The sequence below is a fragment of the Squalius cephalus genome, assembly GCF_949319135.1.
Source record: "Squalius cephalus genome assembly, chromosome: 9".
In the NCBI taxonomy this organism is placed as follows: domain Eukaryota; kingdom Metazoa; phylum Chordata; class Actinopteri; order Cypriniformes; family Leuciscidae; genus Squalius; species Squalius cephalus.
In genome coordinates this window covers 21,439,250-21,565,962 of record NC_137130.1, presented here as the reverse complement: position 1 = coordinate 21,565,962, position 126,713 = coordinate 21,439,250, and the positions used below count along the sequence as shown (strand labels likewise).

Here is a 126,713-nt window from a genome sequence, read left to right as displayed (position 1 = left end):
TCTGTCTGAAGAAGGCTTGGGAGGAGGGAGGGTGGTCACAGAGATGGAAAAAAAGGTCCAGGGTACAGTTGTTGTGGGACATATGAACATAAACTTCATGCCAGTCCTATATTAAGATTGGTTTCCTCTCTCAAACTAGTCCACAAACAACCTGGCTTGCTAGAAATGTATAGAGGACATACACTGATTAGGTTAAGAGACAATAATGAAGCGCTTCATCTATATTATTACATTTAAAACTTATTCCACAATGGAAAATTTCTCTGTTCATGCATTTACAATTGACTCCCATGCACCCTTTCAGCACCTGCTTTCTGTACCAACAGAACAAGAGTGTAACATAAGGATGCTAAGCTAGCCATAACGTTTATTATTTCCTTTAAAAGCCTGTGACACTGTGAAACAAAAGCTGCTCACTAATTCCAGTCATCCTCCTGCTCGCTGCTGTGGTAATTGAGGTGTTAAAGGGTTAAACTCAAAATATCCTGAGTTATAGAGGCACATGAGTTGCCAAGCAAAAGGGCACATAGGAACACACACTGCCTGAGGGGTATTTTCATGTAGCAATCATGCACCCTAACAACTACCTACATTTCATGGACTTAGAGGAGCTTTAAATTGCAAACACAAAGTAGCCCTGCAAAGCCGTATGAACAAAACCCTCAGAGGTTTAAGATCTAAAAGGCTGTGCCATGCCGTAGGTGTAGCAAAATTAGGGTACGGCAATTTAGTCTGGGAGAGTTTTCAGCAGGCTCACTACTATGGATTAGTTGTGCAACGATAGTGTTTTGCGAAAATGTTAGAATGTCATTTTTACCTACTCTGAAAGGAGATTAACGTGGAGCTTTTTGGAAAGGTCGGCTTGAAATTTCCATGAAAGCGATGGCCCAGGTGAAGGGCAGAGAAGAATGCAGCGGCTGTTCGTCAAACCTGCATTCAGACACACTCCCAACACATATCTACATGCCTCAACACATAGATTGATGAGCGGCTAACATGGGGAGGCACTGGCATGGCCTTTGTTAGGTCCAACTCTACAAACACAATCTTAAGCCAGCCATCATAGTAACATTTTATGTGACACAAGCATTATAAAGGTGATTTATTGTACACATGTGTGTTGGCAGAATATTTCCCAGAATATTTTAACTGTTGGGAGGAGAGGGGAGGGGGGGGGGTCTGGATTAGCTCTGCATTTTCAAGCAGCCTGAACGATGGCTGTTCGCGCTGTCCATCTATCGACCGTTAAACAAACTTCCTGTGAAAATAATGAGCGGAACGAATCAAACTGCAAAATGTGGCACAGAGTCCTAGTCAAGGACTGAGGAGGTGCATTGGTTTATAGAGAGGAGAAAAGCGTGCCTAAAGCTGTGTGGTGTTTTTACAGGCCTATATTATTTACGGCTTAGGGATTTACTCAATCGTCAGTGCACTGAACATCCACACGAAACAATTTGTACAGGGCAATACTTGACTATAAATACTTTATCCTCGCTATATCATTTTGCAAAGGCAAAGTCTAGTCACTCACAATTACAGTAAACATGAATCTAAGACCACAAATTCCGATTTGTATATCAGTTTGTTTGTTTTTGGCAACCAGCTTACATTTTGTTTTGTACTATTAAAACATCCAGTAAGTTTCAGAACTCATACTTCCTCATTAGCCCAAAAAACGCTTTTATTAAAAACAAGCTCAGAAAATGACTTGTTTCGTTTTTTTTCAAATTATGATGTAAGTACGATAATGAGTCACAATTTCAGCGCAGGCATTGCTAACAGATTTTTACTGTAAGATATGGACTCGACAGTAATGCCACAACTTGTAAGTAACTGTGTTAATTCTAATGCCTGATCAGTAATCAGTGATTTCTGACATGTAATGATTCATGTACAGTCAGACATTATTTGTCTCAATATCATTTCTTGCTGTATATGCATCAGTAAATCAAGCAAGCGACTAAACGGTCAACTTCACATTTTTTCTCTTAGTAGCATAAAAAGAATCTGTTATTTAAATTGTGATTAAATTATATAGACAGAAAGCAATCAAAGAACCATCACTTTAGAATCGCAGGAGCTGTCAATCTCACAGTGCCAGTTTATCAGTGACTGAGTTCTAGACTCCCATTATAATCAATGACGCTGTCTACACTGCACAATCAATCTCTTATTTACATTTGTGACTGCACTGTTAGTTATGATGAAAGCGCAGAAATTGACCAGGTCACTGCATTCATGTCTGTCATCGGCTAATGCTCATCATCATCACCTTTCATGTGACTGTAGATCTAAATATAATGCTATAATTAACACTTTTTACAATTAGTTAATCTCTAACAGCTGTAATAAGAATTTTAAAAAGTAGTAAAATATTTTGAGAGAGTTCCACACGTAATACTTATTTCATAAGCAAAGATGTTAGCCAATCACAGCAGTGGGCGTTTACATTGAAGTCTCACAGCAGATGCCCCTTCCAACAGAGTGTTCAAATCAGAAGCAAAAATCAGGGTAGAAAATGGCCTTCATACTTACATTATAAGTGCACCTCAGGAAACCTTATAAAAATTTTTTTTTTTTTTTAAATGCAGTTCATAACCCCTTTAAAAGTGACACATATATGATATCTGCATTTACATTATACACTTGGCAAAACAACCCATAGTCGTGCTGTCCCAGAAAAGTTTAGGCCAAAAAGGAAACAAAACCGGTCCAATTTGCAATGGACTGATAAAATGATAATACAAGATTTTGCTTTCTTTTTCAATGACGTATACGATTCACATAGACAGGAGAATATCCGATCTGTCCACTTACATGGCAGATGCAAATGCACATATCCGATTCACATCAGATTTATTTCCACATTTCCACAATGTGGCCTGAAACCAATATGAGAATATTGGATGTGCTTTTTTTTCCCCTGCTTACACGTTTGTGGGTCATCTGTGCAATTTGGGAGGACAAAATTGGAATTGGGTTACTTGAACCATGTAATGTAAATGCAGCCTAACATACTTAATGTAACAGTAAAACAATAATTTGGAATAATAGCAACCGAGGTTGCTAGCTACATTGACCAAGACTTTCCTTTTCTTTTCCGCCGTTTAGTTATACTGTGTCTATTTCATTAAAGGGATAGTTGAAAATTCAATAATTTACTCCCCCTCATGGCGTTCCAAAACTGTATGACTTTCTTTCTTCTGCAGAACACAAAAGAAGATCATTTGAAGCATGTTTCAATGTTGTTGTTTTTCTTTCATAAAATGACAGTGAACAGAGTCCAAAACAACACTGCATCCCACTGACTTTCATAGTATGGACAATTGAAACGTTCTTCAAAATACCTTCTTTTGTGTTCCACAGAAGAAAGAAAGTCATACAGGTTTTGGAACAACATAAGGGTGAGTGAATGATGACTAAATGTACATTTTTGGGTGATCTTTTCAGTAGAAACAAAGCCATGTAGTTATGGGCACCTGTTTTTCTATATCAAGGTCATTCGTGCATATTTTTCTTTTTATCAATCAATAGTCTCTTAATCTGTGCATTATTCCCCCATTATAAGCCCCCTTTTTCAGGGATGGGTAGAAAAACGCTACTCAATCTTACGTTATTCTACTGCATTTCTGAGCGTTTCCTTTGTTGTCATTGTTCCTGGTTCTTGATCTCTGCCCGTGTCCTGGTTTTCCCGTTCCTGCCTCACCCTCTGGATTTGTCTGATTGTTTGGATTGCCTGCCTGTGTATGACCTTTGCCTGGATTCTGATTACGATTTTGATTTACTTTAAAGCTACACTGTGTAACTTTTTTAGTTGATTCTTAGCAAAAAACACTTAGTTCTTTCAAAAATATATGTGCTCATTAATGTATATTTACTTCTTTCAAGTAATAAAGTATTCTCGTAAGTTTATAATCTGCCATTGAAAGTACATACGGGTGAGGGGTTCGAATGCTGGTCGCCATGTTGCCCCTCCATCTAGAAACTACTTTAGCCAAAGGACATACCAGTAAATTAAAGCTTCGCCTTTCGCGCTTTACACTCAGTGACGCAGAGACGAATGCGAGGGGGAGATTACTCGCGAGCTCGCGAGTGCCGGCAGATTTGAAAGATAGTGTGGTGTGTGTGTGCGCGCGCACTCACATTTGAAAGAGAGAATTAAAACGTTAACGCGACAGACAAATCAGCAAGACCATAGTCAATATTGGAGTAACTTTTCCCAGATGGAAAGAGCTCATGAGGAGAAAAGATTTTAAAACGGACGCCGAGGTTGCCTGCTTTCTTCTCGACAGGTAATTCAGCCTGTTGTAATTCATTTGTGTAAATTCTAAGTTTTATAGTTGCTTGTCTAACCATAGCATGGTTGTGCATAACGCCAGAACGACCTCTAGTATAACTTCATCCTCGCGTCAATGGTGAAAAAGTATTACCTTGTAACATAAATCTGTGCTGCGACGGATCACAGGTGATGAATAGTTTTAAAGGCGCAATTTTTTAAGCTATATAAAAAAAAGGACACTGTAAATTTTAGTTATTTTTAAATTGCTTTTACTTTGTACACATTGTAACGTTAGCCTAATCTGATTATGCTGGGATAGCCGATTCCAAGGGTGACGTTTACCTCCTGACATCTGTCCTGTAGTTTTATTCATTTTAGACGTATTGTTTATTATTGTCATGGACGAAGTGATAACTGGAAGCCATGTTAATCTTGGAATAATACGGCCACCGTAGGAGTTAATACGCCCTCGAAATTGAGAGGAACAGAAACTAATATTCACTGGGTAGTCATATACAATTTCACCACTAGATGGGGGTAAAAATCACACAGTGTAGCTTTAATAAACTGCATTTGGATCTTCAACCTTCGTGTCTTGGAGCAGTTCATAACAGAGACTTTGTAAATGTTTACAGAAAAATCTTAAACAATAGTCTGTAGTCTAAACTGTTTCCTGAAAATGTAGTAACATGGTTGCACCTTCGTCGTTCGAACCACATTGGTTCAACCACATAGAATTGTAATTGATGACTTTGTCACGCAGGTGGTGGAGTAATAATTTATGCTAATTAATCTGTTCAAGATCTAATTAATGTCATAATACTGTTGTAAATGAGCATGGCATCAGAGGACTACCTCACTATTTTTGTTCTCCGATGTTTTTCTTTATTTCCAGATGTTTACATCAGTTTTGGGTTTCCTCATATGTCATACTGTGGGGTTCACCCAGGGTACTAGACTACATGCACACTCTTTAAACATGGCACTTTCATTCTCTTGACAAACTAAAGACGCAAGATAAAATTTGTGTGTATATGGCTACTTTGTTAGGTACACTTTGCTAGTACCAGGCTGGACACACTTTTGCCTTCAGAACTGCTTTAATTCTTCAAAGCATGGAGTCAACAAGGTGCTGGAAACTCCTGAGATTTTGGTCCATATTGTCATGATAACATGCAGTTTCTGCAGATTTGTCGGTTGCACATCCATGATGCAAATCTCCCATTCCACTACATCCCAAAGGTGCTCTATTGGATTGAAATCTGGTGATGTGGAGGCAATTTGAGAAATGTGAACTCATTGTCTGTTCAAGAGTTTGAGATTTTGAGCTTTATGACATGGTGTGTTATCCTGCTGGAAGTAACCATAAAAAAGATGGGTACACTGTGGTCATAAAGGGATAGACATTTAGCAACAGTACTCTGGTAGGCTGTGGCCGTTGTTTAAACAACGCTCAGTTTGCACTAAGGGGCCCAAAGTGTGAAGAAGAAAATACAAAAGTAGATATCCCCCACACCATTACACCAGCCTAAACCATTGATACAAGGTAGGATGGATCCATGCTTTCATTGCTAATGCCCAATTCTGACCCTAAGAAATCGAAATTGAGACTCATCAGACCAGGCAACGTTTTTCCAATCTTCTATTGTCCAATTTTGGTGAGCCTGTGTGAATTGTAGCCTCAGTTTCCTGTTCTCAGCTGACAGGGGTAGCACCCGGTGTGGCCTTCTGCTGCTGTTGTCCAGGTACACTTGCACATAGTTTTTCAGGTAGCTTTGCAGGAAGGTTTCATCAAGCGTCTTGGAAATGTTGCTGCAGTTCTTCTTGATTTAGTCTCTGTCTGTCTAATTTTTTTTGTTTCTTCATGTAATCCCAGATGGACTTGATAATGGTGAGATCAGATCTCTGTGTGAATCATATCGGCTGTTGTCAGACTCCTTGTGCATACAAAAATTTCACTGGATTATTACAATTAATGGCCAAATTAATATTTGAAAATGTAAACTGATATTTCCTACTGAAACACTACAGCAAAAGATATAAATAACTGGCGAAAATACTAGCGTGCCTAAGACTTTTGTACAGTACTGTATATATGTGTGTGTGTGTGTGTGTATAGTACATACAAAGCGGCTGGATATATAATGTACTGCATGTTAGCTTGCTTTGCTCAAGAGCATGATCAATTTAAGATCACATGTCAAACTAACAAGAAACTATGCTTCTAAGTTACCACGGGCCGAGAGCTGTATGTTCGTTAGAACTATGGTATCGGGTAACCAGTAGAATCCTCATAGAAGACTATGTTGGCAGCAAGGGAACATGCGACCATAGTTGACTAACAATGCTTTTGGGAAATGCACCCCAGAAAGCAGGTTTCGCAAGAGATGTGTTTTGACAGTTTGAAATTTTAGCCACACTCTTCATACTTGACATATGGTTTTAGGGATGGTTAATTCAGCATCTGCTTCAGCAGGGTCACTAGCAGGATCCATGGGACTAGGCCAGGCCGGACTTCTCTCATTAGAGGAGGAAGTGCCTCAGTGGGATGTTTCTGTACTCAGCAGGTATGAACCACAGGAAAAAGGGGTCTAGCCCTGGACTCAGCTGTTTCCATCTGGACTTATCGTTTCATCAGAACCACTTGCTTTGAGACGGTGTTGCTATCTCAAACATCTCTTCTCTTCCCTCAAGAAAAAAAAAGGTTCAAACACTTCCTTTTGACCGGAATGTCTACATTTTATTTAAATAGAAGAAACTATTAATGGTTTAAATCAGTTTTAAAATGTTTTACTTGTATGTTAGCTTCTAATAAAATGTGTCAAATTCCTGTGCATTTGAAGTTAATAATAGTCATAAAAAGTAATTTGTGGTCAATAAAACAAAATGCATTTAATTATAATTAACATGACAATGTGTACAAAACTAAAGTAGCCTAAATTCACGTTTATTTTTACGTTTCTGTCAGTCTGAGGTGTCGTTGCTATGGGTTGCGTCACCTGCGTCAAGTTGCGTGTATCTTGCTTCGGTCTTGACCAGGGGGGCAGTGTTTCGGAAAACATTGAAGCTTCCCCAGGCGCCGCCATTGATTAGCAGACCATCACCTGCTGTTAGCATTCCATTGACTCCCATTCATTTTGGTGTCACTTTGACAGCGAATAACTTTACATCTGAGGCGTTTAAAGACTCCATTTGTCCATTATTTATTTCTAAAGAAACACGAAAATGTATAAAAAGCTCCATTACATTGTATCTTACATTATGGCCCAGTAGAAACAGTTTCTGTAAAAATAGGCTAACGATTGCGTCATAACCACGCGACTCTCTGTTGCACAGTAGAGAAATTACCGTATGGACAGGAGGAGAAGCTCGCGCGTAATCGGGGGGACGAAGAGGCAAAATGACAAAGTAATTAAACAGAATACTTAGCAAAAGTTGCTCCTGCTCCTAGCTCATGGACACCTCCTACTCACACTCTCCGTCTCTGCAAGTATCGGAAGGGAATGATTCAGATTTCTCTTGGCACAGCTACTAGAAGACAGGTTGCTCACGTGACATCTACGTCGTCAAGCTCAGTTTGAGTCTGCGCAGTACGCTCGACCATCAGGAAGTGAGTGCTTCTAACTGACTTCACTTTTCTCCGTTGAATCCAATGGGGTCGCTGTGTCCATTTCTTTTACTGTCTATGGTCTTGACTGAAGATGTCAGTCTCCGTTTTACTAGGGTCTAAAACTCCGGAGTAGTGTGTGGACGGCAGGCGTAACCGTAGCAAAAGTTATGCATTTTAAAATGAAAATGCACTAGTGTAAACGTAGGTATCCCACAGTCTGCTCGAGAACCGATGCTCTCGAGCCAAATATGGGTCTTTCAGTGAGTATAGCTTGACGGCAGGAAAAAAATAAACCAAACGATTTTTGTACTTTTTTTTTTCAATAATAAAAGGTACACCACGCTTTAAATGGTACCATCTCTGTTGAGGTTCCAAGCGTACCGTGCCGATACTAAAATGTGACGTGAAAACACTGCAGATCACTGATTGGTCAGACAGAATCGTCACTACCAGCGTCATTGTATTTGTGACACGAGACACTAAACCCGCTAGATTTAAATAGCCAGTAGACAACAGCCAACGCTGTTGCACCTGTTTTTAAAGTATTTGCTTGAAAAAAGAAGTAAAAAACTTTTAAAAAGACGGAATGAAAATTTTGCGTTTACGATGATGTCATGGCACTAGAGGCGGCAACTATAACGATCAGTCACTTTGAAGTGGTACTAACTGCAGTGGAAAAGCAACCGCGCTAAAGTGAACCGAACCGAACCGTGCCGTACCGAGTCAAGTTGTACCACGCAGTGGAAAAGCGAAGCGAGCCGAACCATTCCGCGCCGAGTCGAACCGTACCGAGCCGAACCATGCAGTGGAAAAGCGCCATTAGAGCTATGTTACACACTACATGAAAGGTCATTTTCAAAAAGCAATAATAGGGGTACTTTAAGTAAATTTATAAGACAACTAGAGAAACACCTACCAATCGTAATGAAGTGAAAATTTGCACAATCTCCCCTGTTGATTCAATTACGTAGGCTACGTCACCTAATGCGTGATTGCATAAGCCAAGGCCCGCGAGGCCTCAGAAAGACACCCAACCAGGTGCAAAATAAAACAATTTGATTGGTTAATAAGTCTGACAATCTGAAAAAAGATTCTATTCGCACTGTAGTCGAGGGATTCGCTGGAGATCCTGAAGGGGTGGAGCTTAATTTTACTTGTAAAAGTCACGCAATAAAATCTGATTGGATAAAGGTTTCCAAGGCGGTGAGGCGGATGACATGAGTAGAAAAATGATCAGAAAATAAAAGCCAATCTAAGCAAAGCAGAGCGAGCAAGAAATAAAAAAACAAACATTTATTTATTTACACTGTCAAAGAGACAGATAACAGATAGGCTACTGAGTGTTAGGTACTGCAACAATTTCTTCTTCATGCCTACATGTGTGTGAGTGAAATGCATTAGGCAACTCTGCAATGAGTAATCAAAAATGCACATGTTTGTAGCCTATAAGAGTGCCATAACTCCGACATAAAGGTTGGAGCATTACATCAGTTATTTACTGAAATAACAAGTTTAGCGCTGGTTGAATCATGTGGAAGAGAAACACAAGAGGGCAATAGTTTACCAGAAATCGTATCTTACATGGCCATACTTCAAAACAGCTGTGAGGACACTTCCCTTTTCCCAATTAAACATCTTTGTTTTCATCACCCTTTTTAATTGTTTCAGACTGAATTGTTTGCACTCATTCTGATTTCTATCAGGCTGATGAAATGGCATAACATTTGTTAAAGGTCAATATCTTGCCAAAATGATTTATTAAATACTAATAGTAAAAATGTGTTAAAAGAAAGAGAATGCAAGCGATTCAGGTTTATTTTTTTAAAAACAACACAGATAGCCTAGATCTTTGATGCAGGCTAACGTAGCAATGTAAATATGAATGAAATCTCTCTAGTAGGCTATCTATATTTTTACCCTTTACACTTCTACATTCAGATTTCCTAAATGTAGGCCCTACCTGTCCATTCTGGGTGTGAGAGGCCATGGTTTGTTTTTACAGAGGACAGGCAGTTTTAAAATTTTGGTAGAGCTTTTATTTTTAAGTACTAGACAAATAAATGCACATAATTATTGGAAAATTTGTCCAGACAGATGGAGATGTGCCAAATTATGAAATCATGCACTCTTCAGTTGCATATATCCAGTCATTAGCTGCAGTTGGAAAACAGGTGTTTCTAATACAGAGAGATGTCTCCACGGTCTTCTACCCCGTTTACTTTCTGATGATGATTCAGATATGATATTTCATGGCTGGAACTGAGCACATGATGGGATGTGATCGGAGAAAGAAGAAAAATAAAGAGGAACAGAGAGAAAGAGAAAATTTTTTACTCACTTCTGAAGACATCCATGTAATGGATGCTGATTGTGCTTTTAAATCAATGAAGTCTGTGCCGGGATAATGAGGACCAAAGCCCAGACATGAGAGAAGTGATCATAAATACTGTAAACGTATTTAAGATCAGACATATTAAAACCAGATATGTAAAAATTACCCACATCCAGCGTCTAACATATTCCTCTCTTCCCACTCCCTCTTGCCCCAATTCGATCTCTTTAAACAGGTGGCATATTTATATGCATCACCACAGTGAAAAGGATGAATTTGAGCCACATGGTCTTCTCTTTCTTCTTTATATCAAAGAGAACAGCAGGATCAATCCTTTTGTTTTTACACATTTATTTTTACACATATTGACTTTCAAATATTTATTTTCAGTTTCTCTTTATCTCAAGCTCATGATTATAATAAAGGGGAAAATAAAGAGGGCATGAGATAGATTTGCATTTGATTAGTAAAAACTTTTTTTGTAGGACTAGTAATGGTTTTCAGATTGTGAGGATTAGAATCCTCTTGCTTTCTGTAAGAAAATACATGTATGGATTAACACATTTTTAATTTATTAAACTATTCAAAATATAGGCTACATAAATATTCGCTTTTGTAGGTCCATATTTTGACCTGTGATGATTTCTGATTTCTGATCCATATACTGCATGATATCATTTCAAAAACCACAACCAAAAGCAACAAAACATGCTTGATTTTTTTTTTTCAAGAAACATAAAGAGGACTTATAATGTTTATTTAATGAGCTTTATGTGCTTGGCACTTGTATTTACAGCCTTAAAAGCCTAAAACAACATTTGTTTATTCCTCCCACACTGGTTTTAATTCAACATACACTGGCCATATAATTGCTTGGCATTTAAATATATTCATTTACAAACACTCCAAAGCATATACCTTAATTACCTTGTCTTCCTATGGTTTTTATCCACACAACAATTTAAAATCTATGTGCTTTACGTGCATTCACTATTGTTTATATGTTTATGTTCCACTCAGGATATGGTTAAGCCATTTCCAAACCAATAGGCAAAGGTTCAGCATTTCAGTAACAGATTGTCAGAAACACACAGAGACCCTGTTATTACAGGAGGATTTAACTTTGCCATCCTGAGAGAGTCAGTCAGTTTCCAACATCGTATCGCAACCTCTATGACAAGCATTGTATATTATCAACAACAAAAACGTCATACTGACAACATTTATTCGTCACAGTTTTGAGGATATGTTTAGTTCTGGCTGATGTCTCTGTTAATGTTGAACAGTTATGGGGCCATTATTGCTGTTATTATTGCACCAAATATGAATCCTCACCAGAATCCATCTTCTAAAAATCGGACCTCATTTGACTTAGTTCAGTTTTGCACATCGTTGAGGTCGGCGGGTCAGCAACAACAACAGTCGAGTTTGAGGAGTTATTTTTAGCTTGTATATCCATTTGCTTTTGACGGCATATTATGTAAGAGATGAACGCAGGTAACACTTTAACTCCATTTTAGTCTGATGAGTTATATGGCAATGAGATGACAATAAGTCCACATTGAACGGCTGGTGTCTCCAATGTCACAATGGTGAAATGCTCATGCCAATATATCAGACATTTTGAGTAATAAAACTCTGAAAACTCTGAAAACCCTGTAACGCTGAGCAAAAAACTGCAGCAGCTGTTAGTGTTTTTATCTGTTTTTGGTTTATTTGACTTTTTCAAGCACTTCAAACCATGTGCATGGACATCTGTGAAGAGGAGCCATACTGGCGGCCGTCACAGCTGCCGGCCCCCTGTTGGCTTCCTGCGGGGTTGCCGATCATGTGCATACTGTCCATGCCACTGTTGGACAGGTATTGGCGTTCGGCAAATGCTCCGGCAGAGGAGGAAGAGCACAGTAAGCCACCCTGAGGCTTCTCTGGGCTGGTAGCCAAGCGCGGTGATGCCGGGAAGTTGTATCCGTACAGGTTGTAGGGATTGTGAAGGGAAAAAGCGTTGTATGTGCTCTGCTGCACGTGATGATGGCTCCCAGAGAACATATGCGCGGAGGACGGGGATGAGCTGGATGAAGCTGATGACCCAGAGGCGGAGCTCGCCCCTGCCTGCATGACGTACTGTAGCTGGGATGCGGGAAAAGAGGCCAGCTGACTTCCATACGCATCCATCTTACCCCCGCCGCTGCAACCGCTGCTGTTACCAGCAGCCAATGAGGCGTGAGCCCCTCCCTGCATTCCTGCAGCGATGAGAGAGGAAGTCCTCTGAGGCAAGAAGGAATCGGAGGCCTGGGCGGAGGTTACAGTGCCTCCTGTGGTCTGGAGGCGGCCGTAGGAGCCGTCGGCCAGTCCTCCGTAGCCCTGCAGGGCAGCCATGTTGCTTCTGGCACATGCGGGGTACTCGGACAAGCCCAGGTTACACAGCTGGCTCTCCCTGCAGCCCACATTGAAGGTGTTGGGTGCCAGATGGAAAGTAGGAGGGGAACAGGACGGGGAGAGAAGGTGTGTCGCACCGGAGGGAGATGGAGTGCCAGTGCTGGAGGTAGTGGGAGAGGTGCCAGTGCTCCCTCCTGAAAAACACAGTCAGCAAACATTCAGAAACATTCAGAAACATCCAAACCCCAAAGACACACTGTGGATACACGTTCCTATGCATGAAGAATAAGTGCACACTCAAGAGGAGAATGGTGAGACAGAGCCAGCTCTGAAAACAAACGCACTGTCCAACAATCACACAGAGCGTATCTCTTATTTCATCCCATGGATCACAAGCAGTCGCTGTGGCTCCTTAGGGAGAGCATTTCATCTGGTTACAAGAGAGGCCTGTTCAAACCTGGCAACAAGTGCCACAAATTAACCCATAATGGAACGCATCTCCACAGTGCTATTCTACATAACAAACATCTTCATTCTTTAAAATTGTCGGAGATTTTTTTAAAACCTGTATGACTTTATTTTGTGGAACACAAAAGAAGATATTGTGAAATGTCAGTGTTTTTTGTCCATACAATGAAAGCCAGTAGGGTGTTTTGGACACATTCATTGTATGGACAGAAACAGTTCTTTAAAATATATTTTTTAGTGTTCCACAGAGTAAAGAAAGTCATACAGGTTTGGAACAACATGAGGGTGAGTAAATAATGACAAAATGAAGAATTTTCATTTTTAGGTGAACAATCTCTTTAAGGTATTTTTTATTGTTAAAACTGTAAACTCCAGATCATTCTAAAAACTGAACTAACAGAACCCGAACTAACTTTCTTCTTCGCAGACTTACGTTGTCAGAATGATTGATTGGACGAACACAGTATGCAGCCTGTTTAAATAATGGCTTGCCTCGCTCTTGCACATCAGTTGGGCTCATATATGCCTGATTGTGCCATTCAGTTTGACCTCAATAAACTTAAGACCATGAGTATAACAATAAAACACTCTTCTTCACTCCAACAAATGCATTTTCTGTCATTGACATTTTGATTTTCCCTTAAACATCGAAACAAAATACAGTGTGTAAAAGTTTATCTGACTATACAATATGACAATATTTAATGAGGCAAGTGCTGCATTGTACAGCATTGTTTCACACTGTATGCATCTGGCACCAAAATTCACACACTTTGAAAAGTTGGGGTTAAAAGCAGGGTTTAAAGAGGCGATAACCAGAGGTTAAGCACAGTATGAAAATCCCATTACATGTCTTGTCAGCTAAAACCATCTCAGGGATACTGTGACAAATGTTGAATTCAAATTTGGCTTGAGTTTGAAAATATGCATGTCTGGTCAACAGAACTCTGGCCTTTTTCTCTCAGTTTGACATGCAGCATTTGGGCATATGTTCATAGAGGGAAAAAAATTCACTGGCACATTTTAACAGTGAATAAGTCAAACACATGGAGCTGAATGATAGCGGTGGGATATCTACCACATATTTCTTTATTAATGAGAAACTGGCCAGCGCTCAGTTTGTTGTTTTGAAAATGTAGTCTGGTCTATGGCTCGGAACGGGAAAGAAACTAAATAATTCAGAACTCTCTTGGCTGAGGCTTGGGCCAGCTCCATATGCGTTCGATAATACAGCTGAGTCGAGTTCTGGTTCACTCAACGTGGTTCTGTTCTGTTGGCTAAGGGAAAGAAGACCTTGTGGTGATGTCATGTTTTTCCCCTGTTGTCAGGCTGGGGTGAGAGAGGCTTCAGCAGTGATCGAGAACAACTAATTACTCCAATAGATCTACATGTACTTCTTGAGGGCAATCGGTTTGGGCTGCGGGGGTGGGGGTGGAGGAACCGTGCGAGAACTTTAATTAACATTTAATCTGTTTCGAGAAGTTTGTGATGACAAACAGATGTCTACTCAGACAAAATACCATGCTCACATTACTCTGACCTTATGACGAGAGAAAAAATTAGTTACATCAGCATTTGATCATCTGGGCAATAACTAGCTATGAGTAAGAGACTGAGCTAAAGAGATGATTTTAGCAATCAGACATCCGTCACAGCAAAATCCACAGGAGGACTTTTACTTTTGAATAATTAAATCCGTCATCATTTATTCGCTCTCATGACATTTCAAGCTTCGAAATAAACACAAAAATACCCTAAAAGTGATCGAAACACCTTGTGTGCTATATGTCAAGTCTTCTGAAGTCATAGAATAGCTCTGTGTGAGAAACAGGCTGAAATTTATGATGTTATTCACTGATAATTTATAAATGGTACTGGATACTACTTTACTGGATCACTGAATCAATAGCCACTTTTCCACAGTGCAGGCCAGTATGGATATGGTTTCATTTTCCACTGTGTGAGGCTGATAATAAACCTCTTTGGAATGTAATACAAATGCGTCAGTCATTACATTGGTAACGCAACAGTTTACAGACGATATGAGATGTAAATAGCGACCGTGTTATGGAGGACGGTCAGATATTTCTTTTAATTTTATTGTTCATTTGTGTTTACGTCGCTCAAATAGTGCGCTTAGCCAGTTTCTTGAGTAGAACTGGAGAACTGGATCAGTTCGATTAGTGAGCAGATTGAAAAAGATCCGACTGAATTATTTTATTTTAAATCACTACTACTGACTTTTAGTAATGAATGTTACATTTTGAATATTTAAATATATATGATTTTTTTTTAAATAATGAATGCATTTTGGCCTCTTTTTCCATATAAAGCTATAATATGGTTTTAGGGTGAACTGTTCTTTTAAGGGACTGAGGAAGTGAAATAACATTTGATCTGTCAAACAGATGTATAGACAACCTCACTTGGACACAAAAACCCAAGTTTGTCCAACTCGTCCCACCCAGTGCAGAGCTCCCTACAAACTTAGAGTCATTCATAAATCCTCTGTGGTATGTGATTATTGTGGCCACACAGTAACTTTAAAAATGATTTATGAAGCAATATTTTGAAATGCAAAGCCTCTGTTATTCAAGAAGGCATGTTATAAACATCTCCAGTCACAGGGACCATGCACATACCTTGCTGTTTCTGCATGTTCGTGAAGTCCTCGAACGTCAGCGTCCTCACTGGAGGTCTCCAGAAAGCATACGTCTCCATTATTGCCTCCAACCCAGTCCTGCACAAGAGACAGTGACAGAGAAAGCCAGAAGAAGAGACGTGAAATGGCAGGGAAAACAGGTGAGACGGTCAGATTATGCACATGAGAAAAAAGGGAGAAAAAGAGAAGGGGAGTTTGAGGAAACTGGAGCCCATAAAAAGAGCAGGTTTTTACTGTGCACATAAATCTTGGTTATGTTTCATCTCTGCTCTGTACATGGGTCCCCCTCCTGTATGATTTACTCCTCTTTGCAGCGCTCCCTGCATCAGCCCTCGCCGTGCGGCTTAACGGGCAGTAATTCTCTACTCCTTTCTGCTTGTTAGTGAGACGCTCTAATGACTCAAGCACTGGCTGAGACTGAATCCAAATACTGCTCACCAAATGACAGATTTTTCCCATTAATATCACAACTAAAATATTGATTTATATCTTGGTTAAGCATAACTGATTCCACCGATCATCAAAAGCTGACATTACAACTTAATCTGCGGTTTGCAAACCAGGATGTGAAGGATTCAGTGCATAAATGAAACTGTGATTACTTTGTGACAGATCAACTGTTTTGTTGTTTACCAAATTTTTCCATTTTTATTGAGAGGGCAAGAGCGTTTTCTATATATATATATTATCTTATTCCTGAATAATCTTTTCATCTCTATTTTTCTGCAATGAAAATCTAACGCTAGTTCATAAATCAGGCGGTCTATTGTTTGAAAAATGAAAAAAGATGTCTCAAATATCTGTGGCGATAATACTCTCCAGATGGAAGTGCGCTTTCATGTGCTGAGGGTCTGTCTCAGACTTTCTCGCAGTATTCTGACTCGCATCTTATATAGACGGAGCAGGGAAGTGCATGGAAATACAGCGAGAGGGAAAGAAAGGCGAGTGAAAGGGTGGGCGAGATTGAGGGAAGGGAGTTGAAAAAGCGAGAAAAGGAAAGAGAGGCATTTTTCTTTCCGTTGCCCTCAATCAGAACGCTTTATCACAGATCGACCAGGTTTTCTTGGCAGCTGAATGAGGGAGTGATTTTAATGTAGCAGGACGTGGAATTAGGAGGGATCTCCTGGGGTTCATATCCATATGAAAGGACACTGCCGAGATATGTGTGTATTTGCACACACAGCATGGACAATACAGAGCAAGGGTAAGATTTCCTGAAAATCTACCTGTTTCTCCCAGAGTCCCGGAATCCTTTGGCAAATGGGTTGCGGTCGATCTTTAGACGGGTAATCTGTTATAAGAGAAGAAGTCCAAAAAAGACTCATTTAATAATATTTTGACATCCAGACACTTCAAACACATATTCATCATAGCAATTTAATACTAAACATAACAAAACGTCTTTTTTCAATGTTTTCCTTTTGAAACTGATGCATAATGTGGTTTTATTTTGGGATGCACAAAATATTAGCACTATATTATTTACTGGTCAGAATAGAGATTTTTATTTATTTATTGGTATGTGAATATTATTGAAATATTTGATATATATTAACACTCACTTAAGGTTAATCTTTTTTAACAAACTAATAATTTAGTAATAACATTGCGTCACCTTCCTAAAATAATTGCATTTTAATTGCAATAACAGTCATTTTTTGACAAAAAAGATTTTTTTGCATAAGTCATCTCCTCAAGATGCTGGCCACCTCTGGTAAAATCGCCCACATCCTCAGTTGAACAGATCATGCAATTCTACCCCTGTAGTATAATGGCCTATGTCAAGAGTGTGACTTAGGCCGTTTTATTTAGCCTAAGTCAAAAGACAATGAGACTTGGCAAGATGGCAGCTGAAGACCGAAAATCTACTCAACCTCAATTATTGGTTCAGTTTTTTGTGTTTTCTGAGAAACCTGAAAAAATGACTTGGGCAATTATTTTAAGAAGGTAACGATTGTTAAATATAATCTTCAGCAAATCTAAAAATGTATTTCCATTTATCACACTGAAAATCATAATTTTGTGATGCCTAAATTCACTTGTATAATATAAAACAATTGATTTTAGTGTTTGTTTTAGTTATATTATAATTTTGATATTGAACACAACATGAAAATAATTATTGGCTACAATTTTTATTTGAACACATCTCTAGTTGTTAAGTTGTATTATGCCTATTAAGACCTGAACTATGCATTTCATAGTCACAGTGGTGCACTGACAGTCAGTAATGGACCTGTTGGTTCTGGTAGGCTGTGACCGTAGTGAAGACGGTCTCTGGGAAGCTGAACGTCTTTACTCCTTCCCCTGTAGGAACAGGTTTGGTTGGAGAAAGCTCGCTGCTGAAGTCTTTTCGGATCACATGGACACGGGGCTGATACTTGTGCATCGAGTGCAGGATGATCTAGAAATAGAGTTATATCATCAACTACTCTGCCACAACCACAAGAGCGCACTTACACAGCTGTATGGATTAAATGTCAGTGGCATAATGAGGCTGAGAATACCAAAGCTGCTTGGACCATTATGAGAACATGCTGTATCACAGTGTGTACACATGTTGATGAGATATGAATCAGGCCAGCTCGAGGGTGAGTATCTCACACCGATGTGTTGGCGTCAGAGCATGGAGGCTGTAGCCTTCCCTCCGGCCCTTAGTCTGTTTCTAATTACTCCCAGTGTCAGCGTGCGTCTCCTGGGTCCACCGCAACCGAGGAGGTCAGGCAAGAGAAGAGAGGCCTTTGCAAAAATGGCTTGATGACAGTAAATTTAATATTCCAGCTCCCCCTTCTATCCAATCAAAATGCACAGCACAGGAGAGCCCAATGCTGCCCAAGGCCAGACAACACCAGCTCAATGAAGACCGACTACATAGAGGAAGTGTTCAAAGCCACACTGCTGTAATTTCACAGATCGGAGATATTCAGGATTGAGAACATTGTCTGGGGCCAAAAAGGAATTTTTCAAGGTGATATCGGAGCACAAAAATGAACATTAGGAGTTGATAAAGTTAAACTTTGCTGATCCAAACAAATGTTTCAAAAGTTGTGTATGTACATACATATATACACATACACACACACACACACACACACACACACACACACAGTATATACACAATAGTAGAATTAGAATTACATTGTATAAAATAAGTGAGTATGTGTGTGTGTGTGTGTGTGTGTGTGTGTGTGTGTGTGTGTGTATATATAAACTGTAAAAAAAGTTGCTGCCTTAAATTTAAGTACAATCAACTTTGATGTTTAAGTCATTTAAACTAAAATTACATTAAACTGACTTAAAAAAATTCATTTAATCTTGTATAACTAATAAAAAAAAGTTGAAAATTGTTTAACTTATTTTGACGAGTTAAAGCAATGTAAAAACGTTGTCATAACTTATTGATCATGTAATTTTTTGTATATATATATATATATATATATATATATATATATATATATATATATATATATATTTACATTATATATATATATATATATATATATATATACACACACACACACACACACACACACACACACACACACACACACACACACATTTATTCTAATATATATATATATATATATATATATATATATATATATATATATATATATATATATATATATATACGCATTTATTCTAATATTGAAGTAGAAGCAGCCCCTTATTCTACACCAATAATATTTAAATCGTCTTTGCGATGAAACTGGAATCGAAATTATTTTTGTTCAGGAGGAGTAACGTGAGGTTCATATATTCCACGGCGGCGAGGTCCCACACAGGACGTTCCAGGGTTAACTTCAGTTCCGGCCCTCGCTCGCCCTCCAGGCGAACAAAAAATAAAGTCTCTCTTTACGAGGTTGTGGTATAAGAAAAGTCCCCTCTCCTCTTCCTGAAAAAACACCAGCCTGCTGCAGTTGTAACACCCATATGTTATTACATTTGTCAGAATCCTCGAGTGATAGCATCAGTGACTCGAGTCAAAACAGCCCCATATGCAGAGGAGATGCCAGTAGAGCAGCGAACTTTGCAGACGTGGCCTAAGGCAACTATTTTACTCACACCAACCCTGCATCTAAAATACAGATACACTGTATCTTTTGGTAAGGAATACGCAGCATGTCACGTGCAAATATTCTATACTTCTCTCTGCTGACTTTACAGCACCATTCTACTGGTCATGGGCAGATGCATTAAAAGTGGATGATCACATTAATCAAAACAACATTATTGATCTGCTTCAAGAAAATTAATAATAGACATAAATAGATAGAATATTGACAAAATCATTGCTTTATGTTGAGAAAATTTGCTATTGATTATACAGAAAAATATGAGCGTGACATTCACATTTTAATTGTTTACACGCAATGAATTTAAGTTTAATTAATTAAAAATCAAGAATTGTAACATAAGATTACAGACCCCAAGCAAAACTGCATAACATGAGTGAATGTCAACCGTATGGTAAAACAGGGATTCAGCATGAATAATATCTGCCAGCAGGGTTTTGATTAAGAGAGTTAAAATAATCCAACTGGACAATAATAGCTCTTTTCAAAATTACTAATATTGTTTTTATATTTATACACAGGATTATGGGACCCCAAACACAGTCAATCTCAAAACATGAGGAAACATTAAAACAAAACATGAGGGCTAAGCCTTTAAAACCATACTGACATACAAATTAAGCACATTTATCTTGTGCGTTTCATTATTCTGGATAGAGTTGGACGTATCACCTCATTTCTCAAAGTCACTAACACTACAATGATACATAACCAAAACGTGCTCGGGATGAGAGTGTCATCTGATGGTCTGATAATAAAACCATCCCTGTGCACTCACTCCTTCAGCACAATACTGCAAACCAGAGCCAGGCACAACAGTCACACTCGAACAGTGAGAAAAGATGCACTGGACACAAAAACCAAAGATCCGGAGGACATGCTTGAAACCAATTCATATATGTTGAGGAAAAAAATGAATAAATTTCCAAACAATAACATGCTCTTACATTGCGCTGTATTCAGCTGTTGTTCAGCACAGACGCATGGGGAATATCAGTCAAGTACATTCCAATTATTATTTTTCCATTTTTGCCAGTGCTTCAGAGAATACACTGAATAATGGTTTTCTTGCTTGAGAGAATATACAGATGTCTTTGGGGGAAATGGGGGTTGTTATTCATCAACTAGTGTACGTTATGAATACAGACATGTGGATAAGCAGGTGTATGCAAACTCAAACGCAGACATTTAATGTGCAGATATTGCATTTGTTGATGTGTTGGTGGCTTTATCTTTTTTATTAGCAATCATATGCATGGGTCAGTAAGATTTAAGTATATATCAAGGCTACATTAATTTGATCAAATGTTGTGAATTACAGTTTTCTTTTTGAATGTATTTTAAAATATAATGTATTCCTGTGATGCAAAGCTGATTTCAGCATCATTACCTCCAGTCTTTAGTGTCACATGATCCTTCAGAAATCATTTTAATATGCTGATTTGCTGCTCAAAAACATTTCTTGTTATTATTAATGTTGAAAACAGCTTAATTTTTAAATTTCTAAATTTTTGTGGAACCCATTTTTTTCAAGATTCTTTGATAAATAGAAAGTTCAAAAGAACAGCTTTTTTTTTAAAATAGATGTCTAAATAAATGTCTTTACTGTCACATTTGATACATTTAATGCCAACTTGTTGACGAGAAGAATTCATTTCTTTAAAAAAATATATCTGACTGACCCCAAACTTTTAAACGGTATATGTATGTAATACATAAATACTGACATCATCCATTGTAATCAAATGTGCACTCACATGGCCTTGATCATCCAGCTCATTGTTGGTGAGTTTGAGTTTGTCAAAGCTGACCACTTGTCTCATCCAGGTGTCTCCTGAAGCCAGTGAATCCGGATGGATATAGACCCTGGGCGGCACTGGGGAATCTGCGTTTCCAGCCACCATCCACTTTGAGCTGTGATACACATACCTGCAAATATATGGGCATGACTTTCATGATACTCTGTTAAAGCGGCCCATGAGTGTTATTATTTCCATAAAATTACTCATGTGCTCTCACATCCAAACAGACCATACGAATTCAAGTTGTGCATAATATCCTACTGAACTTGTTTTGGACTGCAAATAATAATAAATGGTATGTAAAAGTATGTTAACATTAACATAATTAATGTTAAGCATTAAGAACATTCTGATACATGGGGTTTTAGGCATTCCTAAAGTGTTGTTTGCAGGGCATTCCCTCAGCTGGCTGAGACACAGCTGGATGCCTTTAGTTCAGGCCATGCACACACTTGAAAGTGCTTAACTGCGTCGCCTCTGCCAAATTCATCACCCAGCTCTCAAATATGGACAAAACTCTCATTTGGCCCCTTTTTGTTATTGCTTGGCAGCATTAAAGATCCTCTGTGTCTGTCTTATTCTCTCCCAGAGCACCCCACTACTGCGGACATGAAAACATGTGCACATTCACAGGTATTAATCTGTTGGATCTGAAGTTTTATTTATAAAGCCAAGGGCATATATATCTGTACAAAAACGTGTGCTTTAACACAAACACTCACACGTTGTCTGTCCCTTGCACACATACGCATATAGTGCCAGGCGTTTTTGTAATTTCCTGTTTGGAGTGCTGTTTAGGGTTATGCTCTATGTAGCAGGGAAAGTGTTAAAGAAAAGGGAAACCTAAGACCAAAAAGGACTGGAAATTTGATTAGCCCTCTTTCATCTTTCATAAATCTGCCATCTGGCACTAGCACAATCAATAAAGATCCAACTTTATGTGACACCTTTTTGGACAGATGGTGGAGCGACTGCCCATTAGAGTCCAGCAATATTTAACACATGCAGTACACTGTACACATGCAGAAGTATTTACATCCATTTAATGTAAGGACCCTTCGGTCAAGTACAGAAGCAAAATAACGAGGTTAAAAACTAATCTGCACATGCCAATTTTCCTAGTAGTTCATTACAGATATGCTTGTGCTTTCTCATACACACAACACAGCAGCAAATAGACCAAGTCATTTATCGGGTTACTTTACTGACAGAGTAAGACCAGACCAGAGCATGTGCTCAAGTTGAGTCTGCACCATGTGCGTTTATTGTGTGTATCATGTGCATATATGAAATAAGAGAAGTAGACAGCTGTACAAAGGGGGGAAAAACAAATAAGAGACAAACAGGCCAACACCTAGATAAAGAAACACAAAGGCAGCCAGCGCACGTAGGATATTTGTGAATTTAGCTATAGAGAGAGCTTCCAACAAGGATCCAAAAATCTGGGCCGCACTGTATTTTCCTACTTCTTCTCTCAAATATAAGCCATACCGAATGCCCACATTAAAGAGAACAGTAATTCAAGTAACACGTAAAGAAAGATTTAACAAGTCTAGTACAAACTCTATGTCCCTTAAAAAGGGCAGTGGGCCTAAGTAAAGTGAGTAAATTCCAATAAAGCCTGCGTTTCCAGACCCGAGCCCTCGAGACACATGAGGCATTCCAGTGACAGCTCTTTGCTCCGCTAGCAAAGCCTTGTGGTAAATTCCCCAGCCAGGAAGAAAATCCTATTTAATTTTACAAGATCTTTTGGCTTCTAAAATCGTCCGTGATATTTGGGGGCTCTAAATGGCTGTCTTCAGGCCCAGTCCTCGAATGGCTGTGGTTTTATTTTCAGTAAATGATTACATTAATCTAAGTTTAAAAGAACTGGAAGATTATCGTGTTGTCCACTTAAGTGTCACAATGTAATTAACATAGTAACATCCACAATGTTTTGTATTGTTTCTTTTTAATCATTACCTTTCTAAAGTATATAGAAATATGAGAAAATATTGGGTTTTGTAGCAGAAAATTATTGAAAAACAGAAAAACATTTCATCTAACTTATGTATGCCTCTAATCTACGTTCTGATTTCAGTCGTTTTCAGTTCTGTTTTCAAACGTGGGACTAAAGCATAAACACAACTCAAATAGTTTCACTGAATATAAACAGAAATCAGATGCGTTTATTGATTTATAGCCATTGTAGGAAGAAGCAAGGAGAGCTATTGTATGTTGATCATTATGCCTCTTTTAAATAAAAATCAACTTAATTTGGGAAGACTTAACAAACTTGTAATGAAACATGGCACATGTAATTACGGAAAGGACAAGTGTACGACAGCAAGCCGTACATGCATGCAGGCTTTAGTTGTATTCAAGTAAAGCTTTTCTGTAAGCATGTGTGATGGAAAGTTGTCATGGTGAGAGCATAATCACAGGGATACATTACACCACCTTCAAGGCTGATACGGCAACTCTGTCAGGATTGCCGTCAGTGTTGCATATTAATGTAAATCTCCCACCCCATTTCAAGAGGGTTCAGTTTTCCAGTTTATAGACAGATGTCCAGTCAAATTTGTTATTTTCCTCTTTACTCACTGCATGCTAACAGAGCTACACTCTCTGTGCGTACCTGTATCTCTTGTTGTCCACTGGTACAATGTCCATAGCAATGTAATACTGCTGATGTGGATCCAGTCCGACGATTTTAACTCTCATAGCAGGGAACATTCTCCTGAAACAGAAAATAATTTAAATTATTGCATGTGTTCATTGAACAAGTCCAATTGCATAAACAGAGATGCCATTGACATTTTTTTTTAAGAGAATAAAAATATTGATACAAAAAGCAAAGTTAATGTAAATAAGACAGCCAATGAATTAAAAGTGTAAAAAATAGCATGTGTTACAGTGATGTCATATTGAAATATACCAGTCTGTCCAGCATAAACATTATAAAATAGAATAAAATAATTATTGTAATTATTATTTTTGAAAGTATCACGACTTGCTGACCATTAGCAAGTAATAGCAGGATTTAGATACATTTTGGTAAATTAAAAGGATGTATAAAAGAAAGAATAGCAGACAAATCAAAGAACTCAGAAATGTCTATAAAAAGTTCAAACAAGCTAAACTGAACAAAGGGGCCATGTCTAAAAAGACATTTTGGGCTAATTCCTCATTTTACACTTCAAAAGCAACTTCTTTGTCTTTTCATTTTAACGTCATAAATCTCTTTGTTCATAATGAGAGAAAAGTGTCTGGTCGCTCACTTCCACCCCCCTACACCTCTAAATTTATAGGGTTATTATTAGCAGGGCATAAAATACACGGGGCTATTCATGAAGTTGTGTTACACGCGTTCAAATCAGAGGAATTATTATTTCAGGCTCCATTTTTGACTAAACATATACATAGGAGGAGCCTATAGTAGGCTATAAAATGTTAAATAGTTTGGACACAAGTAACTTTGTTTGATAAAGGGCTCTGGTGCAAAAAAAATAAATAAAAAAAATTGTTTACTATTCCAAAGAAAAATTGCTATACTTACAGCAGTGCGAAAAATCAGAAGAAAGGGTCTATTGATGATGAAAACAGGCCCAAGCAATATATCAAATGAAATATCTATAGGCTAATGCTAGTTTTAGAATTTAGATCCACATTTTTTCCTAGAAATATTTTTTTTACTGTTTTTTTTTTTATGTCTACCAAAGCACATTTTAAATGTTTTATTCTCCGTAAATTGGGGAAATAATTACCGAAATGTTTGCATAATAATGTAAAAAAAATCTATTTAAATACGATGTCTAAGAATTTGTCAATGGCATCATGGGCTCCTTTAACGAGGTCCATTTTTTTTTTTTTTTTTTTTAGCTATAAGCCAAAACAGAGTTCTATTAATAAGCTCTACTTTACAGCCTCCCAGGCCAGGAAGTATAAGTACACGTTTACCCTGTGTTTTAAAACAAGGAATTACGCCAATAAATGGGGACATATTATCATGTTGGTTTGATCGTAAAGTGTAAAAATGGCACGGAAATACTTGGCAATCCCCCTGAGAAGAAAAAAAGGGGGCGAAAGGTCTTACTGTGAACTGTGCAGGTTAAGTTATATGCTCGGTTTGGGCTGTAATTGACGCCCAAAAGAGCAAGAAAACGAAAAACATATTTCAAATATATTAATTAGAAACAGTTGTTGTTGTTATGCCGTTTCGCCCACCGTTATAGGGTTGAGTAATGTAGTGGAATAGACATACCGTAGTTTGCTATATAGGTTGTGGTTTGTGATTTGTGACCGCTGCCTCCATGTGTAACACATTAGCGCCCCAAAACAGTGTGTTTTCAGTCCCCGCGCGCAGTCACATCCCTTTGCCAAACAATGTTACGTTACCTTGAGTTTATTTGCGCGTGCTTGTTTCAAAAAGAAGAGGGGGGAAAGCGAGTAGGCTGCTTGTAGGCCTATGGGTCAATGACAAAAGTTCGAATTTTAATACCGGTAAATAAAATGACAAGAATTTAAATGTAATAGCTGTTTTAATACATTTTTAATTAAAAATGTCAAGTTGATGTTTCTGTTTTTAATGAAAAAAGTCAAGTTGTGTAGGCCAAGTAAAAATATTTAAATACGTTCCTTGTACGTTGAAACCACGCGAGTACACAACTTCAATGTGTATAGGCCTACTATTTTCAAAAAAGTCTTCAAACTTATCAAGATGTAAAAACATTTGCTTTTGAAGTGTAAAATGAGGAATTAGCCAAAAATATCATTCATTTTGAAAAACACAATGAAATCTCTAACTCATAAAAAAGTAAAAACATATAGCCTAATTAAATATAACTAATAACAATAATAATAATGACCTTTTTGTTTAATGGTTTTCTTTTGGCTCGTGGCAAAAAAATAGCTTGCTGCATGTTGGTTACACAACACTGATTTATTCATTAGGTCTATTTTTTAAGTGATTAAGATATTTTTAAGTGATTAACTGCTTATTTTTAAAAGAAATACTAATAAAATATTATGCAAAACTATTTTTGCCAATTATGCCAAGATTTTTAAAAAATGGGTTATCTTTGTTTAAATTTGGTTACATATGAATTAAATAAATGCTGCTACTGTCTGACTTTACATATCATAAAAGGTTTACCTTCCTGCCTTTGTGATGATCATTTCTGTACCAATGTCGTGGAAGCGTTTCCACAAGTCAGCGCACTGCAGCTCCACCTGGATCTCCTCCATAGAGGCTGAGGGTGAAGGGTCGCAGGCGGCAGGGGTCAGGTCCGCCGGGGAGCCGAACGAGCAGGACGTCCTCTCCGCCAGACCCTCGCCGTCAGAGCCCGGGCTGGCCTCCGAATCTACACCGGGCAAATCAAATCATTATAAACGCCAGCAGCAGGAAGGAGCCCTCGGGAGGCCCGTTGACAATACTGAGCAGCAGAACCAAATCACCTGCAGCCGTAAAGGATAACGTCTTGGATTCACTCAGACCATCATAGGCCTTTGAATGTTAAATGAAAAAAAAAAAAATATATATATACAGCTAAATAAAATAATGTGGAAACTCTGATTCAGCACATTGGCTGCCGAATATTTATTTTTGTTTTCTGAAAATTCATCTTATGATGTTTTTGGACACGCGTGTAGCAGCAGACTAATTTTTTTTTTTTTTCAACGACAAACCTAGGCCTATTGTAATTAGCTATAATAATCACAGAACGAATAGAAGATTGTTGGTTAAAAATTAGATTTATGAAAATGAAAAAAAAAGTTATATCGTTTATAACGTTTAGAAACGTTATTTTGATCGCAAGATATTTATGCCCTTTTTGTTTGCTGTTGCGCATGATCTAAATTTGCTATTTGTAGTCTGACTTAAGCATTTAGAACGCTTTACAACGAAATTATTTCTATTAGAACTACAACAACAAAAAATCCCTTTTAAATTGCCAAGCGTGTGCGCACGTTAGCCCCCGATAGGGATAAGATTAAAGACAATCGTAAAAGTAGATATATTTCAGGCCTTGCCAATGATGCAATACATGGTGAGTGTGAATAAGTTAAACAGAAAACTCACAAGAAATCGATTTAGGCTAATATTTACAGATTTTATTATTCAGGTGATCACGCATCCTTCACAGGCTAATTGAAAAGATGTGGATTGTTTTGGCTGTACATGTCATGCAAATGAGGCTGTGCAAGCGTCAGAAAGACTGAACAGCAGCCCAGGACAAACCGTGCACAGAACCCTCCGAGGCCACGGGGCCCCAGAGCCCGAGTCAGAGAGAGTCAGACTTTTCATCAACCTCATGAGAGATTCAATCAGCGAAATTACAGTAATGAGCCCCATCGTCTCTTTCATGCGATCTCTCAGGCATGTCCTCAACTCCTTCCAAACCCGTCATGCTGTCGTTCCTGAGCTGCTGTCAATGAGACATTCCACAAGACTAATGCCCTCTGCCAGAATTACAACACAACAAGAATACCAGCTACCAGCGTCAGCTGCACACGCTACAGAGGATAGTTTCAAAATAAGACAGATAACAAAACTTCACCTTTACCCTGGACATTATAACGCTGCTGACAAATAAGTCAACTTTCCCGGAGGAATAACTTATGACTATAGTCAATGCATGGAAACGGCACAAGTTAACGCAATGAAGCAAAAAAACATAATTTAGTGTTGTAGCATAGCCTACTAATAATAGCAGATTAATATTTTCGTCTGCGCGTTAATACCGCAGCACAACTCTTTAACATAAACAAATTCATTTTTGTCTTCACGTTATAAATTACTTTTTTTTTTTTTTCCTTTTTTTTTTTTTATGGGACGGAGGCGAACTAAGCATGAAATTGCAGAGTAACCCAATCCACCAGGAACAGAACCACCTGTTTCTTCTGGACTTCATTCAGTCGCATGTAAGAGGGAGGTAATAAAAATAAAGATTAAAGATTAAGACTCCCTTTAAACGTACACATCTGTCGTCTTTCATTTAGACTTTGTCTCTCTGGGAATTATGCAAGCGAAGGGTAAAAATGTGGTTTGATTGACATCGAACGTCATTTAGAAAAAAATCAAAAAAAATCTTACAAAAATCTAACAAGGACAGACTTTAGCGATATTCAGTATACTATTTATTGAAGCATTTCAATATTTATTTTTAAAGTATTGAATAAAAACAGAATGCAAATAATCCGAGATTTTGACATCAAAACCATATGCACAATGGTCCAATTTGAAAGTAGCCTATTCATTCAATTTTATATAGGCTACTTCTTACTATAGTTGATGTCACACAGAAAATCTTGTCTTTGTTTTACCTAAAGTATGATTCATGAAAGGAAATATCGCATTATTTTATTTGTTAATTTATTTATTTATTTATTAGGTTGTGAAAAGCACAATAAGCAATAAAATCCCAAATTTTCAAGGTGACCAAGATGGAAACAGCACATAGTGTGATGTAAGGTGCCAGAATTGATTGGTTAATTATTTATTACAAATGATTTAATTTAAAACGAATTATTAAATACATAAAAGCTTCTTGTTGATTCGCGCCTTGGCAACCTGCTCCACTAATGAGACTTCACTCCAATGTCTAAAAAGATTTTGAAAAGCGTTTTTTTTTTAATTTTTTTTTTAAAAGAGTCCCTTTTCCCTCTGTAATTTAATCAAGATGGGATCTTCTTGGAACTATATATGTTGTTTCTCAAAGACGTAGAAATGTTTCCATTAGTGTTCACTGAGTCGGAAGAACAAACTGACTCAAATCCAGAATCATGTCATCCGTGTCTGTTTAGGACATCAGACTCGAACAGATGAGCGATTCATCTGTATGCGCTTGGCGTAGGCAAGATAATATCATGATCATTGTATTTAGATGAACTGAAATTATGGATTAACTTAATAATATTTTGTTTAGTTATTATTATAATCCGCTTTGTATCACCAAATAGGCCTATATATTCCCATTGGTCGTGTATCGACAAAGATGTTCTGTTCTAGAAATCTCTGTTTAGAACATGAAGCCGTCAAGTTAGAGAGAAAACGCTTTAAATATGTTATATAATTTAAATATTTTGAATCTGAATCAAAACAGTTACCATGCAACCTGTACATGGCATAATATAGCATAAGTCCACGTTTAAAGGCTATAAGCAAACACATATTTCTGTGTAATTTACAACAGTGGTTTAGACAATTCGACATGAAATAAATGATGTTTAATTCTTTTTTGCTTTAATTGACAACATTTTCTTTGAATACAGCCTACAATCCGTTATGGACACAATCAGGCCTTCTGTGACCTGTTAACCTGTAACGCGTAATCTCAGCAATCAATTCAGATCTTGTTAATTTGCCAATAAAAGCAGCCTACTAAAAGCTGTCTGACAGTTTAATAAAATGAAAATTATAGCGATGCTACTCACCTGTTGCAATTGTTTTCCACCTCTTCTGTTTCAGTATAGCCTGACTAACTTTTGTCTGTGCTCACCATTAAAAAGTGGTGAACAGTCATATTTATCCGGCGTCAATATCAGAATGATCAGTCAGCAGCCTGATGTTGTGTGGAACTTAATGGTCTGCCTAATGGCAAATGTTCCTGAAGCGAGACTAATGAAGTGATGACTAACGTTGCAACAGTTGAACTACAGCGATGAAACCGAGAAATACACACACACACACACACACACACACACACACACACAGTAACGGTAGGCTTGAGCGCCTGTTCGCGTGAACTCACAAGAGCGCTTATCTTTTGTCTTTTATATTGAGAGGAATTAGCATGTATAAACTGACATCTGCAGAGTAGTTTTAAACTCTACGTTCATGTTTCCAATTAATTCGTATAATATATACTCTTTTGTTGACCTAATAAAACATAAGACCACGATTTAACAATTGTTAGGCCCTCACATCGAGGCTAGGCTATTAGTCGATGGGTTATTTATGCATCACCAAATTTTCATTCACTTGCATCTTAGTCTGAATTAAAACACAAAAACCTTTCTAAGTTAGAAAAGTTCTATGGTTGTTGTATTCATTTGTCTAGTATGAATTTCTAGTATTTTTCTTTTTTATTATTTCCCTGACAAAAAAACCCGTCATATTTAACTAGTTTGTGCAAAGTAATTTAAGAATAAAAAACACGGTTTGCTGTTTCATGGGCTATTAAAAAAAAAAAAAAAAGTGCTTTATGGAATTAAAGTGATGTTTGGGCCAACTGCATAAGCCAGCAATTGTTTAGTCCAGTGCAAAACGTTAGTTTGTAAATGCGGTCAAAAGTTATAGTTATGGGATGTTTACGGAGTGCATGGTAATTCAGTTTGCCATGTCATCATTCACTAACCCGGATCGATATCCAGACAATTAGCTGGATCCTCGCCGTCTCCCAACTGTTCGTTGCTCGCGAGGCTCTCCATAGACAGCTCCAGTTCTTTTTCTTCCCACCCCCGGAGCTTCCGCTTCTTGTTTGTCCCGATCAGGGCTTCTACCGAAAAGGCGTGCGCTCGTGAACTCAGCGCGGCAGCGGATCGTCTCCTGTCACTCATCTCTCCCACTGCAAATCCAACGGAGGACAAATAGAAACTCCGTCCGGGCGGCAGGCGCAGGAATGCCGCACGCGCAAAATGTTTATATCGGGTGGATTTAGGTCTCCGGTGACGACGGTAATCCAAACCCAAATCTAATGTATGCCCTTTAAAGGCTTAAAAATAAAAGAACCCATTCCCAACGATGAGACTTTAGCTGAATACCTTTTCCCGAGAAGTTAGTTTGTTAATATCTCGATGTTTTGCGTCTCCGTCCAACTTCTCTACGTCTCTTTTTCTGTCGTTGAGTTCTCTCTGATTGATATTCACTTCTGGAAAACTTTTTTCGAAGCGTTAAGGGCAACCCTCTTACTGTTTGTCAAACCCAGAGTGACCAATGGGAAACGCAGGAAGGGAAAGAACCAAAATATGTTGTCCAATGGAACAGGAGGGAAATAATGGTGGAGAAACCGTGAGCTGGAATTTGGAGATGGCCATTTTACAGTGAATTAACCTCATTCGATTTAACAAGCAGATAAATGGCTATATGTTCTGAAATCATTTGTTTTTGTTCCATTAGCGGGGGAAAAAATCATTACTTTTTTGTAGTAGCCTAGCCCTAATAAGTCCGCGATAAATAAAGTTTTTGTCTATAAAGTTTTTAATCATTCGTCCGGGTGGGTCAGCGTAAAATGTCTGGTTGATTAAGAAACCTATTTTACCTTTAAAATGTTTGGTTGCTTATTATTAAAATTGAGTAGCCTAAGTGACATGTCTATTTAAGCTTGATTGCATGCTGCTGATGCACATTATTAGGCTATCAGTTCGATTATTCACTGAGATTAATATTAAACTTGATACCACATGGAAAACTGGTCTAAGACTTTTAAGTGTCCCATAGATTCCCCTTGAAGTTTAGGCCTTAGACTCGACAAAACATTCGTTTTTTTATAAATACAGATTTCCTCTCCTTCTCTATCATCACCATGCGTGCCTATGTTATAAATAGCCTTTGTGTCCACAAAGCACAAACACCTTCGACATGAGGTTTTACCTTCGTCAAATACAAAAGGCGATCATAGCCATATGACACGTTAAAGTGATTTGTAGCCTATTGTTTTTTTTAAATAGCTTGGCTACAATGCTGATTGTTTTATGCTTTTCATTGTTCTTATGTTTCATGTTTTCATCAAGATTGTTTCAAACAATTAATAACATTAGACTACTATATTAATATGAAATATATTAGGCTACTATTACTGTTGTGTCCAAATGATAACAATAGCCTACGTGCATTAACGTGTAGCTTATTTATGTTTTGCTTATTGTAGACAAAAAACCCAAATAAATAATTAATTTAAGATTTACAGCCGGCAAGAAGCCAAATACTAAAATAAAATAGGATAGGCTAAATTAGAAATTAGTAATGACCTATAAAGTAGTTGGATTAATAAACTAGAACAAATCTGATGAACAGCTTAATTAAATTACATTTCAAATTAAATTAAAACGGTTTTAGGGGAAGTATATTTAGAAATGCTAAATAAACTTACAAAAAAGACTTTCAAAGTTTCCTTACCGTTAGCCTAAATGATGCAGATAACTTTCTACTACATAATAGATATTTAACTGCGAATTAGTTGAAGCACATAGACCGCGCTGCACCCAATTATCTCATTTACACCGCATCTTACTTACTGAGTTTAACCCGAGTTTAAACCCTAAGCTCAACATCCTGTGCGATTTTATTTCGAAACATTCAAAATCGTATCAACTGTTTCATTTTCAACAATAGCAATTAGGCTGATGAACTTTGATAGGATTCTGTAGGCTAATTGCTTGGCGTTGATAAATGGTTATCTCCGTGCGTTGTTCTGAATACTAAACCAACACCCTTTTTCATATCTGCTCAAATTAATTGTTTACTGATTTATTAGTGCATGATGCGATGATCTTTATTAAATAAAGTGTGGATTAAATATGGCTAGTTTAATTGCACGCAGTTTTGAATATCACACCAAAAATTATCATTATTAGGTTAGCTGTTTATTATTTACTAGTAGGCCTATTTAAATATTAATTATTTGCATTTGTTATTTTATTATTAGGCTGTACTGTTATAAAGAAATGGACAGACGATTTGTTTTGGAGAAAGAGAGAGAGGAAGCGGTAAGTCTCACTATGGGACTCTGCTTTATTCTCGCTGGATGAAACGTTTCCAAAATACACGGACTACTTTTTTTTTATTTTTTTTTAAAGAAAATACTAATAATCAGGTTTGACAGCAGAATTACATTGTTTCGTCAATGAATGCAGTAGGCCTATATTTTAATGATTGTTAACGCTTAATTAGAGAAAAAGGCTGACCCCTGACTTTCATAAACAGAGCCCAAAGGGCTCTCGGCATGCGCATCACATAAGCCATTAACTAACTCAACACACACTTGACCGCGCATCGCTTGGTATCATGAGCGCTGCATTCGATTAGCACACTGCCCATGGATTATGATAAAACACCTACTAAATGTCGGACACATTTTGTTGTCATTTTATTTGTCACGATTAGTTGTCAATCCAATATTGGCAAGTGAGCATGCTTGCATTTTGCGTATTATTTCTATTTAGCTGCTCATAAGGAGTCTATACCAGCGTTACAACGCTGGCTGCCTGGCACATAACTCACCAGCTAAAAATAGCGTATTTGAACAAGGCGAAAATGAATGACACTTTCAAAGCAAAGAGAAAAAAATGTCAAATAACAAGCGTCTTTTCTTCGCCATTCCGTCAGCCTATAAGCTAAAGAGAACGAAAAAAAAAAAACATCTCTAAACAAAGAATCATTTTGCTGGACTGATCATTAATTGCCCTGTGGAACGAATAAACTCCCCATCTAATCCTCCCATATATCCTTGAATTCAGAACGCAGCTTGGAGAATAATGCATGTCTGTGCAGTGTGACGATAAAAAACGTTTCCAATCGCAATTTAAAAGAATCATAGTAAATGAGTGTACAGTTAATAATGTTTTCATGATTTATGATGACTTCTTTTAGGATTATTTCATCGAAAAGTAGGCAGAATCGGCTGAAGTCATTAAACAACCTCGGATTTAAAATCGTCCCCAATTTAAAATTACAAGCATAACTCATTTTAAAGAACACTCATTTATAACAACAAATCCATTCTTGGGTTATACATTTGAATATCAGCCTGTGCATCTTTCAAATTTTAGTTATATATATAGTTTATACAGTATGTATATATATATATATATATATTTTTTTTTTTTTTTTTTTTTTTTTTTCCTAATACACTTCTGGCAACATTACACTCCTAGCATATTATATTCATGTATTTGTAACAAGCTTTTCAGGGATAAATGGGTATAAAATATTGTATGATAAAGGTTCATCTTAGACTAAGTTTATCAAGACATTAAAACCATTTCTAATTTTATCAATTGCCTTGCCTTAAAACATATAATTTTGCTTTGGACAGACAATCTTGAAACCTCTTCACAGGTAGGCTACATTCCTATAGGAGAAAAAAAAATCAGTGCAAAAGGCTACAATTAAATTATTATTCTTAAACATGTGTGAGGTCAACTGAGCAGACTTTGTCTAGAGTTTTTCACAACTCCAGGTCTGGCAGGTTCTCCTGCTCAACAGTTGTGTGTTGAGGCACGGGTGAGATTGAAAAGGATTTTGAACACAAGTTATTCATCTACCAATTAATTCATAAAAAGAAGACTGTTTATTGTTGTTTAAATAAATAGAAAAAGGTCAAAAGTAGGCAACAGGATGTAATTAAGCAAAACTGAGCATTTGAACGGACATGGGCAATATATGGTGACAGTGGTGTAACTTTACTTACCAAAAGTTTTTTTCACCAGTAAGCTAAAAGAATCAAGACAGACAAAGAAGAGTTTGTTGCATCTCACAGTTTATCAATTGCCATAATAAAAGCCCACTAGTTTCCTGACTTCCGTCATCACAGGAACCGCCAGGCTGCGAGCCTTCTCTGCTCCTTTGGCTAACAGACTCTCAAGATGGCCTCTGTCGGCCCTCAGTCTTTGGATCTCCAGACGAATGGGTTGCAGCTTTTCTACAACAGCCTCGGCGACCACATTCTTGTACTGTCCAGTGTCCATACCTTTAGCCAGCCGAACCACCTCCTCCACGCTCTGTCCAGACACAGCCGCGTGCATGGAGACTAGGTTTGATACACCTGGCCGGCTCTCAGGCTCATAGGTCACTTCAGAAGTCAAGTCAGTCACAGCTCTGCGAATCTTAAGGGCAATGTCATCAGGTGTATCGTTCAGGAAGACTGTAGATAACTTTTGGGGGTCTGACTTGGACATCTTAGAAGATGGATCCCTGAGAGATTTCACCTTTCGAGTGACACCTGAGAGTTAAAAGGCAGGAAAAGTTAAACATTTCATCTGCAATCTCAGAGAAAAAAAAGGCACAAAAGCGGTCACTGGCAGTACCCTTTCAAAAGGTGCACCTTTGTACCAAAAGTGTACATATTACCAGTAACTAAACCTTTAAAATGGTACCGTACCAGTTCTCAGAGTCTTTCCTATTCACTTCTGTTCAAAAGTTTGAGCATTTTAAATCATTCTTTTATTAAACAAGGACACATTAAGGGTCAACGCTATAAACCCTGTTCTTGGCAACCTGAAAAAAAAAACACACAAAAAAAAAACACACGGTTGACGGTTCCCACAAAAATATTAAGCAGCACAAATGTTTTCAGCATTGATGATAATAGAATAATAAATAATAATAGAATGATTTCTGAAAGATCATGTGATACTTAAGACTGCCGAAAATTCAGCTTTCCCATCACAAGAATAAATTATATTTAAAATATATTAAAATAGAAAACAGTTGATTTAAATTGCAATATTACTACTTTTACTGTATTTTTATCAAATAAATGCAGACTTGGTGAGCACAAAAGACTCCTTTCAAAAACTTAATAAAAGAAAGTCACTGACAAAAGGTGTGTCAGATGTTGAATTCAGAAACCACTAAGATAGATTTAGTTCAGTAAGGGATTCGCCTTATTGAAACTTTTAACTACTTTATTTAACTATTCATTAAATGAACTGGCTCATTGGTTCATGTAATAGGTGATTGGATCATGGTGCAGGAAACATGCTTGTTAATACAGATTTCTCTGAGATGCTCCTTTTACAATACTGCCTAATCATTTCAATACAAAAGTAATCACAGAATGCAATTTTCCACTTTTTATAAAATCAATTTCAGTAAATTAGCATTAAACAGTGACCACACTCAAACACTCCTCAGATTGAAATGAATATCCCAGGAAAGCAACGCGGTTGTGTAAATATTATTTCTTTGTGAGATCACAACACAGATGGGCTCTAATGGTTGGATCTTTGATTTGGTTTCAGTGCAACAGATATTGTTTGGCTTCTTCAGCTTTGGCTCCAGAATGCAGGCACAGTCTTCCTACACATGTAAGAAGAGCGATGTGAGCCGGTCCTTTGTGAAGTCACTATAGGGAAACCCCCCAAATCCATTATCACCCCATCACTCAGATAGAGGAGGAAGAGAACATTCCTTTAATCACAGCTCCATTGCACACATGACTGGCTTCATATTGTGTTTTTATGATGGCGATAATTATAGAGAATGAAAGACTGTAGCTCAAACCGATGGTCCAACATGCCTGCCATGTGTGCGCACGACTTATTACGAGAGTGTATGCAGTTGTGCGAACGTGTAACACACAGAGAGGAAAGCAGGGAGCTCGAGCAGACACTTGAGAGCACTGACTCATTTGTGTGTTCGCTGAATGACACAGAGTAATTGGTCGTACTTTTCCACTTAACAGAGTTTGTGTGCAGGTGAACCTTTATGAGAAAAACAGACTGATTAAAATGGGAAGTTATGTCATGAGATAAATACAAGAACTTCCAAACATACTGAGCAGGGCACGAGGCTCGGGGAAGAACTCTCCATACTGGTTGTTAAAGATGCGGGCCAAGTCCTGGGCGAGCTCCAAGTGCTGGATCTGGTCCTCCCCTACTGGCACATGTGTGGATCTGCACAACAATAACATCAGTCTCTCTCAAACAAAAAGCTGGGAATATAACCGCACTGAGAACAAAACACATCAAGAGCAGAGCCGGTCATACTTGTAAAGCAGAATATCCGCTGCTTGTAACACCGGGTACGTATAAAGCCCCACACTGCCTTCATTCTTCTCCATGCTCTTCATCTGCAAGGACAAGAAATGGAGGATTTACCACTGGAAGGACAGAGAGGAAAGTTTGAAATAAATCTAAAGCACCTTTCATTACATTTGGCTGCAACTGTCTGTTTTCTTATTACAATGAGGTCTAACATCAAGCGCGGTCTCAGTGTCCCACATCGGGCTGAATGAAGGAGTTTTGCCACATTAACGCACACAGGCAGCATCCAAAGGCCACTTTCCACCACGTTTCACATGCACTCAGCTGTTGAGTAAACAGCTAGGTGTTTTCCCTGCAGCGGCGGGAGGCTTCTGGCCGAGCGCTCCGTCAGCAGCAATATAAAAGGGTTGTCCTCTCTGGGTGAATCACAGTCATTATCAAGCCCTGTCTCTCCCTGCCAGGTCCGCCAACCCTCACGACCGGCACAGGAAAACCCGGTCGCCGTGCCACATAGACAACAAACAGAGGGAGGCTTGAACATTTAAATTGGCAAGCTACCATCTTCGAGAGGGCTCTAATAAATCATGCGTCTTTTTATTTAACACGATCACGAGCAGATAAAAATAAAACGTTTTTCAACTGAAAAGTGCTGTAATTACCTTCCATTGAGGCAGGTGCCGTAAACGTGGCATGCTGGTAAGGCAACCTAGGATCCATGCGAGCTCAGCATGTTCAGCGACCTGCATAGATCAATTGTATAATAATTAGATTTTCACAACAAAAATTACATGGCACGCATTTCTTTGTACGATCAATTTATTTATTAAGAAATAAATGAAAAGTGCAATTCATTCATGCAATGCTTTGAACACACGTTTTCTATGATAATTTAAGTTTTTATTTCTGTACATTTCATTTTAGTGAACAGTCCTGATATTAGAGCTGCACAATTCAGGATGAATTAAGAATCACGGTTTTCTTGTTTCTTGTCTCCCATGATTCTGAACCGACACAAAATAACATTACATTTACTAGAGGTTCTGACAAAATGTTAAGTGCGGCAGTCCATTTAATTTGAATGAATTGTTTTTGTTTTTTAACGGTTTGAATGAATGATTCAATGACTCACTCATAAATACTTCACTTGTTTCATTACTGGATGAATCAGTTTTTGAACAAATCTCTTGAATAACTGATTCAATGACAAATGCACCTGCAGCTCTACCTGATATCATGATGAAGAAAAAGCCTCATTAAAAGAATGAATTTCTCCATTTCGGAGTTAGAAAACCAAACAGGAAAGGCTATCATATAGAGAGTGTGTCGAGGACAGTAAGTCTTTTAAAATATCAGATAATTTGATGTTCTCAGGTCATGGCAAGGTTAGTTAAGGTTGCAAAATTTAGTGCAACTCCACAAAAACGTAATGATATTTATTAATTAATAATTCATGATATTATATATAATAAATTACTATAATTATATATAATTATTATATATAATATATATATTACTCTTGATATGTACAGTAACAGTACATTACGCATAAACTAGGCATCTTCGTAGCGCCCCTGTGTGGTAGTGAAGAGAACAAGATGTACCCACCTCCCAACAGGTGCACATTAAGGATGCCTCTCTGCATCCAAACTGAAACTAGCCGTTCTCTCATTACAAAATCATGAAAGAGCTTATTTGACTGCTATTGTGAAAATCTGCACAGTTCCCAGAAGAGTTCCCAAAAGAGTTCCCAGAAGCATGCACACACAGATTCGAAAGAAAAACACTCCTCAACATCATTCTGCTTCAGAGAATTGAACTTTATGGGAGCTGGCGACACGGCCGCCATCTCTCATATACTCTCACAAAAGGATTCTCGAGGCATCTGATGTAAACCCCGAGAGGAATGAACATAAAATGTGATATTTATTACAGTTAGCTAATCTATGTGTGAGGGTGAGACAGCAGATACAAAGATGACTGAGGGATCATGGCAGAAAATTTGATATAGTGGTGGTGGTGGATATCTCAGATGACTTCATTTGTCAGATTTGTGCAATCAATTGAGACACAGAAAGAGTAAGTGAAACAATACAGCCCTAAATATATACTGTTTATTCCTCAGACACATCAGTGAAAACAAATTTAGAGTGAAAAAAGGATCTAATTTACGCACAGACTTCAATTACGCAAGTCTTCCAGAAACATACACATAAATCTCTCTGTTGTGTGGATGCTGTTCTGGTAAAAGAGTTTCTAGTGCAATTTACCCCAAATACACATATAGCTATAACACAAAGCCCTGTACTTAAGATCCGATTGATTTTAGCTTGTCACCATTTTTTCAATGAAGCCAAGTGTTTTCCTTGGGCCAGGGTATTATTTTCACATGTGGAACAGTCTTGTGCTCGTATGTTCGATGGGAGGTCTTCAGTCCTGCCAAGATATGTGGCATGAAGTTAAAACGGAATAAAATCAGGGGGAGTGCGAGTGTGTGTGTGCGTGTGCGTGTGTGTGTTTTCACATGCTTGCTGCAAAGTTCCAGTGAGAAAACACACAAAACCCTGACACACTTTTACTCTGCTGCACAACACACACAAACACACACAGTTGAAAGCATATCAGGTGGCTGAGAGGAAGAACGTGTCCACACTTATTATAGTTACCCTTCAAAAGTTGCTCAATTCGAGAGAAAAAGTGCTGGACAGCTAGCGAGTTGCTGTGTACAGTAAAATCTATTATTATCCTCCTCTTTCTGCTTCATGTGGTCACTTTGAAGTGAACCGTGAAAACAAATCTGTGTGTTTTCCCCATCCCGAGAATTTGTGGAGATAGGAATCGGTTTGGTAGAATAAGCATTTAAACCTAGACTCCATTATATAAATATTTGGCGATGGAAAATATGTTTTAGCTGACTGCCAGTAGCTCAGCCCAATAAAACGACCGGGCGCCTTTTTAGAATGAGACTTCTGAAGTTATTTGAAAGGTGCCTTTGACTTTATTTTACATTGTTTAGGCAGCAGGGATGAACAAAGATCTGCACAGTTGAAAAATATTATACTAGTAGCAGTTATGCATGGTTTAAAGGGATAGTTGAAAATTCTGTCATCAATTACCCTCATGTCATCCCAAACTTACATTACTTTCTTCTGTGGAATGCTTTGGACTCCATTGACTTTCATTGTGTGTATAAAAACAGTTCATCAAAATATCTTTATTTTGTGTTCATCAGAATAAAGTAAGTCATACAGGTTTGGAACAACATGAAGGTGAGTAAATGACGACAGAATATTCATGTCTGGATGAATGATCCCTTTAATGTGATTAAATACATGTTGTTTACTTGGAAGCAAGTCTTCAAAGCAGGACTCACTTGAGACTGCTGAAAGAGGATGGAGCGAGTCGGGTCAATGCCACAGGCCAACAGACTAGCGGCCATGTCCAGGATGTTGTCTCGCAGTATCTGAGGGTCCTGAGGCTGGGTGATGGAATGAAGGTCTACGATGCTGTACATGACTGTGCTGTACTCGTCCTGCAGGGCCACCCAGTTCTCTAGAGCTCCTAGATAGTTCCCCAAGTGAGGAACACCTGTGGGCTGGATTCCTGAGAAAACCTGCCCTTTAGGGAGGCTCTGTAGGTAAAAAGAAAAGAATGAGACAAAATCGGTTTAAAAGGAAGACATAAAAGGCATAAAAGTGAATGTAACGAAAGTTGGTGGTACACCTACATGAAGAAAGGGGACGCCTTACACAGTTTTATGAATGTTATCAAAGCGATAAATCCAAAGTATGTCTCACACTAACAGAGCACCCTACCGGGTGAGAAAGTGCTAGAGCGGAACAGCTCCACAGCCAATGAAAACACTCCACAGTTCACAGCCAGCCAATAGCAGCTCTTAAGAGTGACATAGTTGTGGAATAACAATCACAGTAGTGGTCCTACCCGAAACAGCAATAGAAGAAAGCAGTGTGATGTTGTAAACCCATAAAGTATATTAAAGTTTGGGAAGAATAAAACAAAGAGCTGATTTTAAAATGCTTGGGCAGAGAAGGAAGCCCCTACTCTTTAGTCTTTATGGGGGAAAAAAAGAGAGAGATTCTTGCCTACAGACCTCTGGACAAATATTGTGTTACTAGAAGGCCTAGAGACATGTTTCTGACAGTGGTTGGTGGCAGTCAGCTCAGGCGTTGTTGATGCTCTGAAAAAAAACTAAATTCAAAACTTCCAAACTCTAACTTTTAAAGCTTCAACTTTCAAAAAATAATCTAGTCTTTAAGAAAAGATTACCGCTGCAACAAAAGAATATTTAAACACGGAAAGCACACTTGCATGAAAATAGCCGTTAACACCTGCATCACATGTATGAGGTAACTTCTTTCGGGGTCCATTTACAATCTAAGATCTATGGCTGATCTAAAATCAGTTTGGCTTGAGGGAAGCCTATAGCCAAGGGAATACAATCACTGATCCAGTGTCATTAGCTAGTTAGCCTATATATAAGGAAAGAGTAGGCTATTTATGCCATTACTGGGTGAGTAATTGCAGTGCAGTGGCCTGAATGCACAGGGCCTCTCTGAGGTGTCAGAAGTGATTTGGGGCAGAACGGAGCCTGGTTCATGTGTTCTCTCACCTTGCGCTGTTCCCCTCTTCCCCTCCGGCCGATCATTAACCATCCAGACATGGTAATGGTGTCATTTGAGACAATCACACATAAGCTGAAACAACACTAGTCCCAAATACCGAAGGAATAATCAGCATATCGTACCTCTCATCTACCAATAAGGAGGAATGTCTTAAAAATCGGATTTTTTGGCAGCTGGTGTGATGATGGGGGAATTTTATTCAACAGGTACATTACACAGTAACCCGAAAAATGCCTGTTTTCAATGTCATTCTTCATTATTTATTAAGGAAGGTTGTAACAATGATAGGGACATCAGTTAAACAACACAGAAATTCCTAATTATGCAATCTCTATTTATATGTGTTGATGCCATAAATAAATATAGAAAAAAATACTACAGCATTTTTAAAATTTCCTTGTTTAGTCTAAAGTCAATTGAAAAAGCTTATTTATTTTATACATTGTACATCAAACTATGTATTAATGCAATTTGACTTCATAGTGAAATTACTTTTCTGAAATGTACAAGTCTTGAGGCTCTAAATTGTAATTTGTAAATGCGTCAGGAATAAATAATGCTTAAGTCAAACACAGATGTTAGACAGCATCCCTGTTAATTTAAAGTCTAATGTGAAATAAAATGTTTAATTTTACAAATAAATCATGACAGACAATACTATTCCCATTCTCACCTACAGTAATTTCACCCATTTACTCAAATTTACCAGACTTGCTCTCTCTCTCCTCAGCTGTCCCACCAGCACAAACCCATTCTTGATGACACCTGGCAGGAGCAGTAAGTTCTCTCCTAATGTTTTACACTGACAAATGCAACACTGTTGTACCACAGTGCAGCAAAGTAGCAAAAAAATTCCTACAGGTCTACCATATGGAGTACACATTAAACCGTACGAGTGTGTGCGCAAGCTGATAGGGTTACATGGTACACCTACGGTCCCTGTTCTTACACTCATGTAGGCACTTCGTAGGAGTATTTAATTGTTAGTGTGTCTGTGTGTGTTCCAGTAGATGCAGGATAGAGAGAGCTAGTCTAGAAAAAAACTAGATACAGTATATGAATAATACTGGCTTTTCACTCAACTGCCAGTGAGTGGAGGTCAAAAAATGGTAAAGTTCTGCATAAAATTAAAATTAACAAAAATGGTGGTTTTGCAATACCAACAGACACACACACGCACACAAAAAGAGGTCAAGAACCTCCATTTGACCACTTGACATGGACTGACCCTTTTCTATAAACATTGTGAAAGTATTGCACAATACTTTAAAGGACAGTTAGAGCGATGGAATAACTGTAAAATTAGGCTCCAAAGTCACCATTAGAATAGACAGAATAACAACTAACACTTAAAACTTCATTGCAAACAGATTAGGTTAGCTGTAAAAACAATCTAATATTTTGCAATTATATTAAAGGTTTTCATGCTCAGAAAGGACTTATGTTATAACCCAGTGGTTTTCAAATAGAGGGGAAAAAAACACTTTATTTCATTTGTTGACGTCAAAGGCTGTGTCCAATCAAAATCTAAATTTTTCACTCACAAACCCAATAAAATAATAAATACATAAAAATTATAGAATCATTTCATTGTTTGATTTATAGAGACCTTTTATTTACTGTTTTATTTAGGCAAAGCACTGGGTCTCCACTATAGATGTCCAAGTTAAAATTGGACATGGACTGACACAATGAGCTTGTAATTAACAACTGGCCACTGCTATGCACACACACTGCGAAAAAAATCCACCTAATAAAAAAAACACCCACTGAATTCAAAAATTAAGTTCAGCTGCTGCCTTAAATTAAGTACAATAAAGGGCTACAGTCATTTCAACTAATTAAAAAAATAATAATCTTGTCTAGTTGTATCTCTTACAACTTAAAAATAAAGTTGAAATTAGTTCAATTATTTTGATTAATTTAAAGTAATGGAAAAACATTTATTGCCATGACTTACGGATCATAATTTTTACAGTGAGGAGACATTCACCAAGAAACGATAAGAACCCTAAAGAGCCATCAAGACCTTGACGAAACAGACAGCCTAAGCTGGGCTCTGACATCTCGGCAGAGACGGCCATCTTTGCATGCCAATTCCAACACTACCTTTCACCACCCTTTATGGTTCTGCAGGAAAGCATCAGCAGCTCAGTAAATGTGGAGAAGCTCTCCACAGGAGCTGATATCAGAGAGGGAGCGTGAGGCCGGTTCTGAACGGCACCTCTGACCCTCCCGCCCCAGTCCATTTGTCCCCCACTAAGCTTCAGACACACAGAACCTACTGTTACAGTGTCTATCAGCATCGCCTCACTCACCCTATTAAAACAGACATCACGCTGAACAGCAGAAACACATGCCTTAATCCTGCCACTCTCCGCTGGGCTACCCAACAAAGCCCCGCTTTGGTGAAGTAAAGAGCAGAAAATCATTTTTATGCACCTTCCCGTGCCCGAAACGGTGGGGAATGTGTGTTTTTGCCGTACTGAAACACACTCAGCTTGAAGCGAAGTGCGAATGACTGAAAATAAAACAGGAACAAGACCCATTTTGAGGGGAAAACACATTAGAGAATATGAGTGACAAAGCCAAAAAAGCAGAGAAAGAATGAGCAGGAGACAGAGGTATTTTGTGGGGAGGAGGGTGGTGTACAAGAGGTGGCAGGGGGGCAGGAGACGGAGCGTTTGATTAAATCTGCGGTTGACGTTTCGGACAGGTGAGATTGATGAGGTTCCTCTACGCTTCACACTGTGCGGAGAGCGCAGGGAGAGGAACAGAAACTCGCAGTGTGGAGAGCCAGGGCTGGGGGCCCTCTCACACCGTGGGGTCCCCGGGCTGATTAATGGGGCTGGAGTCCCTTCAAAAACAGCGCTCCCAGCAGAAAGGGCCGCACCGCGCTCCAAAAATAACCAGGACGGGACAGACGCTCCACTACGGACCGTGGCTCGGAGGCCAAACCCTGAACCGTTTAGGACCAATCGCTTTTGTTTCAATACAATCCTCCCTATGCTGATCGCATTACATATAAAAAGACAGGTTACGCTTAGTCTGACATGAAATATAATTATTTGCAAGCTACACAGAAACGGCTGCCGAAATCTTAAACCAAAACCCAACGCCTGGCATGGAGTAGGATAAATGTCTTGCATGGATTATATTGTGATATTTGGACACCCTTTATAAACTAGACTAAGCAAATAAAGGACTGTGGAAGAAATTTTATCTTTAAGATGTGTGTGACCATCATATGACAGTAAAAGAGCACACACAAACCTTATTCTAATATGGAATTGTATTGGAATGGTAAAGAGTGTGGGTACGTGACAGGAGGGCCTCCACTCAAGGATAAAATATGATGAACAAGTCTAAGAATGTTCCACTTATGGTTGAAAATGCCATCATTGGCCTAGAAAGATAACATTCTGGGAGTCAAAATTATAAAAGAGGAAGAGGAAATTGGAAATGTGTGTCTCTTATTCAGTGATAGAATTTTGTTTGCCACCCCAATTTGGTGTTGTCGGCAGGAATCCTTGTATGTGCCTCTTGGACCCGAGAGCGGACGGTGTTTGGCCACCTGGACTGAACAGTTCCAGCCCTACCTCGTAAACTTGACAGACGAGGGGCTGACCGCCAGGGTCCAGGAGAGACACCACTGGAATCACAAAAAGAACTGAAGTGACGTAAGCTGAGACTGGTAAGAGACAAAGTCTAAATTATAAAAGGCACCAGAGGGGGATTGACTCATGATGGTCAAAGGAACACTGTGGTGTCTAGTACGGGGATACTAGTCTAGATTAGTACGGGAATGCTAGTCTGGTGGTTTAGATAATCCACGGTACTGTAGTGGGGGAAACCCAGAGGGTCTGGCTGATCAAAACTGTGAGCAAGTGCTCTCCTTTTTCAATTGAGGTGAAAATTGATCTCTCTAGACACGTCTACAGTTATATAGGCGTGCCGGGGGGAAAAAAAACACAGAAAATACTGACCATCATGGGGAAATCTTTTGTTTGCCACCACAGGACAAATCCACTTCGACCTTTTTTCCCTTTTGAGCCTCGACAGGAAAATGCAGCGGCGCTAGCCTACTAATGACAAATTAAACACATAAAAGTCACAACGAAGCAGAAATAACCTGCACACACCTCATAAATTTATCAATGTGTAATTATGGTAACACTCAGGAACTCATGAGCCAGAGCCTAATTTCCTGCAGAGCTGACTGTTGGTTTGAGCACAACCCAGAAGCTTGATACCAGATAGTGGGGGTGCAATTCAATTAACTACGTCAGATTTTCTGTTACCATAAGTCTACAGGCCAGAGTACGGCACAAAACTCCAGGTTTACTCGACAGGAATTTAGAGCCAAAATACACTAAATTATCAAAAATATTATGAGCGCTAGAGGGGTCTGGAGGGGTTATTCAGCATATATTGCAGTCATCCTTCAGAATGATGAACTGAATTACACAGCGGAGTGTGAAATAAAGTGCTTAGCTGACATGTAAAAACAAATCGTGTAATTAATAAATATAATCAGGCCCAGCTCATGTGCGCCCCCTTTCCTACGGTTTCCTCTCCGGGTGGCTCTGGGAGTAGGTTTAATGGTTTTAGCTGACATGAGAGTTAGAGCATTTAGACCTGAAGAAGAATTAAGAGCCGTTTCCTTTTTGTGCAACACAAGGCTGAGATGACTGATATCAGCCATTAAGACCACAGGCGATTAAGGGCCGGATAGGGAGCGTCATGTTTTATAACACAGCTTGGAGCGAAGGCCCACTGCATCCTGCTGCCTCATGCTGCAACGTATGGAAGGATAATCAGGGAAGTTTCAGGATGTGATTGGAACAAAAGCTTAAAACTGACATGAGTTTTATTGTCTAAATAACTGCATAAAACACTTACACAACAGGGGTATTTCAGCAGCTCCAGAAACAAAACAAGAGTTTTCAACACAGAGTGAAAGGTTAATGCTGAATTTAATTAGCATTTGTTAGTCGAAACTTGCTGATTTTGGTGGTAAGAAAATCCAAGTGACTAATCCCCTTATTGAAGTGCTCCTTTTATTTGCTTGCCAAGTGGATTGATTTGAGACCCTTTTTGACATTTTATATACAAGATTTATTTATAGGCATAGATTTCATTAGGTTAAATTCCCCTCTCACTTATTCTTGGTGAGAAATCTATTCGAACTATTCAAATCTGTACTCATCTCTGGGTTTTCACACCATGATTAAATGACTTTCCATAACCCTTCCTTTGCCAGGAATACACTCCATGTTTTGACGCACATCACACCTAGCAGCATTGTGAACATCCGCACTAGCACGCAGTCCCCCCGACATTTGGAGAGAATTAAAACAAATGAAAACCAACACCTCATTTTAAATGTTGTTGCTGGTAATAAAGGACTGTTGGGATGGTTTTGACGTCTTTCTGTAACCTCACTCCCACAGTCGCAGCACTCTGCACTTTAGCGTCCCAAACGACACACTGCCTGTAGTTAACAAAACAGAGACTGGCTGCCAGCGGTGGACGCACATTCCTACACGGCAAGTGTGCTGAAGCCATCAAATAAAACTGGTTGTCAATCAAGTCAAGGCAGTGGGGGCTTCACATGCTCAGTAAAAGGCACACCAGTTATAATTTACTGTGCTTAGGTCCAGTTAGAGTTACATACACTTAGGGAATTGCATTGTTAATTAACAGTTCCTTAAAGGAGCATTTCACCCGTGGGAACATTAATCTTTATTGAAAGTGGGTCATATATGTAGTCGAAATGTAACATAAATTTCGAATTTGGTGCCTTCTTAACCGAGGAAAGACAGAAAGTAACTTTAGGGCGCATTTGTATGGAAGACAACAACTCCCACATTGCACAGCTATTAGTGCATGGTACCGGGATGTTCAGTCTGCGTCCGCGACAGGCAGATCTTCTGCCTCGGCTGCAGCAGCCGTCTCCTGTTCCTCCATCAGCCTCAGCTGCTCTTCGCTATATTGCGGCTCGTAAAGGGAGCCACGAACATCTGATTCGAGCATCAGACTTTCGAAATCCTCTTCTTCCATATCATATTGATTACCTTCCGCCATTGTCATAATTTCACATCTGGCTCCACAGCGCCTGTTAGCTTAGCTTCCAAACAAGATGTCGGATATTGCTTTTAGTTTCTGCAAGTGAAGTGAAATGGAAAATGAGGGAATAATGCACGACCATTCAAAAATATGACTGGGTTTCTAATGATACAAAGCTTAATGCAAATGGGTGAAGTGTCCCTTTAACATACTCCAGTTCACTTTGAGTACCGGGATTCCCGTATAGAAAAAAAGGCTGTGATGGCTGTTATAATCAGTGTTATTTTAGGATGGTTCCTAACAATGAGACATGGCTAATTGAGCAAGAATGAGCAAGTGAGTTTTGCAAGGAGGGTCAAGCTAATCTAAATATAAAAGTGGTATAGGTTTAGATTTTAATATATAATAATAAAAAAAGTAGTTAATGTACATTTTCTGTCAACTACTCAGCCACCATGAAATCAAAACTGATGTTTTTTTTAATGGAATATTGCAGTTTTATTATAAATGAATTATCCATGCACATCATTATTTTTAAATTAATGTGCCTTTGTAATCTTTAATCAAAATAACTTCCCCTCCATCTTGCAGCGACATCTCTTCTCTACTGGCACAAGGGCGGGACAACCTGTCACTCATATGACATCACAGCAATAGCAAACCACAACCATCCAAACAATTCCTATTGGACAAAATCAAGTCCCGCCCAAAGTTGTTTCTTGTTCAAGAAGTCTTCACTCTTTTTCTTCAATTTGATACACATCATTCACAATAGACCTTAGTCAGGTTAGACACCATATTGAATTTAACACAGAAGAAAACAAGGCTGTGAGAGATAGACTTTACAGTCTTTACAATGGCAAGCACTGTTTAAAGGTCTAGATCATGGGTGTACAAAGTCAAACTCGGTCCTGGAGGGCCACTGTCCTGCAGAGTTTAGCTCCAGCTTGCCTCAACACAAATGCCTGGAAGTTTCTAGAATGCTTAGTAGGACCTTGATTAGCTAGCTAAGGTGTTTAATTGGGGTTGAAGCTAAACTTCGGAGGACAGTGGTCCTCCAGGAGCAGGATTGGACACCCCTGGTCTAGATCAAGTCATTTTCAGAACTCACAACTTTCAAAACTGTTTTAAGGAGTTGGTTTCACTTTCAACAAATGTGTTTGTTTTTCCGGAAAGACGTATCATGTAGCCTATGTTGTTAATAAACTGTATAATCCACTGAGTGCACTGTACTTCAATCCCTCACAGCCTCGTTTTCATTCCTGTCAAAATTTACATATGGCACTAGCCGCACTACCATAATTAAGGTCTACAGGGAATTCTATAGCTATCACAACTTTCATTTCATGCCGACTTGAAAATATTCCAAGAGAGTTTCTGTGCTTTGGCGTAAATCTATACAATAAAATTCAAAGAACTAAAAATGAGAGAATTTGTTGTGCACTAATCATACAAGGTAAAAATATATTTCATGATTTCACAGAAATCATGAAAGATATTTAACAGGAAAAAAACATAAGATTCACCACAACTAATTTGCCAAGCCACAGTACTCTAAGAATTTTTTGGGGGGAAAAACAACTTTTTAAAACTCATTTCTTTCACTATTTTCATAATTTAAAACAACTAAATTCAGCACAAGGGAATAGACAAAGTCTTTGGAATAAGGGATGTCATGAACAACACAACAAAACATTTCCCAATCTATGTTTGAAATAAAATGGAATTCACAATATGATGCTGTTTTTCCAAACTCTGCTGCAAAAAGTGTAATATTTTATAGAATCATGAGATAATCTTTATGTTGTTATTGTGATCATACAAAAAGTGAAAGATTCTTGGACATGAGGGGGGAAAAGTGTTTTTTGAAGGAGTTGTTCACCAAGGCTGCATTTATTTGATTCAAAATACAGTATAAACAGTTATATTATAATATAGCCATTAATCCAGTCTTCAATGTCACATGATCCTAAAGAAATCCTTGTAATATTCTAATAAATAAAAAATCTTAATAATGTCTGATAGTGTAAATGGGTGTTTTGTGTGTGTGCATATAAGCTACATTTCTGCAGCACCACAGACCCTAATTTACTCACTGCAGTTAACAACCATGTCAAGATACATGTAATCCTAGCTAAATAAATGTTACTGCCACTAATATCAAACTATTCTAGACATTTAAAAGCTTTAGCAACAAGGTACTTACAACTAACAATAGCAAACTAAAAAAAACTAACAATAGCAAAGCGATTTTTAAACAATGCAGTTTTCACACATTAGTCTATATTTGAAAAGACTATATAGGCTACTGTTATGTGTTTAGATTGACAATTACACTTGTCGGATAGTTTCAATGCATTACAGAACAGAGGTTTCCAATGAAGGTGAACATATAAGAGATCCTCCGTCAAGCTGTCAAACTGACAAATAAAACAATAGTAAAAAGAAAAGACCTTCTTACCATTGTTCCCGTCGCTTTCCCAGCTTTAAATAATCTTCGATGGGAATTACTTGTGTGAATAAAACGAAACAGAGATTTCATGTTACACTTCACGGAGAGCGCCATCTTGAATTAATCATAAACACACAAGTACGGTGTCCAATAAGGGACATTGGGCAAAACAGGTCGGTAACTCACTCATATTTCAGAAGGAACTGCTCATGAAAATCCCACCTCGGCTACAATATTGGGCGACGGCGAATTCCAGTCAAAGCGAACATCTATATAGGAATTTATTTAATATGTTAATGTCTATATTTATATGCCATAACGTTACTCACCCGGAGGGCAGAGAACTTGAAGGAAGCTGGGCATTTGTGTCACAATGAAGACGTTTACTTCAGTGTTCGTGTGAGCATCAATTTGAACTTGAAACGGACAAAACTAACAAGTAAGCCTGTACATATTAATTTACACCATGTTTGTTTCCCTTGTAAAAGAGATTAATTTTGTAGTTTTAATATCGGGTCATCCCAGAGTGTTTAACTAGCCTATCTATCCAATAACTCAAATTAGGAAATCAGTCTGTTTTCAGTTGATGTGTGAACAAAACTTCACAAAACAAAACACAAGAATAGCCGCTTTAAAATTCTGTTTAAAATTCAAACAATGTGTTTTGGCGCTCATTTTAAGCGACACGCCTCACACCTTTCATATCTTCCTCTTTACTAGTTATAGCACAAAATAAACATGAATAAACATCAGAAGGTATATGTTGAAAGATAAAGTACAAATTATTGAAATGTATCATCTCATGTAATTGCTCAATCAGTGGTTCAAACTGAAAAACGTCAATAAACAGCTAGGCCTAGTAATTTAACAATATCACTTAATGTCACATTTCTACCTCAGGAAAGCTATTCAATGACCATAATCCATTGGTTAACTAGAAAAAAAATAACTCTAGCATTTTGATAAATATATACACAAGATTACAAATTCAGTATAAGGCTATTATGGGCCGTTGTTTAAATGTTGATATTTCACCAATAAAAATAGAGTAAAAATATAATTCTATTATTAAAAAGTTGATATAAAAACTGCCATAGGTGTCATTTAAATGTTTGTACAACTCAGTATTATTTGAGAGTTAATTATTGAATAAATGTAATTAATTAATTGATTATTAGCCTACATTTTTTAAAATAAACTATTTTCATTTCCGGTTTCGGTTTTTGCGAGTGCATCCTGAATTTTTATTTCGGTGCATCAGTAGTATAAATGTATTTACACAGGTATTACAATCCCATGAAAAAACTGAGTTTTTTTCTGAGGTTCATTCCTTAATGTGCTTTATGTAAGAGAACATCTAAATCAACAGGTTTAATGCAAGTCAAAAATGCAATTTAATCTGCATATCAGCCTGACAAATTGCTTCAAAGAATTTAATTTAATTTTGTGGGTTAGATAAAGTAGATATGGATTACAAATGCATGTTACCACTTTTTTCCAGTGATACATTTTAGTGTGCCACCCTAGGATTTTTACTGTCCCCCACTGGCCACCCCATTAAAAATTTTCCTGTGACATAAAAAACATGAAAAAATAATAATGAATAGGCCTATCTATATGTATACACACGTGACCATAAAATTACTTCCTTGCACTAGTCAATGGCAATTAGTAGGCCTATACTTCGCTATAGAGAGATTCAGGTGTTCACTTTTGTTTGGAACGTGCCTACAAATGGCGTCCCCTTCCTGAAGGTCACAAAAACGCTTTACCACAACAAAATCTCATAAACGAAGATTTAACCCATTTAGAAAAGAAAAAAAAAATAACTTAAAGGGACAGTTCACCCAAAAAATTAAAATTCTGTCATCATTTACTCACATTCATGTTGTTCCAAACCTGTATGACTTTATTTCTTCTGCTGAACACGAAAGAAGATATTTTGAAGAATGACAGTAACCAAACAGTTGGTGGGCCCCATATTTTTTCTATTATTTGAGACTGTCATATTCTACAACAAAAGAAAGTGAAGATAAATGATGATATAATTTTATCTTCCGAGTTAACTATTCCATTAAAACCATCCTTCAAGTTAATCCTTCTTTCACATTGTAAATGTTTATTATAGGCACACTCTATGCCTAAATATGTCACTTACAGTAACAATTTTAAAATACAGCAAGTATTAAAGTCCAACTAGCATTTCATTTGATGTAATTATCGACCCGCTGGTTTTTCTAACGGGACAAACAGTTCTGTGTTTTGCAGTATTTCTGTATTCCCTTCAACCACATCTGCTGCTGATTCTCTCACCTTTGCATCTGGTTGTATTCACACACATATTCTATATTCAAGACCGTCTCCTGCGGCACTGTGCGCTGTAACACATAGGCCGTGATCAAGCAACGTGTCTATACCAAAACCTCACTTTGTGTTTGCATCATGCTCTTTGATTCCCGCTCTTTCTGTTGGCTGTTAGTGCCTTTGGCATCTATTTCCTGGCCACCCAGTTGTATTGCCTTGTTCAGCACATTTCTGAAGAGGAATTTCTCATATGATAATTTGACACACTAAAATGATGATGATATTTCTTTCTTTTTCCCGAAAAGGTGGTTTTACTACAATATCTTGTTATAGCCCCCCACTTCATTTCTTAATTGAATGAGCTGCAGCAAAATAAAATGTTTGTGGTGCTTGGAAAAACCACTTATGCTTACGGTTGACATTTTGTGTGTGTTTGAGTATGTGTGACAGACAGAAAGGGACGGAGAGACAGAAAGAGAGAGGGTGGATGAATGCAGAGACAGAACTGGCAGCACCCTACTGTGATAGACTTTAGGAAAATAATATGTGGCTAATCTCTGTGTTTGAGTGTGTGTGGTCCATGAATAACATCTCCAACTTTACTGAGGTTCCTTTGTTTTACAGAAAGAATATTAGTTTATTTATATGTTTAAGCAAATTAAAATCCAAATAAATGTAAGTTAAATAGAGTGTGGTTAAAAATAGAAACTAATGTGCTCAATATGGATGTATTTTTGGTTAATTCAAAAATTATCTTTTGATGCATTTATTTAATTAATGGTACAAAACTGTTTTTTTGTGTGTGACAGTTTAGCTTTCAACCAGAGTTCAGAACTTGCCTTAGTATTGGCGATGCCAAACAAGAAGTTGAACTGCAATCACAGGAAGAGAATTAACTTGCAATTCAACACAGCTATATAATACATTCTTGGAAATGAAGTTCTCCACCCTGGTCCAAAAAGTTACTTTATTAATGTTGTGATGTAATGGAAGAAGCTTCAGATCTTTTGGTGAGACATCCGAGTGAAGCTGATTATCAAAAGAAAAACTTGACTTGGACTTGATTTTATCCATCGGTTTTTGATGGAGGCATATCTTAATGCAAGCCTGCAGTCGATTGTTAGTAAGAGATTTAGAAGAAGAGGGTCATGTGGACTAAATGATTGGAGAAGTCCGACATGCATCAACAGAGGGAAGTCTGTGGTTTTACCAGAGGATTGAGTTATGACATTTTAATGAAAAATTACGAGCTCAGAAACAAAATCATGTATGACGCATACATGGATGAATCGTTCACAATAAGATCAATAACATGCATTTAGAAAATAGATGGGGGGAATTTTCATTTAATGCCAACTTTAAAAAAAAAATGAAATATTTATTGCCATAAGGCCCATAAACCTTTCAAATCTTCAAAATTGGCTTTTGCTTTTCTTGTCAATTTTTTAGAATTTCAACCTATTGTAATTGTGCTTTCTTATGTCCAAATTCAAATTGCAATTCTGCCTCACGTTGGCTTCCTCAATTCAAATTCAGGAATTTAAAATCGAATTCTATTCTGAATGACACATAGCCCTTCTATCAGCTGCTTGCTGAAAGGCTGCCCGTCTGCTGCGTGAAAGTCGACCTCTTTCATCGCCCTCCCCGATCACTAATTGTTCATCTCCTCACCGCAGATCTATCTGCCCAACCACCCTCATGGATCTGTTCTAAAAATCCTGGCCAAGTTTCAAGTAACAGAACCAGGGCCTATTGACCGCCCCTGATGTGCTGTGGAGAGAATGGGCAGGGTGGCTGTAACCAACAGCCCACCTGTGATAATATATAGAGGCAGGGGGCCATGGCCCACCACGGGGCAGGGCTAGGAGGGCACGGGCCTGGGGAGCGCAGGGACCTCAGCCTGCATCAACAGCTCCCTGACTCTCCAGCATCCTGACACTGACAGACAGGCCTTCCCCTCTGACACTTGCAGCCCACGGGGCGCCTGCCACCCAAGTCGATGGATGGATAGATGGATTGATGAGAAGATGGATAGCTAGATGGATGACTTGGCTTGAATGAACAGTTCCATTTAATTTAAAAGTTCTAAAGAGCGCCTTTGGAAATTTCCACGTATTTTAATTATTTTTTCCCCTCCTACTTCGGTCCGTTAAGGAAAATAAACAGCTGGTGAGAAGTATTTTGTGTAAAGCAATGTTTGCTCCTGAGAGGAGAGTCTGGTTTCCATTACAGCTAGGTCTGACTAGCCTGCAGCACCGAAAGACACAGTAGTCCAAGCAGACGGGGCCGGACTTTGGGTGGGCTTTAACGGAGTTATCTCTTTCGGTGTTCTTGCTTCAGAACGGCACACTTCTGCTCCGTTCGCTGAGACCCGAGGCTTCACAGCGAGCTCAGGCCACCAGACGTCCCTCTCAGCTGTGGGGAACATGTGCTGTGGTCCTCCTGCCTGTCAGAGGCGAATGCGTGACTGTTTTCAAGCAGCCAGCCGTGTGTGTCTGTGTGGTGCTGAGGTGGGAGGGGGTCGTCCCTCAGGAGGGATGTGTTTCAGCACCTTGTCTCCTTCTCTGTTTTAGCGCTGACAGAACAGGAGGGAAGGAGTGACAGGGGTGGAGAAAGGGTCTCTGCTCTCTCACTCCCATCTGCTGTCTTCACTCTCCCGCTATCATACAGTAGAGCACGAGTGGGGTTAAAGATCATGTTTAAGGTCATGTGCTCGGAGAAGCAAAACTACATATAATTCAGGAGCATTTTGATCTCAGCCAGTAGAGACTCGCACACACAACTGAACATCTTACACTATACTGTTAAGATTTTTATTGTTTTTGAAAGAAGTCTCTTATGCTCACCAAGGCTGCAAATATCTGACAAAAAAAATACAGTACAAACAGTAATATTGTGAAATATTATTACAATAGTTTTATATTTTAATATATTTTAAAAATGTAATGTAATTTATTATTATTTTCAGTGTCAAGTGGTCCTTTAGAAATAATTCTAATTTGCTGATTTGGTGCTCAAGAAACATTTCTTATCAATGTTAAAAACAGTCATGCTGCTTAATATATTTTACAAAAACTCATACACTTTTTGCAGGACTCTGATTATAAATGTCTTTTTGATCAATTTAATACATCCTTGCATGAAGTATTATTTTCTTTAAAAAAATCTTTCTGACCCCAAACATTTGAATGTTAGTGTACATTTGACATTTTTATTTATACTTATAAGTGTATTAAGGTAATGAAAAAGACTTTTAAAGTTTGACCATACATCAAGACAAGTTGTGCACATCAGAAGATATCAGGTGGCTGCCGTGACGGAGATCGCAAAGAAAGAAAATTGCACGCTTTTGATTAGATGTCACAGTCAATAAATTGACAAGCTGCATTTTTCATTTTCTTTTATTCTTTTTACTTTCATACTTCTTTTACATTATTTTTTAGGTTTGATGATTGCATGTTAATTATTAGAATAATGATTTCCAGTCCTCTGAATCCGATGTGTAGAGCACTGATACTGGAAAAATTAGACTTTTCCTAATTTGACCACAGAACACACTGGTTATAAGTGGATGGACATTATTATCATGGTCTCCTTTTGATGTGAAAAAAAAAAAACTAATTTAAATGGAAATTTCACTCTAGCATAACCAAAATTAACCTCTTATTCCAAAACCATGTTTTTTCAGATTTTTTTCTTCTCCATGATAGATTCAGGATGGAGGAAAACAATTGCTTTAGACAGTCAGTCTTTCTTTCTTTCTTTCTTTCTTTCTTTCTTTCTTTCTTTCTTTCTTTCACACATAACCTGATAGGTTAACTAGTTCTTGCACTTCCTGACTCAGCAGCATGAACTGGTGGCAGATTCTGGATAGACCAGCGAGATATGGTTTATTTTGGCTGTGCATGCAGCTCTTTGATGATTAAATCATTTATTGGTTCAGGCATCATTACATTAGGCATTGCTAATAGCCCCATCACACTTCACGCATACCAAACCGATGACTGATAGACTACCACTGCTCAGTTGCACATCAAAATCCAGCAAAAGTTGGGTTCCCTTCTTTTGTGAGGAATCCAATTATAGCTATGTACAGTCATGAAGTCAAATACAATATCATACAATCATGCCGTTGTCTGAACTTCAGAATATTCAGTATCACAGCACTTGTTTCATGTTGCATGTTGTATTGTTTTTGTACATTACATATCACATACTTTCTCATGTATGTTGCATAGCTGCACAATTCACTGTGGGTATAAAATATTCTAAAAGTAAGGAAAACGAGTAAAAAAATGCAAATGTGCTATTTCATAAGATGATAAAATGTATGTTTAAAGTCACTATGAAATGAAAATAGATATTTCTTGTTTTCTATGGAATATTGCAGTATTTATTGTGATTTATCCATGCACATCACTGTTTTTTTATTTTTATTAATGTGCCCTTATAACCTTAAATCAAAATAACTTCCCCTCCTTTTTGCAATGACGTCTCTTCTCTGATGATGTGTTTACTGGCGTGAGGGCGGGAGAACCTGTCACTCGCATGACATCAAAGCAATAGCAACTACAACTATCCATTGATCCAATCAATTCCCAATGGACAAAATCAAATCCCGTCCTACATCATTTCTTGTTCGAGAAGCTGTTTCACTCAGATATACTTCACAATAGGGAAGAAAAGGCTTGCAGATTCTATTTCATGCCGACTTTAAAAGGAAAGGAGCAACAGCTGTCGTTATAGGTGTTACTGCTGTGGAATAAGAGAAAGAAGGGAGGAGAAAGACAGACAGAGGAAAGGAGGAGAAAGACAGACAGAGGAAAGGAGGCACTGTAACATTGGAACAGGACTCTGATTATATCCAGATAGCCTGGTTTCACCACAGTGCATCATTACAAATGTGCCCCCTCTTCTGAATCTACTTTCTCACACACACACACACTGCTCTAGCAGTACATTATAAAGCATGCATCCATGTGTGTGTGTGTGTGCCCTTTTTAGGCCCTGCTGCTGTCAGCAGGCTACTCTTCAGAGTATGTAAAGGGTATCACTTTACAGTGAAGTCACAGTCCTGAAACCACCTCTATGCAGCAAACCCTGTAATTTCTATTTGCATCTTATTTCAGCGTAATCTCTTTACATTCTTCATTGGAAACACAAAGCTGCTGTTGTTGTTAAGTGGGGGGAGACCTTGGCATCTTACAGAAGAAGGTACAGAGATAGTTAAATGGTACAGTATGTCCCAGTTTAAGGAGGATTTACATTGTACAGCCCATGTGTGAACAAAATCAAGGAAACAGATATACAGTAGCTGCCATCCACCTTGTGGTGACAACTGTACATTGGCTACTGAAATTCAGAGAAGACATTGTCCACATTATAATTTGCTGCTGTACTGTCATAATTCCAAATGTACAGGAAATGCCATGACTGCAGGCGACACAAAATCACTAAGCCCAAAATAGAAGCGCCAATATTCTTTAGGTTCATGACTCTTGACTCTCAAGAAAATTAGCTGGTTCAATGACACACAAGGCGATGACAAAAACCTCTTTTAGCGTTTGCATGTAATTAGAAACATAATTAAAATGCACAATAAGTGGCTCTGAGAAAAAGCAGGATCTGCTGGCTGGTTTACTGCTGTTTTCCTGAACAATTAAGTGGGGAGAAAGCCAGCCGTACCCACCACAGCTGGAATCTTTTTTCATATCCTAAAGACGGCTGTCCCAAGATTAACACTAATTTAATAGAACCCATAAACATCTCTGATGGATCAGTAAATAGTAATTTGACAAGCAGTGACAAATATAACGGCACCAATCATTTTCTAGTATAGCTTCTATATGTGGTCATTTTTACATTTCACTATAATGATGATAAATATATATTTGAAAGAAGTACTATACCAGATATTTTGATTTATTGCTGGTGTATCTACTATTAATATAAAATGCATAACATACATGCGTTTCTTTGGAGTGACAGGCCTAATACATAAAATAAAGTTTCCATAAACAAGATTATAATAATATTTTTGAAAAACAAATATAGGAGAGACATTATCCCATTCATACCTGAGAAAGACTTGCAGTGTGCTAGTCAACAAGCTTTCTATGCTGCAATTATTACTGCAAAAATGTAAATCTTAAAGCATAAAAACTAAATTTACATTTCCAAACAATTTTGTATTACCTGCACATTTTTACAGCTGGTTTTTAATTTTGTTTAAAGATCATGTGAGCTTGTGCCCAGAACCTGCTGGTTATGATAGCTCAGACCATTAACTGAAAATATGAGGCCAACATTTCCGTGCCAATCTGAATATGTATATTTTTCCCCATTAATGAAATCACTATGTGTATTCAACTTTTAAACATTTCTAGCTGCTTGTCCAAGTCCTACATTTTACATGAAGGTTAAATGGGTGTGAGTGTTAAAAAATAAAGGCGTGAGCTACTGTGGTCTTAAGAACAAACTTTCAAAGTGTCAAAATATCTGACACATTTGTAGTTTCTTTCTTGGACACTAATTCTTCCCAGCATTAGGAAGCATGCTGAGTAGTAGGCAAGGTAATATAAATAAAACATGCCTTGGAACATTCAGTTCGGTTGAGAGAACATAAGCGGTAACAGCACCAGCATACATGATCACCATCCTGAGGAAAAATATAAAGGATTTACAGGACAAAATATTTTTTAAATAAAAAACTTAGATTGTACCCGTGGTTTATAATGTGATTTGTATAAAATTATAGACCATATCATGTAAATGACCAGATGGGATCTAACACTATATAGTGTAGAAAATGGCACAGTGTACAGATTTACTCTTGACACAAATGTGAAACTAAGGTAATGTCATTTTAAATTAAATAGAGATTAAAACCGAAACATTATTTTTTAATAATGAAAAATAGTGTAATTAATCAAAACAAATGAATATTTTAAATGAAAAAGGAACTAGTATTCAACTAGTTATTCTAGTAAAAAAAAAAATCAAATGCACAATTATAATCCACTAAGAATCTTTGAACATTCATATATGAAGTTAAGCACCACATGTCTGTTGTCTGTTCTTCAAGAAGATATAGACTTACAAAACAAAAGCAACACATATATAGCCAATGGGTTTTGTAAATGTTTTTGAGCAGAGGTAGCACTGTGTAAAGCCTAATAGCCTACATTATGAACTTTAATTCACAGCCCATACCAGTGTTTTTTTATTCTTAACCACCTTACAACCAATAGTAAACAAACTCTTCCTCACAGCTCAGAGGTCGTGGGTCAGTTGCGTGATCATAGGTCACCATCTAGTGGAGAGAGACTGCAATCAGTCATTCAATACAGAACAAACACAGAGGATCTTGCTCTAAGTTAATTAGCCGTAAGAGCACTGGTATAATGAAGCTCATCTAGACCGCATTGCACGGGTGAATGAGCCGACAGCGCACTGCGCTAATGGAAATGATAGACATGATTAGCCTGTAATGTGCGCTGAATGAGGGTATCAGATATCATAGGAAATGCAAAGACAGCACGGAGAAGGTGCATTTATGGGCCACTACATCTGTGCATCAGCATCCTAATGAAAACGATCTTCATTCCTGAGCAATCAGGACCCGCAAGGCAGAAAACAGGCCGTGCATTGCGGAGGCGCGCGCGAGAGTGGCCAGCGTTGCCTTGGAAACCGAATACTCAGCATGTAAATAATGTGATCTATCGATGCCATCTGGAAAAGATTGGGCCTTGGTGCCGTAACTGCCTCTCTACCGATATGTGAGGGGATCCATTACCATATTTATTTGTGCTGCTAAACTTAGTCCGTGAATGGGATTATGTAGTGGCGGATTGAGAGTATATCCTAAACAAACAAGTATATTAAATCAGGATTTGGAGTATAGCCTGAACAATAATGGATTTACAAGACAAGAGTGTTTCGCCCCCTTTTTCACAAGCTCTCCATTTTTCAAAAATTGAATCCAGACTTTTTGGGGGTGAGTCTTTTTGCAATGAGAGTGCAGTGAGGGGGTGGGATCTGGCCACGTATTTATCATATTTGAAAAATCTAGTTTGGTGGGGGAGGGGGACGAAGAGTAAAGAGACGCTACTCCATCAAACTCGCAGTCTTGGACAGAGAATCGTTCACGAGTTGCTTGAGGCACAAACATGAGGTCCCGCTCCAGCTCTGTAAAAATGGTAACTGGTGTCATCGAGCTTATTTTTCGACGAATACAATACTCTTCCTTTGCACTTCCAGTCATATCCTGATGAAGCAGCAGTCCATGTGTTCAAAGTAAGGACTGGTGAAGTGGTCTGGCCCACAGACTGACAGCAGCCATGAAAGTGAGTTTACAGTGAGCTCACTTTATCTACTGTTCAGACTGCTTTTCCCATTTAGATTCCCTCTGGAAATCCTTGTCTCCTTTCAGTGTCACAAAATAACAGATTCTCCATCCCTTGACCTCTGTTTTTATCTAGTTCTCTACCCTCTCTGTGCAGATAAACGTACTCATTATGAAGTCAAGAGTGATGAGTGGTCACACAACAGAGACGGAGGTGAACAAATGTCCTCTCTGAAACACTTCTCAAATTATAACTTTCAAATTTGGCTCTAAAATAGCCTACACATGGAACACAATACTTTGTATTTGGGATCAATCCTTTTTTCTCTTTATGAGGTTAAAGCTACAATATGTAAGATTATTGTAATAAAATATCCAAAAATCACTTGCACAGTGTGATATATTTCTTGCAGTTGTGTACTTACAATATCCCAAAAGTTCCCAAAGATTTTTAAATTCAGAGAAATTCCTATTTTAAATAATATGGCTCGTCCCTTTCGCCCTGTCCCACTTGTCGCCTGTCAATGACGTAATATCCGCGTAATACCTGGTTTCCGCTTGTACTGCCATAGTAACCATGGCAACAGACGTGGACAACTGCGTTACATCTAGCGGCACGCTCACGCTGTTGTTGTTTCGTTCAAATGTTATGGATCATGGCAAGCAGACTTTGGGACAAAAGGAGAACTAAAACGAGGATCAATTTCAGCGTGGCGTTTTCGAGATGCCGAGAGCTCCACGTCCGTGACAAACTTCGACTTGACAGAGACGCGCAAATGTACATAAAACTAATCAATGTTATATAGCTCAAAATGATGAAATGTTAGAATATGATCAGTATGTTATTCTAATGTTGATCTAGCTTACTGCTAGTCTCATACAGATAAACTAACACATAGAATAACATTATAACTTTCAACACACTCAAATGCAGTTTAGTGTGATAGTGAGGTGATACAGCGCTGCGTTACCTCACAAGTTTCATTCGTCTAATAAACTGACCTGTGTGAGTGAATGAAATGTCCTTATTCCTTTATATCTGCGGGACTCGCGTGTGGCGCTGATATCTGTCTCTCATTAGCAATCGCGCCCTGATTCATTCCACAGTCATGTTAAAAACATCAATGTATTCACTCATCCATAAACATTATTAGATCCTTGGGCAAGTTAGCACATTAGAGTGATCTGAAGGATCATGTGACACTGAGACTGGAGTAATGATGCTGAAAATTCAGCTTTGCCATCACAAGAATAGATTACATTTTAAAACAGGTGATAATAAAATAGAAAACGCTTATTTTATATGGTACTTATATTTCACAATTTTACAGTTTTACTGTATTTTAAATCAAGTAAATAGTCATGGTGACCATAAGAGACGCCTTTCAAAAACAAAAAATTTCTCACCCCTAACTTTTGAACAGTAGGCTATATATAGTTTTTTATCAGAATACACATAATTTCGAATTTGTCTCAATAGAAAAGGATGTCTATAGTGATGACCTTTAGCTGCTTAGGAGTGTCTGTGACATTAGTCACTTTCTGTTTAGTAAAATTTGTTCATTTGCTGTGCACTTTCAGTGCTTTGGCTAGTAATTAAGGCAGTACTTCCTTATCATGGCATGCTTGTTATTCACAGACATCTGTCTAGTAAGTCCCTACATATATCTAAGCCAGGGATGGGCAACTTCGGTCCTGGAGGGCCACTGTCCTACAGAGTTTAGCTCCAACCCTGAAAAAATCACCTGCCTGTAATTTTCTGGTAACCCTGAGGACCTTGATTAGCTTGTTCAGGTGTGTTTGATTAGGGTTGGAGCTAAACTCTGTAGGGAAAACCAGAGAGGATCCGGAGATCCTGCAGACATGCTGACACAAAACAGAGATTGCTGAGGAGAGATAAGAAAATGATGGATGGTAGTAGACAAACACCTGCTCCTGTCATCATTAAAACAAACATCTTCCTTTGAGGGAGGAGGGGGAGGGGTATTTCATAGTCTGTCATATCCTCTTTCACATCATTCCTTCTCTCTTGTTCTTTGTATTTCCCTCCCTCTTTCTCATCATCTGGTATTGATATTTCTTTCTCTGTCCTCAACTTACCTATCAGATGTGAGTAGTGAGGATTGTAGAGCAGATTTTTAAACCCATTTAGACCCATTTATCTATAAATGGAGTATTTGAGTATTTAATTATCAAATTAAATATTTGAGAGGATGGAACATATAAAACAGTAAAAAAAAAGTAGTACTTTTGTTTGAATAATATTTCATTCAGATACCTGTACTGATAATGGAGAAGAGCAGTATGTTCTGAATGGGAAAAGTGGCGCTAATTAGGGCCTCTTGCGGGCCAAGAGGAAGTGGGGCTGCCAGGTCTCCTTTCCCCTGTGATCCTTCACCCTGAAATGGCTGGTCAGGACCGCCCCGGGGTTAGGCCACCTCCCCTGGAGCTCCTAGGGTGTGAGATGCCAAGTCCAATCTCTGACCTATAGACAGGGGACAGTAGAGAAGATAGGGGTGTCATGCTGCTGTTTTTTCTGTCTTAAATTACATGCAAACCTGTTCATTTGGCATCCTTTTGTAGAGCCATAAGGTAGGCTGGGGAAATTATTTTGTTATTGTCAAATGACATATAAAAGATATGTAAAGGCATCTGGGGGTTGCAACCATATATGGTAACTGCAAAGGTCAAAAATACGTACAACACACATTGTACTTAATCCTGAACCTAAAAATATTAAACTTAATCTCTTAATTCTCCTGGCCCAGTTGAATATGCAACTGTGAGAAAGCCAGGTATTTGTAGACATAGATGAATTCTAGCCATACAAAAAAATCAGGATTACCCTCGATTTCCAGTTTTACTTCCGCTTTAATAAATTATACGTTTTATTAGGTAAGCAACTGTTTGGATACTTTTATCGATAGAAAATTAATAATTGTTATATAGCTCAACATGGTTAGTCTTATTGTTTGAATCTCTTGTTTTCTTGAATTACCGTGAGTAACGTATGTACCATGCCTCAGAGACAACACTAGCCTAATCATAACAAGCTTTATTTGTGGTAACAGTAATACAGCATTTTCTCCACCATACAATGGCCTGGTTTCACAGACAGGGCTTAGATTAAGCCAGGATTAGGCCTTAGTTCAATTAGGACATTTTAGTAGATTTTATAAACGTGCCTTAGAAAAGAAAAACATTACTGGTGTGCACTGAAATATTTTAAGATATGTCAGTGCAAGTTGCTTTCAGTTAAAACAGCTCAAACGTGCATTTTAGTCTGAGACTAGACTTAAGCCTTGTCTGTGAAACAGGTGTTGATTGTTTTGACCAAGTAAACCACATACCCCACAATTTTAATTAATCAAATAAAGTGACCTGTAGTAGTAATTTGCAGCATTTACGGCTGTTTTATTAGAATGAAATAAAATAATGTGAATGTAAGTGATCAAACGCAACTGTAACAAAGTTCAAGTTCAGGGAAGAAGGAGGCAAACGGTAAGCGTAACTTTAATCGTATATGCATAAACTACAAAACGAAAGGCGCAGCAGTGGCCGACTGCGGCAGAAGCATAATAAAACCAGCAACGTAAAATGTCCTAGGCTCTCAGCCCTTTCTGGCTCCATACCACAGTAATAATACCTATCAGATTGCTTTCCATCGGCTATCACGGTGTCATCAAGCTTTGCCTTGGTTATTGTGCAATCTCTAGCGGCGAAACTTACATACTGTGCCTTTAAACCACACTTGAGAGGAACAATTACAGACTCCAAGTAGCCTCAGACACAAGCCAATTTATGTATGACTGTGTGTGTTTGTGGATGGTCACTCAAGGTTTCTCTTTATTGGACCCCAAAAGGTGCATTCACGCCATGTCGTAATTATTGCAATTACGTGATTTCAACTTGTAAAAAGCGTTCACGTCCTCGTAGAGCTCGTAATTACAGCTAGTAAGATGGAAATTAGATGCATTCGACTTTGGCTCTGTATTTCATTTTGATAAACATGACACAATATAACATCGTGACTACATGAAAATTGCTTTTACTCACAAATAAAAATTTGTGAGCATTATTGGAACTGAAGGTGTCAGAATAAACATGAAACACACATGATCGTGGTAATTACATGGTGTGAATGCAGCAAACCAAAGACAGGTTAGCGCACAGTACATCGATGATGTTCAGAAGATGACAGCGAGAGATATGAGACCATTTATTTTGGTGGAGCTATGAGCTCAGAAATTACACTTGGCATCAGTCTTTCTGCTAGACATAAATCACATAGTAAGAAGAAAAATCATATATGGAAAGAAAGATTGAGTTCAATATGCCTTTTATTGTTGGGCAAAGCAATTGTAATTTGATCACAAAGCCTGCAGTGCACACATGCTGGACAGACTGCTGTCCATCTACTTCACAGCACCTTTTTGCTCTGCCCAATCTGCCACACAGATGTGGAGCTGAGCCACAGTTGCTGCGTTCATTTCTTTATTTAGAGAGCTTAAAACAGTAAAAGGCGCAGTATGATTTTACTGTCAGGCAGGGTGATGGGTTTGCGAGGTTTACCATAAAGCGATCAGTTGGCCACGGATGATGAGACACATGGAGCGATGCAGTTATCACCTCTGAGGCCTGCTGGTCTTTCTAAACTTAAGCTGTCTAGTGAGAATAAACTTTGTGGGAAAGCAGAGCTGACTGTAAACAGGCTATGTTTATTGCGTATATCTTTGTCTTCATCCATCATATATTATTTTGTAAGGGAGAATTCTGTTAAAAAGGTAGCTCCATTATGCTGTACTCATCCTTAAGAGATCAGGGTATTACTGTCTCATATGTAGCTGTTTGGAGAACCCTACAAAGCCATGCCGTACGTAACTGCTGATATATTTTGAATCAGAATATTATTTATGCCAATAATAGCAGCAAAATGTATAGCTAAAATATTGTCCTATAGTCCTCTGTCTCTCCTTGGGACAAAAATGAAAATATATACAGTAAGTTACCCATATTTAGAACTTTTTCTTTGAAACCATAATTATTTTGGTTGCATGAAAGCAACCTATAGCATTTTAAAATGACAGCTAAGGTCATAAATAACTATATGCCAGCCAAATCCTGCAGTGCCCTTCATGTGCATAAAAATGGCATTTGGAATTTGAGCTCAGTGTGCAAATTTATCTCTTATCTCTGCTCCTCTTTCGCTATTTCTGTTTGAATCTCTCATGCTCTAAAAGTATCAAATAAATAGTGTGCATTGATTATGAGCCCTTGAGTTTTTCCTGTTTCTGTTCTAACAGGAAAGCCAGAAGAATACCAGCAGTCCTGAGCTACAACACCAGACTCTCATCAGCGTTGGTACCAGACTCAACAATTCTGGCACGTGCACAGATCAGTAAGTCAGTTGATCTTTTTCCTAAATATATGCACACCTATTATTACCCAATCTCTCTATCACATTTCACACAATATGGAGTGAATGGGAAAAGGCTGGACACTAGAGATATGCAGATACTGGGTGGGAGCAAAGGAGAGCGTAGGTGTAATGAAGCACCGGACTCAGAGGGATTCATTTGCAGCTTTTATTAGAATAGTCGGACAGGCAGGGTAATCAACAGCAGACAGGGCAATGGAGGAAACGCAGAGAAGATCAGAGTCACAGGCAGAGGTCGAGGCAGGCAGCAATAAGCAAGGTCCAGTAAACAGTCCGGGTCGGGGCAGGCAGATAACGAGGTAAACAGTCCAAGGTCAGAAATACAAAGCAAACACGGGAAATAACGCTCAGAAATGATGGCCAGGCCAAATCAAGACTTCGCAGAGAAGTGGTGTGTGGAAGTGGCTTTTATGTGTGTGTGTAAATGAGGTGCAGGTGTGTTGCGCAATCAGTCCCAGGTGAGAGGCATGATGGGAATTTGAGTTCAGTAGGAAATGGTTAATATTCTGGAGACGGATCCCTCTGGTGGTGCGGAGGAGGCGGTACGGGAGCCTCTTCTGTAACAGTAGGGTTCCAGGAACACGAGTTTATGTGGTAGAGAGGAGCAGAGAAGAGTTTCTCTATCAAAGACCTTTTCCTTCCTCTCATAAATACCACATCGATGAATAATAGCCCTCCCTCTGCACCATGGGCACTGACTCCAGCTCACAGATCTGGACAGCATATGAAATCAGTAGTACGCACTGGGCTGCAGCTGAAATCTCCTCGCCTTTCACTCATCAAGCTGTTCATCTGATGTGTAGCAGTCACACTGAGAGGTAGTGTGTACCAGCATATGCATGAGGCGTAACCATCTGTGGGTGATCTCACACGCACAACGCACACAAACAGGAACTGCTATATCATTCTTGCCGTTGAACATGTGCGGGTCAAGAAATTATTGAATGATTCACACAGCTTTGGAATCATTCAAAGTTGTGCTATTCTTAAAGAGATTGTTCATTTCAAACTAAAAATTCTGTCATTATTTACTCAACCACATATGGAAGCCCATTTCTCAGAGTTAAAAGTGTAACTGTGAGATAAAGTTTAAAAAAAGAAATAAACTCACAAGAGAAATAGAGATATAAAGAAATATGATATAAAGTGTGAGAAACTGAGATATCGTCAAAATAATGAGAAACGAAAGTTGTTATTATGAGAGAGTCGCAATTATGAAAAATAAGGTTGCAGTTCTCAGAAATTAAGTTGCACTTATGAAAAATTGTGAGATGTACAGTCAAAATGATGAGAAATACATTTATAATTGTGACAGGAAATCGTCATTGAAATTGAAAAAAATTTGAGAGCTGCAAAAAAGTGATTTTCAGTGATTTGTGGTAAAGGACCCAATATACTCACAGCGAAGTTCTTTTTTGTTTTCCGCTTAGGGGTGCAAACGAAGTTTGAAATATACGTGACAAGCGATATACTGTTGGCGAACATCTGACACCGCTTACACTGCTGAGAGCGGCGTTTGACGAATATGTAAATGTGCTGCATGCTTTCTTCTCAATAACAAAATAAACACAACAAAATTGAGAAAACAGCAAGCATTTCTTTTTTATAAAGCATAAGAAAAGCATCTGATCATAGCAACGTCGATATGTTTGCATGAGCTCTGCAATCTAGTAAACACTTTTATTTACATAGCACTTTATACTATAGATAATTTCAAACAATACTATTACTTAAAATCAAGCAACTTTACCGTATTAAACATGAAAAACAGTATCAGTGTCTCATTTCATCAGAAGTACAACTTCATTTTCTACTGTAAAGCAGCTCTCCAGTGTTTTCATGTTTTCACTCACGGACGTCTGACCTCTACGGACTGAACAGGAGAAATGAACCTGAAAAGATTTCCATGTAAAAGAAGGCGAAGCCTCCGCGCACACCTACCCATTACGTAATCGCCACGGACCAATGGTTGTACGAAGGTGTTTACCAGCCGTAGCAAACTTTTCCGGAAAGTTCGCTTTGGCAAGCTGTTTCAAACTCCCAAAACGAACTCCTGATTTTTTTCGAAATGAAGTCTCATCAGTTTGTTCTTCATTTTGCTTGAAGTATATTGGGGCCTTAACGGTGGTTGATGAGGGTGAGCAACCCTGGTGAAAAAAAACATGCTAAGTATACTTGCAGCCTGACTAATTATCAGTATACTTCAATTGTGTTAATGATTAGTTAACTTGAAGTGTGCTATTTTGAAACAACTAATTTTGTACTAAGTATATTTTAGTTGTAATTAAATTGTAGTAAAGGATAACTTTAAGTGTAGTTAGTGTACTATTGGACCAACTTCAAGTATACTTAGTATAAAAAACAATCTGTGATATTTCTACTTTTGTATGTGTCCACTTACAATCAAATCAAAACATTGTGCTTTTAAAATAAAGAAAATAAACAGGGTGTGCTTTCTGCCTCTCCGTCACGGTGAACTTTTTTTTCTTGAGCACGTCTATAAACTGAAACAAAACTCAGCGAATACTTGTCACACATTTATGAGCCATATACCTTTATAAACATTTAAGTGTGTACTTTTAAATGATCGGATTCAAACTGAAATCAAATATTCTCTAAGTAATTTGTATAAAACCAACAAGATGTCCAGTTTATCAAACGTTTGCTCATTATTTTTAATTTGACCACGCCCACGCGCGCAAAAGAGATTCACATTTAAATCTCCACATGGAACGCGAACGCGCTCGTTACCTCAAAAAACAAAACACCAAAACACTTCATAAGTCTCTGCTTTTCGTCGAGTTTGGAAGACACGCAGTGAGCTTACATTGGAATTACCTCAGAAGAAGAAGAACGCGATTTGAAGACAAGAAAGATGTAAGGTAAGAAATTCTTACTTATTAGTTTATGTTATTGTTGCATAAACTTCAAATTGCAGTTGAACTGTTGCTAGATATATGGTGAATATTATAATATTTAGACCCGTGTTTACTGTTACTGTGTTTGTGGATACCTGCTCAAACGTAGATATGTATAATATGGTAACCATAATGTTTCATATTTTGGAGCATGCTGTGCGTCTGAATGTTTCATATTTTGGAGCGCGATCGCCTTTGAAAAGCAAAACGCACCAAACATTAGGCTTCATGTTTTTACTATTATCTCATTTCATATCATCATAACGAATGGAAACATTTGAAGTAACATATGATAATCAATATATTTTTCTCTAGCGTAGTTGTTACTGAAATCTTTTGGAAGATTTATAGGCTGCTATAGGTTATTGTTATTATTATTTTATGCAGCACTGCACGTAGCCTATGCCTACAAGGCACAACAAACCTGGTGTTCATTATATTATATATTGTTGGAAACATGTGTGTGTGTGTGTGTGTGTGTGTGTGTATTCTGTGAATTTTAAAAAGCAATTTTAACCAGAAAAATCTAAAATTTATTCCCAAAATCGTGCAGGCCTATATTTCTCTTGATATCAGTATGTTGACTTTTTTTTTTTCTCTCAGGGACCAGATGCCACTGAGTCCTGCTGACTTCAACATTCACATGAGTCTCTGTATATGAACATGGTAAAGTGAAAATCAAACACCTTGGAAATGAAAGGTATGTGCAATGTTTTTAGGAATGTCAGAAAGGTCTTTGTCTTTGGGTAATTTTTTCAAAAATGTGCTTTTTTGTCATTTGTTGTTTATCTTTGGATTATGTTGTGTTGTAAATAAATCCAAACAATCAAACAGCCATTCTATTTTAAATCTCCTCATTCTTTGTGCAAGGTTGCTCAGAATGATAGGGCCTGATAGCTCCTAATAGGGCCGTTAGGGGAGGGTCTTTGTCTTTCTCAGGTGTGAAAACAATACATATTAATGATGTGATCACACCTCCCGCATAAAGCTTTCTCACACAAAACACGTCTTACAATTTTTAAATCAATATATTGTCTTATCTGAATGAGCAGTCAGGGTGATTTTCACATAGTTTTGGAGCAAATATTCTAGGCTACGTGATACAATTTTCAAAAGTCTTGTGAAGAAATAATCAGTATGGGTTTCATGACCTTATTTCAGTGACAATTTTTTTTTGTATTTTCACAAACCACGCATAAGTCATTATCTCAAAACTACAAACTTTTACATACATGCTGCTGATATATTATTGTAGCAGAGTTTGTGCTGAATACAGTGTAATCAGACTTTAGCCATAAAAATATCACAAGTAACAGAAATAAGCACAAATGTCAGAGCATGTCAGAACACCCCCAGGGCCAGAAAACACCTCAGACCCCAGAGGGTTAAAGTGTGTTAAAAGTTGTATTGTGAAAATAGGTAAAAGCATGATGCTAATGTACATTTAATATATTTAAAGATAGTAAAATTTTTGTTTGTATATTTGCAATGTACTATTGAAAAAGGGAATATATTTCAAATACAATAAAGTATACCTTTTTTTCACTAGGGAAATAATCACGGAATGTTCATATTTGGGTGAAATATTTATTTAATGCTACAGTGAAACAGTAAATGTTTCTTATGTGAAGAGTGCAGGTTTCCATGCTGATTGCATAACTTGAGAGTTTAGCCAGACAGAAGCTGAGGTCTGTCTGTCTCATTATCCAGGAGGACCCAATGTATCTCAGTGCAGCCTAAGAAGAATTCCTAAAAATCTTTTCATCCAGACATCCCTGACCATAAACAGCTCATCAGAGGATAAAGAGCTTCGTAGACAAGTGTGGTATGCGTGTGCGTGTCTTTGTGCTTTAGTTTTTATGTCTCTATCATCTCCCGCTAAGAAGCAGAACTGTAGGAGTGAGACGGGACGAGGGAGAGAAGTTGTGGGAAGTTGGCGAATGAGCTGAGCTTTGAAAGTGAAACATAAGAGTGGCAGATCATAAGAGCCAGGAAAACTGATATTCACCTCGTTAAGGATCTTGCTAGCTTCAATCTCTGTAGTGGAGACTTCAACTTTTAACAGGAAACAGGTCTGAAGGAACCTGTTTGTAACAGACAAGCTAGAATTGTGCATTTACACAGACGCAACCGTGATGTGTGTCATATCCTGCTTCACTTTCATTCTTAAATAATCAGATCGTCCGATACTGCCGGCGTATTCTGCCACATTATGGTGTGAGTTGTGAGGATAAGATCCCTTTAAGGCTGTTACTATGCAAATTTGGACATATGAAAGTATGGCGGAGATTAGTTACAGTATCTGCTCTGGTTACAGTAATAACTGCCAAGTTATTGCTGAATCTTCATTGGCTAAGCAGAGCGCTAGTAAGCTCAAAGCATATTTGCTATCTTTTGCTCTTATAGGATGCCTCAGGAGGTCCGTATAAAGACGTCATTTTCCCCCTTCTACGTGGCATATTCTTCTTCCTCTCCTCCTTTCTTTCTACCGCTTTCTTAACTTTCTTTGTCATCCAAGTTCCTGCCTTCTTTAAAAATTCTCATAAATCATGAATGACATTAAGCTTTTATTGTGCATCATTAAAATCAGTGTTAGAGAGTAAACATAATATCTAGCTCCATTTTTAGTAACTTTTTTAAAACTCAGATAGTTTTAGGCAAAAAACAAAAAAGGGTTTTTGAGTAAATTAAATCCTTACTGCATTACTTTAAAAATTGATTAACACTTTGCTTGGAAAGCAAAAGTTTCAAAGTAACTTCCCCAACGCTGGTGTGTGTGCTTGACTAAAGATCTTCTGCAGTGGCTTGCAATGTAAAAAAATAATAATAATACATTCACTCACGCAGATGCAAAACTGGTGTCTTCAAGCAGGTTTGCTCCTTTGAGCCCTGCCAAGGCGTTTGTTTTTCATTTGTCATATGATAGTGCTGATTTTTTGGATGATTTCATGCTTTGTTTAATAAAACAAAACTTGTGTAAAGCTAATGTGGCGCCACTTTTCATTCGAGCAAATATGCTTTTGTCTCTGTCACCCTGAGACTGTTTTTCTAATGTCAGTGCAGTGTGTGCAGAGACATCTGTCTTGGCGAGCAAGTCTGGTGTGTGGAGCTGAACGGACAAAAATTGTTTAGCATTGAAGCTAATCGGGTGATTGACATTCTGGGTGGCATGAGCTAATGAGCAATGGTTTGGATATGCACAGCCATAGAGATGCTCAAACACACCTTGATATTTAATCGTATTTAACATTCCACTGAATCCTCAGAGCCAATAAAAAGCATGCTTTACTCGTCTGTTACTGCAGTGTAGTTGCCAATAATTTGGCCAACGTTCCAGTGCACTGCAGTGGTCACTCTCTGATGGACAGCTTTACATCTCTCTGTGAAGTTTTTTTTCTTTTTCTTCCCCTCTAAAATGAACACACTCACATGCAAACATCTGCTCTGTATCATTAAAAATAAAACTCAGTGAAAACATTCACATGCCTCTGCTCTGTAGTGCATTTATATAGACTTCTAGAGACTCTAGAGTGATTGGTGTCCTGAAAAATGGTCTTTCTCTCTCTTTTTGTACAGCTGTAACAAATTGAATGTCTGACTCTCATCATCAGCTTTTCCCGCAGTCCTGTGATGAATTAATGTCACACAGCATCCCTGTATGAGCATGGTGAATGCAAGGGATGTGGCCTTCGTGACTTGCCTTTCCTGTTCTCTATACAGAGAAAAAACAAAAGACAAACATCAAAACAAACAGCACAAACTTGACATCATGTGGGAGTGCATGATATATGATATCTTTATTGTGTTTAATTGTGGAGACTAGGCATCTAATGCAACAGTTTACAGAAAAATTATTTCTAAGCTTATGAGTTTGCATTCACACGGGCTTATAATGATTTGGATTAGATTGTTGATTAGATGTGGACACTGAGACTGAGGTCCGTCACAGGACAGAAGAGGAGAGTCCCAACAAGAGAAGTCAATCTGACATCATTCTCATTTTTACTGCTCTGTAACTGGAAACCAACACTAGTTTAAGGATCCTTTCCAAATTACTCAGGATAGCAGCTGAATCTAAATGAGCACTCAATTTTTCCACTCTCCTTTTCTTAGTGTATGAGTATTACTTAGTAGGGAATATGAGCGCATCAGTTAGAACAAATATCCATGATTTAGTTTAACATAATCAAGGTGCTTGAACTCATTTAGCTTTTTGGGTGATTGGTACTTACCTGGGCCATAACAATTCTGCCAGTGAGGAGAAACATCTATATGAAATTGATCCAAAGTTATGAGGGAGATTTGGATTGGTCAGATAGTGCTCTCATATGAATTGGCTTTAGATGCAATTTGTTAGAATGTTGGTGGGGTATTTATACAACTTCACAAAGTACAACTAGACAGCTCATTTAAGAGTTCAGATGCAAATATTTCCACTTGTAAAATTAAACTACGGAGACCCTGCAGACCACAGCTTCAGATACCATTTTACAGAACTGCTAAAATTAAAGACGTTATTAAAAATAAAGTGATACATTTTCTTCGTTTTTTTTAAATTATTATTAATTTGATGAAAGCGCTACATTGGTTAGTGAGGAGGTTCGAGGGAGTGTTAAATCCAGATTAAGAGCCCATGTTCTGAGCTATCCAGAGTGCTGAACCACCACAATTAAAGACCAACTGAAATCAAAATTGACCCTATTTACTTTGTTAGCGCATATTACTAGTCTTGTGGTGAAAAATTAATCTGTGCAAGTTAATACACCGAAAAAAATTGTTTGCCGTCGTAATCTTTAATCAAAGTCTGAAAAGTTACTTCCGGTCTGGAATGGCGTTCCTTCTCTGATGATGTAGGTTTGACGGCTTGGGTTGGGAAACGCTTAACCACTCCCCTCAAACCGTTAGTCTGCTATGAGTGAGAGATGGAGAGGATTTTCACTGGGAAATACGTCACAACACTGGAGAAAAGTCGTTTGCAACTTCCGGTTCACGCGGACTTTAACATTAATACTTTCTAAACAGCAGAGACTCACAGTACAGTAATTAAACACGTCAATGTTTTGTACACGTTTTAAACATTTTAAAGTAAGCAGTTGAGACTGTAGGTTATTTAGCACGTGTTTATGAATGTGTCATATATTTATGACAAAGCAGAATACAGTATAACAGAGACTGAAATTATTTTTTTTACAATTTGTAATGGGTATTTTCTAAGCATATAAACCATAATACTCTTCTGTGTGTGTCAAATACTTCATATGAAAAAAATATTAGGGTTAGAATAAATTCTTAGTCTGAACAAATTTATGGCTGCTAATTGTAAAATCAAATGACCATCAGTAATAAAAGTGGTTTTGCACAATATATAAGGTCAAGTCAAGTCAAGTATATTTGTATAGCGCTTTTCACAATACAAATTGTATCAAAGCAGCTTCACAGTATTAAATTAAAATAATACAACAAGGTTTGTTTCTAGTGAAATTTATTGATTGATAAAATTAAATTAAATATTCCCAAAATATCCCCAACTGATCAAGCCAAAGGCAACAGTGGCAAGGAACCGAAAAAACTCCTTCAAGTGACCTAATGGTGTCCTAAAACTCCATCAGGTGACCTAATGGAGAAAAAAAAAACCTTGGGAGAACCCAGGCTCAGTTGGGGGCCAGTTCTCCTCTGGCGTTTATGAACTAGAGGCCGGATTGTAGTTTGAACTATAAGATTAAGAATATTATATGAATGCCTGGCTGAAGAGATGCGTCTTTAATCTAGTTTTAAACTGGGAGAGTGAGTCTGAGCAACGAACAGTATCAGGAAGGCTATTCCAGAGTTTTGTAGCTAAATGTGAAAATGCTCTCCCTCCTTTGGTGGATCTGGATATCCTAGGTATGACCAAAAGCCTCGAATTTAGTGATCTTAAAGAGCGCGATGGATTATAGGGCGATAGAAGATCCGTTAAATAGACTGGAGCTAAGCCGTTTAGGGCTTTATAAGTCAGTAGCAATACCTTGTAATTAATACGGAACTTTATAGGTAACCAATGTAGTGATGATAAAATCTGTGTTATATGATCATATTTTCTTGATCTAGTAAGAACTCTAGCGGCGGCATTTTGGACTAACTGTAGCTTGTTTATTGAGGATGCAGGACAACCAGCTAATAAAGCATTACAGTAATCTAGTCTCGAGGTCATGAATGCATGAACTAACTTTTCTGCATCAGAAACTGATAGCATATTACGTAGCTTAGCAATGTTTCTAAGGTGGAAAAAAGGCTGTTTTTGTAACATATGAAATATGATTTTCAAAAGACAGGTTGCAATCTAATATAACACCCAGGTCTTTTACTGTAGAGGATAAAGTAACAGGACATCCTACGATGTTAAAGTTGTATTGTGAGAGGTTTTGTGGGCGGTTTTTTGAACCGATAAGTATTACCTCTGTCTTGTCAGGATTTAATAAAAGAAAATTGCGCGTCATCCAATCTTTTATATCTTTAATACACTGTCAATTTGGACAATTTAGCTTTTTCATCCGGCCGTGATGAAATATAGATTTGAGTGTCATCAGCATAACAATGGAAACTAATTCCATGTTTCCTTATAATATTTCCAAGTGGCATCATATATATTGAGAATAACAGAGGGCCTAACACAGATCCCTGCGGCACTCCATAGTTTACTGAAGTTATGATCGATTTTTCTCCATTTAAATAGACAAAATGGTAGCGGTCAGATAAGTATGATCTGAACCAGCTTAATGCTTAATAAGGCATAAACACTGCTAGAATACATGAACTGTCACTAGTTTAGATGTTATACCTTTCTACTGTCTACTGCAACTGTATATTCTGTTGTTTTGGAGTACCAGGGAGTGTTTTCTTCACATGCAAGTGTCTTGATGTTAGCTATTAATTCAACAACACTCCCCATTCAGACAGTGAATTCACAAAATTTAACTAGGCCCGAAGGATATAAAAAAATACACCGAGGCCTGGTTTCACAGACAGGGCTTGAATTAAGCCAGGATTAGTCCTAAGTTTAGCTTTTATAAACGTGCCTTAGAAAAAAACATCTCGAGACAAAACAATGACACTGTCATATTTAGAGATATCAGAGCAAGTTGCTTTCAGTTAAAATGGCTCAAACATGCATTTTAGTCTGGACTAGGCTTAAGCCATGTCTGTGAAAACGGGCTCAAATGTTATACTGCAAGCAGGATCGTCACAACTGAAGTATCATTTTTGGTGGTGGTTTCCCTTGATTTCCATGCCTGTAATCCATTTATCTTCAAAATAAAATGGAATAAGCAATGTCTCGGGGTAAATCATCAATGTAAAATGTGCTGAGTGTGCACTTTCCCTTACGTTTCTGTATCCTCTCACATGCAAAAACACCAGACAATTATATATCCATCAATCAGTCTGAACTCCAGATTTATGAGCTGTCTCAGGCCTACAAAGAAAGAGAAAAAAAGATCCAGAGAAATAACGACATTAGGGTGACGGAGATTGACATTGACAAATTAAGAAGAATAGGAGGGGTTTTATTAGTGAGTTTGGTCCCACATCTTCTGAATTCTCAGACAGTGAAGTGACAGAGGCAAGAGACCCCAGACGCCACAGTTAGCACATCGTATTATTGAGTGTTATCCAATGTACCGTGTTAATATGAAGGATTTTTTGTATTGATTTTCCATGTGTTTTACCTGTATTTTGAATTACGCATTGCATTGTGTTGAAGAAAATGCCCATAAACTTAACTGAAAAGATACTTTTCTGCCATGACATTATCCGTTTTTCTACAGATTTAAGTTCTGAAAAAGAGCGTCTGACCATTTGACCTCGGTCTCTCTTTCATACATGCATAAACATAGTCATACATTCAATAATGTGTGGTGAAGATCCATGTGTGATGAACTCAAACTGTGTTTGACAGACGGAGGAGGGTGTTTTTGATCTGGAGGCTGTATTGTGACGAGCAGTAGGCGCTGTTTTGATTCACAAAGATGTGAAACGAAAGGACAGAGAAGAAAAAAACCATGAACTCTTCAAACTGAACTCAACCACTAGACCTAGAGAGAGATGGAAGGAGAGATTGAGAAAGTGAGAGCTGAGGTAAAGACAAAAGATTGTGACCAGGGCAGGAGAACTCTCTGCTCAATCTAACACATATGTTGTGGGCTAACGGTGTAGTAGCCCAGGGGCGCAGACAGCAGCAGCAGCAGCATGTGAAAAAGGTTTTCCACCCAGATCTCACTTCAAATTTAAGAGAGAGGGAGGAAGAAAGAGAGAGGGGTTGAACTGAGATGACTGAGAGGTTGTGTGTTTGAAGCAGAGTAGAGAAACCAAGAAGAAAGAGATGGAAAGATATGATTAACATCAGAGCCATCTGTGGATTAACACAATTAACACCTCGGTAAAACCTCTTCTGCTTTCAAAGAGCCTGGCCCTCAAAACTCTCTCTGCTAAGCCAAAATAAAAAGGCACACTCACAGAAATACTGTGTGTCAATATTGTAATTTGATCTAAATTCAGTAAGTGGAATAAAGAGGTAATGAAATAGAGGGAGAATCTGATTTTAGTTTTCGCACATGCATGGCATGAATGGCGTTAAGTGGAGTTTTGTTTCGTTCATGGTGAGTTCAGACACTGATACTTTCCTCTAACATGGGGACTTTCAACCTTTATAGTCTCTATATAAAGCTTTCTTTGTAACAGTTTATAATACATTGTATTCAAACATTTACATAAAATAATACTTTTATTCACCACGGATGCATTAAATTGATCAAAAGTGACAGTAAAGACTGTGGTCCAGAAGATTTCTATTTCAAATAAATGCTGTTCTTTTAAACTTTATATTCATCGAAGAATCCTTAAAAATCACTGAAATAAAAAGCAGCATAACTGTTTTTAACATTGATAATTATAAGAAATTATTCTTGATCATCAAATTATCATATTAGAATGATTTCTGAAGGATCATGTGACACTGAAGACTGGAGCAATGATGCTGAAAATTCAGCTTTGCCATCACAGGAATACATTGCATTTTATACATATACAGACCCCAAACATTTTAACACTAGTGTATCTTCTCCATTTTTATTTAATTATTAAATAAATGTATCTATTATTTGTATCTTTCTTTTTTCTCTCTCTTTTTTGAAAAAAAAAAAAAAAGTCACTGAATCAAGTGGTGGCATAAAATCCTCATTGTTGTAAAACTGTACTCACAGTAACTAAAATAGTATATTGTCCAAAATATTTACGTTTTATCCAAAGTTACTTACAAATGAGGAACATGGAAAGCAATTCGTCACAGAGCCAACAATATAGTATTTATTCGTAGGCTAGATTCAGAAAAATATTCAGAAAGAAAGTCAGAACACACAAAAGCACATTGATGAAATGCCAGTGACCCTCACTCCAAGCATTCAATTGAAACAAAAAGTTGTTTCTGGTCCCTTTTTCACCCCTGTACAATACGACTAGGGTAGTGCTGACTGTAGGGCTTAGTGACTCTTAGTGTGTGTGTGTGTGTGTGTGTGTGTGTGTGTGTGTGTGTGTGTGTGTGTGTGTGTGTGTGTGTGTGTGTGTGTGTGTGTGTGTGTCTGTTCGTGTGTGTGTGTGTGTGTGTGTGTGTGTGTGTGTGTGTGTGTGTGTGTGTGTGTGTGTGTGTGCGTGCGTGCGTTTGTGGGCAGCAGCCCGGAGGCAGAGCGTTGAGCCACTGTTGTACAATCCTACCTGAACACATGAGGCAGGGAAACACAGTACACATCTCAGGAGAAAATCAAGAGCTTCAGTGACAAGGTAAGACATACAGCAACTACACACCCACACAGGAAGTGTACAAATGACTTCACACAAGTTAAAAAAGGTTCCAAAAGGGGATTTTCGCAACAATGCCACAGAAGAACCATTTTTGTTTCCCCAAAGGACCTTTCAGTGAACACTTCTTAAAAGAACATTTTTAAAACCTAAAGAATCTTTTACCCCTATAAAGAACCTTTGGTGAAATGAAAAGATTACATGAATGTTAAAGGTTCATCATGGAATCTAGATGGCAATTTTTAATAGTGTAGCAAAAAGCTATTAACTTGAAAAACCATCTGGTTTTACCAACCAACTTAAAAAAAAAAAAAACATTGTACGATTTGGTTTAAGTAAAGCAAAAAATGTTTAAAAGTCATATAAAACAAGCTTTTAAAATAATATAGGCTATTTTCCATTTTAAATCCTGTCTTAGATATGGATATTTGGTAAATAATACAAAATCTCAAAAACAGCCACACTTTTACGATTGGTCCTCAGCAGCCAAATTGTGTGAGATGAGAGCTGTCACATGAATAAAAGCAGTCGATCTTAGGCAACTTTTACTGCAATACTAACACTTTTCGTTTATCTCATGTAAACTTTTTCCTGAACATTGCTTTTATGAGGTTATCATAATAGAGGAAAAATTGTAATTCAGATTTGACCAGACTTTGGTAAGAGCTTGTAGTCCCTGAAGAAACGTTGATAAAAGTAGGGTTGTGTGCATCAAGATTTTGTGTATGTGCTCAAAATCTTTCTAAAAATGTCTTTATTTGCTTACTATCGCCACCTAGTGTTCATTTGTTCTGTTTCAGAGGCCTGTGTTGTCTGACATATGACAACATATGGACCAAAAGATGAAGGTTTATAAAAGAAAAAGAATTAGACAAAAAAAGAATTACTCTTGTGTTGTTAAATGCTTTTTCCTAGACTGTGAACGTCATACACATGCAGAACTGGAGTGGCATAACAACATGAACATATTTGGCTTTAATAGGTAAGTGACTAGCAGTTTGCTAACACACAACATTAGAGACATTATTATACATTATGCCAAAATCAAAGGCTTTATGTAGAACAAACCAACTATAGGAAGATGGTTAGACAAGAGAGTTAAAAAGGAACAATAGGCCATGTGTCAGAAAACCATGTGGTATGTGAGTAAACCATGTGGTATGCGAGTAGTTTGATTTAAACAGGATCAGTGAGACAAGTTTATTGCTGCTGTATTAGTTGATGCTGTACAATAGCATAATTCTTTCTAATGACAGACTCTGCCAACAAAATACAAATAAATAAAGCATTTCATTTGAAAAAAACAATGTCCAAAAGTTCAATCTTTCTGGATGGACACAGAAAAGTTGCATTAGCAGGTTGTTGCAAAAGGAATCTGATGTTTGTTTGAATGGTATGTTGTGTTAGTCATTACTCGGTATAGTGGCTACTGTCAGTCTGCCTCAAGAACATATGTGTGACAATTTCTGACATAAGTATTTGTAATCTGAGAAATAATAGGAACGGCAAGAGTTTAAGCTCTTGCTTAAATGACTACTATCAGTATGCTTGTGATGTGAAATAAAACACTGTAAGGGCTGGGGTGACATGAAGTACACTGGTAAATGTATAAATAACTGAGTAACTTGGCAGTCTTGAGTGTCAAAGGGCAAAATGGGCAGAATTAGTTAATTTTTTATATGATTAAAATGGCACAGTATGTACTTTTTAGCAGAATAGTAAAGGTTTCATACTTATTTTTTCATAAACATCTAGTCTAACCTTTTTATATATTTTGTGTGTGTGTGTATGTGTGTAAACTAAGGGATTAACACACTGCTGTTCAAAAGATTTTTTTATGTTTTTCAAAGAATTCTAATGCTATAATTCTCACCAAGGCTGCATTTATTTGATCAGAAATAGAATAAAAACACTGATATTGTGAAATGTTATTACAATTCAAAATAACTGGTTTCAATTTTAATATATTTTAAAATCCCATTTATTCCTGTGATGGCAAAGCTGAATTTTCAGCATTATTACTCCAGTCTTCAGTGTCACGTGATCTTTCAGAAATCATTCCAATGTGCTGATTTGCTGCTCAAGAAACATTTCTTATTATTGTCAATGTTATAAACAGTTGTGCTGCTTAATATCATATTTTTTTCAGGATTCTTAGAAAGTTTAAAAGAACTGCATTTGTTTGAAATAGATAAATATATAAGTATTTAAAAAATCTTACTGACCCCATACTTTTGTATGGTAGCATTACAATGTAATCGTTTTGAATGTGTATATTTACTATTATTAGTCTCTTTTTTTTTTACATGTCTAAAAAAAGTTGGGGGGAAAAAACGTATGAGATGCCTTGTATATCTGAACATGGTATAAATGTATATACAAATATATCAGTGTTGGCCATCTCTCAGAATTTTATTTGACTATTTGACATGTTGTCACTCAGACTTTGCTATCTCACTGGTTAGCTGGACAGAGCAGGTGGTTGCATCACATGTAGAGAACTGTGAGGGAGGCTACACTTGCGCACGTGCACATGTGTTTATTCTATGGTCAGCACATTTCCAACCAATGCAAACACAATAAACATCAGGGGTCAGTCCCAGGCTCCATTTGCTAGCAAAACTACATTGCACACAGGCTGGTTGCATATAAGTCCATTATAGCCAGAGATTTGGGTTGGAGTTACAATGCTGATAATTTATTCCAGTATTTGTAGCATATGGTTGTTTTGGGCTCTTTCAGAGTTACGTGAACTGATAGATGAGTAAACATCAGGTTGCTTCAGTCCTTTTAAAAGCAGTACTTGATTAAGTCCATAGGTCAGGAGTTTCTGAGGACTACAAGAACAGATCTGGTGTCCTGCTTTAATTATTAACTTTCAGTGGCAGTGCAAAAAAATGAAGTTTAATGACTAATTGAAACACTGATTTTTTGAACAAATATTAGTGTGAAAATACCTTCCAGTTCACTATGTAATCATAAAGTCTCAGTACCGGAATGCAGGTTCTTGTAAAAGCCAAGTTCTGGCTCATAGCTAGAGTTCCAAAGTTAATCCCAACCCACTTGTGTTTCCACCCTGGTTCAGTCTTTAATGTTAATCAGTGTTTTGACTGCCAAAGGTAGTTGGCTAAAAGCACCGGAGCAGTCCACTGTGCTGTGACCTAAATTTGTCTAAACCACCATAAAAAGGTAAAACAGGCCTCTTGTTTGTGTTTTCAAGGTAGAATTGTTGCATATGATACCATTTAACTGTAATATTCAACCTGAAGTTGAAAAATAAGATGCATAAACCTTTAGATATTCTGATTCTTTGTTCAAATGCAGGTCGAACAGAATCTGTTCAGTGGTTTTGAGCACTAATCTGTTATACCATGTGTTAAAATGTTTATGTAGCGCATTTTTAAATGTGTTTAAATCATTTAGTAGTGTAAAATTGTTCTTGGAAAAGTATCACATGAAAAATATGAAACTCATTTTGTTGATACATCTATTCATTGACATTGGTAAAGTAAATCATCTAAATGGTAATCTAATATTGATGTTCATACTTCTCTTTATATATTGATTCCAGAATGTAAACCTGCATCAGTGATAATGTGATATTAATGCTGAAATTATATCAGCTGTGTACATACTGATGATGTCATGACGATGTGTTGTTTTTTTTAAGCGAGGAAGGCGTTTGTGCAGAAATGACTATGGTCTGTTTGACTGATTTTGAGGAATATGCCAAGCAGCACCTCTCAAAGTCAACATGGGACTATTATGAAGCCGGAGCTGATGAATGTACAACCAGAGATGACAACCTGCTGGCTTATAAACGGTACCATTCTGCTTTTAAATGCACATATACTCTATTAGGCAACTCTATGCTCCAAACTTGTAACTAATCTCATACAATATGAAAATATCTCTTTCAGGATCCGCCTCAGGCCACGGATCTTAAGGGATGTGTCGATCAATGACACTCAGACCACTGTGCTGGGAACGGAAATAAGCTTCCCTGTGGGAATTGCGCCCACAGCCTTCCACTGCCTTGCTTGGCATGAGGGAGAACTGGCCACTGCTAGAGGTGAGAGGAGGACGACTGAGTGTGATGAAGGGATTTAGTTGCACTAATTCCTGTGTTATGCAAGACTTTAGCCACTAAATGGACACTGAAGCTGAATCTGAAGCTATAGCTTTACTCTCCATTCTGCTCTTCTTTCAATTCCCAGCCACTGAGGCAGTGAACACCTGTTACATAACCAGCACATACTCCACATGTTCAGTGGAGGAGATCGCAGAAGCAGCACCTAACGGGTACCGTTGGTTCCAGCTGTACTTGTACCGGGACCGTAAGCTCTCGGAGCAGATTATACACAGAGTGGAGGCACTTGGCTACAAAGCTCTGGTGTTTACAGTGGACGTGCCCTACACTGGCAAACGCCGCAATGACATACGCAACCAGTTTAAGCTCCCACCTCACCTGAAGGTCAAGAACTTTGATGGGATGTTTCAGGTAGGGGAACTGATTATTTATGTTAGTGCTGTCAAACGATTAAAAAAATTAACTTGATTAATCACAATTTTTTTTCTGTGATTAATCGCGATTAATCATGATAAAAAAAAAACACTTACGTTTTTAATATATTTTATTATTTAATAATTTCACAGTTAAGGCCCTTGCACACTGAGTCCGAAATTCGCATCCGAAATTTTATCCGAAATATACGACCTCATGTTTTGTCAATCACGCTTGCACACTGCCTCCGAAACTTTCGTCCGTCATAAAAAAATTCGGATCAGTTTCGGTTTTCTTCGTTTTCGCATCGGTAGCAAGCATTTTGAATGGTGTTTTGACAATTCAGAGCCACCGAATCTCGAATCCGAAAAAACGCATGCGAAAATTTCGGACACAGTGTGCAAGGACCTTTAATCTCCAAATTATTGTAGAAACAACATAGAGACCGTATATTTTAAATATTTGTTTAATGGCATCTTTTTTTGAAGGAAGGCCAGTATCACAAATACTAATACAGCTAATGATGTCTCGATTAAATATATTTATATTTTTTAAACATTAATTATAGCCATTCAACATTACAGTGTAATTGAAAGCTATCTTTTTTTTTTGTACATTTATTAGGCTTCAAAAAATATAACAACTTTTAATTTAAGTGAACTTAAAACAATACTCACATAAAACCCATAATAAATGTCATATTTACCTGTGCCCTTCCTACCTGTCTAACAGTTAGGAAATATTCAAAGTCTGCACTGAATAAATTATGAATTAAATCTAGATTTTAGAACATGCGGATTGTATGCGCAACACATTTTCTCACAACTCTTTACGTTCATTTAAAACTTTATTTAACTCATATAAGACTGCTCTTATGAGGACACTCGACAAAATGGGCATTTTGGCATAATTGTGTATGTTATTATTCGTTCAAGCGAGAAAGAGAACTCTATTCTAGCGCGCTGTCTTTGCGCACGATACTGGCCTGCGTCTTTCTGTGTGTTGTGTGTGTTACATTGACAGGACATTCACAGACAGTGTGCTCTCTTTGTCTTTTTGCTCTTGAATGGTTTAAAAGCATTTGCATGAATAAAAGATCATATAATGTAACGCTAGCCAAAGGATGACAGAGAACGGATGCTGCGTTAATTGCGTTAAATATCTTTAACGCGTTAAATTGTAAATTGTAGTCGAGCAGTGAAATAATGGGGAGAAGTAATGGGAAATATTGCGAGCTGGATTCAAATTTGCGCTCCCTGTATGAGCACTGTGTGTTTGAGCATGCCTTGTTATGCACTGTCTGTTTGTATGAATCCCTCTGGATCTCTGTACAGGACCAGGCAGAATCCCAGGAGAAGTACGGGACCCCAGCTAATACCCTGGACCCGTCGATCAGCTGGAAGGATGTGGGCTGGCTCCAGTCTATAACACGGCTACCTATAATCATCAAGGGCATTCTTACTAAAGAGGATGCAGAGCTGGCTGTACAGCATGGCGTCCAGGGAATAATTGTGTCTAATCATGGGGGCCGACAACTGGATGGAGGTCCCGCAACAGTAAGGGACTCTACCAATGTGTCTGTAGTTAAAATATGATTGCCATAATACAGATGCTTACATCTTGACCTTACATGTCACATAGATAGATTGTCTGCCTGAGATTGTGGATACAGTGCAGGGCCGGGTCGAGGTCTACATGGACGGAGGGATCCGCACTGGCAATGACGTGCTGAAGGCCATAGCCTTGGGAGCCAAATGTGTGTTTATTGGCAGACCAGCAATCTGGGGTCTCGCTTACAAGGTAACTGTGTGGAAATCAATGTTTTTTTGTGTGTTTTTGATGCTTGAAAATTTGCACCAGTCGGCTTAAGCCTGTTCTAAAGTTATCTTTAACAAATTTTGGGATACTTGCATGTAATTGGTGCAGATAAGATGTTCATATAAGGTATGTTTTGAACAGGGGGCGGAAGGAGTGAGAGAGATCTTGCAGATACTACAGGATGAGCTTCGTTTATCCATGGCGCTGTCAGGTCAGTCTACTGTGTAAAATGCAATGCCGCATGTCTCATAACAAAAAATGGGTCACGTTTTGCTGTCTGACATTTCTCTTCACCTCAAATCGCTGCTTATTCTTCTAGGTTGCAGAAATGTTGCTGAGATCAACAGGAACCTCATTCAGTTCTCCAGACTTTGAACAGCAAAAAGGACTCTAGTCATTTCTACTTTAGCACAGAGAGCAGAGCACTGCAAAGGTCCACTTTATCCACTATTAATACTAAATGTATTCAGGAAACTACTGTTGCTTTAAGTCACAAGAATGACATTAAAGCAAATGTTCACTTTGTCTGCATTGTTTTAATACAGTTTTTGTTTATTATGAACTGCACTACATAAATTCCACACTATTTTGACTGATAGTGAATTATTTTAGTACCTGATGAATCTCCACTCAGTAATTAAGTAAAGGTCTCATTTATTTATATAGCACTATTTAAAATACAGAAGACAAAACATAATCTGTTTCAGGATATAATCTTTTCAGTTATAATTACAACTTTTATTTCAACTATAAAGCAGCTCTACAGAAGATAATAGTCTGGTAAATGAGCTCCACTGTATGTATTTCACTAAGGAAGAGAGCGATTCGCTTGACTAAGTCAGTAATGCACAACGATAACAAAGGTGTCTTTATGATTGTGGTTTTCAAGATGTCCTCTGTAGCTGGCAAGAAACTAATGTGCAATGGGAAAAGTTTCTGATTTTGTTACAAAATGAGACTATGATCAGTACTGAATGGATATTGAACATTAAGTTACTATTTGGTTAAAATATACAGTGTGGTAAAACTGAACAATATGAGGTTCTTGAAAGTAATAATGGTGTGCGTTGATTCAATTTCTTCAGTCATAATATTTATCTGACAATAAATACTATACTCTTTCTGCTGTCTTCCTATACTTTTTGTATGAGGTAAACTAGATTTTTCACTCTGAAAAAAACTAATTCAAAAAACTAATTCAGTGGCTGTACAGCTTTTAAAGGGCCACCATGCATTTTTCTGTAGTTTAATTGGTAATTGGTTCTTTCTTTGGATCTTTAACATGAAGCTTTTTTGTTTGCCATTTTTACAGTCACTATACAGTAAATAAACTGCTAAAGCAGCACATAAAAGAAATGCAAATCAGGCTTCCTCTTTTAACACCAGCTATGGGTTCAACTCATGGTATCAAACACAACATCACAGTGCAGATGCAGCAGAAGTAAGAGCTAAGGCATGATCTGAAGCCTATAATAAGTAACATGTCAAAATGAGGAAGAGAGAATGTTTTGAAATAACATGTAAGGGTGTGTGTGTTTAAAAGAGAAAGAGAGAGAGAAGTGACACAGGAAGTCAATGAGGTTGTGGTAAACAGACTCTACATACCCAGTTGTGTCGACTGAATGTGATCACAGCATGATGCTTTGTGTTATAATGAGAAGACACTTTTGAAACCCCCAGAGAAAGCACCACGTCTCGGTAAGCTCCTTTCATTTCATGTAGTCCATCTTTCCTGAATTTCCCCCCTCTTATAAACTTTACTTTTGTGTGTCAGTGCATTGAAGAGGATGGGTAAGCGTAGTACTGTTACTTAGAAGTAAGCATTTAGCTTAAGTTTATCTGCCAATTACCTTTTGATCTTGACTAAAGAAACTCCCTCATTCCACACACGCATATAGAGATGAGGCCGTGTCTGTCTAATCGGCATCTTTTTTGTGTTCGTTGTACATAGATGGCAGCGCTAACTTCCCCTTTCTGAACTTGCTGTTGAAACTTAGACACTTTGATCCAAATATTTTCTTGCAGATCTGGTGAAACACTTAACCATTTGTTCTCATTTTTCTACCAGAAATCCTTTGTGGACAGCAAATAAGCAGACGCAAAAAACATGGGGTAAGTTCTGATTGCTTTAAGATATTGCATCATGGGCCTTTCATTAAAGGACAGGTGGATTCATGTTGTATTTATTAACTTTGCACTTTCATACATCATTTCTTCATTGTTGTATTGTATCCCTTAAAACAGATTTTAAGGTTAGTTTAGCTTTTTGTTTGTTTTTTTGTTTTTAAAAAACACGTTTTCTTGTTGAGGCTGCGTCTCAGGATACAGAAATCAGAAAAGGGTGCAAATAAAGTACATAAAATAATGCAGTTGGTTAGTGAACTGTATGAATTGAATAAAAATGGTCAACTAAATATATTGATTATTATTATAAAATAATCTACAATAAGAGGAAATGAGGAATGTGGGTCTGTCATGTGATCTAACAATCGCATGTAGGACCTCTCACACCTTTGCGAACCCTCTGACTGTAGAAGTTTTAAAAATGATTTTCTTTCAGAAACAGTGGGGAGGAAGGAAAACTGCATCGCAGACTTTCACGAATAGGAAGCAGATCGCAGAGGGAGCCGCCACGACCCCCTCCTCAAACAGACAAACCCCCAACGGTGGTTCCTCCAAGACCACCTGAGACCACTCCAAAACCTCCAGAACCTGCACCAAAACCAGTTGTAATCCCCTCAAAACCTCCAGTGTCTCAAAAGCCCAGTGCCCCTCCTAGGCCACAAATACAAGTGTTCAACAGCACGGAGCATGGCACTGCCATACTCAAGGTAAGACAAAGGACATATATGAAAACAGGCTGTTACTGTCAGTTGACTTATGTACTTACACCAAAGACTGGTGTATTTCACTGCAAATAGTATATATTAATGGCAGATTTTGCCGTGTCGCAGGGGTTGGATCATTTTCGTGGTGATGAGACACTTTGCGATGTGACTCTGGTACCTGGTGACAGCAGTGAAACTTTCCCAGTTCACAGGGTCATCATGGCTTCAGCCAGTGACTACTTCAAAGCCATGTTCACGGGTGAGTCTCGCCAAACAAGAGGAGAATATTCTCTTATCAAAGCTTATTACAGTTGTTGTTTTGTTTTTATATGTTCTTTAATATAACTGCTGTTTATCAGTTTGTATGATTCTGGCTAAATCTATTTATCCCTCCCCAAAAAATAGAAATCCACTATATACTGGTACCATATTGATTATCAGTCAATAATAGAGATGTTTTATTTAATTTATCGATACTGATTGATATTGGATAGTTCCTTGGTCATGCTCATTTCCCCTATGTTTAGATTTGCATTACCTTTGCCGTCATCTAACACTCGCTTACAAATAATCTTTAAAAACACTTATAATTTTGAACACTGTTAATTTACATTTTTAGTAAATATATTTATCCTCCCTCCTAATGCTGTACATTATAACGTTGTGATGCCTAAATTCATCATTTTTATTTTTTATTTATTTATTACACTGTAAATGAAAGTTGCTGCTTTTAATTTTGTAAGTACAATCAACTTGGATGTTTAAATCATTTCGACTTAAAGGAGTAGTTCACTTTAAAATGAAAATTAGCCCATGATTTACTCACCCTCAAGCCATTGGTGTATATGACTTTCTTCTTTCAGACGAATACAATTGGAGTTATATTAATAAACACCCTGAAGTTTCCGAGCTTTATAATGGCAGTGGATTCAAACCATTGCAACCATCAGATTGAAGCTCAAAAAAGTGCATCCATCCATTATAAAAGAGCTCCACATGGCTCCGGGTGGTTAATAAAGGCCTTCTGAAGCAAAGCGATGAGTTTGTGTAAAATAAAATCCATATTTAAAACTTTATAAAGTAAATAACTAGCTTCCGGCCAAACGAACATACGGATTCGACTTAAGTGTAAAGTGCAACTTATGCGAGTAATGCAACGTACTACTGATGTTTACGCTACGCCATGATGCACAAGTTGCGTAAGTTGCGCTTTATATGCAAGTAGACTGTGTATGGCCGTTTGGTTGCAATGGTTGCAATCCACTGCCATTATAAAGCTCGGAAGCTTCAGGGTGTTTATTAATATAACTCCAGTTGTATTCGTCTGAAAGAAGAAAGTCATACACCTAGGATGGGTTGACGGTGAGTAAATCATGGGCTAATTTTCATTTTAAATGAACTACTCCTTTAAATTACATTAAACTTATGTAAAAATAAGTTGAATCTTGTTAAAAGTTAAAAATTGCTTAACTTATTTTGATGAGTTAAAGCAATGTAAAATTTATGTTGTCATAACTTATTGCTCATATCATTTTTTACAGTGTATAGACAAAAATATTATATTGGTGATCAGCCATAACATCAAAATAATTATTACACTGCAAAAAAAAAAAAAAAGTAAAAAGTAAAAAAAGAACAAATCATCTTTTGGTTTACAGTGAAAAGCCATAAACTGACATTCACAGAATTCACTGTTTATGTGTAACTTATCAAGTATCCACCAAAATGTTAATATTAGTAGTATTTTGTCCAAACGTGTCTATTTATTGTAGTTTATAATTAGGTTACCAAGGAAAAGCATTTTCACTTCACACTGATCCACACTGATCAAATCAATTCCCTTTCTCTTTTGGTGTGTCAGGAGGCATGAGAGAGCAGGAGCTGAAGGAGATTAAGCTCCATGGCGTGAGCACGACCGGCCTGAAGAACATCATCGAGTTCATCTACACATCTCGTCTGAGCCTGAGCCTCGGCACCCTTCAGGACACACTAGAGGCGGCGAGCTTCCTCCAGGTGCTTCCCGTTCTCAGCTTCTGCAACCAGCTTCTTAGCAGTGAGGTACAAACACTTAAGATGTGGTGTTCATGTTTCCTTTGCATTAATTATTCATCTGCGCATGACGGCAGTTTTCAAATAAGCCACGTTTTTTACATGGCAGATCACTATCGAAAACTGCGTGGAAGTGGAGCGCATTGCCAGAGATCTTCTTCTGGAAGACGTCCAAAGGCACGTCCACTTGTTTGTGTGCGAGAACTTCTCCGCGTTGATGCAGAGCGGCCGCCTCCTGCAGTTGTCCGAGGCGAGCATGACGTACGCCCTCTCCAGCGACTCTCTGAGGGGTTTCACTGAGATGGAGCTGTACCGCATCGCCCGTGCCTGGCTGTCCCATAAACAAAGCGAGCGTCGTTCTGCTTCCTACTCCCTGATGCGCCACATCCGCTTCCCTCTGATGTCCCCAGCTGAGCTCCTCCAGATCTCTCAGGAGGACCAGATGGAAGAAGGAGCAGCAAGCGTGGCAAAGGAGGAAGTGGTGCCGTTCATGCGATCGGACACGGCCTGTGTCAACCTCCTCCTGGAGGCCAGCAACTATCAGATGCTTCCCTTCCTCCAGCCGGCGCTGCAGACGGAACGGACCCGGATTCGATCCGACTGCACTCACCTGGTGGTACTGGGTGGTGTGATGAGGCAGCAACTCGTGGTCAGCAAAGAGCTCAAGCTGTACGATGAGGAAGACGGAGGCACCTGGAGGGCCCTCCAACCTATGGAGGTCCCTCGTTACCAGCACGGAGTGGCTCTTCTAGGGGGTTTTCTTTACATTGTAGGAGGTCAGAGCACTTATGACACCAAGGGTAAAACAGCTGTTGACAGCGCGTACAGGTACGATCCTCGCTTTGACCGCTGGTTGCAGGTGGCCTCTCTGAATGAGAAGAGGACGTTCTTCCATCTGAGCGCTCTGAAGGGGAAGCTCTATGCTGTTGGAGGGAGAAATGCCACTGGGGAGATTGGTAAGGACATGTTTTAGCAGTTACACTGTACAGAATGTTCTGTTCTGCCTTAAAATACTGTGGGAAAAACAGAAAACTGTCTGTCATTTAGATTCGGTGGAGTGCTACAACTTGAACAAGAACGAGTGGACTTTTGTTGCACCGATGCATGAACCTCATTATGGACACGCTGGCACGGTACATGGAGGTCTGATGTATGTGTCAGGTGAGTATCCACACTGGGAGCTCAAAAATGTGAGATGAATGCGAAAAGGACAACTATATTGTGCATTAATGTGGTAACATCTGCCCTGCATAATGAGGGGAGATTTTGTAAAGTAATTAAATCTGGCTCACAAAGCATGTGGCCTTAATTCACCACAGTCCTCAGCATGAGTCTAATGAATGCACTGCACAAGAATTCTTTTATTACTTGTTTTTATTTTTTAAAAGAAAGAGTACTGTTTAGAGGTCTCTTAGCAACTTTGCAATCTTCACCTAATGGCGAAGTTCCCGGAACAAGACTCAAAAGCAACATGAAACAGATAACCAGGAAACAGAGCTGCTTCAAGCTGAACTGGGTCACTCATCTGAGGTTATAGACCGCAGTCAAAAAAGAGGATGGCAGGCCTGTTGTGAAACCATGAGAATGTTCCTGCTTGAAGAATTGCAAAGCATTCAAACATAATAAAAAATAAGGACATTTGAAGAAAAAAAAGTAACTGAGTTATGGAACAATAAAAATAAAAATCATTTCCACCACCACACAAAGTTTTTCAAAAGTTTGTGTACTTATTTACCAAAGGAAAAATCCAGCTTGAGCTGAAATCAGATTTGTGAAATTATAATTATATTAATTAAAAAGTATAAATAAAATAGTACATCAAATAAATAAAAAGTCTATTTAATTTAATTTAATTATTAATTTAAATGTATTATTTTTACATTAAATGCTAACTATAAAATTAGACCTATCAAGACTGCTGAGAGTCAGTCATTTTATCTCCAAAAAGGTAAAAAATCTTCAAGTCATTTCCACCACAGAATGCTATATTAAACACAAAACATCATTTGAGTTGTAGTAGAAACGACACTGGTGTGAAATTTCAATTTGACGTTTTCAGTGATGTATATACACTGTTGGACATTGGTGGTGGATTGAGTTTTGTGCAAGTGGTTGTCTGGTCTCAGTAGAAGACTTGAGGTTAACGGTCCTATTCTTCAGCCTCTTAACCACATCCTTCCTGCTGATTTGTGTTTCTGCACAAATAAATAAGCTTTTTCTAAAAAGTCAAATGAATATCTGTTTGTTAATTAAGTTGCATTCATCTTTTATACCGTCAGGTGGGATCACAAGAGATGCTTTCCAGAAAGAGCTGCTGTGTTATGAGCCTGATAGAGACTTGTGGAGCAGACGAGCAGACATGATGGAGCTTCGTGGTCTCCACTGCATGTGCACCGTGGGCGACCGTCTCTACGTCATGGGTGGAAACCACTTCCGGGGGACTAATGACTACGACGATGTGCTAAGCTGTGAGTTCTACAGCCCTGCGTCTGACCAGTGGACAGTGGTGGCTCCGATGCCCAGGGGTCAGAGCGATGTTGGGGTGGCTGTCTTTAAGGAGCGCATCTACGTGGTGGGTGGTTACTCCTGGAACAGCAGGTGTATGGTGGATATCGTGCAGTGTTATGACCCTGAGAAGGATGAGTGGGAGAAGGTCTTCAACGTCCTCGAGCCTCTCGGAGGAATACGGGCCTGCACTATGACAGTTCATTGTCCAAAAGGTTCAACGGATGAGGCTGAAATACAAGAGTGTCCTCTTTCAACATCCAAAGGCTGAACAGATGTTTTGATATCACTATTGGCCTTTGCATGTGAGATACTGAAATTAGCTTCACATTGCTAGTGATGTGTTTTGCAAAAACAGATTTAATGGTTTGAACATGCCACTTTGGGGCAAGGGAAAATCATTTGCTTGTAAAAAAGCTCTTAGTTTACCGTACTGTACTGTGTTTTTGAATGTGCTTGACTGAGTCTCTTTCAGTGACTGATGTTGCATCTCTAAATTATTCTGTTTTATTTTTGCTTCAAATACTTTTATATGCTTTGCAAAGAATAAACTTTTTTTCAATCAATTAATTTGTGTTTGGTATCTTTTTGTATACATTTCTCTTAACAGAACTACATTTCTATTGTTTACAGTCAAGCAAAAAATAAATAAAAAATCCTGCATTATAATGTTTAATTATATGCTATTCTGGGTCTTTTTTGACCCCAAATGATGTTTGCTGAAAAAAAAAAAAAATCATCCATCTAAATGGCATGAGACTTTAGCTCTACAAACAAACAAAAATAAATAAATTGGAATGATATCTGGTTGTATGTTAGCGTGAAAAAAAAACTGTTTAAAAAAAACATTTTAAAAATACCTTATATCCCCCAAACACGGCACAAATGTAGATAAAACATTAATAAAGTGAGTGATATTACATTTGTTTTTTTATTACATTATTATGTTACAAAATCATATTTTACTGTCTGGGGTCTCTGAGCCTGAGTGTACATTCAATACGAATAGTGCATATGGGTTAATTACTTATTTTTGTTTTTTAGTAATGGCTGGAGAATATACACTATAGTATAGTTTAGAAAATATACACTATGTATATATATATATATATATATATATATATATATATATATATATATATATATATATAGTTAGTTTGGGGTCAGTAAGGTTTTTTTCTTTTTTTTAAATTAATACTTCTATTCAGAAAGGATGCATTAAATTGATCAAAATGGTTACAAAATATTTCTGTTTCAAATAATTGCTGTTCTGTTTAAATTCTTCGAAGAATCCTTTAAAAAAAAGTATCACATTTTCCACAAAGATATTGAGCAACACAACTGTTTTCAACATTATATAATGATTTCATGTTTTGAAAAAGACATTTAAATGTTACAAAAGATTTCTGTTTCAAATAAATGCTGTTTTGTTTATATTCTTCGAAGAATCCTAAAAAAAGTATCACATTTTCCACAAAAATATTGAGCAACACAACTGTTTTCAACATTATATAATGATTTCATGTTTTGAAAAAGTCATTAGACATCGTCTGAAGCCAAAGAACAACTATCCCAAAGTCTGTAGATACCTTGAGTAAATGTGAAAGACTACAGTCAAAACTGAATGAAGAATGTTCCCTCTCTCATATCCGCATAAAGGCAGTCTAAGTATATATATATATATATATATATATATATATATATATATATATATATATACACACACTCACCTAAAGGATTATTAGGAACACCATACTAATACTGTGTTTGACCCCCTTTCGCCTTCAGAACTGCCTTAATTCTACGTGGCATTGATTCAACAAGGTGCTGAAAGCATTCTTTAGAAATGTTGGCCCATATTGATAGGATAGCATCTTGCAGTTGATGGAGATTTGTGGGATGCACATCCAGGGCACGAAGCTCCCGTTCCACCACATCCCAAAGATGCTCTATTGGGTTGAGATCTGGTAACTGTGGGGGCCATTTTAGTACAGTGAACTCATTGTCATGTTCAAGAAACCAATTTGAAATGATTCGAGCTTTGTGACATGGTGCATTATCCTGCTGGAAGTAGCCATCAGAGGATGGGTACATGGTGGTCATAAAGGGATGGACATGGTCAGAAACAATGCTCAGGTAGGCCGTGGCATTTAAACGATGCCCAATTGGCACTAAGGGGCCTAAAGTGTGCCAAGAAAACATCCCCCACACCATTACACCACCACCACCAGCCTGCACAGTGGTAACAAGGCATGATGGATCCATGTTCTCATTCTGTTTACGCCAAATTCTGACTCTACCATCTGAATGTCTCAACAGAAATCGAGACTCATCAGACCAGGCAACATTTTTCCAGTCTTCAACTGTCCAATTTTGGTGAGCTCGTGCAAATTGTAGCCTCTTTTTCCTATTTGTAGTGGAGATGAGTGGGACCCGGTGGGCTCTTCTGCTGTTGTAGCCCATCCGCCTCAAGGTTGTGCGTGTTGTGGCTTCACAAATGCTTTGCTGCATACCTCGGTTGTAACGAGTGGTTATTTCAGTCAAAGTTGCTCTTCTATCAGCTTGAATCAGTCGGCCCATTCTCCTCTGACCTCTAGCATCAACAAGGCATTTTCGCCCACAGGACTGCCGCATACTGGATGTTTTTCCCTTTTCACACCATTCTTTGTAAACCCTAGAAATGGTTGTGTGTGAAAATCCCAGTAACTGAGCAGATTGTGAAATACTCAGACCGGCCCGTCTGGCACCAACAACCATGCCACGCTCAAAATTGCTTAAATCACCTTTCTTTCCCATTCTGACATTCAGTTTGGAGTTCAGGAGATTGTCTTGACCAGGACCACACCCCTAAATGCATTGAAGCAACTGCCATGTGATTGGTTGATTAGATAATTGCATTAATGAGAAATTGAACAGGTGTTCCTAATAATCCTTTAGGGTGAGTGTGTGTATATTTTTTTTTTTTTTTTGAAAGAAGTCTCTTATGCTCATCAAGCCTGCAGTTAAAAAAAACAAAAACAAAAAAAAAAACAGTAATATTATGAAATATTATTACAATTTAAAATAATGGTTCTCTTTTTTAATATACTTTAAAATGTAATTTATTTTTGTGATGCAAAGCTGAATTTTCATCAGCAAGTACTCCAGTCTTTGGTGTCTTATGATCCTTCAGAAATCATTCTAATATGCTGATTTATGATCAATGTTGGAAACAGTTGTGCTGCTTAATATTTTTTTTATAACCTGAGATACTTTTTTCAGGATTATTTGATGAATAAAAAGTTAAAAAGAACTGTATTTATTTAGAATAGAAATATTTTGTAACAATATACACTACCGTTCAAAAGTTTGGGAACAATAACTTCTTTTTTTTTAAAGAAATTAGTACTTTAATTCAACAAGGATGCGTTAAATTGATAAAAGGTGATGGTAACGATTTATATTGTTAGAAATGTTTTTATTTTGAATAAATGCTGTTTTTATGAACAAATGCTGTTAACGTTTTACTCATCAATGAATCCTGAAAAAAGTATTCCAAAAAAATATATTAAACAGCACAACTATTTCCATCATTGATAATAACTGAGTATCAAATCATCATATTAGAATGATTTCTGAAGGATCATAAGACACCAAAGACTGGAGTACTTGCTGATGAAAATTCAGCTTTGCATCACAAAAATAAATTACATTTTAAAATATATTAAAAAAGAGAACCATTATTTTAAATTGTAATAATATTTAATAATATTACTGTTTTGTTTTTTTTGTTTTTTTGTTTTTTTAACTGCAGGCTTGATGAGCATAAGAGACTTCTTTCAAAAACATTAAAAATAGTAATGTTTCCAAACTTTTGACTGGTACTGTATATATATATATATATATATATATATATATATATATATATATATATATATATATATATACAGTATATATATATATATATATATATATATATATATGTATATATATATATATATATGTAAAATAGCCGTTTCCTAAAGTATGCTAAAAATACAATTAAGACAAATGAGGAGAAAAAATTAAACTTGTAAAATTGTTATTAAATCCCAAAGATCCCCGTATGTATCTCTCATTTGACAACATGTAAAGCCTTGCATAAAGAAAACCTATTCAGTTGATTCATTGTCATTCAGTTGACTGATTGCCAACAGTTAGTGTCTTTGTAAAAACAGGAATTTTAAAAATAAGCAGACTGCTGACTTGCACCTTGACATTGTTTCTCAAATCCTCTCCCCAGCCTGTGGCATTGAGGCTGTCCTTGGCAGATAGTACGGCTTAAAAACACACCACCCTCCCAGTCTGCTCCATTATCTCCGAGGTCTCATCACATCACTGTGGTTTCCAGTCCTGCTCTCTAGTACGGTTGTATAGTGGCATTACACAAATGAGTGAAGTGGTGCTGGTGGAAGTTTCCATGGCTCTGTCAGGAGAAGTGTGTGTGGTGACAGGAGCCTGCGGGTTTCTGGGAGAAACACTGATCAGACTGTTGCTGGAAGAGAAGCTTGCTGAGATCCGACTGCTGGATAGAAACATCCGGTCTGAGCTAATACAGTCTCTTGATGGTAAGTGCATACTTCCATTACAGTATATTCTCATCTAAAATAGCAAATCCCTCGTATTTCTCCTTTTTGTGGAATCTGTTGGTCTCTATTTATATTCATTGGTTTTGTGGTGTCTCTTAATCTCTAGTAGTTGCCATTCTTCCTGTTTTGCACTCTGCTTGAGAATATTAAGAATACAGATAATATACACATATAATGTAAACCATTCAAATTACATTTCTGTCTTTTTTACTAAGCAACAAAAGATGGCAAATAGAGAAATACATAAAATCAACACTCTGGCTTTGATTTGTTTCTCTGTCTGTGTCCTCAGATTGCAGGGGAGAGACTAAAGTGAGTGTTTTTGAGGGGGATATCAGGGACCGTGAGCTGCTGAGAAGAGCCTGTAAAGGAGCAGCACTTGTTTTTCACACTGCATCTCTCATCGATGTCATTGGAGCAGTTGAATACAGTGAATTATATGGAGTCAATGTTAAAGGTGAGAGATATGTACTAGTCTTTGGCACATGGTAACAAGTCTGAATGAATTTGAGGAAAGAGGAAAAAACTTTCAGGATGAATATAGAGTTTGGTCACAATTAGTTTTTCACAGTAAAATGAGATTGAAACAAAAAGTGAGCATTTGTATCAATGGTTCTTAAACTGGGGGGCCTTTAAAAAAGCTTTAAAATAAGCTGAACTAAAAACCAAGATATTTCTTATTTTAATTCATCTTCTCAACAATTGTGCTTTGTCTTTGAAGAACCAGGATTACCATGGTCTTGGAAAGACTGGATACAATCAAATTTGTATATAAGGAATTCACATTTTTGTATGCCAAGCTCTAAAATAATTTATCCTTGTAAAATAAAATATCCCTATCCTTAATGTCCTTATCCTTAAACCTTATCTTGTAAATCACAACGACTGGAAAATTCATGTGAATTCATTGTTTAAAAAGAGAGGGACACCTGAAAAATATTCAGTTCTTAAAACTTCTGGAAGCCTGAAATGTAATTATTCTAATTTTAGTTACTTATCTTAATCTATGGACACTGTAAAATAAGAAACGTTTTGCAAACTGTCTTACCAAAGGAATCCTATTAGCCTACATGGGCCTTCGGTTATTGTTGTGGACAATGGGGGACCATGGAATCAAAAAGGTTGAGAACTACTTATTTAAAAGATACTTGCTTTAGTAAAACAAATAAAACCATAAAATATATATGCTAACATATCAAAATATGCGAACACAACACAATATAGTAATGATGAGGTTCAAAGGCAATGAAAATGTTTTTTTTTCCCCATGGCAGGAACACAGCTGCTGCTGGAGACCTGCATCCAAGAAAACGTGGCCTCCTTCATTTATACTAGCAGCATTGAGGTGGCTGGTCCCAATCCCCGCGGTGATCCAATCATTAACGGCGATGAGGACACCCCCTACTCCGCCTGTCTTAAGTTTAGCTACAGCAAAACCAAGCAGGAGGCTGAACAGATTTGCCTTCAGGCCAATGGAGAGCTGCTCCGCAATGGAGGTCAGCTGGCTACTTGTGCATTGCGGCCCATGTACATCTATGGACCAGGCTGTCGATTTACTTTAGGACACATGAGGGATGGAATCCGCAATGGAAACGTGCTGCTGAGAACATCACGACGTGAGGCAAAAGTGAATCCTGTATATGTGGGAAACGTAGCCCTGGCGCATCTACAAGCAGGTCGGGCCCTCAGAGATTCTCAGAAAAGGGCAGTGATGGGTGGAAACTTCTATTACATATCAGACAACACGCCACCTGTCAGCTACTCGGACTTCAACTATGCTGTTCTTTCACCATTAGGCTTTGGGATACAAGAAAGGCCCATTTTGCCCTTTCCACTTCTATATCTTCTGTCATTCCTCATGGAATTACTGCATGTTGTGCTCCGACCCTTCCTGAGGTTCACTCCACCCCTAAATAGGCAGTTACTGACCATGTTAAACACACCATTTAGTTTCTCATATAAAAAAGCTCACAGGGATTTCGGATATTGCCCTCGTTATGATTGGGAAGAGGCACGCAAGCGCACTACCGATTGGCTAGCGTCTGTCTTACCCAAAGAGAGACAGCAAATTAACATGAAATAAACTAACATCATGTTTATGAATATTGTGCTACCTGTTTTTTTCAGCAGCCATGTTCTCCCTGTTGATTATAATCATAAAATATTTTCTACTAATTAGAGCCACAGTAGAAGAAAACATTAGATGTCTAGTGTCTTGGATAATGCATGTTTTACATAATTAAAAACAAAACTTGGAAATGACTGTATATTATGTTTACTTGTCTAAAAAAAAAAAATTAATAAATATCCATATAAAGAAAATATGATAAGCTATTACTCATTCCAACAAAGGATTGCTTTATTGAATGAATGAATGTATTTTAAAATGAAAAAAAAAAAAATGTCAGAAATAATGAGAAAAAAAGTATGAATGCTAGTTAGGCACTACATAATCTGTGAATTTTGAATGCAAATAATGACTTATAAGCAAATGATTGTATATTGTGGTCATTTATAGTCCTACCCAGGGCCTAAAATTTGTTCCAAACCAGCCAATGGCCGGTGACTTAAGAAAAATTACCAGCTTTAAATAATTTACCAGCCATGAAACATCTAGATTAATCCTTATTAAAGTTACAAAAGTTATCCAGTCAAGAGCATTGATTTTTCTTTGTCTTTTGTGGTTTGATTAAAATTAAAAACACAGACAGCAGCAGGAATATTAGGCTGCTGTCGCTTTAAGAGCTAATGCACGGATCCAGTTTGAGTTTACACATGCATTTTCTTTCTTAAATGTTGGCATTCACTTAAGACAAAACTGACTGTTTACGAGGATACTTGCCAAGACGGGAATTTTGACAATTTTGTTTGAATATGTCTGTTCAAGTGCAATAAGACGTGAAAGAGAGCTCAATTCAGTATTCGGAAATTGCGCGCTGTCTGAGACACGGATTTATGTGTGCGTGGTTCGGGATGTGTGCTCACAACACTTCCCATACACACAGCGTGTGAGAAACGAATTGAGTTCCCTTGCATCACTGTTCCCTCATCTGTCTCGAGTGTCGTTCACATTCATGTTCTCAAAACATTGCATTGTTAGAATTCATAAAAATGTTACAGACCAACTGGCGATTGACACCGTTTCGCCAACACAGATTTTACTCGCATTTGGCGCTTGGCGAGTGTGACAAGCGGTGCGAGACCAAGAGCCGTGAGAACAGAGCGAGTAACACTGATACCCAAGACCGGCCATGAGGTAGCCTACTCACGGAGGAGCTCCGTATGGATTAAGGAGTGACGACAGTGAAGGAAGAGAGAGGACCAGGCCTGTGGTATTAATGTTGTGTTTTGTTTGTGTGTGTGTGGCAGTCGACCGTGAGGGGCTGCCTCTTTACTTTCATTCTGTGTTATTTTATCATTATTATTTTTATTTTATAAATTATTTTATAATTTAAGTTCATTTTATTAATTATTTTAATGTTCGCCGGGATCCCGCCTCCTTTTTCCCTTATCAACTAACCTCATTGCAGCGAGTGTTCATTTTAGATCGTATCTACCTATCTCTTGTTGTAATTGTTACGCCTGTAGGTGGCGACACGTGACTGAATTTATTCATTTACTCAACCGATTCATTCAAAAACACTTCTGTATTGTCCAGGAACTATTTTCGTTGGTGGAGTAAAAATTGACAAAGTAAATGGTAATATTGTGTAAGAAACTTAAGGGGCACATATTGTTTGTGCGTTTAAAAACGTGAGATGCAGTGTTGAGAAATGGAAACAATCGCAAAAGTTGACTATTTTGAAATTGAACAAAATGTGAACTATGAACTTGACAAGAAGTAGATGCAGCGCAACAGTCAAAGACGTGCGTCCAGGCCATTTACATGGCTGGTACACTACCATATTTTTACCTCGTTTTACAGTCTGGAGGAGTTGATGGCTCGAATATGTTTGATTTTTGAGTGGATTTTAGAATTTAGAAGTCGTGTAGTGAATTCCTGCCTTTAGAAAACACTTAAAAGCAATCGCAGTTGTGATATTCTGAGGAACAACATTTTTGCAAAAGACAGCTGTATGGGGGAGTCTGAACAAACAAATAGCTGTTGATAATAATGTCTTTCAAGTGATGCCAACTGATTGTGTTAATTTCACTTCAATTAATCTAAAACCCTTCTGAGAGTTTTGGCTCGATATTGTGCTAAAGAGGCCAGAGTCCAGCCTCGGGATAAACAATCAAACATTTCATCTGTGAGGTCATGGGTTCTCAACCAGCTGCAGACCAGTGGACTGATCACTTGTTTTTCATTGTTGTAGTCCAATACAAAGTCACCACTAGCTACATAAGCTATCACAGAATGGATGTATGGAGTTAATTTCTCTCGGGTTTACATGCTGACATGGTTTATAACAGCACACCAGGAATGGAAGGAAAAGCCCTTCATCTCACTTAATCGGATATTGTAGCATTTTTCTCAGAAACAGTCATTGTGTAACAGATTGTGGCTGGCTATTAAGTGGATTCCAGGCTTCTTAAGGCAACTAGTTGAAGAACAGGAACAACATATGTTGAAAGGATGCAAAAAGACAAAGAACGATTTTGCTTTTGAACAGGAATCTAACCAGCAGAAACTTCTCACTCAGCTGAATTAGCACTGTTGGTCAATAAAGCCATGGCTTGGAAATGGATCAAAGCTTTTGTTTGTTTGTCAGTGTGTGTCACCTCTGCTGTGGGTAAGATCAGTTTTGCTACATTTTTAATTATGCCAGTTATATTAGGTGTATGTGAAAGCAACACACACAAATGTAATTAAATGATTGAGTACAGCTGTTTTATTTGGAGTTAGTGTGTCAATAAGTGGTTCACAGATCAACAGTTGTGAATGTAACTGCGTACAGAATTTGATGTGATTTTAAATGTTTACCAATCCATTTTTTCTTTGAAAGAGACCATTTTACCTCTTTAAAATCTCTAAAGATGCAGACTGAGAATTACAAAATGAAAGTAAAAAATCATTGGTATAAAAAAAAACATGTTGAATTGCACTAATCAAAATGAAAAATTATTTTCTTTAATAGTGCTTGCATTTTTGGTGGCTGCAATTTAATATGTTTGTATTTAAATTCAATAAAAATGATTAACCTTTCGAAGTTTATTTCCAAAATATCTTCTGCTTTTCTTCCTTATTTTTCTATACACAATATATAATATTTCACTTCACAAATTCGCCTCTATATGTCAAACTTACACATCTGGGAATTGCAGGGAAAGCAGTGTCAGGTGAATCCGGTAAAATGTGTTTTACTTTTTGGGATACTCATGAGCTCCCACATGCGTACAACTTTACAGGTGATGGGGAACCATCCCAAACCAAGTGTGCTGACTTCAACAACACCACCTGGCAGGAATACAGACAGGCCACCAAGCTCCAGGTTCAGTACCTTCTCCTTACCCGAAAGAATGCAGACTGTGCCAGCCTATTCACGCAGGATTGCCTCAACCATACCCAGAAACACACGGCTTACTTCAACTCATCACTCCCCACTAAAGTCATTGTTCATGGATACAGGTGAAGCATTTAAGCAGCAGCATTTTGTAACAGGAAAGAAGTCCATGTGAATGATCTCTTACACTTGATTTACTGCGTTTCAGAGCCATGGGCAGTAAACCTTCCTGGGTGAGTGGCTTAGCCCAGGCTCTACTGCAGGAAGAGGACGTGAACGTTCTGGTGGTGGACTGGGTCTATGGTGCCTCCTTTGCTTATAACCTGGTAGTAGAGAACTACAAGGAGGTGTCAGTGCAGATATCGGTGCTTATCAATCAGCTTACGGTAATTATAGAATCCATTATCATTATAGAACACTTGACCACTACATACAAATGGCTGCACAGCTGTTGAGTCCTCTGTAAGCAGTGTTCATCTGGCAGAAGTAATAACATAATAAACTTGTTCACAATGATCAATTGTAACAGTCAACGCACAGAAAGTACATTGCAAAGAGTAATATGACATTTATGTTCTTTTGTAGAAGTATGGAAGCACACTGGAATCTTTCCATTTCATCGGTGTGAGTCTTGGAGCACATGTGTGTGGATTTGTAGGGACCCTATTTGAAGGCAAGCTGGGTCGAATCACAGGTAATATTTTAATTCAATGCCTAAATAAAAGTAAATTGATATATAAATAAGAGACCATATTTAAAATATATCATAATCTTCAAAATGTCATTAAAGCAAATGTTATTAATAGATATGTTCACAATTTATCAAAATACTATCAAATGTAATTGCACAACAAAATAATGAAAATAATGCATAATTCAATTCTAATATTCATGTTAAATTTTCAATTCAGCTTGTCCCTCAAATTCTTATGCTGACAATATCATTTGTCAAGAAAAAAAGATATATTAAATTATTAAAAACAGGTTTTCATTTGTGCGCATAGTCTCTTCTGATTTGCGTAATGCAATTGTATAATGAGTATGTAATGATAAAGCCTGCCATAGGACCATGTAGGCTGTTCATTTTGTCCTGATACGAAGATGCTAGACTTATGAGTGGAACAAAGACCAACACTGCGCCACACTGAAAGAGTCTTTCAGACAAAAGCTGAGGCCACGAGTGCACTCCAAATAAACAATGACATATTGTTACACCACACAACGTTGGTGAGAAAACAAGATGTTGTTTGAAACTTTAAACTAAAGTGTGTAATGTGTTTATGCAGAATCCTAAAAATGTGAATCATTTTGTATCATACAGAACATATACTGAATGTGAGTATTGTGTGTACAGGTCTGGACCCAGCAGGACCCATGTTTAAGAGTGCTGATCCATTTGACCGTCTGGATTCATCTGATGCCTTGTTTGTTGAGGCCATCCACACTGACTCTGACTGTAAATCTATTTTCATTTATTTTGGAACGCCCGTCTAATATTGAACAGGACATTTTCTTAATTTATTATTAAACTACAAGATTTCATATAAGTGTGCCACTGGTGCTATTTTTGATACAGAAGTAGCCTATAACACAACTGAACTGAAAATGTGTACATTTGCTAGACTTTGGAATATCCATTCCTGTCGGACATGTGGACTTCTTCTTAAATGGTGGAATGGACCAAGCCGGTTGCGCACGCTCAAGGTTTGCTTCAAGTAAGCTGACAGCAAAAGCTGACCAAACACTAACAGAGGCATTAAGCTTAAAAATGTACCGTAGCTTCATGCTACCTGAGAATCTGTCTATGTTGTCAGTTTTTATCTACTTTCCAGTGTATGGCTATGTCATTTGTGACCACATGAGGGCACTGCATGTCTACATGAGCGCCCTGAACGGCTCCTGTCTGCTTGTTGGTTTCCCCTGCTCCAGTTATGAGGAATTCCTGGCAGGAAAATGCATCAACTGTGAGGGACCCTTCAATGGCACATGCCCACAAATAGGTAATGATGAGTTAGCAGGATGATTTAAAGAAAAGTATTTTAAATATTTAAGTCTGATTGTGAACACAAATATATAGGCTATTTAAAAATGTTTTTACACATGTAGTTCTTAAAAGTGAAAAGAATCTGTAGCTTTTGAATTGAATGAAATCAACATTGTACATTTTCTTACTAAAATAACCTTGATGCACAAACTTTTTTGTAGTTCAAAGACTCTGTGCTGAATGATGAGATGTGTCTTCATAAGGAGGATGGCCATGGTTCACACGCATGTCCTCAATTAGTGAAAATGTGAATAATAATTCTGCGGGGGGTTGCATGCTAATCTAATTTTGGATGGTAATGACCTTGATGTCCTAGTTCATTTAGGTGTTTAATCAGGCTTGACTTTGTCTTTGTGTGCATGAGTGACTCAGACTGCTGAAAATGTTTCACTTGAGGCTGATTATGTAACAAAAGGATAATACATTTTCACGTAATGTACGACACAAGCCTTTGCACAATTGCTCCTCCGTCAGTGTCTGTTTGTATATGTGTGTATTTTAGGCTTGTTAAAGAACAGTGGGATAACAGCTGCTCCACTGCCAAATCAAGAGAAAGTCTATCTCCTGACCACTGCTACGGCTCCATATTGTGGTATATGACTTTGTACATTTTGTCATTTATTAGAAGTCCACTCTCACAGATACTGCATGTATTAACACTTTAATTATACTTAAGCAGTCTTTCATATTAACTCATCCTGTTGTCTACTACTTAAACACCTACACTACACCAAAGTTTGGGGTCAGTAATTAATACTTCTCAGTATGGATACATTAAATACAAAAAAAGTGACAGTAAAGACTTCAAATAAATGCTGTTCTTTTGAACTTTCTATTCATCAAATAATCCTGAAAAAATAGATCATGGTTTCCACAAAAATATGAAGCAGCACAACTATTTTCAACATTGATAATAAGAAGATCAATAGAAACTTTCCTGCCATATGTAACAGTAAATAAATGAAGTCTTATGTCAATGACTCATTATAAATACAGCCTAATAATGCCCATACTCTTTTTTTAGCGCATCACATCCTTGTGGATTTGAAGGTTTCCACATTAGACAAGTCTGCTGAGGTTCAGCTCACCCTGATCTCTACAGGACTCCCTGAGACAGAGTTAAAACTCAAACTGTGTGTATTCCATTTCGAGTTTTACCAGCAAGTCATGATCAATGAGCCATAGCCTGTGTTCATTTATTACAGGTTCAGCCCTTTAACTGTTTAAAACATGTGTGTGAATATGTTTGTACATTATTTTTCAGAAATACAGATGAAACTGCGTATAAAAAGGTGGCTGCACACCCGGAGCGACTGTGTAAAATTGACTCAGTGCAGCTGAAAAACACAGGAGCTCGATTCTACAGACAAGGAAACATTCATTTTGAGTATATATGCATCTCTCAAGTCCCTCACACCAGGTAAATGCATTGATATGATTTAGATATCAAATGTGCACATCCAATGTAATACTGTATTTAATAATATTTTATTTGTGCTCTGTGTGCAGAGGGTTGGATCCATTATGCGTGAAGAACATTAATATTGGACGGGGAGCACCATGGTCACATGACTTTGTACAAGTGTGCTAAATTAATAAAACAACACGAAATCGAATTAAGAGAGCTTATACATTAACCAGCTTTCAAGCGAAGTTCACACACTAAAACTTTTTTAGCATATTTAGGTTAGGAGACATTAAAGCTTGGTGACAAAGACATAAATAGGATACAAGGGGACACAAATGCTTTGTTAGATATATTTATTGAATTATTGTGTTTTCACAAAATGATTGTTTTCACAAACAATGTTTATATGATTTCACAAATAATGTAAGATATGATTTCAGATACTTTTGTTTTTATGTGCACTGTTCCAGAGAGTGTTACAATGATATTTCAGTCGAGAGGAATTCAACGTACCTGAATTTCTGTTTAGTTTTGTTAGACAACAATCAACAACAAAAATATTGTGAATTATGAAAGTCGGTCATTCAACATACAGCAGTTATTTTATGTGTTAATATATGTGCTGAACATACTGGTTCATTTTCAATGATTAAAAATGTATATTCAAGGTACAAAAATTCTATATTTTGGCACTCTGATTAGTGTTTATAACTGCACACTGCATACTTGATATTACAAATTAGTATCTGTCCATTCACAATTAGTAATAAGGCTAATCTCTGCTTTGAAATGGCATCTTAAGAGGAATATCAAGTCACGTTTTTTAACCCAGCACTTAACAGTTGGCCCCATGAAAATACATTTTCATAACATGGTCAGTATACAGTCTCAGTACATGATGAGCATTTATTAACTTCCTATTATGATAAAGCACACACTTTTGTAATAAATCTCAGTCTCTACCTACTATCAATAAACTCTGAGGTGTTCAAATGAAATAAAAATTGATTTGTTTGTGTTGAAAAGTCTAATTTCTTGCTTTTAATTTACAAATCCTGTACAGTATTCCAAACAGATTTAACCAACAAGCACATGCCATTTCAAATAAATGTAAAACAGCCATGTTGAAATCACAGCAATGTGGAATCATATATAGCACAGTATCTGTCCGAAAAAAAAGGTTTGTGAATCTGTTTTGTCCTGAACAAAAGTACATTTGATGGATCTTTTACTGTTCTGTGCTAATGTTGTCTTCAATCATATAAAAGTAAACCGCTATGATGGTGATTTAATGGAGAAATCGTTCAGATGTGATGGTCTTTATGCTGCTGAAACCATTCCTACAGCTTTGGGGTGTCAGTAGGGGCCAGTGGGGCACGTCCTCTTTGGAAACGAAGTGGAAGACTTCCTGGAGTATCATCCTCTGATGGCACATCAAAATGTCATTGAATTATTTCAACACTGAAATAAATTCCATAACGAAATTCAGCACAACATAATCATATTTAAAGACATGTTTTTATCCATCGGTAGTTCTCATATTGTTTTCGGTAGGACAGGCTGTTTTTCTGGACATGATCCATATACCTCATTCCTTTGGAAACTAGCGTGTGAAGGTCATGTCTCAAATGACAGCGGAACCCTCCTCCTCCCACACCTGTCCCACTATCCAGTACCCTACAAAGTGCAATCTGCCCCTTGCTGGCAAAGCCAAGTATTTGGAGAGGGAGGAGTGCTGGATTGCTGGATGAACAGACTTGGCATGTTTGGACTTGGATCCCTGGATATCCCAAACCCCTTCCAGTCTTTCATCCAGCCTCTGGCACAAGTGTATGTAGTCAAATAAAGCCAGTCTCATTCTAAGCATAGAAACATCTAACACAAAATATTCTAAGAAGGAAACACTGAATATAACTCCACTACCATGTACTAAATAAAACTCATCCCTCACCCAAGGGAGCCTTTCCTCTGCCAGAAAGGACACACGTTAAATTAGGACATACCATAGACTTTCTTTGTGGTAAAACAATTAAAAGTTAAACATACTGTAATTATTAAAGAGTAACCCATAGCCTACACTGCTAAATTAATGTAAAAATTATAAATTAATAGTTTTAATATAATAATCAGAGGTGGACAGTAACAAATCACATTTACTTGAGTACTGTACTTTAGGACACTTTTTGAGTATTATTTTTTTCGGGATACTTTTTATTTTAACTTCACTACATTTGAAAGACAAATATTGTACTTTTTACTGCACTACATTTCTGTCAAGGTCCTTAACTAGAAAGTAGAAACGTCAGTTTGGTTGCAGGGGTTGCATTTTGGTTGGAAATGAAAGTCGGGTTGACGTCAGAACCCGAATGATGTTGATTTCTGATGTCAACCCGATTTTCATTTTCAACCACAATACAGTGTCTGTCCAACGTTGGAGATTAATGTCAATCTGGCGTTGGATTCTGACATCAACCTGATTTTCATTTTGATTTTCAACATTGGGTTTGGTGTTCTAAATGAGAATTTTGTCATTGTTTTGGAGCACACTAGCTTATATATAACAGCAAGGCTAACATATTTACTAAAAGCCAAAAACTTTAAATAGGGCACTATTTGAGGGAACAGCCATTTGGGTGTCTGAAACCATTATGGATTTTATTGAGTGCACTAATTCAATCTCACCTTCAATCCCACTACTAGAACTGTGTTCTAGAAATAAATCTGATATTGATATGAGGGTATAGGGGCAATTTCAGACACAACCAATATCTGATTAATATGAATATTATTACTAGTCTTTTACTAAGACTAGATGTCATCCGTTTTTTCCTTTTACCTTGAAGGATGTTACAACGGGGTCCCTGTCAATAATAAGCCTACAATGTAAAGTATTTTATTATAATTCAATTTTAAATGAATAGTATTATCAATATAATAAGAAGAGAAATTATTTTTAAAGGAAAAAAACATTTACTTTTTAACCTTTGAAGACATCTGGGCAACTTTTTATTCAAAACAGTATTCCTGTAGAATATTAATTTTCAATGTAATATAATAATCACTATGTATGAATGAACTATTGTCCTTCCTTCCTTCCCTCCATGTGAATTCAGCAGATGACACTGAAGACATAAAATATAATCCAGGTCTAAAAATAGCACAAAATATAACAATTCATCATGCACATTCATCACTCTGCATTCTCTTAATCACTCAGTGTTTGTGCAGCTCAAATGTCCAGTTAGTGCAGTCGTGCCTCTTCATGCAAACCAGCCCCGTCTATAGCGACCCACCCGTCAATCCTTACTTGTGTACTTACATTGTGATTTAAGAAGTGTTCCCGTGTATTAAGCTTCAAAACCCCAATCTTTACTTCAAATATTCCCTCTCACTCCCGTAGTCCATTAGAGAGCCTGTCATATCAGCAAAGTCCTCCAGAACCAAGCTGGTTGAGTCCTCACCAGAGGGCATCTCTGTGTCTGAGGGCCAGAGCTGGTGTGGAGGTTTGGGCACAGGGGTCTTTCCCTGGTCCGGATGGAAGGTTCTTCCATCTGAGGGCTGGTTAGACGGTGCTGGATCAACCTTCACGACTGTGGGATCTCCTTGGCTTCCCCTGGGCGGTGAGCTAGTGCTGCCACCCTCACTGCCCTGTGGCGATGGGGCGAGGACGTGGTAGAGACTGGGCAGACGAATATCAAGGCGCACACCACTCTTGGCAAACAGCTTGTCATTGAGAGAATACAGTTTGTCAGCAATGTCACTTCCGAGCATGACAGAGAAAAGTCGAGCAATGTAACGATCCTTAGACAGCAGAAGGTAAAGCCGACGTCTGCGCCAAGAGATGTAACGGCAGTCAGTCTCTGCGGTTAGTGTCACCTGAGGTCAAAAGGGTCATGAGATGTTTAAGGGCATGCAGTATTTCATGGTTGCATGAACTGAATAATTTTGGAAAATGACTAAAAAATGTTGCCATGATGTACCCAATCACATAAAACCAGTATGTTATCATACCTGGAAGTTGCCCTCCTCTGTTGGTCTTAGAGACTCCCATTCAGGAGAGTCGAGAAATTGATGAGGAAAGATGTAATGGAGAAACTGACCTTCTAAGGACACTCTAATCCTGTAAAAGCGGAAACACATGTCAAGTTCTCAGAAGTGTCCTTTTTGTATTAATGTTGGTTTAATATGGTTTTGAATAAGCTTAAAGTCAGCATGAAATGAAAACTCGCCTATTTTCTAAATGCATGTTATTGATCTCATTGTGAAGGATTCATCAATGCGTATGTTTCTTTTTTTTTTTTTATGTTTTGACGTATGCCGGATTTTCATAGAGTGGTGCAGGGATGACATATTTTTTGTAGGATAAAACCCAGAAACAAGTTAGTATTTTACCACTTCCGGTTCCATCATCCTGAAGTCAATGGGTTTTTTGAATAGGTTTTTGGTTAAATGCTTGAAATAAGGTTTGTGGTGAATACAAGCTCAACATACACTCACCTAAAGGATTATTAGGAACACCATACTAATACTGTGTTTGAACCCCTTTCGCCTTCAGAACTGCCTTAATTCTACGTGGCATTGATTCAACAAGGTGCTGAAAGCATTCTTTAGAAATGTTGGCCCATATTGATAGGATAGCATCTTGCAGTTGATGGAGATTTGTGGGATGCACATCCAGGGCACGAAGCTCCCGTTCCACCACATCCCAAAGATGCTCTATTGGGTTGAGATCTGGTGACTGTGGGGGCCATTTTAGTACAGTGAACTCATTGTCATGTTCAAGAAACCAATTTGAAATGATTCGAGCTTTGTGACATGGTGCATTATCCTGCTGGAAGTAGCCATCAGAGGATGGGTACATGGTGGTCATAAAGGGATGGACATGGTCAGAAACAATGCTCAGGTAGGCTACGGCATTTAAACGATGCCCAATTGGCACTAAGGGGCCTAAAGTGTGCCAAGAAAACATGCCCCACACCATTACACCACCACCACCAGCCTGCGCAGTGGTAACAAGGCATGATGGATCCATGTTCTCATTCTGTTTATGCCAAATTCTGACTCTACCATCTGAATGTCTCAACAGAAATCGAGACTCATCAGACCAGGCAACATTTTTCCAGTCTTCAACTGTCCAATTTTGGTGAGCTTGTGCAAATTGTAGCCTCTTTTTCCTATTTGTAGTGGAGATGAGTGATACCCGGTGGGGTCTTCTGCTGTTGTAGCCCATCCGCCTCAAGGTTGTGCATGTTGTGGCTTCACAAATGCTTTGCTGCATACCTCAGTTGTAACGAGTGGTTATTTCAGTCAAAGTTGCTCTTCTATCAGCTTGAATCAGTCGGCCCATTCTCCTCTGACCTCTAGAATCAACAAGGCATTTTCGCCCACAGGACTGCCGCATACTGGATGTTTTTCCCTTTTCACACCATTCTTTGTAAACCCTAGAAATGGTTGTGCGTGAAAATCCCAGTAACTGAGCAGATTGTGAAATACTCAGACCGGCCCGTCTGGCACCAACAACCATGCCACGCTCGAAATTGCTTAAATCACCTTTCTTTCCCATTCTGACGTTCAGTTTGGAGTTCAGGAGATTGTCTTGACCAGGACCACACCCCTAAATGCATTGAAGCAACTGCCATGTGATTGGTTGATTAGATAATTGCATTAATGAGAAATTGAACAGGTGTTCCTAATAATCCTTTAGGTGAGTGTATTTTCACATTTTATTCTACAACATAAAATACATACAGCCTATACCCTCTTGTGATTTTTTTTAAAGCCTGCTCATAAAAGTTCATAAAGTGTTCATTTGCGAAGATTTTCACGATGAACAAAACGTGTAAGAATCATAAGTTTTTGTTAGTCACACCATTTTTTCTGCAATAATCCAAAAGCCAATGAAAAAATACTATTGAGTTTTTGTTGAGGGAACTGGTGTCCAATCAACAACTGATAGATAAAACCAAGTCCTACTATATATATATATGTATATATATATAATCCATTACATTGTGATATACATCACAATCAAAGATCTGTCACTTATTCTGTTTCATTATGACTTTAAATTGAATGACTCTAAAAATGTCATGTGGTTTCACCATGAGGTAAAAAGTAAAAACATTTATTTTAACCTTAAATACACGCGAGCATAAACATCATTATTTTCGAAAAAGGTTTACAACATCATTTTCAAGATAAATATCACACATATGAATTAATAATTCATAAATATTACATTTTGGGGGAGCATTTTCACCATGACATTCCACAACCTGAACTAATCTTGCTTTGTCATAAAATGTCAAATTATCTGAGATTTTAAGAGACTAAAGGCCTGTTCACACCAATAACTAACTGTGACGATAAAGATATGGTTATTAAAATCATTCTACATTAAAAAGAAAAGCAGAGTCCACACCACAACTATAATGATAATGGCACAGAGGAAAGTAACCGGTGAATCACTTTCAAGATGTTTTTTTCCCCAACTGATGAATGATAAAAACATTTGACAGCCAAGAATCCATCCTGCTTTTCAGAACTAGAGAATTCATGCAGATGACATAACTGCAGCACTCACTTATAACAAACAGAATGCTAATATTGTTGATTATAGTTATCTTTATAGTTATAGTTATTGTTCTTGGTGTGAACGGGCCTTTATTGACCTTGACACAGTCATGAGGGTCTGCAGGGGTCCTCTCTATGATATAATTTCCTGTTTGTTTTTTTCACCACATGATTTGGCAGACAAAAGTGTTTCGTAAGCAGTTTAAATATTTAATATTATAAAAGTTTACGCCAAAATACTACTTATGACGCTTTTTCTTCATGAAGGCAAGTCACCTTTATTTCTATTGCACTTTATACAATACAGATTGTTTCAAAGCAGCTTCATATTGCTAAACAGGAAAATAACTATCAATGATGCAAACTCAAATATGAGACCAATTCAAAGTCTGCTCTCTGTATTAATTGCATTTTTAACAATTTTTTATTAGGTAGGACAAAAAACATCATGTCATTGACCCCCCCAAAAAAAATTTGTGCTATTTATTACGACTCAGAATGAACCGCTTACATATTGCGAGCTAAAACAAACACTGACGTTGGTACACTTTTTGGTAAAAAAACAGATATTTACAGTGTTTAGACCAGTTCAAGATCAACCACTAATAGATAGAGAACCTATGTATGTCTACAACTCTTTGATATGTTCTGTTTCTCACCTGCCAGAAATGAGAAAAGACAGCTGATCAATGGGCGTCTTCCCCTCCACGGCATACGTCTCCTCAGTCGCTAGAGAAAGCACTTTGTTCTCGCTGGCAGCCGTGATCTCCTTAAACACCTGCACAGGTACATCCAGCGGCAGATAGACCGCCGTGTAAAGCGCAGAAAGCTCCTCGTTGGCTAAACCTTCCTGCATCAGCCGAAAAATCAGATGACACACCTGGGCCAAACACTGCAGCATCAGCAGCAGGTTCCAGATGAAGACATCAAGGCCGCACACCGTCAGCCAGCCCCACATAGCCAAACAGAGGAAAGCGGGAGCCAAAAAACTGAAGATGTACAGAGCCCCATATGCTGTACTACCACCCATATAGCCCAAAAAAAGAACGGTGTTACCCAGATGGTAGATGGCACCTTCAGTGCTGTTGGTCCATCCATTGCAGAGTGTGTGATTGTAAATGATGGTGTCAATAAAGTCGCCACTATTCATGTTTGTGCCTCTGCTGTCTCTCAATGGAATACTGAATTAAAAAAAGAGTGTCATCAAATACCTTGATGGAAAAAGTAGTGGTTCATAAGCCCAAGGTATTAAAACCGTTGTTAAAAAGACTAGATATTAGATTCAAAAAGGTTGTTCCCCGCAGACTCTAACAGTCAATGCACCACTTGCTGCCAAAAACAGTTGGAATGAAGGAAGCTTCATAATTCCGTTCCATTCAGTTCCACTGACACCCGCTTTTCCTTTAAAAATTCAGCCCTATAATGTCTCTGCTACTGTTCCCTGACCCACACTGGACTGAAGACTGTTGGAAACATGGAGCAGGAGAGGCGGGGGTAGAGACCATGAGAAGGATAACCATGTTTGGAATTGAAACCCAAGGAGGAAAGAGCCAGGGACAGAAAGCAGACTCGCTACTTAACATAACACAATGATGGCCGGGCAGAGTGGTTACGATAACAAGTGACATGGAGAGAAGCTTTCACTCACTGACATTTGGGAAGATCTTTGAAAGCTCTGCCAGATGTCACCAACACTCATTTTCTCTCAAATCAAACAGTAAACTTGTATTCTAGTTCTTCTGGTGTTTGAGGGAAGGAGGGTCCTAGGCTATGGGGGGCAGCATACTTAAAGAATCTGAGACCGATCAAATAACAGGGGAGATCATGTAACACTGTTTACCTCCCCCTCCCTGGCCATTCCTGTGTGTAGTTTCACATAACTTGGCCCAGCAATTGTTGCTAGATAATGTAATACACTATTCTGCTGCTTAGCAATGGGGTGCAGGAGTGCAGTTTTTTTTTTTTCTTTTATATTATTATTTAAATAAGATACGTCAAGCTGTGCTATATTGTCAAAAATCGCTAAGAGTGACATGCAATATAATCCCCATGTAAACAAGCACCATTTGTTTAAAGCAAAAAAAAGAAATCTGAATTTCAAACTGCAAACTAACTTTACCGCGGTAATTGCTGTTGTTAGGCATGACACAGAATTTACCTATATTGACAATACAGCATGGGCTATTTGCTTATTGAATTGTAATGAATATTGCTTTTATAGAATTGTAATGAATATTGCTTTTATAAAACTATGTAATCTTGTTTCTGCCATGGAATAAAAAAAATTTATTGCGACTATCTAACAGTTGCTTCCATGTTTCTGCAATGGAATAAAAAAAAAAAAATTAAAAAGGTAGATTTTTAAAACAACTAAAATACACAATGAAAGTCAATATATATTGGTTGTCTTATGCAGCTTAACTACCTGATACAGTTGATAAGAGTGTGTCAAAGCTACTATTCAGAGCTGTCAATTTGACATGTACCCTGCAAGAGAGGCATGCAGATACAGTCAAGCACCATTGAAAGCTATCTGAATGACTGAAATAAACCACAACGAGCCAACTTACACATTTCACACCTGAAAAATATAAATGATGCATTTGCACATACTGTGCCTATACTGGTATTTAATGAATTGAACATTAAAATTACCATGATTTATATAATTATAAGCAGGACGAATAGTGAAATAAGCAATCGGTTCTTGTGTTTGTGTCAGTGACTAACTATGCTCATGAGCTTTGCAAAATCTTTAGGAGAAAACGCAAATTATGAATTGCATTTGCTGGCTTCACACCAGGTGTGCACGCAGAATAAAAGCACCGCTGCGGGTAGACCTCAGATTAGAGTGTGCTGGGAGCAGCAGCTCTATTTTAGGCCTGCGTGCATAGTTAAGTGCAGCTGTCACCAGCCAAACGCTGGTACAGGGAATTCAAAGGCCAACCGAGTAGAAAGCCTGAAGGAAGAGTGTTTGTGTGGAACTGCTTGGCCTGAATGGTGTCGAGCAACAGACAGTACTTCATCATCAATAATTTAATATGATAAAATAAGCAAATCAAGCATCTGACACATATTAATTGGACTGAATCATTTAAAATGGGCTTGAAAAGGAAAAAGTCAGCACTGTTATAAGAATGTATGCATATTTCATAAAAATAAAAGGACAAAGTAAAGATAAAAGAGAATGGCTTAACGTCTTGCATAGGATCTTTATTGACCATAAACGTACGTAAAACACATATGAAAGAAAGAGAAAGAAAAGACAGACAACATTTCCCTCAGAGGAACAAATTCACCTCGCATAATCTTCACTCCAGTGTAAAAATATAAATAAAAGTGCACACCAGGTCCCATTTCACACAGGCTGACACACACTACAAAGGGAAAGAAAAGACAATTAGGAAACATATTGTAACTCATTCTTCAAATAAACAATTGTCCCCAAGAACATGAGATACAGAAATGAAGATTGTTTTGAATATTTAAGGGATATTTAAAAGCTCTAAAATGGAAATTCTGTCATTCCTTCCATGGAAGACCAAAGGAGAAGTTTAGCAGAATATCAGAGCTGCTGTTTCAAACAAAAGACATGAGGACCAGGCTGTCGAGTTCCAAAAAAGCTATATAGCTATATCTATCTATCTATCTATCTATCTATCTATCTATCTATCTATCTATCTATCTATATATATATATACACACAGTGAGGAAAATAAGTATTTGAACACCCTGCTATTTTGTAAGTTGAAATTGTCATCGTAGGTGCATGTCCACTGTGAGAGACATAATCTAAAAAAAAAAAAAATCCAGAAATCACAATGTATGATTTTTTAACTATTTATTTGTATGATACAGCTGCAAATAAGTATTTGAACACCTGAGAAAATCAATGTTAATATTTGGTACAGTGGCCTTTGTTTGCAATTACAGAGGTCAAACGTTTCCTGTAGTTTTTCACCAGGTTTGCACACACTGCAGGAGGGATTTTGGCCCACTCCTCCACACAGATCTTCTCTAGATCAGTCAGGTTTCTGGGCTGTCGCTGAGAAACATGGAGTTTGAGCTCCCTCCAAAGATTCTCTATTGGGTTTAGGTCTGGAGACTGGCTAGGCCACGCCAGAACCTTGATATGCTTCTTACAGAGCCACTCCTTGGTTATCCTGGCTGTGTGCTTCGGGTCATTGTCATGTTGGAAGACCCAGCCTCGACCCATCTTCAATGCTCTAACTGAGGGAAGGAGGTTGTTCCCCAAAATCTCGCAATACATGGCCCCGGTCATCCTCACCTAAATACAGTGCAGTCGTCCTGTCCCATGTGCAGAAAAACACCCCCAAAGCATGATGCTACCACCCCCATGCTTCACAGTAGGGATGGTGTTCTTGGGATGGTACTCATCATTCTTCTTCCTCCAAACACGTTTAGTGGAATTATGACCAAAAAGTTCTATTTTGGTCTCATCTGACCACATGACTTTCTCCCATGACTCCTCTGGATCATCCAAATGGTCATTGGCAAACTTAAGACGGGCCTTGACATGTGCTGGTTTAAGCAGGGGAACCTTCCGTGCCATGCATGATTTCAAACCATGACGTCTTAGTGTATTACCAACAGTAACCTTGGAAACGGTGGTCCCAGCTCTTTTCAGGTCATTGACCAGCTCCTCCCGTGTAGTTCTGGGCTGATTTCTCACCTTTCTTAGGATCATTGAGACCCCACGAGGTGAGATCTTGCATGGAGCCCCAGTCTGAGGGAGATTGACAGTCATGTTTAGCTTCTTCCATTTTCTAATGATTGCTCCAACAGTGGACCTTTTTTCACCAAGCTGCTTGGCAATTTCCCTGTAGCCCTTTCCAGCCTTGTGGAGGTGTACAATTTTGTCTCTAGTGTCTTTGGACAGCTCTTTGGTCTTGGCCATGTTAGTAGTTGGATTCTTACTGATTATATGGGGTGGACAGGTGTCTTTATGCAGCTAACGACCTCAAACTGGTGCATCTAATTTAGGATAATAAATGGAGTGGAGGTGGACATTTTAAAGGCAGACTAACAGGTCTTTGAGGGTCAGAATTCTAGCTGATAGACAGGTGTTCAAATACTTATTTGCAGCTGTAGCATACAAATAAATAGTTAAAAAATCATATATTGTGATTTCTGGATTTTTTTTTTTTTTAGATTATGTCTCTCACAGTGGACATGCACCTACGATGACAATTTCAGACCCCTCCATGATTTCCAAGTGGGAGAGCTCGCAAAATAGCAGGGTGTTCAAATACTTATTTTCCTCACTGTATATATATATATTAGTATGTAAGTTTTGCACTATATTCAGAGTCTTCTGTAGCCATATAATAGTTTTGTGCATTTCCTTAGTCTATCTTGACAGCTGTGGTCACCATTCACTTTTATTGAATGGAAGAGAGTAGCTTTGACAATGTGCTATAAATAATTCCACTGAGAAAGTCATGTAGAAGACATGAGGGAGCGAAAAAGATAATTTGGGGGTGAACCAACCCTTTTCAATTTGCAGAGCACAGAGATATCTGAAAATTGCATTAAGAAGATTTAAGGTTGTGGTGGCCAAAATGTGAAAAAAAAAAATGATTGTAAGAAATATCACTACTAATATCGCAAGAGACTGGTTGGACATTGTCACAAGACAGTGAAAATAAACTTACCATTCACTCAATTTGAACATGATGGTGGCATTATATCTTAAAACCAAGCGCCCTCATGCACTCCTTGTGTGCTTCGATGAGACCTGTGCAGCTTTCTTCTCCCTTTTCAATTATGCTGCAGTGAAGACAATAAAATGTCATAGCTGCACAGTATCTTGCCAAAATGTACAGGATTAGTTAACCTAAAATATAAATTCAGTCATTATTTACCAACCCTCATGTTGCAACAAACCGGTTTGATGTTCACACACACAAGGAGAAAATTTTAAGAATTGCATCTGCCACAATACAAGTCAAGAACTAGTTCAGCAGTACTTGAAGTATTGTACAAGTATTACTGACTTCTTTTATGGTGATTTGCATTATTTTCTAAATTTGAAAACCTCGATTTTCCGTAATTTATTTACTGAGCAGCACAATCCTGTTTCTCTCAGTTTGTGCTTCACAAAGAGTCATGCAGGTTTGGGACAACATGAGAAAAATTATGATAACAGCATTTAATTTTTATTGTGTAACATCCCTTTAAAGCGTGAACTAATAGACAAAAGTTTCCTCACCAGGCATCTCGTGCTTTCTTGGTCTCAGGACACGCACAGCATGGTTTCAGAGGTTTCTTCTGCTCTGTGCCCTCTATTGCTGGTGAAGCCTCCACACTGGCTGCTGACAGGCTAGACATTTCCACTTGTCTGAGAAAAATAAAAGAGCAGGGGACAAGGATTTAGTCCAGCTCTAAACTTCAGTTTCAACACTACGTATTGTGAACAACCAGCAGCGGGCAGCAAACTAGCCACCATATTACAAGTTACATCATGTCCTCTGCTGTTTAACGACTAGTTTCGTTGAAATACAGCTGTTATAACTACCTCGCTATCAAATATGTTGTGCCTAATCGGAGATAACAGATATTCAAATCGTGCTGTCAGGTAAGATCAAATAAAAAACCATTTTAACTGAAAAACGTTGACTTACTTAATGTAAATGATGAAGAGACTGATGAGCTCACGTGCGTCCTTTCTTACACAACCTGCTGTTGCTGTCAAATTAATAACAGCACAACCCCGTGAACGCGGAAGTGTCCCGTAGCTTCCGGGTTACGGTCTTTCATTAAAACAAGCAATAAAACTAATTTAACAACTAAGCTATAGCCATTTATTACCTAAATGTGATTTACAGTTACACATATTAATGGCTAGAACTAAAAATGAAACGCGGTTTTAAAAAACAGGGAATAACAACATGCCAAATGCCGAACAATAAACCAAAATAAAGGTCTTGTGCAGAATAAAAGCCATTTAAAGCTAGCCTATTACTTTATTATTTATTTTATCATAATATTATTTCATAATTTGCTAACATTTCAGTATTATAATTTTTTATATAAAGGAATAAAATATGTTATGGTTTAATTACATTACATTTAATTACAGATCTCATATAATTTATGTCAGATGGGTATTATAAAAATACTTATATAAAAAACGAGTCAATATTTGCAGGCAAATCCACCCAACTTTGCTTGACCTTTTTACAACTTAGTTACAATGCAATATGTTCATACTGATACAGCTTCACGGATGGCTTCTGATATTGATGGAATTTCTTTTTCTGAGAATCCTTTCAGGTTTGGTGTAAGGGTTAAGGCGCTTTATTTACATAGCAAAAATAAGCAAAAATACAAGAAAACACTCAACCCATGTGCTCAACAAAAGACAAAACCTGTAGAATGTCCATTCCCTGACACTGAAACGAAACACAATGCATTTAGCAGATGAGAGAGTAGGCCTAAGTGAAGCTGCACTCTCACACAAGGACAGGAAAATACAGGAGTGACAGAACCCTGACAAACTCTGTGACAAAACTGTGGCAAATGTATTCTTAACTTCATGTTTATTCAGCACAAACGCACTATATTGGCCTGTGCTGTTTTCAAGAACTGCTCAAAAGTTATTTGACTCTAGACCTGTTTCACACTTTACACAGTCAGCAAATGAGCGGAACTACAAAAGAAATGCAACGGGAGCACAGAGAGATTTCTAAAGTGTAAAAGAGATACATCTCTATACAGATAGCAGGTTTTTACTACATTAGTATTTCCTTTGATTTTCACCTTAAATTTAAAAAATGGTTATCTGGAGTGAGCTTTTGATCACAGACTTATTGTCTAAATGTATTTTACATGAGGTGGATATTGGATAATAAAAATACGTGATTACAGAATAATTCTGAAACAGAACTCCAACGTGTAGCAAAACAGTGATGTTTTGAATGTGTCACTAAGTTTGCAACTTGCGTCAAGTCTGACAGATGTACTTTTTAGATGTGCACTGTAACAGCTTATCTAGCAAAATATTATGTTTATAACACAAAATAAAATGTCTGTATTGCATTTTCTCTGCATTTTCTGCTAAGTTCAGCATGATATGTGCAGCAGAAATAGAACTTTTCAATCATGACGTGAATTTGTAGGCCAACAGAGAACGCTAACGCAGCACGGGTTCCCTCAGGAATTTCTGCTGGGTGTTTAGTATATTTTTGTTTGTATGTCGTACTTAATTTATGAGTAAAAAATGTGCCTTTTTTCTTTTTTTGCAAAGCTATACCTCAAACGTGACATTTGAAAGGGTGTCCGATTAATTACACATAATTTGTCAAGCTTATAATCAGATGTGTAATTAATCAGACAGCATTGTGCTTTTGTAGCAACTTACATTTTTAAACAACATAACAGTTTCAAAACCGCTGAGGTATGACCATGTATAATTTATATAGTTGTAATGTACGGTGTAGTTCCTTTTCAGACATGTTTCCATTATAGGCCTACATATATCAGCTACCTACATTATATATAATTTTATGTGTTTTAAAGTAATTTGGCAAATTGGTTATTAATGATAATAATAATTATATTAGATATAATAGAACCAGTTACTGATTTGATGAATTTATTGACCCACTTGATAACTGAATGCAGTGTGATAGAGTAGCCTACAACAAATGAATGTAGTTTAGGTGTTTGTTGCCTTCTGAGAATGTAAGATCAGTTACCTGTCACATTACTTGAATACCACTTTGAAATTCAACACTGTATTGTGACTCTCATAAACATAGCCTGCCAGTGCAATACAATACTGTATTCAGTTTAACGGAGATCTAGTGAGCTCCACCATTGCTATGTGGAAAGCTGAAGGTGTCTGTTTTTGATTTAAGCACATCCTCAATAAAAACACAGACCAGTTTTCCCAGATGTACCTATGTTAACCCTTAAACGCATACCTAGTGTCCCGGGAGCATTCCTCTTAGTATTCCTCAATCAATTCATTAAACAATATAACACGAAAAAATAATAAAATTATAAAAGAATGCCTGTTTTCCCGTTCAATTAAGTAAGTGCAATTCACCTTTATTCCACAAGGTGTCTGATACACAAGGATGAAGTGACGGTTCACTCATAGTTACTGCAGGCGGAAAACAAAAGAATAGGAAATATCATCAGCTAAACTTGAAATGGCTCAGCGATTTACTGCAGAGCAAGTAGGCCTACTGAACGAAATCAAATATTAGTGTCATTGTCACTTGATGGCTGATCTGGTGAAAAAGCTGTCAGCGATCAAAATATTGATTTTGAAGATGTTGAAAATGATAGTTTATAGCAGTGGTTCTCAACTCCAGTCCTCGGGACCCGCTGCTCTGCACATTTTGTATGTCTCCCTTATTTAACACACCTGAATCAGATCATCAGCTCGTTAAGAGAGACTCCATGAACTGAACTGAGTGTGTCAGATAAGAGAGACATACAAAATGTGCAGAGCAACGGGTCCCGAGGACTGGAGTTGAGAACCACTGGTTTATAGAATATGTTTGTTTGAGGTCGCGAATAGGAGCCCGATGGGAAATGAGCTCTGACGAGGACAGTGATGGTATAAAACATATCCTCAAACCAACGGAACCCTGCCATGCTCCAAAAGGTAACAAAATATGTTTTCTTCTGTAGGCTAATTGTTACTCTAATATCAGGAGAGTTGGTAGTCTGGTAGAGATCCATTCGTGTTAGATATAGATCCGGGTCGCTAAAGACCCGAATATGTAATAATGATTGGCAAAAAATTCATGAATTTAAGGGTTAATCTCTGATTTCTTATAAAGCATAAATGTCTGCAAAAAAAAAGAGATAAACCTGTATTCGGTCTCTTTTTGGAATAGCAAAATTCTCTGTGCACTTTTATGTGCTCATTAGAAAGAATCTCTTTGTGATATCAGTACAGTCATTACACACAATGAGAGTGTAAGTAATTCTATCTCCTCCCATTGTCCAGTTCAATCGGAACCATCTGTCTGGTTCAGATGACAATAGCCTACTTGTGATATTCAAAACCACCTTGTGTCAAAGAACCGCCCCACAGTCCAGATGAGCTGAGCTGATGTGAGCGCGAGGCAGAGATACTGAATAGTTGATGAGACAATAGTTAGTTTGACAGGGGGGGAAGAATGGAAAGTCTGGAACTTATCTCCTTCAACATTCTGGATCGAGCCAGAAAAACTGTGATGGAAAATTACTCTGTGACTGTGCATGTGCGTGCGTGAGAGAGAGAAAGAAAGAAAGGGAGCGAGCTTGAAGGCGAAGAAGAAAAGTGGATAATATGGTCAGCATAAAACAAAGTCCAGAAATAAAGTTGTCACAGAGGCTCGGTGAGAGATGTTAGAGGAGCTTCGGTGATTACGGTGCTTAGTCAGGGTCTGAAAATGCAGCGTTTCGCACCTGAGAATCACAGGCGCTTCAGATGGAACGGGTGGAAAAACCTCCTGCTGCCTCAGCTCAACAGACGCTCGCTGTACGTCTACGGCAGTGAGGTGGCCGTGGAGAAGGAGCGCAATAGACAGAAAGAGGGAGACGTGATCGTCATCCATCCCTTCAGTCGTATAAGGTAATGTGCACGTACCATTTTTGGTTCCCCAGAGAACCTTTCAGTGAACACTTCGCAAAGGAACCTTTTTTTTTTTCTTAGTGTGAAGAACATTATAGTGATTTAAATAACCTTTATAAAGAACATTTTGTGGCATGAAAAGATTGCATGTATGTTTAAGGTTCTTCATTTAACCACCGATGCAAAAAAAACAAAAACAACCTTTAATACTCCGAAGAGTGTATGTTTAATGGGCTAATAAATGTTTAATAAAATAAAATAAAATATACTGAGTTTTGAAAAAGTAAAACCACATGAAATGCCATGCAAAAAAATAAATTAAAAAAAATGCCATGCAGCTCTTAAAAAAAATTTGTATCTCTTTTTTTCTTATTTATACAGGAGTTACTACATCATGTGTATGGTGGCCATAACATTTCTGAATCTAATTGGGATCCCAATGGAGATTGCCTTTCTAGATGGGAACAGTGGAGTAGGTTGGGAGGGTTTTAATGTGTTCTCAGACACTCTATTCCTGATTGACGTTGGGCTTAACTTTCGCATGGGGATCATTAATGAGGACAGCGATGTAAGGACTGGCCCTAGACTTTACATATATCACATTGCTTAAACGTATCCAATGAATCATTCTGTATGTTACACAGGGAGCCATTCTGGACTTGAAAAGCATTCGACAACGGTATATAAAGAGCTGGTTTATACCTGATATGGTGGCAGCATTTCCAGTTGGTTACATCCTACTTATTGCGGTAATGTGTCTTTTTCTACAATCCTTTGACTGTATTGAAATTACATCGCTTCATTTGGAAAACTTGAGTCTTGTGTCCTTTTCATGACAGGATCTACAATACCATGGTGACTCTCCCTCATCCAGAGCCAGCAAAATGATGCGCATCTTGATGTTTGTGAGAATCCTCAGTCTTGTCCGCCTGCTGCGTGTGTCAAGGCTAGTTAGGTTTTTCAATGAGGTGGAGAGAGTAAGTAATGAATAGCTTGACCATGTGAAACTGATCTCATCTGAACAAAACTGAATTGTTTATAGTGTAAGTGTTTTTATTTCTTTAAATAATGCCTTTGATTTTTATATTGAATCTCTGCCTCATAGGTTTCAAATGCCAACTTGGAGGTGATGAGGGTATTCCTAAGAATCTTGTCATTATTTATGATGATATTCCTGCTGTGCCACTGGAATGGCTGTATTCAGTATTTCGTACCTATGCTTGAGGAATTTCCCTCAGACTGCTGGGTTAGAAGAGAGAATCTAATGGTATGTATATGTGGTATGATATATTCACATAAACAGTGCTCCCACAGTTATGAGAATATAAATGAATTTGAAAATTGAACTTACAAGCCCTGGAAAAGTCATGGAAATTAATAATATTTTATAGTCATGAAAAGTTTAATTGTGAAATATATAAATATAATTCTAGATATGTTCTAGAAAGTATTTCAACGTTTCCAGATATGCTTTAGAGAAATCTCAAAACATTAATTGGTAATGTTGCTGCAATTAGTTATAACAACTCAAAATTTGTTGAGATAACTTAAATATCCAACTTAACTAAACTAAACTTAACTAAACTTAACATTTTAAGTCAAGCACGAACACATACTTTTTTAAGTTGAAACAACACAATATATATTTATGTTGAATTTTAAGTTGTGATAAATAATTTTTTATTTTTACAATGTACATTATCCTGCGTTTTATGTGGCTATTGCATAAATGCATAGATGTGTCAATATGAAGTATTGATTTGTGTTGAAATTATATTATAATCTTACCTCTTTAAAGCTGAATGCTGCAATAATATTACAGTAATATTAATACTGAGGTCATCGATAACAGAGTTCGTGCTTTGATGCACTAAAAAATAAAAGTTTCAAAGGGGGGATTTCACAGCGGTACCATAGAAAACCATTTTTGGTTCCCCAACAAACCTTTTAGTGAACAGTTCTTAAAAGAGAGATGAATGCATTAATGTCAACTTTTTGTTTTGTGTCTTTTGTCAGAACGCCACCGTGGGAGAGAAGTACTCCTTTGGAGTCTTTCGGGCACTCTCTCATATGACTGCAATATCATATGGTTCCTCTGATACACCCACAAGCAAGGAGTATACTTTTGATCAGCCGATTTAGCAATATGCTAATTTTATCATTCAACAATCACAATGCACAACTGATACTTCTTTTAATGCTTGAAGTTTTGTTTTGTTTTTAGATGAGGTTGAGCTGTGGATTGTCATGACTAGCATTGTGTCTGGAGCCATCATGTACACAGTGATGGTTGCCAACACTGCTGCTATGATGTCTGATGTGGACATAACAGCAAGAGCGTACAAGAACAAGGTGCAAGAAAAACAAATACCTCGATAAAGCAACATATTAGATGGTTATCGTGTATGCCATTTTCTTATTTGCTTGTTTTTACATAGATAAACCATCTGGAAGATTATATGACTTTCATGAAGCTTCCCAAAGCCCTTCGTATGCGCATCAACAACTACTATCAGGCTCGCTATGGAGGGAAATGGTATGATGAGAAGGATGTCCTGAAGTGGGTGTCCTCATCTCTCAGAGAGGTGCTGCTCACTGTTGGAATTCATACTCATAGAAGTGATTGCTTAAAACAAGCTTGCTTATGTTCTTAATAGTAAAACAGTGTCTTTATAATTTAATGATGATTTGGATGGTTTAATTAGGAAATTCTGCTGACCATGTGCTCGGACCACGTGAGAAAAGTTCCCATTTTCCGGAACCGTGACATAAACTTCATCAATGCCATTCTTCTGGAGCTGCTGTATGAGGTCTTCCAGGCGGGTGACATCATCATCCAGCAGAACGCTCCTGGTGACCGCATGTTCTTCATCGAGCACGGGCAGGTCCTTGTGGAGAATGAGTTTTTCCAGAGGGAACTGTGTGATGGAGACTACTTTGGAGGTTTGACTCGATATATATATATAAATCTTTGCTTTGTCAATGCAAAATCTGTTTAGATTATGTACTGTATTCTGTGTTGTAATATAGTCAATGACTTGAAACAGACTCA

The 126,713-nt window shown here is 37.8% G+C and overlaps 8 protein-coding genes across 18 annotated transcripts; 4 read left to right on the top strand and 4 right to left on the bottom strand.

Annotated features, from left to right (window-relative positions):
• Positions 1–10,204: 10,204 nt before the first annotated feature.
• Positions 10,205–31,477, bottom strand: tbx15 (T-box transcription factor 15). Of its 2 annotated transcripts, none has more exons than XM_079882484.1 (8): positions 30,944–31,477; positions 26,740–26,947; positions 24,223–24,324; positions 21,561–21,732; positions 17,964–18,131; positions 16,954–17,018; positions 15,708–15,805; positions 10,205–12,791 (listed from the first exon to the last, which is right to left on the bottom strand). In XM_079882484.1, the coding sequence occupies exons 1-8, from the start codon at positions 31,143–31,145 to the stop codon at positions 11,956–11,958; spliced, it is 1,851 nt and encodes a 616-aa protein (XP_079738610.1). In that variant the 5' UTR covers positions 31,146–31,477; the 3' UTR covers positions 10,205–11,955. The 2 variants fall into 2 exon arrangements, with proteins under 2 accessions (XP_079738610.1, XP_079738611.1); XM_079882485.1 differs by lacking the exon at positions 30,944–31,477 and adding an exon at positions 30,021–30,221.
• A 2,950-nt stretch (positions 31,478–34,427) lies between these two features.
• On the bottom strand, positions 34,428–50,597 carry wars2 (tryptophanyl tRNA synthetase 2, mitochondrial). Its single transcript, XM_079881139.1, has 6 exons — positions 50,463–50,597; positions 40,663–40,920; positions 37,952–38,032; positions 37,296–37,378; positions 37,084–37,202; positions 34,428–35,527 (listed from the first exon to the last, which is right to left on the bottom strand). The coding sequence occupies exons 1-6, from the start codon at positions 50,565–50,567 to the stop codon at positions 35,070–35,072; spliced, it is 1,104 nt and encodes a 367-aa protein (XP_079737265.1). The 5' UTR covers positions 50,568–50,597; the 3' UTR covers positions 34,428–35,069.
• A 15,732-nt stretch (positions 50,598–66,329) lies between these two features.
• Positions 66,330–86,965, top strand: hao2 (hydroxyacid oxidase 2 (long chain)). Of its 4 annotated transcripts, XM_079881135.1 has the most exons (10): positions 66,330–66,499; positions 79,161–79,266; positions 80,200–80,266; positions 82,955–83,107; positions 83,205–83,356; positions 83,502–83,785; positions 85,123–85,344; positions 85,430–85,588; positions 85,748–85,817; positions 85,926–86,965. In XM_079881135.1, the coding sequence occupies exons 3-10, from the start codon at positions 80,244–80,246 to the stop codon at positions 85,979–85,981; spliced, it is 1,119 nt and encodes a 372-aa protein (XP_079737261.1). In that variant the 5' UTR covers positions 66,330–66,499; positions 79,161–79,266; positions 80,200–80,243; the 3' UTR covers positions 85,982–86,965. The 4 variants fall into 4 exon arrangements, with proteins under 4 accessions (XP_079737261.1, XP_079737263.1, XP_079737262.1 ...); XM_079881137.1 differs by lacking the exon at positions 79,161–79,266; XM_079881136.1 differs by lacking the exon at positions 66,330–66,499 and having other exon boundaries at positions 79,032–79,266.
• Positions 86,966–87,029: 64 nt separating this feature from the next.
• LOC307164346 (kelch-like protein 9) lies at positions 87,030–93,753 on the top strand. Of its 2 annotated transcripts, none has more exons than XM_079881134.1 (8): positions 87,030–87,304; positions 87,675–87,718; positions 88,173–88,437; positions 88,561–88,693; positions 90,296–90,492; positions 90,593–91,439; positions 91,531–91,644; positions 92,763–93,753. In XM_079881134.1, the coding sequence occupies exons 2-8, from the start codon at positions 87,714–87,716 to the stop codon at positions 93,257–93,259; spliced, it is 2,058 nt and encodes a 685-aa protein (XP_079737260.1). In that variant the 5' UTR covers positions 87,030–87,304; positions 87,675–87,713; the 3' UTR covers positions 93,260–93,753. The 2 variants fall into 2 exon arrangements, with proteins under 2 accessions (XP_079737260.1, XP_079737259.1); XM_079881133.1 differs by having other exon boundaries at positions 88,167–88,437.
• A 3,234-nt stretch (positions 93,754–96,987) lies between these two features.
• hsd3b1 (hydroxy-delta-5-steroid dehydrogenase, 3 beta- and steroid delta-isomerase 1) lies at positions 96,988–99,776 on the top strand. Its single transcript, XM_079880322.1, has 3 exons — positions 96,988–97,574; positions 97,888–98,052; positions 98,870–99,776. Exons 1-3 carry the CDS (start codon positions 97,397–97,399, stop codon positions 99,676–99,678), a joined length of 1,152 nt encoding a protein of 383 aa, XP_079736448.1. The 5' UTR covers positions 96,988–97,396; the 3' UTR covers positions 99,679–99,776.
• Positions 99,777–101,871: 2,095 nt separating this feature from the next.
• On the top strand, positions 101,872–106,674 carry pla1a (phospholipase A1 member A; the record flags this gene model as incomplete). Of its 2 annotated transcripts, none has more annotated exons than XM_079881410.1 (11): positions 101,872–102,328; positions 102,945–103,164; positions 103,248–103,425; positions 103,625–103,733; positions 104,394–104,495; positions 104,662–104,754; positions 104,854–105,039; positions 105,586–105,675; positions 106,108–106,216; positions 106,348–106,503; positions 106,593–106,674. In XM_079881410.1, exons 1-11 carry the CDS (start codon positions 102,268–102,270, stop codon positions 106,672–106,674), a joined length of 1,386 nt encoding a protein of 461 aa, XP_079737536.1. In that variant the 5' UTR covers positions 101,872–102,267. The 2 variants fall into 2 exon arrangements, with proteins under 2 accessions (XP_079737536.1, XP_079737537.1); XM_079881411.1 differs by having other exon boundaries at positions 101,874–102,328; positions 104,872–105,039.
• On the bottom strand, positions 106,446–114,538 carry popdc2 (popeye domain cAMP effector 2). 3 transcript variants are annotated; one of them, XM_079881413.1, is made up of 4 exons: positions 113,724–114,538; positions 110,503–110,611; positions 109,953–110,367; positions 106,446–107,914 (listed from the first exon to the last, which is right to left on the bottom strand). In XM_079881413.1, the coding sequence occupies exons 1-4, from the start codon at positions 114,212–114,214 to the stop codon at positions 107,832–107,834; spliced, it is 1,098 nt and encodes a 365-aa protein (XP_079737539.1). In that variant the 5' UTR covers positions 114,215–114,538; the 3' UTR covers positions 106,446–107,831. The 3 variants fall into 3 exon arrangements, 2 of the variants coding, with proteins under 2 accessions (XP_079737539.1, XP_079737538.1); XM_079881412.1 differs by having other exon boundaries at positions 106,554–107,914; positions 109,865–110,367; positions 113,724–114,522; XR_013822292.1 differs by having other exon boundaries at positions 106,829–107,914; positions 109,811–110,367; positions 113,724–114,522.
• A 1,718-nt stretch (positions 114,539–116,256) lies between these two features.
• cox17 (cytochrome c oxidase copper chaperone COX17) lies at positions 116,257–119,812 on the bottom strand. 3 transcript variants are annotated; one of them, XR_013822401.1, is made up of 4 exons: positions 119,709–119,812; positions 119,297–119,425; positions 118,264–118,854; positions 116,257–116,840 (listed from the first exon to the last, which is right to left on the bottom strand). XR_013822401.1 is itself a non-coding variant. In XM_079882380.1 (4 exons), exons 2-3 carry the CDS (start codon positions 119,413–119,415, stop codon positions 118,770–118,772), a joined length of 204 nt encoding a protein of 67 aa, XP_079738506.1. In that variant the 5' UTR covers positions 119,416–119,425; positions 119,709–119,785; the 3' UTR covers positions 116,257–116,441; positions 118,740–118,769. The 3 variants fall into 3 exon arrangements, 1 of the variants encoding a protein (XP_079738506.1); XR_013822402.1 differs by having other exon boundaries at positions 118,643–118,854; positions 119,709–119,785; XM_079882380.1 differs by having other exon boundaries at positions 116,257–116,441; positions 118,740–118,854; positions 119,709–119,785.
• Positions 119,813–126,713: the final 6,901 nt, after the last annotated feature.

What these genes read in the sequence shown, in the direction of transcription:
- tbx15 (XM_079882484.1), bottom strand. Translation starts at nt 31,145, where the DNA reads ATGAGTGACAGGAGACGATCCGCTGCCGCGCTGAGTTCACGAGCGCAC. An exon ending in TTGTCTGGATATCGATCCGG is followed by an intron (nt 26,948 to 30,943) that starts GTTAGTGAATGA and finishes TGCCCGGTGTAG; the next exon opens with ATTCGGAGGCCAGCCCGGGC. An exon ending in ATCATCACAAAGGCAGGAAG is followed by an intron (nt 24,325 to 26,739) that starts GTAAACCTTTTA and finishes TTTCTGTTTCAG; the next exon opens with GAGAATGTTCCCTGCTATGA.
- wars2 (XM_079881139.1), bottom strand. Translation starts at nt 50,567, where the DNA reads ATGGCGCTCTCCGTGAAGTGTAACATGAAATCTCTGTTTCGTTTTATT. An exon ending in TCCTCTTTCAGCAGTCTCAA is followed by an intron (nt 38,033 to 40,662) that starts GTGAGTCCTGCT and finishes TGATCTATGCAG; the next exon opens with GTCGCTGAACATGCTGAGCT. An exon ending in GCGGATATTCTGCTTTACAA is followed by an intron (nt 37,203 to 37,295) that starts GTATGACCGGCT and finishes ATTGTTGTGCAG; the next exon opens with ATCCACACATGTGCCAGTAG.
- hao2 (XM_079881137.1), top strand. Translation starts at nt 80,244, where the DNA reads ATGAACATATTTGGCTTTAATAG. An exon ending in AACATATTTGGCTTTAATAG is followed by an intron (nt 80,267 to 82,954) that starts GTAAGTGACTAG and finishes GTTTTTTTTAAG; the next exon opens with CGAGGAAGGCGTTTGTGCAG. An exon ending in TGGATGGAGGTCCCGCAACA is followed by an intron (nt 85,345 to 85,429) that starts GTAAGGGACTCT and finishes CATGTCACATAG; the next exon opens with ATAGATTGTCTGCCTGAGAT.
- LOC307164346 (XM_079881133.1), top strand. An exon ending in CTTCAAAGCCATGTTCACGG is followed by an intron (nt 88,694 to 90,295) that starts GTGAGTCTCGCC and finishes TTGGTGTGTCAG; the next exon opens with GAGGCATGAGAGAGCAGGAG. An exon ending in AAATGCCACTGGGGAGATTG is followed by an intron (nt 91,440 to 91,530) that starts GTAAGGACATGT and finishes TCTGTCATTTAG; the next exon opens with ATTCGGTGGAGTGCTACAAC.
- hsd3b1 (XM_079880322.1), top strand. Translation starts at nt 97,397, where the DNA reads ATGAGTGAAGTGGTGCTGGTGGAAGTTTCCATGGCTCTGTCAGGAGAA. An exon ending in GCTAATACAGTCTCTTGATG is followed by an intron (nt 97,575 to 97,887) that starts GTAAGTGCATAC and finishes CTGTGTCCTCAG; the next exon opens with ATTGCAGGGGAGAGACTAAA. An exon ending in ATATGGAGTCAATGTTAAAG is followed by an intron (nt 98,053 to 98,869) that starts GTGAGAGATATG and finishes TCCCCATGGCAG; the next exon opens with GAACACAGCTGCTGCTGGAG.
- popdc2 (XM_079881412.1), bottom strand. Translation starts at nt 114,214, where the DNA reads ATGAATAGTGGCGACTTTATTGACACCATCATTTACAATCACACACTC. An exon ending in TCTTTTCTCATTTCTGGCAG is followed by an intron (nt 110,612 to 113,723) that starts GTGAGAAACAGA and finishes CCGCTTTTACAG; the next exon opens with GATTAGAGTGTCCTTAGAAG. An exon ending in CAGAGGAGGGCAACTTCCAG is followed by an intron (nt 110,368 to 110,502) that starts GTATGATAACAT and finishes TTTTGACCTCAG; the next exon opens with GTGACACTAACCGCAGAGAC.
- cox17 (XM_079882380.1), bottom strand. Translation starts at nt 119,415, where the DNA reads ATGTCTAGCCTGTCAGCAGCCAGTGTGGAGGCTTCACCAGCAATAGAG. An exon ending in AAGAAAGCACGAGATGCCTG is followed by an intron (nt 118,855 to 119,296) that starts GTGAGGAAACTT and finishes TCTTCACTGCAG; the next exon opens with CATAATTGAAAAGGGAGAAG.